The 114431-nt window shown below is 40.7% G+C and overlaps 5 protein-coding genes across 11 annotated transcripts; 3 read left to right on the top strand and 2 right to left on the bottom strand.

Annotated features, from left to right (window-relative positions):
• The first annotated feature begins 21429 nt into the window (after positions 1 to 21429).
• DHX32 (DEAH-box helicase 32 (putative)) lies at positions 21430 to 42555 on the top strand. Its single transcript, XM_079312240.1, has 12 exons — positions 21430 to 21934; positions 24774 to 24964; positions 26667 to 27039; positions 28779 to 29024; positions 29536 to 29592; positions 31025 to 31124; positions 31240 to 31398; positions 38241 to 38432; positions 39309 to 39462; positions 40409 to 40592; positions 41407 to 41588; positions 42302 to 42555. The coding sequence occupies exons 1-12, from the start codon at positions 21665 to 21667 to the stop codon at positions 42492 to 42494; spliced, it is 2301 nt and encodes a 766-aa protein (XP_079168366.1). The 5' UTR covers positions 21430 to 21664; the 3' UTR covers positions 42495 to 42555.
• Positions 42556 to 42715: 160 nt separating this feature from the next.
• On the bottom strand, positions 42716 to 50834 carry BCCIP (BRCA2 and CDKN1A interacting protein). The gene is made up of 7 exons (XM_079312275.1): positions 50590 to 50834; positions 48122 to 48196; positions 47565 to 47645; positions 47040 to 47138; positions 46348 to 46535; positions 45049 to 45226; positions 42716 to 43088 (listed from the first exon to the last, which is right to left on the bottom strand). The coding sequence occupies exons 1-7, from the start codon at positions 50731 to 50733 to the stop codon at positions 42918 to 42920; spliced, it is 936 nt and encodes a 311-aa protein (XP_079168401.1). The 5' UTR covers positions 50734 to 50834; the 3' UTR covers positions 42716 to 42917.
• Positions 50835 to 50863: 29 nt separating this feature from the next.
• On the top strand, positions 50864 to 58585 carry UROS (uroporphyrinogen III synthase). Of its 6 annotated transcripts, none has more exons than XM_079312284.1 (10): positions 50864 to 51065; positions 52373 to 52462; positions 53197 to 53280; positions 53607 to 53703; positions 54852 to 54926; positions 55415 to 55489; positions 56390 to 56473; positions 56772 to 56857; positions 57370 to 57468; positions 58076 to 58585. In XM_079312284.1, the coding sequence occupies exons 2-10, from the start codon at positions 52400 to 52402 to the stop codon at positions 58220 to 58222; spliced, it is 810 nt and encodes a 269-aa protein (XP_079168410.1). In that variant the 5' UTR covers positions 50864 to 51065; positions 52373 to 52399; the 3' UTR covers positions 58223 to 58585. The 6 variants fall into 6 exon arrangements, with proteins under 6 accessions (XP_079168410.1, XP_079168408.1, XP_079168409.1 ...); XM_079312282.1 differs by having other exon boundaries at positions 50864 to 51069; positions 51617 to 52462; XM_079312283.1 differs by lacking the exon at positions 50864 to 51065 and adding an exon at positions 51199 to 51344.
• A 1015-nt stretch (positions 58586 to 59600) lies between these two features.
• Positions 59601 to 81408, bottom strand: EDRF1 (erythroid differentiation regulatory factor 1). Of its 2 annotated transcripts, XM_079312228.1 has the most exons (25): positions 81201 to 81408; positions 79775 to 79983; positions 77840 to 77906; positions 76569 to 76694; positions 75967 to 76091; positions 75461 to 75620; positions 74155 to 74256; positions 73773 to 73894; positions 72986 to 73097; positions 72169 to 72316; positions 71986 to 72094; positions 71575 to 71686; positions 70412 to 70672; positions 70031 to 70102; positions 69764 to 69914; positions 67783 to 67971; positions 66564 to 66764; positions 66004 to 66222; positions 64744 to 64967; positions 64203 to 64361; positions 63638 to 63787; positions 63271 to 63424; positions 62871 to 62986; positions 62132 to 62295; positions 59601 to 60390 (listed from the first exon to the last, which is right to left on the bottom strand). In XM_079312228.1, the coding sequence occupies exons 1-25, from the start codon at positions 81264 to 81266 to the stop codon at positions 60243 to 60245; spliced, it is 3666 nt and encodes a 1221-aa protein (XP_079168354.1). In that variant the 5' UTR covers positions 81267 to 81408; the 3' UTR covers positions 59601 to 60242. The 2 variants fall into 2 exon arrangements, with proteins under 2 accessions (XP_079168354.1, XP_079168355.1); XM_079312229.1 differs by lacking the exon at positions 74155 to 74256 and having other exon boundaries at positions 81201 to 81407.
• Positions 81409 to 82892: 1484 nt separating this feature from the next.
• TEX36 (testis expressed 36) lies at positions 82893 to 87700 on the top strand. Its single transcript, XM_079313049.1, has 4 exons — positions 82893 to 83045; positions 83743 to 83874; positions 85923 to 86003; positions 87336 to 87700. The coding sequence occupies exons 1-4, from the start codon at positions 82995 to 82997 to the stop codon at positions 87606 to 87608; spliced, it is 537 nt and encodes a 178-aa protein (XP_079169175.1). The 5' UTR covers positions 82893 to 82994; the 3' UTR covers positions 87609 to 87700.
• Positions 87701 to 114431: the final 26731 nt, after the last annotated feature.

Raw genomic sequence — 114431 nt, 5'->3', positions numbered from 1 at the left:
AGAAGAGGTCTTGAGGAAGAACAGAAAAAAAAAATCAGCCTTTAGTTTCCAGCAGCTTTGTAATATCCTCAGGGGAATGCCCAAAAGCATTTTTGTTTATTTGAATTGCTTGTTTTACATCCAGCCCTGTGTGCAAGAGAGTTCTGTAGGGATTCAGAGTCTGGAAATCCCAGGGGTGCACTTAAATACAGGAGGAGATGCTGAAGAGGAGGCTGAAATCCAAAATTTAGAGTGCTAAGAACCCAGAAATCTGAATAAGAGGGGAAACAGGCAAGTCACAGCATTTGGGCTTAAATATTCACCTTTTCACTTTTCTTTGAAAAATCAAAGTTATCTGAGGCATCATCTGCAAACTGGGAAACAGCAGTTTTCCTCTTAGTTTTTCCTTCTTGACTTCTAGCAAATTGACCAAGCTCCAAACAAGCAAAAAATCATAACAAATGCAGAAGGAAATACATGTAAAAAATAAACTTAGAGGCAAAAAACTTCTATATAGAGATAATTTCAACCTAGCTGTGAAAAATTCCAGCTTTTTGTAATACTGAAAGGTACTCAGTATTTTTTCACAAGGAAAAAACCCAAACCTGAACCAGCAAAATCTCCCACTGGCTGCTGCAGGTCTGGCTTCCTCCTCCTGCAGCCCCAGGAGCAGAGAGTGGAAAAATCACCTTAAATCCTGTTTGAAAGGTGGAATCTCCATCCCACACCCATCTAATCCAGGGTTTAACAAAGCATCAGGTCCCAAAGTGCTTTAATGCCCCTGCTGCTCTCTCAGCCCACATATGGAAGCACAGCAGAGCCATTACTGGTACAGAGCCCATGAACTTGATTTTTAGCATTAAATCAAGCAGGAAGGAAAGCCCAGTTACCTGGAAACTGCAACAAACAGGTGGTCTGGGAGAATTTTGAGGCAGTCTGCATGAGATATATGTTTTCTATTAAAATATAGGTCAGGGAAAGCTGAGAAAATTAATTAAACTCCTTGTTTATCATAATTTTGGAGTGCATTAGGAATGGATGAAAAAAATATTCATTCAGTGAATGGATTTATTTTGTATATTTTTTTTCCTTTAAAATGTGGTTTGGGCACATTTTGGACCATCCCTTCCTCTCCAGTTACCTTCAAGTTATTACTTGTAATTATTACCCAAATTTAAACAAAATAAGAGCTCTGAAGACAGAAAATGGTGTGGATTTAAGACAGCAAGGAGATTTTATAGAATTCCAACATTCTGTAAGGCATAACAAAGTACAGGGCAATCACTTTATTATTATTTTTATGTTTTAAACTTTCTGCAGCTGGAATTTCCAGTGTCAAGCAGAGCTGTCCTTCTCCACAGCCAGAGGGAAAAGTGGCTGAGCCCAAGGGTCTCTGTCTGCCCCTAAAAAAAACACATTTCCCATTCAGTTCCCTTCCAGAAACTCTCTACAACCTTTTCCCTTCCACATCCAGCAAACTCTCTTCACTTGTTCCCTCTTTATCACTTTTGGGTTGTTTTCCTGCCATTCCTTCCTTTCTTTTTGCCATATCCCCTTTCTCCTGTTGTATCTTTGTGGTTCCTCCAGCCAGTTTTATCAAATCCCAAACTTCAAGGTGTTTACAGAGGAAAATTTTATAAAAACCTCTCCAGGGAATCTTTTTTTTTTTAAATGTATTTATTTTCCCCCCTATTTTGTGTCTGGTTTCTGTGATGAAGCTTTGCAATCTCAGACAAACACTATAAATCTCCAGGAGCACCACCATAAATAACAGGAATGACAGTTCAATGGATTGATTGGGATAGATGAATTACAGTGTCAGATGTTCCCAGTTTGGGGTTTGTTTCTCCTACAGCTTTGACTTTTCTCCACTGTTGAAATAACCAGAGATTTTCTCATTTTGTGGCACCTGAGCACCACCCCAGCACTGGCTGTTTCCATCCTCCCCACTCCTGAGTTTCTCAGGGCTGTAACAAAATTTGGTTTTTCCAACAGGAGATCTGGTTACTGCTGCAATTTTAACTTTATTCACTTGTTTCACCACTTCAGCCAATAATGACAATTGCCCAAATAGTACAATTGCAAAGCCAGTGCTTCTCTCAGCAGCAAATTCTAATCACAGATGATTTACATTATTTTGTGTGGGGGCTCAATTAGAGAGAGGCTCATCCAAGTCAGATTTTCACCACCTGACTCCAGTAGAATGGCTGCAGCTACAAACCCTTCACACCAAAAAACAGGGCCCAGCTTTTCTCCAGAAATCCATGACACAGCCAGAGTGGAAATCAAAGCCACAACAATCTCTACCCTGAGAGACAATATAGTCACTAGAATATCAGAATGCTTTAAATACAGATATAAAATTAATTTGGCAATTTTATTCAACTCATCAGGTCCCAGAGAACTTGGTTGCCTTTCTTACAGAATGTGCCCATCCCTGCAGACACAAAACCAACAAAAACCTCATGGCAGAGAGAATGTCTTGGGGTGGCTGAGAGGGCCCTTGCAGGAATTGGTCAGAGGCATCTCAGGGACAGAAAGGATGTGAAAGAAGGGATGAAGGAAAGGTAAAGGGACAGGCAAGGATTATGTGCTGTGGGACTGCTGAGAGCTGAAGAACAACAGGTACCAACCACCACAGCAACACTGCACCATCAGCAACTCTTCATCATTATGTAAAAACAGAAATAGAAATAGAAGTGTTGGAGAACATCTCAACCAGGGCAAAGTGGGGTTTTTTCCCCCCCTTAATTAAAACAAAATAAAAGCCTTAATAAGACTTGTCTCAGCTTGTCCCTGTGCTTCTCATCCATGGGATAATTTGGAGAGCCAAGGGCTGGGGAGCAAAGCTCATTAACCCTTTAACAGCCCTCTAGGGCCAGTGGAGAATGGAGGCTGGCCATGGAGTCCTGTGGCCTCAGTGAGGTCAGGCCATCACTGAGGGCTCCTGTGCCAGATATTTTGGATTCTTTTCACACCTTGAGGTCATTTAGGTCCCTGGGAAGGGTTATTTGAGGCCACAGGGGTTGCTCCTGATCCAGGTTACTTGAGGTCATAGGGGTTATTTGAGGTCACAGGGGTTACTTGAGGTCATATGAGCATGTTTCAATTTTTCCAGGGGTTATTTTAGGTCATTTGAGACCCTGTTTGGAGTCACTTGAGGTCCTGATCATGATTATTTGAGGTAACAGGAGTCATTTGAGGTCTTGATCAGGGTTCCTTGAGGTCACAGGGGTCATTTGAGGTCATTGGAGTAATTTTTCATTGATCCAGAGGTTACTTTAGATAATTTAGGGTTTACTTGTGGCATTATTTGAACAGGAAACTCCAGTGATTAAGGGGTTAATATGTCATTGACTGATTTATCCCTGCATTTACTTGCCATGCCTGGTGCAGGGACCAGGCCTGGAAAAGTCAGGAGGGTGTGTTTGAGATGTTCCAGGTTGCTCAAAAGGGTTAAGTTATAATAACCAGGGTTTGTAAAGAGAAATTGAGACATAAGAAGAGGAGCCCTTAATTTAATCTCTCTCTTTATTCAAAGGAAGTTGCAGGAGTCCTCTGTCTCCTTCTGGAGTTTGTGGATTTTCCTGACACTCTGGAAAGGGAAAAGGCTCTCAGCAGTGACTGCTGAACAGGATTTTTCCAGGCTTCACCTCTCAGGCCATGTTTCCCTCTGGCAATGCCTCCCAGAGAGCTGCAGGTCCCAATAAATAACTTTTCTGGTTTTTCTCCTCTAAAGTCATCACTCCATCAGCATGGACAGCAGGCTGTACTGTACAGCAATGCACAGGAATTAAGTAATAAAGTAAAAGTTTTAAGTCCCATGCTATTATTGCATATTATCCTGACCATTTTTAAGAAAAACAATAGAAAATTTTCAACTTGTCCATACCCAACTCTCTCTGGCCCCTTTCACTCCCTAAAGGAGCCCCCATCAAGCTAATTTTTTTTTTTTTTTTTTAAATCTCAGCTTGTTTTACAGGTCATCAATTTCCTTTCTCAGTGCTTTAGGTTCTCCCCTCTTCTCAATTAGAATAACATTACATCCATCAATTCTTATCTCTGAATCTTCAGCTTCTCCTCCAGCCACCCAGCAGTTTTGATCAGAACTTGCCAGCACCTTATCAGCTGCAGCCCTGTTGATTTAATTATACCATCCATTTGCTAATATTTACTCAGCCATTACAAAATATATCCAATTTTGTTTGCTAACACACATCCCTGCCTGTTGTGAAGCCAAATCCAGGCAATCATGCCTATCTCCTGTTTCAGGGTAACCTGCAAATAAAACTAAATGTTGTAGTTTAAAATGTGGATGATAAGCAAAGAAGGCTCCTTATTATATCCTGTATCAGCTCCTAATTTTCTGACACCCTGCTGCTTATGAAGGAAAGGCAAAGAGAGGAAGTCTAATTACAAAACCACCACCATGGAAGCTTCACTGCCCTGAAGACTTAGAGGTTATTCCAGTTTTTGCTATGATATCAGCAGGGCTTTATCCACTGCTCTGTTTTTCAGACAGAATTACACAATTCTCCACTTTCCTGAACCCATGCTATTGCCATCATTCTTTTGGGAAAATGAGTTTCCATTAAACAGCAACCCTCCTTTGCCCAAAGGATTCATGAATGTTTCAGGGCAGGATTAACATGAGGATAAAAATTAATCTGCTCTCTTTTGGGGCAATGGGGTCTTCTCTGCAAACTGCAGAGATGAAACTCTTCCATTTCAGCCCAATCAATCACCAGGCAATAACAGGACCTTGTCCTCCACCTGCAGCCCTGAAAAGTTGTGTGAGCTCCCAGATCTCTGCCTTCCCAGGAAGAACTTGGTGAGCTCAGGTACTTAATCATATCCAGGTAGCAGCAAAAGTAGCCAATATCATCATTAAAAGTACAGAATAGAAAGGAAATTAATTTGCTGCAAAATCAGGACATCATTATCACCATTAAAAAAAATAAATTAGTTCAATGCCACATCAAATTCTGAGCAAGAATGTGCCAGTGGTAACCCAGCTCTAACATGGGAGAGATCTGAAAATATTTAACTTCTTGGAGACAAGCAGTAACCCCATAAATATATTTTAAACCCCTTGATGCACTCCTAGGGGCTTTCTGAAACCCCTGCCTCACATCAGAGGAGGGTAAGAGGCAGGCACAGAAACAAACACTGAGAAATCCACATCCAAATTCCAGTTCCTCTACTGCCTTCACTATCCATTAATCCATAGAAAGAATATCATTACACCCCTCTTTTACAACAAATGTTCTTCTTCCTGTTGAATTCCCAATTCCTACTCTGGCACAAGGGTGTGACCTTTATACAGACATCAGCTGGAAATTATTGAAATCTAAAGGACTTGGACTTACATCCCTGCTCCAAAACAATGTGCAGCTCTGAAAATATTTCTTTCCCCTTGGAAGAGTCCTTAAAACAAGTGTGTGTTTTGCATTCTCACCCTTTTATTGAATCCTGTGACTTGGATGCTCCATGCACATGGTAATTAATAAATAAAACAAAATAAAAATTCTGGGAAATAACCCTGTTATATTTCAGCCCTCCACCTAAAGAAATAGTTCATCAGGATAATTCCTTTACTTTTTTCTTAAATGATTAAAAGATCAGCCCACTGTGCTGATTTTCAGCTGACATCCTCTGTCAGCATGACTCTCCTGGCCCTCAGGATGGTACTACAGCATCTGTCATGTCACATTGCATTTTACATATTTATATATAGTTATATTTATCTCAGAACCCCAGAATGGTTTGGGTTTGAAGGGACACTAAAGACCATCCACTTCCAACCAGGGACGCCTTCCACCAGTATCTTAAAATTTATGAATGCAGGACTTAAAAAATCTTCCAGATTCTCAAGTCCAGCCTCCTGCTGTTGCAACCAACCATATTATTTTATGCCTTTCAAAAATTTAGCACAGAGAATGCTCAGTGTAATGAGAATTTTGCCCCTGCTAGGTGAATGGCTACTCCAAAAATCTCCCTGTGTTCTGAAGAAAACCTATTTGTAGTGAAGTAATTCTGTCTTTTTTTTTTTTTTTTTTTTGGTTCTTTGCATTACAGTCAGACCCAAATCTGAGAGGTGATTAATTATCTGTATTTATCTCTCAGAGGTTACAAGTAACAAGACTGTAGGAGTATCTCAATTAATGAGTCTTCAATGCCATGCTTGGCCAAATAACATTCAATCACATCAAAACCAAGTTCCAGCTATGTTTGTTTTTCCACTTCTTAATGAGAAATCATTTATATTTATCACAGTGCTTTTCCAAATCCTGGGATGTATTCAATCCCACCAGCAAGCAGAACAGCCCCCATGGAAATGTGTCAGTGACACTCTGGTTAAACTCACATTAAAACCTCAGTGTCTTGGAAATAGCAAAGTGTAATGTCATTCAAAACACAACATTTTACTGCCTTACCCAGTCACTGAGATCATAATTCAATACCACATCAATACATTTACTAAATGTGTAGTAAAAATGTAAATGAAGCAAATTCAGCTCAGAGCAGCATCTCAAACCCTGGCACCTTGGTTGCAAATATCTATTTTGACAGAGGTGAAAACACAACACAAAATTTGTTATTTTTTTCAAGCAAAGACAGAAAATCCTAACATTCACTTCTTCAAGAAATGCAGAAGAAATCTCACAAATTTTGAGACAGTATAGACATAAAATGTTCACCAGTGACCCCACAGTTCTGGGAATGCATTCAGCAGCCCAAGAACGTGGACAGGCCATGGAAGAAGGGAGGACACACCATTCCCTCCTGCACCTTCACCACATTTCCAGGCAGGACAGAACAGCTGCATGAGGGGCTTCAAACTGCCCAGTAAAACCAGCACTGGGTACCAAAATACTGGGGAAATCAGCAGAAGGCATTTGATGAACACATGGATGCTCCAAGGGGAAGAACTACTGAAATTCTGTGGCAGTAAACAACAAAATTCCAACACCAAAATTCCAAGAGAGAAAGGAGAGATAACTTCTGAGGATGCCCAGAGCCCGAGAAAGACAAAGCCAAGAGAGTGAAGGAGAATCTCCAGTGGGAATTGAGGTGTTCAGCAGGGGCTGCTGGAGGCCAACACCAATTTCCTGGAGCTGCTCTCCAGCCTGAGCTCGGTGATTGTCACCCCAGGGCTGAACAATGCCGAACAATGCAGCAATCAGCACACGGCATTTTCAGGGATTTATTGACTGCTCCCTGCAGAAACAGCTGCTGCATCCCAAGAAAAACCTTTGTGCTGAGGGTCTGAGATTCCTGAGCTGCCCTGGCTGAGCCCCCAGGATGGGGTTTGGTGACAGCCTAGAAATTAAAGACACAATTACCACTAGAGAACCCTGGGACCAAACTGGCGTTATTTGGATGGTCTGCAGAAAATTCCTGAATTTCTGTAAAGGAAAAGCAGTGCCCAGTGCAGATGGATTTAATTCAGAGCCACTCTTCCTTCAGCATTCTGCTTTCAACCAGAGCTGCTGCACACTGAACTCACCTGCCAGAGCTACTTAACTGCAGCTCTTTAATCCTTCAGGAAAAGGGACTTAAAACCTGACCTCCAACAAACAGAGGCTGGAGTTTGGATTTTCAGTGAAAATGGCACAATTCCAGCTCCAAGGGGAGATAATCAGTAGGATGCAGAGCAGAGTGTACAGTGAGGTACAGTGAATCTTTGCTTTTGAATACAGAGAAATAGGTTTTCTTCACAAAATTCACATGAAGGGGAGAGGTCTGACACGGGGGAAGTGCCTGCTGATTGCCTGGCAGTTAAGGGGAACTCTGAAAGAGTTTGGCTCGGGATAGATGGGTTTAAATAAAGCTAATAATTCTGTTTGATTTCTTTCTTTGCAAATCTAACAGTACATGCATGGAAAAAAATATCATTATTGGTTAGATCCGAGTCCCTACAGACCTTCAGAAGGACATGAAGAAAACCCAAAGCAAAAGTGTCTCTTTAGCTCAGTTTCTATGGCCTTTCTATATCATATACAAAATAAATTCTCAGTATACCTGCTTTTCCCACTTCCTTTATTTTCTCCCTTTAGCTCGCTATGGATGCCTGCAGAGTGAGTTTTATCTAAAATTTGCAAGCACAACAGCTAAGCCTGATATAAAAGAAGATACACTGATAATTGAATTTTGGAAGCACAATAGCATCTCATTGATGGTATTTTAACATTGTAATAGCAATTATAATGTAAATGAAATTTACAGAACATTGTGTAACACCATTATTAAAACATTTAAACAACATAATAAAGCTATTTAGCACTTCTAAATCTGTTCTTTCAAACCAGAACATTTTCTTACTCTCCTTGAATTATTAAAAAAAAAAAAAAAAAAAAGCCTCTGCATTGTAATAACCAATGGAATTGTTCTCCATTCATTGCTTCTCCTATGGAAAGCAAAGCACAAAACACATTTTTTTTCCAAAAAATAGTTGGAACATTCATTTTAGTTACACAGCATTAAGCCACTGCTGTCAAAGATTAATCTTCATGTTTAGTAACACAATGCTCTGATATTTAGTTTTATTTTATTACTTCAACAACAGAACCCCAATTCGCAGTTCGGTGTTTCATGTGACAGATTATACAAAATTCTAGAAGAACTTATATCATTATTACAATCAAATATTTCAAATATGGCCTCCATCAGACACTTAGAAATGGCTGAAGAACTATTTCATAAAAACATCTTTTAAAGGAAACAGAGCAGGATCAAATTAAGTGTTTGTATCCTTTCAGCTGTCAATTAATTTTAACATCTTTTCACAAAAAAAAAAAAAAAAAAAAAGCCAGAGCTGTTGTTTAGATTTTACATTTTGCAAATGCAAAACGTTTAGATTTTACAGTTTTATGGTTCTGTTTATCAGCCAGATAAAGGAAATATTAAGCCAATATCAACCCAAAGGAAATATTTTTTAGGTAAGTACCCAACACTGGAGCAGTCCCAGGATCATGTGGAGGAGCCCCAAAGAGCCACACCACGGATGGAGAGGGGAAAAGAGGACAAGGGAGGCTGAAAGGAACAAACTGCAAAACCAAAACATGAAGAACAAACCTAGAGGCAAGGGCAAAACAAAAGATAAGAACAGAACAACTGAGCACAGCTGCTGCAAAAATTACTTGCAAGGAGGATGAAAAGGGGATACAGGAGGGAACAAGACTGGAGAGAAAAGGAAGGGAAGGAGAATTAATGACACAAACTTCTGTCAAGTTGAAGTTTTGTATTTCACTCCAATATTTCCCTGGAAAGTTTGCAACTCCACTGAAAATAATCAGTCAGAGAGAGGGACTAGGGCAAAATCCCAACCTAAAAGTGCATCTCTAAAGGAAAGAAACAGAGAGGTTGTAGAAAATAAATAGAAATAATGAATTCTGGAGGAGAGGAATGAAAGATGATGGAGAAACTCTTCCCCAGGTGCACAGTGGAAGGACAGATTAATTTGAAGGAAATCAAACTGGATGATGGGAAACTCTAACCTGATTTCTTGTAAGAAAATAAATTTATTTTACAATGAAGGGGAAAAAATTGGAACACAGAGAAGCTTCAGACTCAACTGAACAAGACCTGGAGGTGGCTCCAGCCTGAGCCAAAGGCTGGACCCAGGTCTGTGGTTCTGCCCAGAACCCTCTGCCAGGATGGGGAAACCTCCAGAGTCTGGAATAATCTCTAACAAGAAATTAATCTTTCAACTAGAGGGATTAAATTTAGTTTTCCCTTGATTTCACACAAGAGTTCTGACCTTTCACAGGAAATGTGATTATTAAATGAAAACAATGAAGCTGGGAGGGTGAAGGTCACATCTTTGTCTCCTGGAATGAATTCTTCATGTCCAATCTGAGCTGCTCAGTCCCCAGTGTGCAGGCAGCCCTACTGCAGGGTGCTAACACCTTTATTTTCAGCTCTGAAGGCAGTGAATAAATGATGAGTCCATTGGTGAAGACATTCACCAATTAACCAGCAGCAGCTGTTTGTCTTCTTTTCTTAGGGTACAATTGATTAAAATTGCATGCTTCATTGGAACAGAATTCTCTTGTACTTCACCAAAGGGGGAGAGCAAACTTCTCTCCTGATTTATAGAACATTTTTCCAGCTGAATACAAATTAGAAACCTATTCTCCTTTGTTGTTTAGAATGTGCAGACATGATTTGAAAAACCAGAGGTAAAATATTTTGAGTGTTAATCAGACATAAATTGTAACAAAGCCCAGTTGGTGCAAGAAGTTATTTCAGGCTTCCACCATCCTTCTTCTCCTGCTTATTCCATGTGTGGATTTACAGAGATCCACACACCATACATATGGGACATATGGATATATGGGATATCTGCAGCCAAACTATTAAAGGTACTTTTGATCTGTGCTGGTGTGAGATGCAAAAGCTGAAATGCAGTTTAAAAGTGTCCAGAGAGGGGGAAAAGCTGGGGCTGACACCTCAGCCCTTCAGTGTGAAGCTCAGGCAGAAATGCAGTGACTGAGAGCTGAAATAATGGAACACAGCAGAACAAGGTGTGCCTCTGGAACAGGGGTGATTAATCTCTGCAATAATTTATTTTCCTTCTACTGCAGTGGGTTCTCCACAGTTGTTCCACTTCAGCCACAAGAATTTAAAAAGAAAATCCTATTTTAGGTCATAGCAGGGATGAGATGATGCCTGGGATGGTCTGAGCAATGTGTCCAATATTTCTCAATTAAAAGATCATTTTAACCAAGCTCTGATTGCTTGGGAAGCTGAAGGTTTGTAACAAATTCATGAAGAAATAAATCTCAGCTTTGCAAGTTCTGCTTCAAAACAAATGAATCTACTTCAGCCTCTTTATTGCATATGAGTCTCAATTATTCCATACAACACTATCACTTTAAAGCATCTGTATAAACAGATATTCACATTTTAGGAGAGCTCTCCTTCACTGTGGGAAAAAAACCCCTAGAATTCCAACTTGGAGATTAAATGAAAAAGGCTCATGGTAAAAAATTAATTCAAAGTCATTGCAGGTGTTACCTAAAAATGCACAAAACCCCTGAAAAACTTGAGGATGAGTTGGCAGTTTTCAAGCAGATGTTATTCAAGCCTAAGAGTGGGTTTTTGGGGGGTAAAATAGGACATTTATCATTTTCATTGTTCAGGATATTCATATTCTTCTGGTTGCTGTGCCAGAAGTTATCTGGGTGCTAAACTTTTCCTATAATTGCTCTGATCCCACTGGGCACCTGCAGCACCAAAGTTCTTAAAAACAATTTCAAGGCAAAATATTCACTGAGCCACGACTCAGGCATCTGCCAAAAAATGCAAATATAGACTCACTAAAAAATTCTAACATGCAAGTCTAGACTTCCACTGACAGAAACCTGGGATCATAACCATGTTCTTCCTCAAGCCAGGCCTGAGATAATCCACATAAAAGTCCACAGATGCTTCTCCATCTGCTTACCTTGGACAACCAGCAGCTGGCTGAGGAAAAAAGTATTTTAAAAAACATTAAAAAAAAAAAAAAAAAGGAAATAAAGCAAGATTTTATTCATTATTTTTAGAAGTATGTCAGGGAGCACTCTAGAGAATTTTATAACTATAATTTAATCTACAGAGTAATTTTAGTTCATATTAATTAACCTGAGTATTAAAGCAAAATTATATTATTTGCCTCATGCCTGCTCAGAAAACATATTTCTTAAGCGTTTGTAAAATTTATTTAAATTTATATAAGGATGCCTTGCATTAGCAATTTCATTATAATTTAAAATCTGGGATATTTTCTGTAGGGAACACATGGATATCTGGACTGCAGTGAGGGATCCTTTAGGTGATTTTAATCCATGTCTGTAGGACATTCTTGGCTCACAACCTGTAACACATCCCTGAAAATAAAATTTAAATTGTTCCTTCAACCATCCCAGAGATTTCAGCACATAGCAAGTGACCAGAGAGGTCCCTCCAATGTTTCCCAAATATTTGCTTTATCCATTAAAACAAAACTTCTGCATGGCTGCTCCATCTATCAAACCTGGGCACCAAATATTCCAGGCTCCATTGGAACTCCAGCATTGTTTTTAATGGAATAAATGGAGAGCAGAATGCAAATGTCAATTACTGCAGAGTTTTGCCAGTTTTACCCATGTTGCCAAACAGAGAATTCAAATTGGCCCACACAGAAAAAATCTAATTTGCAACATCTTTAACTGGGGCTGGGAATTTGGGGTTCTCAAAGGATAAATGGCATTTAGAGCCAAAAAAAAAAAAAAAAAAAAAAAAAAAATCACAATAAATACCTCATCTGCACATGTGGGTAAGGAAGCATCTGAATATTAGACAGCTTTGGAAAACCAGCATGCTTTTATTTACAAATCATTATAAATTTGAGTGGTAAAATACTTCTAATACTCTATCAAAAATGAGCAGGTTTTATCTCAAAGGGAATATTAATGAAATATTTCAATGATTCTGGAGTCCAGCATGGTGCACCTGCTATTAACAAAAAACACCTCATGAAAAAGAATTGCATTGATTGGAATTTACTGGAGCACTTTGGTGCTTTTGAATGGTGGGTGCAATCAAAGGGGTGTTTAGGGAATAGAAGGAAAAGAAGAATCCTCAGGAATGGTGGCACTATGACAGTCTGATCCTGCCACCTAGTGACAAACCTGCCCTGGAAAATCACTCCATTCCCCCAGAAAATGTGATTTTCTGCAGGAGCCTTTATAGCCCAACTCTGAATTTCCCCATCACTTCATGTTTAATTCAAAGGAAAGGGAAACAGACTCAGGAATTGTTTGGGACAGTAGGTAAAAAGTGAATTATTTAAACACAGAAAATATTGCTTTGGTACAAGTGGTTCTGGAGATGTCAAGAGCTGATTGTGAGAACATATTTTATCTCATTTTACTTCTGAAATAAATATTTACAGCAAATACTCAGCATTGCAATCCCTCCCAGCTTGAAAGTGCTTTACTAATCTGAAGAGAGTTCCACATTCATTTTGCATTTCCATAACATTTGACTCCATTAGGATGCAAGGTGGGACCTCCTGGAATATCACAATTATTTTCCTTATCACCTTCTTTATCTGCTGCCTCTTTGAAGCCCAAATACGGGGGTGCAAAATTTCTGTAACTACAGGATGTGGTTAGTTGGTGGGTCTTTTTCCTAAAAATTAATAACTTTTAAAAATTAAATTTTTATTATATATTTGATATAAATACTTTCACATATGAGAGGATGGATTTTGGACATTCAATAAATGATGTTATTGTTTGATACAGCACTTGTAGAAAAAAACTACACAGAAATACAGAAATTATTTTGCCTCTCTATGTAAGTAACAGAATCAACTTTGCAATTCACAGTTTCATGGAGGAATTATATCCAAAGTTATTTTATTGAAGGGCTTTATGGTTTCCATACTGAGCACTCAGCTTTAGTGCAGCCTCTGTTTTTGCTCTGTAAATCTTTCTGTGCACAGTTTAAAATGATTTATAGGGAAAAGAAATTCAGTAAACTCTGAAATTTCTTTTCATCAAATTTTAGATGCTAAAGGCAGGCTTTGGGCTCCTGTATAGATATAATATAAATATGAACATGAATATAAATATAAATATACATGTAGCTTGAGTCACAAAGCAGGCAAATATAGGAAACAACAAAAAAACAACAACAAAGAAAAAAAATTGAAAGAATACTTCAGACACTCCCTTCTATTCTTCCATTTTCTTTAAAAATATGCTTATCTATAAAATAAATATAATAAATTTTAAATCTGGACAAAATAAACATATTAGGATTAGATTATATATTCTTAATTGCTGCTTAATTAACCAGTAACTGCTCAACCTCAAATACTGAATTTCCAGCCTGTACAAAAGGAAAATTCATGTAATAAATAAAATATAACTCAAGGCTTTACTAACAAACACCAAAAGTGAGGACTGCAAAAATCCATATGGAGGCATTTAATTAGGCAAGATACATTCAGTTAAGTGATTTTAAAACCCAAGCAGCACTTTTGTTTCTGGTTAATCTATTTCAAATAAATCTGGATGTAAGAAAGATATAAAAATATCTGAAAATAAAGTGTGACTCTTGATAAGCATTAATATAATGAGAAAAATATAGAAGTGAGGAAAAAAAAATCTGTGTGAAATGTGAAGAGAGAAAATTTGGCTTTGGAGATCTTCAGGGAAGAAAAGATTTTATAAAACTGAGAGTGAAAGATGCAATTCCAATGATAAGATGGGGAAAACTCCAGATTTTGGATTTTTTTAGGATGTGTGAGGGTTGGCAAGGAAATATTCTCAATAGCAGTGGGTGAAAGAGCCAAACTGGGAAAACATCCCCACTCCCCTCTCAGGAAATGGGATACCAACACTTCACTCTTTAAAATGTCATTTTGACATAAATTTCCTTTCATAAAGAATCAAAAAAATCAAACTCTACAGGCGTCAGTATCACAGATATTACCTGAATTCCATTAAAATAGTTCCAAGTTTCTTATGAAGTTTCTATTTACAAAGGCTGTGAATGGAGCAACCATAAAATAAATGAAATTATTCTTCAGTTATGTTTTAAAACATTGCAAGATGTACTTACTTTGAAACCATTGCAAGAAATCCAGGAGTGTTTGCTGTGAGCTGAACTGCACTGAACCAAACCAGAGCAACCCCAAATTTTTAAATTAAGCCAGTGAGCAACAAAAATCCTCTTGCATTCCACAAAACCCACCCATTATTTATTCTCCCTGATTTACTCTATTCTGCTTTCATTCCCTTTGTACTAAAGGGTAACTCAGCATTTTTCTCATGACAAAAATACCTCTGAAAGATATTTTTTATGTGTTATTAATTATTAGAACCCTTGGCTGTAGGACTTCCATCCCTTCTGGAAGGCTCAGCAACACCTAGAGAGAATTAATTAATTAACCAATTTCATGTTCTCTCTTCAAGGCTTCCAGCAGGTTTTACATCCTCTCTGTGTAAAACATTCCTTTTTCAGGGAACATTTGAGGGAACAGTTTTGTTTCCCTGGTGAAAATTTCGTTGCAAAAACAAAGAGCAGCAGCATTTAGAGCCAACCACATAAAGACACTGAAGAATTCAAACATTTCCTGAAGGATTTTCAAACTCATCTCTGTATGACATAATCTGGATTCCCTAAAAAAGCCTATCTGCACTCAGATTTCTAGGAGTAGGATTTTGTTGCTTTAAATATTGTTTCTTAAAAGCTTTTCCCCATCACCCCTTGACTTGCATCCCATTTATCTCCTTTCACTGGTGTTTCATCAAATATTTTTGCTGTCCATTAAGCAGAAAAGCACAACAGAGTTTTTATTAATTGATATATTTTCCCTACAGAAAAAGAAACAAACAAACCCCCCTCCTTTATGACTTCCTAGAACCAAACTGTGATTTACGGTCCCACTTGCACAAGATTGTTCTTAATGATTTATTCAATAAAGGCCATGGCTGGAAGTAATTGAAAATAAAAGTGAGAAGGTGAATTTGAATATTCAACACCTCATCCAAAGCTCATGAATACCTGTGTAGTCCTTAAAAACAAACAATATAATTTATCCCATCTAATTATAATCCAAAGTGTAAAACAAAATACACCTACAGAAGGTAAAGATATTATCTTCCCTCCACCCCCCATTTCAGTGGCTCCAAAATGTTTTAAATCACTGTATTAATAATTAAAAGGTTTCAGGTTTCATTCCTAACCAGGTTTTGTTCCCATGACCATAAAGCCCTTCCTAACACATTACAAAAGGTTCAGTTTTCTTTAGCACTAAAAAAAAAGCAAAATCAAAGTTATCTTTCAGGAGACTTTCAAAGTGAAGGTGAAATAAAAGGTGAAGTGGCAGAAGAAACAACACAGGTACTAAGAATGAAGAAAAAAATAATAAACCAGCAATTTTTCTTAATCAACATGTAAAATTCCTTTTGCTTTCTTTTAGAGGTGAACAGAAATTTAAGGTCAAGAGATGGCTTATTATCTAACATTTACTTTTTTGCTTGCAGCTGAAAAAGTCTAACAAAGTTTGACCCATGTTAAAATAATCTGCATTTCCACAATTCTTTTAACCATACACATCACAGGCATATTAAAAACTCTTTCTGAAAAAAAAAAAAATCTGGCTTTATTTCTACTGACACAAAAATACCTGTTTAATTTTTCAAAAAATTAAAATTAGAACTAATTAAAAATTAGTTCTGCATCTGTTTTGGAGCAGACACTCATCCTAAAAATTATCTGTACATAGCCCAGCAGGGAGGGCTGGAATTGGCACAGCACAGCCCTGCCAGCTCACATTGGCTCCCCTGATTTTCTGGCTTGAGTCATGGCTGGAGGGTAAAAGCCAAAAAATGGAGACTGACTTCACTTCTGTCTGTGACAAAACTCCCACTGATCTGGCCAGGGTTGGAATATTGTAATAAAATTTTAAAAAAAGGTGTCCAAAGGCTGAGTGTGGGATTTTCTGGGTGTTGAGTTGATGGTGACATTGTGACAATAGCTCTGTGGAGAAACCCAAAGGTGACAGTGCCCAAAGGCACAGAGAGACACCGAGCCAGGGCAGAGTCACATGGAACAATCTCCAGTGGCCAAACAAACCAAAATGTTATTTCAGAGCACATTGAGCTGTGCCAGCTCCCTGTGACAGGGCAGAACAGCCCTGGCATCAACAGCTCAGCTCAAACAGAAAAGGCAAAAAAAGCCCAACCCCAGCAGGAAAAGTCCTCATCCTTCCTAAAGGCAAAATTCTCATCCCTCCTAAATCCAAAGTCCTCATCCTTTCCCCTGTTTTTATTTGCAGCACTGTGCTGTGCAGGATTTGTTTATCAGAAACATCTGTAATGTGCAACATTTTCACATCTCATGCTCCATTAAATAAGTGATTAAGTTACAAGTTCCTTAAAAGTTAGCAAGGATAAAAAAACTAGTGCTCAATGAACCTTGTGGGTCCCTTCCAGCTCAGCATATTTTGTGATTCTGTAAGAAATAAAAACCTTTCGAACGTGAGAGAAATCAATAGAATTTGTACTTACAATAAAGTAGCCAGAAAATTCTTTTTTATATAATAATAAATAAGTTACCTTTATGTATGTTTTTCCATTCTGCAGGATCTAAAGCATCAGGAATCCATACCCACAGAGAAAGGAATAAAGCTCAGAGCAGAGAGAGGCAAACACCTGTGCCATAAAAACACTTGGGGGGGTGTGGGTGTGTAATATATTTTATTGGGCAGATATAAAAAGCAGTCACATCAATCAAACCCTAAAGAGGCATTTGGAAGACCTTAGAATACAGAAAATTAATTCTGGAGTACAGAGGCTTCTCACTCCACCATCCATCAGAGCAGCAGTGAACACTCTCAAAGCTTCAGGCTGCTGCCAACAGCTGGAAAGAAAACTGGAGCTGTGAATTCCCCAAACATGAGCTGGGCCCCTGCTGCTGACTCAGCAGCTCTGCCACCTCTGCTGCTGCAAACATCTTCTCTTTTGGGGTGAGACATTTCAATAACCCAGGAATTGCTTCTCAAAATCTCTGGGTTAAATCAAGCTCCTTTTCACCTCCTTTTTGCCTCCCTCTTGTCAGCTGCCCATAAATTTTGTCACCACCTGTATTTGTCTGTGATAACCCCACCTGCTTCATTTTCACCTCCCTCTTCCCCTGCTCATTTATTTCCTCAAAATCCACAAATTCATATTCCAGGCTGTGAAAATATTTCTGCCTTCACAGAAGAACACCACCAAATCAGCAGAATTTTCACAAATTCAGCTCCTAACTTGTACCAGGACTCTTCCAGAGAATATTCCTCATCAGTTTTTGAAGCAGCCCTCTCAAACAGCCCAATGTTTCTCTATTCCCTTCACTGCTGTAACTCCAGTTTTTGTTGCTGCCCCATCAGACATTTTGGCCCTCACCCAAACTCCTCATCCATTGTTGCTGTCATGTGGAAAAAACTGTACTAATACTGTCTCAGCTGACTCTTCATCTCATTTTAATCCAAATTTAAAATATTTTTTACTCTCTTCCCTATAAATTATCTTTATTTCTCCTTCCTCCTGCAGCTCTGGAAAGTGTTAATTCCATAGCACACATAAATACTGTACTTATGAACTGAAAACACAAAGCTAGTCATGCTTTTCTAAACAACAGAAAGAGAATAGAAAACAGATTAAGATATCCCATTACATAAAAAAACCCCAACATAATAAATTAGAATAAAATTTCATTTAGGCCTCCTATCATCTGTCTTAAGCTGTCTTGGTGTTTAAATTGTCCTTAAAGCCATTCTCTGAAACAGCTCAGGAAAAAAAAATGTACTTGCAAAAGGCAGAAACAACTATGAGTTTGCTTTTTGATATCATCATCCAGATGAAGAATAAAAGCACAGATCTGCTCTGGGGCTGGCAGTTCTGTGGATGGTGTCCCAACCCAGCTTTGCTGCAGATAATGAGATAACCAGTGGTTTTATTAAGCAAATGCTGGTGAGGAATATGGTAATACACAAAGAAAACTTGGCTTGAGCAGTCCTTTATTTCTGATTATGAACTCTGAGGATGTTCAGCTAGTGCTCCACACTAAACCAGTCCATCCCAGTCCTTTCCTGGAGCTGATTTAGGATTGAAGGTCCTGCTATAACACCCCAGTCAAGTATAGTGGATAAACATGCACAATTTCAACTCAATTCTCAGAACATTTCCATCCAATACTGGGCAAGCAGTGAGTTAAAATTAGATTTTTTTTTATATCCTGACTAGTTCTACACCAATCCATTACTGGCTGTCAATACTTTTAAGAGCAGTAATGCAAAATATTTTACCAGACAGCAAGACCTCAAGTAGGAATTAAAACATATTAGAAATGTGACTCATCTGTGCTGGTGTCTCTGTCACTGGTGAAAATTCTCTGCTTTAGTTTTACACTTTGCTCAAAAAAAATGTAATTTAGTTACAGTATAAGCAAGGTTAAATGCTGCTGTCTGTAGGCCAAGAGACAAGTAACAGAGTCTTCAAATAAGAGGGTTTTTTTCACTTTTATTTGCTGTCTCTTGGCCAGGCACCAAGCTTTCATATTCATAGCAGCATAAAAAGCAACCAAAACAACAACAAAAACTCCTGCTGAGACTATTAAAGTGTCATTTTCAGCAGCAGGACTCCATAAATCACAGAGACATTCTCACCTCAGGTTGTGGCCCTGCAGTCACTGCAGCTGCTTTGCTCACACAGGTGGCTGGATCAGCTTTGTTATGTGCCAGGAGACCCCATCCCATTCCCTGCCCTGCTTTTAGCTCAGGAAACATCCTCCATGAGGATTTAATGTGCCAAAATGCAGCTCTCACCCAGCTTTGCTCCTGGCATCCCCTGCCCTGGAATCCAAGAGTTGACAGCATGGAAAAAAAATCCATCCCTAGGGAACACACCCAGGTGTCTGGGCAGGTAAAACACAGCCCTTGGCCTCTTTAGGAAAAACAAAGTTCAAATTGATTCCCAGCTCCTGATCTGAAGTGCAGGATCATGGATCAGCCACACAAACAGAAAGAGGAAATATCAAAAGATCCCAGCACTAATTCTGCTTTTAAAAGGCAGGATGTTTCACCTTCACATCTCACAGGCTTTATTCACTATATTATAAAGTAAATTTAATCTAAACCCCTCTATTTAAATGATATTCTTAGAGTTAAAAAAAAAAAAAAAGTGACACCCTTAAATTCCCATTGCTATTGCAAAATATTTCTGCTGAAATGGGGGAGAAGAAATGGAGAAAAAATATCTTGGTAATGCCATTGATAGCAAAGATCAAATTCATTTAAACAACACATAGAAAGTCCTCCTCCTCTGAAAGATTTAATAGCAAAGATGCAAAGAGTTCTTATGTATTAAGGAGTCTTTATTAAATATCCAGAATATTTATGAGCTATTTATTCCTTTCCTAGAGTGCATTATCATCAGCACTTGCACAACAATATATAATTTAAGTCAATAGCAAAGTTCTCTTTGATATCTTTGAAAGTAGCCAATTTACTAAAAGCACTCATCTGCAGAAAGTGCTTCTGTTATTTATTAGAATTAATTAAATCATCCTGTATTATGTTAAAGCACACATCTTGTAAGTCCTTGAAGGCCTGGCTGAAAAGAAAAATAAAGTTTTATAGGCCCTATTTTAGCAGAGATAAATAATGTCAATCAGTCAACAACCTGTTAAAACATTATCATGAAAGGAATATTAGTTTCAAGATATTTCATTTTCAAATAGTAAAATGTTCTTCTTGATTTGGTAACATTTTAATCTGCTTTCTTGTATTACACATTCCAAAAAGGGAAAACAAAAAAAAATTGCTGTGGTATGACAATTCAAATTTGTTCAGTGAACCAGGAATATTGCTGTCCAATTCTCAGTGTTTAGGAGATGAGCCTGTACTGCAAATGAGGAAATCAGAGTGCTACTGCTGCTAAATATGTGAAAAATAAGGAAATTGCAGAATAATAGCAATCCACATATTTCCCTCATGATGTTTTAAGATTAATTTTACCCCCCAAAAATCCTTCATGTTATTTTAAGATGAATTTTACAAAAAAACCCCAAAACTTTTGTAGGATGGAATTTCTAATCCCCTCCTGACATTTCTGCTTTATTGAGTGATTTGGGGCCCATTTGGGAGAGGCAGAGATCTCAGGGAGTTTGGATCAACAAGCAGAGAGGGATGGACACAAAATCAAACAGGGTGGATTAGAAGGATCCATGAAGGTCAGAGGAAAACTGGAATCCAAATGCAGCTGAACCACCTAAATGTGCATGAAAACTGAACATTATCAGCATCCTGGTGAAAACTTCCCTCTGGAGCTGAAATAAAAACTGTTATTTAATATTTGCCTTGCAGTACAGCTCAGCCAAGGTTAGAAACTATTTTGCTACTTTTGAGTCCTGTGAGTTGGAGTTGCTTTACATCAGTGATGTATTTTTTCCACCACCTTCCAAGGCCACTTCTGGTGCCCTTGAAGGGTTAGAACTGGCACCACTCTGGGATTTTTTATGTGTTAAGTGCATTTTAACTGTGGCAAAAGCTGTTGAAGCCTCCCAGGACCCCCAGGCTCATCCACAGAGTACATAAAAAGAGTTTTTCCCTCTCTGCAGGCTAAAGCCCTGCACAAAGCAGAGCCCTGCCTGTTGCTGCAGCACCCAGGGGTGCAGCCTTTGTGCTGGGATTAACTCCCACATGCCAGCCCTGCAATCACAGCCAGAGCTCCAGAGCCTCCCACTGCAGCCACAAAGGTCAGGCTCAGCTGCTCTTCCCAATTATTCCCCAGCCTGGACAAGAGCAAACACTGGCACTGCCTGCCTGACTCAACACTGAAGTGTAAAATCTGCTCAGCTTCTCTTTTTTGGTTTCATCACTGCCATTTGGAAGATTTGGGGTGATTATTTTTTTTTTTTTAATATTTTTTCTCAAGGCTCACTGAGGTTGTTAATCCACCCAGAGTGGGACAAGCAGACTACAAAGGCAGCTGGACACCGAACCTGAACTTTTAAACCCAAGAGCTGTGAAATGCTAATCCTGGAGCAAGGAAAAATGGATTTGCTCAGGTTTAGGGGGGCCAAATGATCAATCAGCACACAAAGGACTCCTTCCATCACTAATGTGCTTTCGCTGGGAATAATATATGTAAGAAAAATGGAGTTTTTAACCTTTTCTCCAGAGAACCACTTCTTTTCAGAATCCCTCGATGGCAGCGATGGGGATGAAGAGGAAATACTTGTCTGTGGAGAAGATTTAGAGCTTAATCCTTTTGATGGCTTGCCTTACTCCTCCCGTTATTATAGACTGATGAAAGAGAGAGAAGAGCTTCCAATATGGAAAGAAAAAAGTACTTTCATGGAAAGTTTGCTTCATAATCAAATTGTGATTGTGTCAGGAGATGCTAAGACTGGCAAGAGCTCCCAGGTCAGTACAACAGAGTTGGTTGGGGGTTTTTAATGCATTTTTAGGACATTTAATTATGAATTTCAAAGTCACTATAACTATTGTAATCCATATATTAAGGCCAGAAAGGGAAAGTGAAATACAGAAGGTGAATAAAGATTAATGCAGTCAAATACAGATTTAAAATACATTAAACATTTTAGTAACTTTCTTCAAGCACTCAAAAAAATTTGCAGCTACTTTGTGCTTTGGTTCTGATTAGAGCTATATCAGGAAAGAAACACAGGGGATTTGTCATAAGATAAAGTGAAAAAAATTCCCAGGGAATGAAGGATTGAAATCTGCACGGCTGCTTCTCAGAGAGAATTAATGGTCTTTCCCTCCCTGCAGCCAGGAGCAAATGTTTTCTCCAACAGCACAAAATTACTTTATAAAACTCATGTTAAAAGAACTCACTGAAGCCAAGATCTCAGCTGAATTTAAGTACACAAACATCAGTCAGGACTATGAAATTCTGCTGTAACTATATATAACTAGCCAGGTCTGTTGTCACAATGAGTAGAAAAGAATTTTCAAGTAAGTGCTATCAGCCAAAATACTCTTGTTTATGACTGAGATCAAGAGAAAAAAATTCTTGCAGTTAAAGCTGCAGGATAATCACTGTTGCAGGGCATCTCATATATCCTAGACTTTAATTCTGGGCTCTTCTAGAGATCACATATTGAACTAGAGACATCACACCTCTCCCTGAAAATTCCTATGTTCCCATAAAAATGATTCACACCTGAGGAATTTTTGGAGTGCCAAGTTTTTACCCCTTGTTATTGAACTGTAATTTACACACAAAAAACTTGTGTACTGGTAAACAACAGTTCTTGCTAAGAAATGTTAGCTTTTAAATTGTCCTTTAACAAGGCCATTTTTATTGAACCTTTAATAAGATTGTAGCACATAACTATAACCATATGTAACTATAGATAACTATACAGAAATAAATTATATGTGGCTGATGCACCTAGGTTTAGATGTTGATTAAATGAAGGATTTGAAACCTAATACATCCATTACAATAAAATGCAACATTAATTTCTCATATCAACAACACATGGATATTTTCCAGTGTTGGTGTTATGTAAACAGATAAATTAGGGAGCTGCTATGTAAGTTTCTGGAGCAGCTCAGTTTCAGTTATGTATTCACAGAGTAATTAATCTGAAATGACAGATATTGGCCTGGCATTTGTGGGTTTGAAATACTGGGATATGTTTTCCATGGGTGTGATACAGGAGGAGCAGTTTTGCTGCTGAGCCATCCCCAAAAACAACTTCAGTGACCCCCTGGCTGCATCAGCACGTGCTGGTAGTGACCCTGCTCCCATCTGCTCCCCTGAGGCTTCTTCTGCCCATTCTGCAGCAAATTCCAACCAGCCTGAGTCCAGCTGAGCAGCTCCCAGATCAACCTTCAAATCCATGCTGAGAATTTAAGAAATTCCCAGTGTTGACATCAGTAATTCCCATGCATGGAGCAGGTGAGCAGTGAGAGCTCAGCTTGATCTCACTGTTCCACACAGCTGCAAGAGCTGTGGTTGTTTGGAACTGCACTGTGCTCTGAGCAGGCCTGGCTCTCATTCCAGTGTTTTGGTGTTTCACTGTCCAGTCGTTTGGAATTGCAGTGCAGCTGAGCAGGCCCAGCTTTCATTCCCAGTATTCCACAGTTACTTGGAATTTCAGTGTCACTGGGAGTGAGCCCCAGCTCTCAGTCCGTGTTTCACAGGTATTATATAGTGTTACTGGTATTCCAGTGTCACAGGTATTACAGTGTCACAGGTATTACAGTGTCACAGGTATTACAGTGTCACTGGTATTACAGTGTCTCTGGGTGTGAGCCCCAGCTCTCACTGCCATGTGTCACAGGTATTACAATGTCACTGGGGTGATCCCCAACTCTCAGTGCTATTTCACAGGTATTACAGTGTCACAGGTATTACAGTGTCACAGGTATTACAGTGTCCCTGGGTGTGAGCCCCTGCTCTCACTGCCATGTGTCACAGGTATTACAGTGTCACAGTATCACAGTGTCACAGGTATTACAGTGTCACAGGTATCACAGTGCCCCTGTGTGCAAGCCCAGCTCTCAGTCCATGTTTCACAGGTATTACAGTGTCACAGGTATTACAGTGTCACAGGTATTACAGTGTCCCTGGGTGTGAGCCCCTGCTCTCAGTCCATGTTTTACAGGTATTACAGTGTCACAGGTATCACAGTGTCCCTGTGTGCAAGCCCAGCTCTCAGTCCATGTGTCACAGGTATTACAGTGTCACAGGTATTACAGTGTCACAGGTATCACAGTGTCCCTGTGTGCAAGCCCAGCTCTCAGTCCATGTGTCACAGGTATTACAGTGTCACAGGTATTACAGTGTCCCTGGGTGTGAGCCCCAGCTCTCAGTCCATGTGTCACAGGTATTACAGTGTCACAGGTATTACAGTGTCCCTGTGTGCAAGCCCAGCTCTCAGTCCATGTTTCACAGGTATTACAGTGTCACAGGTATTACAGTGTCACAGGTATCACAGTGTCCCTGGGTGCAAGCCCAGCTCTCAGTCCATGTGTCACAGGTATTACAGTGTCACAGGTATTACAGTGTCACTGGTATTACAGTGTCACTGGGAGTGAGCCCCTGCTCTCAGTCCATGTGTCACAGGTATTACAGTGTCACAGGTATTACAGTGTCACAGGTATCACAGTGTCCCTGGGTGCAAGCCCAGCTCTCAGTCCATGTGTCACAGGTATTACAGTGTCACAGGTATCACAGTGCTCCTGTGTGCAAGCCCAGCTCTCAGAGCCCTGTCCCCTGTCCCTGCAGGTGCCACAGTGGTGTGCAGAGCACTGCCTGGCCATGCAGCCCCGTGGGGCCGTGGTGTGCACACAGGTGCTCCCCCAGGCCGCCGTGTCACTGGCTCTGCGTGTGGCCGACCAGATGGACGTCAGCCTGGGCCACGAGGTGGGCTACTGTGTGCCCCTGGACAGCTGCTGCTCGCCCGACACCATCCTCAGGTTGGTGCCTTTGGAGGCCTTTGGGCCCAGCTGTGGCTGGAGAAGCAGCTGACAGCACTGCAGATCATGAGAATAAAAATCAAAGCTGCTTTGTAAAGTTGTGTAACATTTTAAAATCACAGGGTGCACTGAGTTAGAAGGGACCCCACAAGGATTGAGTCCAGCTCTTGTCCCTTCTCAGACTCCCCAACAATCCCACCCTGGGTATCCCTGGGAGCTTTGTCACCCTCTGGGGAAGAACCTTTCCCTGAAATCCAACCTAAACCCTCCCTGACACAGCTCCAGCCATTCTCTCAGTCCTGGCCACCACAGAGCACAGATCAGTGTCTGCCCCCCTCTTCCCCTCACATGGAAGTTTTAGACTGCAATGAACTCTCCCCTCTCTTCTCCAGAGATTTTGTGATTAATCAATAAGGTTTGAAGGAGGCATTCTGGGGTAAATCATAGCAGAGATTTAAGTGGGCAATGTTATCATCCATGCAAATCTTCTTTAAGCACCTCAATAACTTCTTTTGCTTTTCCTCTACATTTTGTTTTTCTATTTTCCAGTACAGGAGTGTTCATTACCATAAGAGAACATGGGATGATCTTTCCAAAAGTAAAGTTAAAATTCAAATGCAATTAAGAACCATGGCTAGAAGAGGGTCTATCCAGCAACAAGAGGAAGATAGTATTCAGGGGTATTTTTTGGAAGATAAGAAATGCACTTCATGCAGTAAGTACAGGCAGGTGACAGCAGCAACACAGGGATTCAGCTTTTGAGCCTCCCAGAAAGTTATGAGTTATTTTCTCTGGTTCCTTAATATGGGAGGCACAAACTATCATATCTAGACCACAATTTTTTTTCTCAGCCATTGGTTTGTAGTGGAGAGGAGGATACTCACCAGTTCAGAAAATCAACTTCCACCACTCCTCCCCTTGCCTGTCCTTTCTCTCTCTGTGGAGAACTCCTTAAACCTCATCCTGGAGCAGAACTTCCTGCAGCTGCTCCTGTTGAGAGGGAGATGAATCCCTGCCTTTCACACATCAAAACCTGCTTCAAAAATTCCAAGTCCTGCTGAGCAACACAACAAAAATAATACCCTATACAGAAACTGTCAGCAACAGGGATGGAAGTGAGGAGGGCCTTATGGCAGAAATTAATTGCTCATCCTGGCTCTGCTTCTGCCTCTGCCTCAAGTGCACCTTCTTTTCCTCACCCAAAAGGATTCATTCCTAGCTCAGGAATTATTTATGGTATGTGATGGAAGATGATTTCAGGGCAGAAATATTTCAGCTTTTGCCTGGAGCATCCTTTCCACCACTGTGTCACTGAGTGTCACTGAATCACATCAGGTTTGTAGGTGGGGTCAGTCTCTCCCACCAGGCAAAAACCGACAGGACCAGAGGACACAATCTCAAGTACATCAGGGAAGGTACAGGTTGGATGTTAGGAATAAATTTTTCACTGAAAGAGTAATAAAGTATTGGAATGCTTTTCCCAGAGAGGTGGTGAAACCATCATCTCTGGATGTGTTTAGGAAAAGGCTGGACATGGCACTCGGTGCTATAGTTTAGACTCTGAGTTGAGGTGTTAGGACATAGGTTGGACTCGATGGTCTTAGAGGTCTCTTCCAACCTCATTATTCTGTGATTCTGTGAACGAATTTCTCACAACAACAATCCCAGAAACTCGGCAGAGTGTTGCGTGTCTGTGTCGCAGGTACTGCACAGACGAGATCCTCCAGAGGGAAATGATGTCCACACCCCTTCTGAACTCTTACTCCATCATCATCCTGGATGATGTGCACGCAAGGACCGTGGCCACCGACGCCGTGCTGGGGCTGCTGAAGGAGGTGCTGGCGGCGCGGGCCGAGCTGCGGCTGGTGCTGCTGACGGCGCCCGCCATGAGCGCGGCCCTGCGGCGCTTCTGCGGCGGCGCGCCCGTGCTGAGGGCCCGGGCCCGGCACCGCGCCCGCGCCGTGTTCGCCTGCGGCAGCCACGGCCGCCCCTTCCCCGCCGCGCTCCGCCTGCTCCTCCAGATCCACCACTCCGGGGAGAAAGGACACGTCGTCATCTTCCTGGCCTGCGAGCGGGTGAGTTAGAGCTGCTGTCTTCGGGAAACGGGGGGTTTGGTCTGACCTGGAAATGAGTTGATGGCGGGAGCTGGGACAGCGGATGTGCCACCTGTTTTTTTTGGGTTTTTTTCCTTCAAAAAGTCACAGCGTGTGTAACAGTGTGGTTTATACACATAAAATACCTATATATACACATAAATATTGTGTAGACAATATATATATTTTTAAAGGAAGGCCAGCATCCTTTTGTGTGATGCAAAAAGTTGTACAAGCAGAGGCCACCAGGACAGGGATTTAACACGCTCCGTCAATGTCCCACTGCACAGGACTGTTTGTGCCTTAAACCTCCCAAAAATACTTTTCCATTTGGTTTCTTCTTCCCAACCATTTGTGAGCACAACAGCAGGAAGGAAATGTCACTCCAGAGGTGTGACAGAAAATCCAGGGATCTGCACGGGCTTGGCCATTCTAAATAGTGACACCTTTAAATCTCTGCAGACAGGAGATTCCCTAAATTCACTGCACCAGCAGGTCCTTTAAAGCTGTCAAAGCAATCTGACAATCAAATAAATATTCCAATATTTATGATTATTATGATTATTTTCCTGATAATGATCCCAAATCTTCCATTGTGTCTCATTAAATCTGCTTTAACTCACCAGGAAATAATGACTTTTTCAAGGAAGGATAATTTAGCATAAAACTACCCAGGTAGTGTTTGCTGTTTTTCACTGTTAGAAGGGGGATGGATATGAAACACTTTGAATAATGTTAATAATCAGTTTTAAGCCTTATAGACACCAATTTTACAGAAGATCAAGTAGTGAATTCTCTGTGTTAGTCCCCATATTTGCAATAGATAATGTCAAAGAGAAAACACAGACTTTCCATTTCAAAAGGTGGGGAAGAAAATTTTATTTCTGCTTAAAAGGGTTTTTTTTTGACAGGTAAACTCCCCACAAAAGTAAAATAGGAATTTCTTTGTTGCCAAGAAGAGATCACTCATTTTTCTTTCTAACAATGAACAGAGCACTTGTTATGAACCAGAACATGCCATGAATTTTGTTTAACTGTGATTTAAAGTTTCATATTGGTAATGGTTCACTGTTCCCAAGCACTCAACTGTCTTTTAAACTAAACAAAAACATGAATTAACCAAGAACATCAGGATTTATGAGCTGCCCTGCTGCCAGCCTTGCTATTAGATGTCACTCTTGTATCTTTATAACAATTTTTATAGAGCACTTTCAACCTATAACTACTGGAAATGTGGTGTCACTCTCAAAGAGAAACTCAGTCTGGCTTTTCAATTTTGCAAAACGTTTGCTAATAAAAATGCTTTTAAAAAAAATTCCCTTTCAGACTGAGCCAGCCCATGAATTATTTTTGTGTGCCTTTCAAAGAATCGTGCAGAACATAAATGGTTTCTTGTGAACCCCCCTGCTCAAGAATAAAACACTAAAACAACAAAAAGCTTTTACAATTCATATCCAGCCTCTGGATTTGTGAACTGTTTTAAAGGTGATGTTCCATCAACACATTTTTTTTGCTTTATCAAATCTTCATAGAGTTTATTAACCATTAGGGGGAAAATTCCAATCTTTATAATACTTATATTTCCTTACATATAATAATTCAGGGAAAGTAGGGAGGTTTCAGCATATTTTGATCATTTAAGGTGTTGTAATTGGACTAAGAATATAATAATAAAATAATATAATAATAATGAGCAAAAAATGTATTTCTCTTGATTACAGGAAATTGAAAAAGCTTATCACATGATCAGACAGGAACAACCCAATTTAAACCCTGACCTTGGAGAACTCATCCCCATCCCTTTATATCCCTCAAAACAAGAGCTGACTCCCAGATTAACTTCAGATAAGCAGAAATGCTGCAAGAAAAACAGGAGGAAAGTGCTGCTCACCACCAGCTCTGGAGAATCCCTGATCTGGACTAAAAATGTCACTTTTGTCATCGATGTGGGTGTGGAGAGAAGAAAGGTCAGTGAAGGGAACCAGAAGCACTTTGTCAAAAATAAACTCTGCAAAAGGGCTTTTTCAGGGCAGGGGAAAGGGAATTGTGCAGCTCAGATTAATGCAAATAGTCCCTACAGGATCACAGGTTTTTCTCTTCTTTCATAGCACAGGTTCTATGATATTTTTAAGGTGCTAATTAATAGAATTTTAATTATTTTCATGGGCATCTCATGTGAAAACCAAGCAAGGAACCACAATTACTTCCCAAATTTATTCAGAAATCTGGTTTTTTTTGAGTTTCTAAAGCCAGATAAATGCTTCCAGTTGAAACTGCCACTGATTTGGGCATCAAACCAATGACAGAATGTTTGTAAATACATCTCACCTGAGTTCTGGCCTATCAGTCATGAATCTCCCCTCAGTATTTTATACCTAAAGCAAACTGCAATCACTTCTTAGGCACCTATTGGCAGATCTGCTGGTTTAGGAGCTAATTCTCATCCCTGATTTAATGATTTATTAATTGCTCACACAGGGAATCTCTGTTTTTTCAAGCTGCTTGTGCTCCTCCTGGGCATGTGCTCCCATCCAAGTACCTCCAAATGCTGCCATTTATTTAATTGATACTTAACCTTTTCCAGGTCATTCTAAGTTTGGCCTCATTTCTTGTTTTCCACCCTGGGAAGGATTAGTGCAGCTGCAAACAAACAAAAAAAAATAATTTGTTTTATTTCTACAAAACTGGTGTCCTAAGAGATGAGTAAGAGCTGCACCACTACAGGTTTTGTAGCTGTCCTGGTTAAAATAAAAATTCCAGTAACAGGCAAAAGAAACAATGTAATACATTTTCCCTCTATAATACAAAGTAGAATAACCAAAATTGCAGTTAAGTGTCCCTAAAATTTTGGAGCAGGGGTCATTAATCCTGATTGGCTTTGCAAGTAGTTCAGGGAAAAGCCTGTGAACCACCAGTACCTTTCATTTTCATTGCAAAATCTGTCATTTAACAAGGTTTTTAACTGGGAATTATAAACTAACTCAGTTTCAAGGCAAGCTAAAAGGAAGTTACAGTTTCATGTGCAAGGAAGAGCCTAAAAGCAGTTTTCAATTAGTCCATGTTTATTTCTTAAACTTATTCCTACAACTGGAGTTTTATTGGATGGCAGAAATGAATTTCCCTCCTATGGTAACCTGAAGCCCAAAGTACAATTCAACAAATGAATTTAAAACACAAAGCAATGGGAATAAAACAGATCCAACAGTCCTGATAGCTACCAAATCTCCTCTATCAGTGATGCAAGTCAGCTGAGCACAGAGGGAACAGGAAAAATTCAGTGCAGAGCAAAATCCCACCTGAGCCTTGCAGCTGGGATGTCCCAGCAATTCACCTGCACCAAAAGAAATCTGTGCCTTGCACTGAAGGATATTTTATCTTTTTTTTTTTTATTTTTTTTTTTTTCAAGCACACAGATCAGATGACAGGAGTAGAGAGCTGCCTTATCCAGGCATTTTTATTTCTTGCTGGACACTACAGGCTTGTGGCCAGAGCAGTGAGTGAATCAGCTCCTCAGCTCAATAAAAATGAAACATAATTAGGAAAAAATATAAAACATGGCACCATATATGTCTAACCCAGCCCTCCTGTAATTTCAGTATTAAGACAAAAATCTGGAGTTAGGGAACAAAATGCTATCAGAAAATGTTGGGATTCTGTCACTGGAAGAAATAAATAATATTTTTTAATGTTTTTCTTGATGATACCATTTTCTGCTTTAGTAAGGTACATTTCTTCTGGAAAAAAAAAAAAATAAGACATTTATCTCAGAGCACACTGATAGTGACTGCAAAACATCTGTCAGTTTGTCAGGATGCTGAGTGCTCTCCTTTCCAAGCTGCTGAAACAAAAAGAAATGAGAACTGTTTAACTACCCTTTCTGTAAAATGAGAGAAATTCAGTACAGACCATTCATATTTTTGCAGCCCTTGTGTACTTATCTGATGCTTGATATCTCTTTCATTTAAAGGTGTACAATCCTAGAATCAGAGCAGACTCTGTTCTAACCCAGCCTATCAGCCAAAGTCAAGCAGAGGTGCATAAACAAATTCTGGGCATGTCTCCATCAGGTAGAAATATTAGCTCAACATTTCAATCCATTAGCTCAAATTATTAATACAATCAATGTGGCAATATGAGGAAGAAGCATTTTAAAAAAGGTAATTTTCCTGAATTCTTTTCCAGGGAAAATCTTCTGCTTATATCCTGAAGAATTTACATACAAGGAAATGAAGCCACAAATTCCAGCTAAAGTTCAGGAATCCAACCTCACCAGCTTGGTCCTGTTCCTGAAGAGGATGGACATAGCAGGATTTGCACACTGTGACTTCATCACCAGCCCAGGTAAGGGGATGCACCCATTTGTCATATTTTAATTATTATTTTAGAAGTTATTTCCATGTTTATTTTGTCCTGTCACTCACAGGATTGTTTTTTAGTTAAGGACTTGCAATAATGTCACCCTTACCTGCTACAGCAGTTCTCAGCTCACTAGCACTTAGAAAAAAAAATTGGAATGTTAAAAAAGAAAATCAATAATCTAAGTATCTTCTCATCTAGGTTACATATTATTTTCCTGAAACTCACAAAGAAAATGTGTGCCCTGTTGTACAAGGCATTGTACAGATATCCAACAGAATATATTCCTTTAATCAAGAGTTTACAACCCAAATAAACCACTGTTGTTAGCTGGGGGATGTGTGTGCAGGAAATGAGCTTCCTCCTTATCCTCCAGCATCTCCCACCTCAAATTTACAATGGGCTGCTCCTAATGGGCAATATTCCTTCTAAAAGAAACCCAAATACCATTTCAATACTAGGCAGGGAAGACACTGAATTTTCAGGTAAGAATGTGAAGGAATTCACCTTCTTTTCCCCCCTGATTTCATAATTTAGGGGCTTTTTTTTCTATAGAAGGATATTTTCCTCTGTTCTGGCTTATCACAAAACCCAAGTGCCTCTGCAGATTCTGCTGTTGCTTTAAACCCCTTGAAGTGAGGGAAATAGCCCTGGTCTCATTGGTTTGGGGATTGCTGGCTTCATTTGTGATAATTTTCCAGTGCAGACAGGAAAAATTCTTTTATTATCCTGCCTTTCCTCGTGCACATACACAGAATTGGAATGATCTCTTCTATGTGTTGTTCACTGTAATTAATCAGTAATAAAGTGTTAATTCTCACTGTTGGATGTTGCAATAGATGGTTCAGTGGAATTTTTTAAGGAAAATTTATTCTACTTTTCCCTGGTGTCCCTGTTTAGCAGAAACATACCTAAAAGAAATAGGAAAAAATATGGCCAGTCTGATGGCAATTAATTCAAAACCAATGAGAATTGGAGTATTTTGGCCTTGTGAATGTCATCTCCTGTGCTCAATCCATGAAATCTGCATGGAAAATGCTTATGGAATACAGTTTGCTCCCACTCAAATTGAAAATATATTTTCCTATTTAAAAATATATGGTAAAACATAATAGTGTTTCTCCTGGATATGAGGGAAGTTGGTCTTGAACTGCAGAAGGAATTAGTAAAATTATATGAGGGAAAGTATTTGGCATTTTTGGATTTAAAGGCACAATGGGGACAGCATTCAGAGAGAATGAAATGCTAGAGGCACATAAGGTTTTACAGATACAGGAATTCCAAGTTTTGGCTGTGTTTTTGGATAAGGGAACTGAAGAAAGCATTGTCCTGATGTGTAAAAAATTGTAAAGGCATTTGGTGAGTGAATGAATTGCTTTGCTTGGATGGACATTAAATATGACAAAGCTTTTGCTGACTAGATCAAGGGTGTCAGGTGCAGGTATTGAATAGTTTTAGGAATTAGTGAACAGTGGGAGGAATGCTGGACAAACTGCTTGAACAAAGGAAAAACCCACAAACACTGCAGGGTACTCTGAAAGGAGAGGAGAAAGTCTGCACAATTTCCTTGTCTGCTTCCTGCTTTACACAATTAAACATCTGAGGCAGAGCTTTAATGATCCAGCTCTTCCTTTATCCAGGACACATCACACATTGACTTGCTTTCCACTTTGGAGCAGGCACAGAACATTTTTTCCTCCCAGCACTTGGATGGATCCCTACCCAATCCTCCAGAGAGGAGTGGAAATCTCCCACAGACAGAGCACAGAGTTTGAAGTGCCTGCTGTGAAATCCTCTGAAAGAAACTGGAACACCAAAGGGAGAAATTTGTCAGGGGAGTCAGTTCTTGTCTTAGAGCAACTCACAGAGCTCAAAACACATCAGGCTTTCAAGCACACAAACCAAGAAAGGTTTGGGCTGGAAGGGACCTTAAAGATCATCCATTCCAAGCCCCTGCCATGGGTTTGAGTGTTCCATGGCTCTTCACTCCTTGGGGCTGAGTTCCCTCTGAGTAAAAGGAATAAAAACATTGCAGCACCTCCTGTGTGCCACAGCCTTTCCTCTGCACTGTTTCTGTGCAATGAACATCCTCACCTTGTCCTTGCAGTTGAAACAGAGGGAGGCTTCAGGGGTTTTACATTAATTTCTCCTGAACAAAATCAAGTTTTCCCTGAGATGACAGAGTAAGACACAGGCATGAACTGGTGAACAAGCAGATCAGGAGGACACTGAAATTCATAGCAAAAGTACTTCTCAATCTGTTTCCTGCACATGGAGAACATGCAGCAGATAAGAAACAAAAATGACATCAGTAAAGCATTTTATTTCTGTTCAGCAACAATGTGCACAAGGGATTTTTTTTTTTTTTTTTTGCTGCTCTTTGAGGAGAAATAAAAGCCTGGATTAAGTCTGACTCATTACTGCATTATGAAAGCAACAAACATGTCAGGCTTACAGCTGCTGCATTTAATTCATGCCATAATCAAGAGGAGCAAATGCAGCAGAGCTTGTTCCCCTTCCTGGAATTCATGAGCCAGAGGAAAATGAATCTGGCACTGCAGCTTCAAAGTGTACTGGGGGATCCCTGTGCCCCTAGAACAGGGATGTGTTTACATTTTGATCAGTTAATCAGACACATCTTTCCTGGGTTTTATAATGGGACAAAAGAATTCCAGTCCCATAGATAGCAGCAACATTGAATACTTTTGTAAATCACTGGAAAATCCTTATTTAAACTAAGCAAATCATTATAAAGATGAAGCCGTGTAAAATTGCTCTGCAGAATCAAGGGCAAAGCATTTACAGATTCTGCATCCATTCAGAATTTCCTAAACAATTTTAGGATTAAAGGATGAGTGGATGGTCATGACCATGACATTTGAGAGCTATGGTTTTACAACTCCCTGGAGAATATATTTCTAGAAAATCCAGAAAAACAAGAGTTGTATAAATTTATATAATTTCAAATTGTTTCAGAGAAGTAGATTGTTGACATATTTTCAGTGGAGACTGTCAAAGACAGAAACTCAATGCACCATGTAAGGTCTGCTCAACAGAGATCACTTCAGGGCAGATTTATTATCTTAAATTTACTTGTTAATTCTTGGATGCTTCAAATTCTGGATTTCATCAATTAAATGATGTGTGCAGACATTATTCAGTATATTCTGCCAGGACAAGGCAGGTCAGGCCCTGTCCTGGCTGTCCCTGCTGGCAGAAAAGCACAGCAGGGACATCACCAGACTGGAGGAGTGATGAGGCAGCATGAGGAGGATGGAAAGACTGCAAAGTATGAGTTTGGGAAAGTAATTTTTAATGATCAACTCTCATTTCAAAATAATAGTTATAGAACTGGTTTTGCTTCAGAGCAAAACAGACACATAAAAATTCTGACTCGCTAGGTACAGGGGGAAAAAGAGAATCAGGAGGAAACCTGCACAGAGACACTTGTGCTTGCAGAATAAAAATTTTTGCATAATTTGAGGAAAGCTTGGCATAGACTCCTCCATCTTTTCAGTTTGCTGTCCAAGGAGCAATGTGAGAAAGCAGGAACAGCAAACACCATTCTCCAGGACTGTTCTCCCTGCAGTAGTTACTTTGGCAGATCAACAGAACCTGCAAAAGCTGTGGTGTGCCAGGCAGAGAATCAGCTCTTCAAAGACAACATCCCTTCACCTGACATTCATGGCAGCTCTACCTTTTTAAATTATTCCTATGCAAGGAAAAGATCTATCAAAAAAAGGTATTTCACATACTCAGCATTTGCAGAGTAGGAGGCCAGAACACAGGATCTTCCCAGAGAAGCACAAGAGAGTTTTAAATGGACTATTAAAATCACAAAATTTAAGTTTCATTCCTATCTCTAATATCCACTCATTACAGAACTTTGACCAAACCCCTAAATCACTTGCTTCCTAATGCAAGAATAATTCTTTTGAATTTATTTACATTGAGCATTTGCATTTCAGCCACATGGGATGTGGTACTGAAGACTACAGGTGTACTTGCCTTTAGAGACAGAATTTACTCTGTTCACACCAAAGTTCCAAAAATATGAAACCAAGAATAGAATTTTAAGTAGCTTAAAACTCTCAGATAAACAATTCCAGTGCTAACAATAACATTAAGTTATATATTTGCTTTACTAAGCCTAAAAAGGATCAAAAGCAGGACCTGTATTTACATAAAACTGGTCAGATTTCCTGAAATGAGTCCAGAGCAACCCAGTCTTGAGCAGCCAAAGAACACAGAGCAGGGAAAGGAAATACAGGATTAGGAAATACCTTCCAAAATTCCAGGGATGTGACAGTTCCTTGTTGAAAGCACAGGACACATCTTGAGAGGTTTTTTGAACTTTGCTCCTGTGAAAGCAGCAGTGGAGTCACAAATCCTCATGATTCACACCTCAAGGCAGCAGTGGCTGGTGCTGGCAAGAAACCCTAAAAAGCACTACTCTGTTTTTTTTTATTTTTGCTTTTTTACTGTTCCTTCACCTGCTCTAATCCACCTTTACTGTCTTTTCCTTTCTGGAGCAATAAAACTCCAGGAATCTTTTTTTTTTTTTTTTTTCCCAGAACACTCATAGCAAGACAAGAAAGTAATTTGTGCTTATAAATCTCAAGACAACTAACTCTAGGGCATAAAAATGCAAATTACTGATGCTATCAGAGGGTTGAAATTGGCTGCCATATAACCATGTGTTTTGTGAGCTCTAGCACAAACTACTTTGTTGACTTCTGGAAAATAGCTTTCTATGATCTCCAAGTAATTACTACACCTCTGAATGACCCTTTTATTCTCCCTGTATTTTCAATCAATGATTTTTATTTCCTGTCACTGACTTATATTCATCATCAGCTGCTACTTCTCATTTCTTTAAAATTCCTAAATATTTCCTTCTCAGATGCTTCAGCTTTTGCAAGGGCTCATCATTTATCCTATTAAAACCCATATTTCTGATAATAAATGCCCCCTCCCTCTAGATAGAATTGTACAGGCAGAGGGAAACACTCTGAGATTGAAATGAAGCAGGTCCAGAGTTTTAAAAGGAATTTACAGGTTCCTGAGAGAATTTGTCTGAAAATGGAGTGTTTTAAACTTAACTGGAGTCACATTAGCAGATTTAGATGCTGGAGAAATCCTGGAAAAGTTCATGTAAGGGGGATTAGCAAATCATTTTTCCCCTTCAGACATAATAGACATAACAGAAGTGTTTGCTTCCCATTTTACTTTTTCCTTGACTATAATAGTTAATTACAGAGAGATGGCAATAAACAGTTCCCTGCCAATGAAGTCAAAACCTGATCTCAAGATTTTCTTGCAGAATGTCTGGGAAATTGTGGCTAAATGTGACCTAGCAGCTAATTACAGCCTTGCTTTGCTTTTAGTCTTGGTGATGCCATACACATCCCCACTCTTAATGGAAGCAAGAAATTATTTCTAGTCATCTACTAATGAAGATCCAAGTGCAAATATACCCCCTGCCCGTGTGGGCAGCTGTGCTTGTGGTCTGGTTATTTATTTAGGGATTTTTTTCTCATTAATATACAGCCTGACAGCAGCCCACAGAAGCTGATAAATGGCAGTGCAGCTTCCCAGGGCTGGGGATGAGGCCAAGTGGAATTTCTGCCACCAGCTTCAAGGGGACTAGAATTTAACTTGTTATCCATAAAACTGAGAAAAATAAAATGAGATCCTTAGGCTGGAGTCAGGAGAAAGTTGCTGCAGTGGTTGGAGAGCAGTTGTGAATATAAATGAACTGGTACCCATGAAAGATATTGATCATTCAATATAACCTGGAATAGAAATCTACCCTGGAAAAGAGCTGGGAGGAAAGAACCTTAAAGAACCTTCACACTCCAGGAGTTCCCAAATTTCCACCTGTGCCTTTCATGCTCTGGCAACAATTTTTTGGAGTGTAGGCCTGACAACTTCAACTTGAGGTTCCCCCTCTGAGCCCCCAGAGCTGGAGCCACATAAAGCTCTTTTCTGCTTGTTTGACCTCCTTTCATCACCACCAGATTTCCACCAGACCTGCTCAAATTCTAATTTTAAGTATTGATTTGCTTAATCCTGTCAGGACATTTTTCTATATTCCCTCATTATTTTTGCTGCCTCACTGTTCTCACTTCTGCCTATGGAGGTTGTAAGGAAGTTGTAACCCAAACTAAGAGAAAACTGAACATTGAATTTTGTAGAGTGAGAAAGTGCAGCCAATTTTACTTTTTTTTATTTGCAGGGAGACATTTTCTTTTACTACATTACCATTTTTCTTCTGGTATGATGAGAAACTATTTTTAAAAAAAGTATAATAATTAAAAAGTTGACCAAGAGAATTCCAAATACTTGCAAGAATAACAGTTATAACTTCTGCAAATATCAGAAAATCTCCTCTGGTTAAAAAAGATCTTTCCTAGACCTATATCTCAGCATCCCTCAAATGTGATGACCCCTCTTAAAAAAGAATGAAAACAAAAAACCCACCTGAAAACTGCCAATAATGGGAGCAGTTTTGACAGAGTTTAGGGGCTAAAACACTGTTGGGGATTGTGTCCTCAAAATCCACTACTGAGGATTTTGTTTGGGACAAAAACTGTTCTGGCATAAAAAGTATCAACAAAGTGATTTTCAGCTCTGTGATTGTTACCTCTTTTTTTCTTCCTCCAGAATTTTCTCAGCCTTTAATTCATCCATTACTTTTTGTTCTTAATCACTGTCACATAACAGAAGTATCATTTCCCCACAGCTGAAATATCATAATGAGAATTCAGACATTCATTCCTGTCTAGCCACTCTCAAGATCTGGAATTCTCTTCCCTTCTCCTTAGCTCCTGAAAGCCTGATGCAGGCTCTGGAAGATCTGGATTATCTGGCAGCACTGGATAACAATGGAAACCTCTCAGAATTTGGGATTATTATGTCAGAATTCCCCCTGGATCCTCAGCTGTCCAAGTCACTGCTGGCTTCGTGTGAATTTGAGTGTGTGGATGAGATGCTCACCATTGCAGCCATGGTCACAGGTACTCCTGCATCAGCTCCCATTGCTACCTGCCCAATCCAGACTCTCTCCAGATCTATCCAAAAAAGCAAATTTTTGTTATTCTCATCCTGTTTATTTCAAGTAAATTAATGTTATTTGGCTCTTCAAGTCTTAAGTGTAAGGGTCAAATGAAAGCTAAGTAAAGAATTCCCACAGAGAATTCCATTTCCAGGCTTCAGCTGCCCATTGGCTTCCTCCCTTTTGTCAGAAACCTCCCTGCAAAATGAAACTACATTTGTTACAGATCAGGTTCTTTACCTACAAAGAATTACTTTGTGATCTTGTCTCTCTACTTCAAGTATTTTATAAAGCTGGCATGACCTTGGAGTCTTGGGCAGCAAGCACAGGAACCACAGGATATCAAACTGCATGAGTTGTTCTCCTTGTAGGACAACTTTTTATGCCCAAACTGGGTTGATTTTTAACTTGGGATAGTCTTTTTTAAGTACATATAACAAATGTGAATGATTGAACATAGGCACAATTCAGAAAAGCTCAACCATCTCAAAAGACACAAAACTAAAATGTACTGGAAAACACAAATTTTAATGGGAAGCAAATTAAGGCATTAAATCAAATGATGTTTTCTATAATAAAGAAACCATTTGGATTCTGGCTAAATTAGGTTGTGACATTAGGAAGCTTTTTTGGCATCAGCTGGGAGAAAGCTGCTCTTTGGTGTTTGCAGCACACATTAACTAAACCAGACTGGAAGCACCTAAAAATAAACCCTTAGAGAATGCAGCAGGTTCAGTTCCTCAGCACCAATCCAATACTGGGGAAGAAAAAAAAACCCCAAAACACCAGTGGGGTTTTGTGCATCACCTCTGTTTTCACCACTAGTTTTTTCCCTCAGCTCCCAGCTGCTTCCTGCAGGCCCCCCCTGGCACAGAGGAGATCGCCCGGAGCCGCTGGCGCCGCTTCTGCCACCCTGCAGGAGATCACTGCACCCTCATCAACATCTTCAACACCTTCAGGGCAGCCTCTGCCACCCCCACACAGCCAGGCAAGTGTGCCCCAGCCAAAGCCAGCCACTCTGGGCTGGTTTGGAAACAGCCAGCACGAAAATCTGGTGATTCCTTCTAGAAACCTATGGGAGTAGCTATTGTTGATGAATATTAATGGAGTAATTAATTAAAAACGTCCTAGGACAGCATCTCTTACCCAACCTCATAACCACTATTGCAACTGTCCTCTGAAGTGACACTGTGCAAAACCAGTGCTCCTGGAGAAGCACAAAATTCAAGTTTAGCATGAATAAAAGCTGGTGAGGAGGGTCTCAATTCCCCCAGCAATTCTGGTGGGTTTTTGATAGCTGTGAATTGAAAGAATTTAAGGGAAAATGGACAGTACACATTTGCAGGAACAGAAATAAAAGCCAGGAGAGTGCAGAGCAGCAGAAGCTCTTCACTGCATTTTCCTGTGCTCAAATATCCTGCTCTGGTTCATTTAGCCCGAGCCCAGCACTCAGACAGCAGAGGGAAAAATTTGCACACACTGAGTAAAAACTCTAGACAGGAAAGCAGGATTTGTTTCCTGTTCAGTCATGTGGAATGCTGAAGGCAGCTCCAGTAGAATCAGTCCTTTAGCAGAATGCAGGATCAGCACCAGCACTACAGGTGTGATTTCAGCTCCTTGTCCTGGCCTAAATCCACAAGGCCTGAAAAATAGAATTGCTACTCATTCTCTGGGAAGCTTTACTTCTAACAGAGCAAAGAAGGGATTTGATTCAGGAAGAAATAACTGCAATTCTGTAAAACTGAGGATATGAAGTATTGCCCACTTACTTTGTGAGCTGAGCCCAAACTGTCTGCATGGCTCATTACCAGAATTTTGGACATCATCTGCAGCAGTGCAAGAGCATTTCATTCCCAGAGCAGCACCTCTGTGCATTGCACACATCAGTGAGATTCTGCTTTAAGCCAAAACATTGTTTTTTGTCCCCACAGACTTCAGCCCTGAGAAATGGTGCCGTGATTATTTCCTGAGCTGTTCTGCCCTGAGCATGGCAGAGATGATCAGAGCTGAGCTGCTGCAGATCATGAAGCACATTGAACTCCCCATTTCAGAACCAGACTTTGGATCAGAAGAAAATCTACTGAACATTAAGAAAGCTCTTTTATCTGGTTACTTCATGCATGTAAGGAAAAACACTGTGGTTTCATCTTGCTGCACTGTTGAATTATGTAGAATGCTTTCAGAAAACTTAAATTCATTAGTGAAATCTCTTGATCACCAGAAAGGATAAAAGTTTTTTTTTTTTTTTTCCAGTGTATCAAACACTCCTGCCCATTTCAGCCTTTTCTCTGGGGTTCATCTCTCACTGCATGGAGCTCACACTCTCCACAGCAATAAGAAAACTGCCAATAGGCCTTTCACTCAAAGAACTCTTTCACCTCAAAAAAGCCTTGAACTTGCAATATTCTCTCAGGAATGATTTCCTTTTTGAAGGTGAAAATTGCCTGGAAATAGAGAAATGACTGGGATATATTTAGGTGTGCATGACAGACAGCTTGCCTCATCTCAGGAAGGCACTCCAGCTGTAATTGTAAATGTAAACTAGATTGATTTACTGGCACACAGGCTTTCCTTCACATCCCTGTGCTCCCTCTCAACACAAAAATGACCTTTCCCAAGTGCATGTTTGATGGCCTGACACATTGTATTTAAGGCCATGAAAAGTGTATATGCTAAAGAATACATGTTTATATTTTCACAGACTCTTCAAAGCCAAACTCAGATACTTTTGTACTTATTTGTTGCAGCTTCCTGTCAAATACACAGATCAATATTTTCTTTTAAGTGTCATTCCAGGGCATCCAGTCCTAAGCTTAATCACACAAACTTGGGAAGAAGTTCCAGTTGAAAGTATCTGAAGGAAAGTTTAATTTCTGGTTTAAAGGCACTGATCAATTAAATAATGGATAACTCTCCACATTGTTTTTTTTTTTTAGATTGCTCGTGATGTGGATGGCTCAGGGAACTACCTGATGTTAACACACAAACAAGTGGCCCAGCTCCATCCCTTCTCATCCTACTACAACACCAGGAGGATCCCAGAGTGGGTTTTATTCCATGAGTTCAGCATCTCAGAGGGCAATTCCATCAGAGTTGTCTCTGAGATCTCCCCCCAGCTGTAAGTGAACTGTGATGCATCTGCTCCTTCACTCCAAAATCCACAAAATCATCACTTTGGGAGGATATAAAAAAAAATAGAAAGAGAAGATCTGTGATCTCAGGCCTTCACTGTTCTCAATAGTTGCCTCTGTAATTGTAATCAATTGGAAAAGCCTTTATGAGCTGCAAGTTTCTTCTAAAGTAAAATATAAAGGAAAAAAATTCAAACAGAGTAAACAGAACAGTGGACTGACACATGAATCCAGCTGGAAAGGTCTTTGATCCCTGAAAACCTATTTTCCAGCAAATCCTTTGCTTAACACATTTTCTGTACCCAGGCAGCTGAATGATGGACTGTTTATGGATTCAGGGAGAGACCAGAATCTTCCTTCTGCAAAAACCTCTTTACACAAAGAATACACATTTCACTCTCCCATCCTTTCTATTTCCCATGTTTATAGGAGAGCTTTTTTCATTGTGTTATTAATCACTTTGTCCTTTTTAATAAAATCTGCAGCACTGGGAACTGGCAAGTGCAGGCTGAGGATTTTCAGTGCAGGCTACTGAAAGCACAAACTCCTACTACATCTTGCAGAGAATCTTGGATTCTTGCAGATTTTTGGGTTGAAATATCAACTTTGTAGCTTCTTTTAGATATGCCTGGAAATAATTCCACAAATATTTCAAAATTCAGTTAAAAATTAATAATGCTTTGTGTCATTTCCTCCCCAGATTTGCAGAGCTGGTACCTCAGTATTATTTCAGCAATCTCCCTCCAAGTGAAAGCAAGGATATTCTGCAGGAAATGATCAATCACCTGGCTCCTGTTTCAGCCACAAAGGAGGAACAGAAAACTGCCAGTGACAGCAAAGAAAATGAGGAATTTCCCCCAACTCCCACTGAGCAGAGATGTGTTATACAGTGAATTTAGACTGAACCATCACATATTGGACAACAATAAATAAAAGCAATATATCCAAAAGACACCCCCATCCTAACCCATGTAATGATTTCAAATTTTTGACATAAATGTATTTAACAGATGAAACTAAGAAAAAGCATTTTTCTCAACAAAAGGAGTTGCATGCATGACTTTGGAACAAAATCACATGAGTTAGCTTTGGTTCAAAATACATTGAACACATATTCAGGTTTTCTTTTGACACTGGGTTTTTATTGACTGCTTCATGATGATATCAAAGTAAAATAAGACACAATATTTAAAAATATTCACTTGGTGGATGTTTTTGGTTGTATAAAACCGTTGGTTCAACAGCAGTTCTGCAAATATTGGGAGGTCACAGTCCTGCATGGCTGCTCTATAAAAACCTGGTGTTTGTAGGGAAGCTCAGAGTGAGAGATAATCTTTGAGTTTTTCCATAATTCCATGAATTCCATCAGCTGGAACTACAATAACTGTCCTCAAAGGCTTCATTGGTACATCATCAAAGGACCATCTGCCACCCAGACAGGTGTCACTTTCCTCTTGCACTGAGTAGTTGAATTTCAGGAGGGCTTTCTAAACAACAGAAATAAAAGCATTCAGATTAAAATGTTGAATTAGCATGAAGATAATACATCATCTAAACAAAGTAAAAATAATGAACCTGTTATGCCAATGCTTATTTTTCCCTTCTTGGTGTCCACCAAAAAGAACAACCAAAAATCCACTATTTCAACTGTTTTAAACTATTTTCTTTTCACAGAATTTATATAATTCGTATTAAATTCTATAATGGTTGCTACCATTATAGTTTGGGATCAGCTTTGTAAAACAGCCCAGAGTCCTAAAAATTAACAAATCTGTAAGAGTATGAGTAGAAATCAAATATTAAGGGGACCAATATGAATGCTGATCTGCAAGATCTATTTATACTTCTCCAAACAGGCAGGTGTCTCAAATGTGCATTATTCCTTTTCAGGAATATAAAACCCCATCTAGAAAGTCCCTTTTCATCACCTTTCCTAGACAAAATTCCTGATGGATAAGAAAAACAACCTAATGAATGTTTCCAGTTCTCACACAAGTCAGATTAAGAACTCTGAGTAGAAAAATTTACCTGATTCCTTCCCTTTGGGGGAAAATTAAGATCCATTCTCCTTTTAGGTTTGCTTTCCACTAACAATATATCAAGGCTTTAAATCTCATTTTGGACCAATTACCACACTAACTGAGTGGCTTTGCTCAAGAGCAATTTGAGCACCTTTAATCAATTCCAAGTCTGGTTCTAATAGATTTTCTGGTTATAATTTTAAGGAACAGAATAAAGCCCAGGGCAGTGCCAAGTGCAGGAAAAGGCTTCTCTCAGTTTGACATGGCTCCAAGTGCCTCACCACATTTAATGCTATTTTATGGCAATCTAATTAACATTATGTGTGATCAGGGAGGACAGACTCTCAGCACTAATTTAACACACACACATTATTAAGTACAGAGAGACATTTCATTTAATACCCTACATAATGTTTAAAATGATTTTTTTTAAACACTGGGAAGACTGTTAAAAACATGCTCAGTTTGAGTCTGCCCTTCTGAAGTGAGAATTACTGGAGTTCAGATGAAAGCTCACAATTACCTTTTAACAAATAACAAAGCTGAGATAAATAAATACAAAATGGACCTTCTAGAACAGAACAGCCATGGACACATGAACATCACAGGCTTCTCCCCAGCAGCTTTTCAACAACATTTTACACAGAGTTCAGCTTCAGCTCTTTCAGCTGCTGTGGCAGAAACACAAAAACAAAATCCCCAACTACTGCAGAGTCTATAACACAATTCCCTACAGCTACCAGTGAACTCCCCCACTTACATTTCTCTCCTTCCCAAGAAATAAAATTACAGCCCTATCACAGCCTCTGTCAGAATGATTACACACAGGAACCTTTGCCATTAACCACCCCCTGCATGTGCAAGTCCTTTGTCCTGCAGGCACTGCCAGAAATGAAAAATAACAGTCTCTTGACAAAGTAATAATATTGTACAATAGTGGTTTAAAAGAAAAAAAAAAAAAAAAAAAAAGAAACCATGAAAAATTCTTTGCATTTCAAAGCACATTTTAAATCTCATTTCCTGCATTTTCCCCTCACCTGGTCTGGCTTGGGACCAGCAGAGTTGTGTGGCCAACTTGCCTTAGGAAATGGGAAGTAATATTTTCATCTCAGTGTTTTACCACTTTTTATTAATATACTTGTCCTGAGTAGAATAGAGACAGAAAAGGGAAGCAAGAGCCATTTCTTAGGACCTCCTAAGTTTTTATTCCAAGCAGTTTTTGCTAGTTACAGGTACCCAGGAGGAAACAGATAAATCATACACAAAAAGAGCTTGATTGCTCCTCTCTCAACACTACTCCAAAACACCCTGGATTTAATTTAAAAATATTTGTGACCAACTTGATGTAAGTTCCCCTTAAATTTGAGGTGAACATCTCTTGATTATATGTAAAGAAAAAGAAGCATTTTAAATAAAAAAGTGTTACCTCATGAAAGAATTCTTCTTCTGCATTTGCAAACATTAATTCCTCCTTTGGCTGATTTCTCCCTTCCTTCCTCTTAGAATTGCTCTTTCTGGCTTCTGTAAATGTCTTGCTGATAAGGAGGTAATAGTGGCACTTTCCACAGGGTTTGTTTGTTCTCTGTGCCTCAGTCAGCTCCTTCCTAAAGAGGAAAAAAATGTTTACACAATTCAAATCCTAAACATATAAGTAAACCTAATAATGTACAGGTATAGAAAGGATATTCAAATTGCAGCCTATTCTTTGATGAGTACCTCAGAAAAAAAATTTTGCAGACGCATTCCTGGTACTTAAACATGCTATTTGTACTTTAAACTACAAAAATATGCATGTTTTTCCACAGCTCACAGGATAACCCTTTTTCCCCAAAATCCTGTTCATGGTAGAGTGTCTGTGAAATGATTCTAAGTGCAACTCTCCTTAAAAATGTATCACATTATCAGTTCCTTGAGGAACTGTAACTGCAGGGACAGAAAATACTCTTGTGTTCAAGATGTTGTCACTCCAAAATCTTTAAGACAAAGAGGCTGAGATCTGAATTTGATCTGTGACAAGTGCTGTACTTGTGGTGAACTCAATCTGACTTCTCACATGAGAGGAAAGAAGACAAAAATGGAAGAAGAAAAGAAGATGATCTCCATTCTATTATTGGTTCCTTATCCAACCAAAAAATTGCCTTGTTCCCAGTTCTAAGCATGGCATTAAATAATGTAATGCTGTGTTTCAGTGGATTAATTTATTTATATTCACCTAGCTTTTCATATAATCCATGAATTGGCAGAGATCAACCAGCACTTCACCTGCTTTTCCATTACTTCAAACTAATCAAAACACTGCATATTTACATGGACCAAAACTAATTCACCTTTTAATCCTTTCCCTCATTCCAAATCTCCCATTCCAGAGACAGACATTAACACAGAAACACCCAAGCTGCTCATTAGCAGCATGCTAAAAAAGTTCTCATTTTTATATTTTCTTAGAGCAGTGTGAAAATAACCTACAATACAAGGATAGAGTGCAACATACACAGCAATTTCTATAGAACAGCTTGTGTTCTCAAATGAGATTCTCTATAGAATATTTTAAAAATATTTTTAAAATTAACTAAAGCACATATGAGGCAAATTTTTTTTTTCATGCTTTACTCATATCTACAGCACCAACTGTCTTAACACAGCTCTATATACATAAGAGTTCTGAAAAAGATGAAGAAAAAACACCATTAAAAAAAAAAAATAATAAATCTATAAACAAACTTACTGGAGCTGCTGGTGCATGGGCAGAGCAATCTGTGGAGGGACATTGATGAACCTTTCACTCAGGATGAGCCCCACAGGCTTTGTGCTGTCACTCAGGAGTTTGCTCAGCTGCTCCACCACACGCTGCTCACAGCTCTGCTCACAGCGACTCAGCAGCAGCTCCTTGATTTGCTCAGCACACTGGGTGCCCTGCAATCAACAGGTGCATTTTCTTTACCTGATACAACAACTATTTACACAAGAAAACCTTGAATGTCAGCTTCAAGGGAACTCCCTGCAGGCCTGCTGGCAATTTCCCTCAGCATCCTCTAAAGCACTGCACACAATTGCTTTGAAATCATTCTCCAGCCCTAAAGCTGGGGGCAAACAAAGGTTGTGAAGTGACAGGAACAAAGAACTGCAACACCAAATTCTAAACTGGAGAAAATCAGAGGGAAGAAATACAAGAGACTGACAGCCCACTCACCCTGGAACTCCTAGACCCAGTTTTAACTCTCTGTTCCAGTCTTTGCTTCATGTTTGACCCTCAGCAAGTTACTTGCATCCAAAAAAGCACTTCAAGTTTTATAACCCCTGTCCTCCACAGTGGAACTCCAAATCCTGGTCCAGCTGTCCAGGCTTGTTACACAGGATGCAGTCTCATTTATTACTGATGCTAATATTTATAACCAGATGTTACTGAGGAATACCAACCTTCCTTTCTGTTAAATTCAAGCAGCTTATAAAACCAAATACTTCATCATCATCATCATCTTCTTCATCATCACTACTGTCTTCCTGCACTTCTGCTTGCTGTTGAATGAAAGAAAAAGAAACATCTCACACTGACATTCTATTTCCACTCTGTAGCAAAAGATGTTTTTGTGATATCAGAAGATGAAAACCATCAAGGAAATCTGTACAAACACACACTGCAAATTCTGTTGCATCACTGTAACAAACATCTCCACTGCATTTTCAGCATTACTATGCTGAAATTCAGGGAGTGAAAAGCTTTCATTGTAAGAAGAAACCTGCAATAACAATATATCAAATTCCTTCTTTGCTTGAAAGTAGGCATGGAAAATTTCAGTTCCCATAGAAAAATTATTCTTAAAGCAGAAAAAGCAAGAAAGCACACAAATAACACAGACAGGATCCCCTTCTGAAATACAGAAATCATGTCATTTCAACAAAGAAAGTATTGTACTTCAATTATAAATACAGTATCTGTCTTACCTTGATAATACTCCCAATGTGGTTCTGTTGTATTAATATATCAGTTAATTCAGCAGTGTTAACAGGAGCTTTTAGAAACAACTGGAAGACAGGAAACAAGTATTAAGTTTCAGGCACTGAGGGTATCTCATGGACCACTTAGCACAAAATAAAGTGAGCTGTTTATCTTCCTCCATTATAATACTGCAAAAACTAACAATCAGCTGATGGAGGTGCTTGCTCCTGCACCTTCCACATGCTGATGTTTCCACACTGGAGTGTGGTATGATCTGAAAACTGTGGCTATTCCATCCCTGGCAGTGTCCAAGGCCAGGCTGGATGGAGCTTGCAGCAATCTGGGACAGTGGAAGGTGTCCCTGCCCATGGCTGGGGCTTTAAGGATGGGCTTTAAGGTCCCTTCCAACCCAAACTATTCTGGGATTATCTAATAAAAGGAAACAAAGTAACACATAAAAACTATAGAACAATACAGAGAATGTGAACTGATGTCTTTGCATAACTCCTTAGATATTATTTATCAATGGACATATAACCAAGATAACAAGTAGCCACAGTACCTGCTGGAGTAACTTCTTTATCCCATTATAGTCATTGTCTGATATGGAATGTGCTTCAAATTCAATATTCACTTCCTGTGGAGTAAAACAGAGAATATCACACAGGCTTGGCAAGAAGTTTCATCAGAACAGAGCTAAACTGTAAAAACTTGGAGACAAGTAGTGGCAAACAGCAGAAACAGAACTTATTTCCACCTTGTCAGCAATTGTTACCATTTCTCTTGTGATCTTTAGAGAACATCTGTGAAGGTAACTTTTCAAATCTGACCCCCCAATTGTGCCATGAAGAAACCTCTAATGCTTTGTTCCTGCCCTCTGGTTCACACAACTGCACCTGTTATAGCCACAGACTCTTCCTGCAGAGAGGTTTGATCCAGGCACTTAAACCCTGGGAACTCCAGGACTGGGGTGAAGGGCTAACAGCAAAAATTGCTGCAGATATTTAAATAATTACATCTAAACCCACATTTCTGCTATTTTCCCAAATCCTCCTGGCATCATTGATCCCACTGTGGAACTCTGCAAATGCTGAGAGCTGGGCACTGCTGCAGCCATGATAGGAACTGCTGCTTCTCCTTCCAGAACAAATGCTGTGTGTCTACCAACATTTTTATTGGTATTCAGTATTAAAAGTCACACCTGCCAAGGTTACTCTGCCTACCTATTCCACTGTTCAAGATCATTCAAAGTTATTTTGCCTTTTAATTGCCAGCTTCAATTACACCTCCTGAGTAACCTCAACAACTCAGCTTTACTTTTGCCAACATTCAGCCCCATAACTCTCTCCAATCCCACACTGAGGTCATGCACAACAGTGTAGACTCAGAGGGGGCTTGTTTGTAATGTAGAAAACAGGCACACTATCCCTTGGGAGGCAGTAAAATTCAGGAGACACTGGCACAGCTTGCCAATGGATCCCTGGAAGTGTCCAAGGGCAGGCTGGACAGGGCTTGGAAAACCCTGGGATGGTGGGAGGTGCAGGGGTGGCATTGGATGGGCTTTAAAATCCTTTCCAAACCAAACTATCCTGGGATTCTATAATAAAAGGAAGCAAGCTAATATAACAATAAAACACAACAGAAGCACTCCAGCCCCACACCTGAGCGGGCACGCCAAAGGCTGGGGCTGCACAGCTGAGGGCTCGGGGACCCCAACACGTGAAAAATGTAAAACTTCCAACAACAAGGCAGCGAACAGGCTTTGGATGGCTGCAGGACCCACAGGGACCGTCCCTTGCGCTATCACAGGACACGCTCCAGAGCCCGCGGGGCCCCGTCCGAACATCCCGAACATCCCGAATATCCCGAATATCCTGAACATCCCATCTGGGATCCGTGCGGGCCCATCCCGAACATCCTGAACATCCCGAATATCCCATCTGGGAGCCGTGCGGGGCCATCCCGAACATCCCGAACATCCCGAATATCCCATCTGGGAGCCGTGCGGGGCCATCCCGAACATCCCGAACATCCCGAACATCCCATCTGGGATCCGTGCGGGGCCATCCCGAACATCCCGAACATCCCGAACATCCCATCTGGGATCCGTGCGGGGCCATCCCGAACATCCCGAACATCCCGAACATCCCATCTGGGATCCGTGCGGGGCCATCCCGAACATCCCGAACATCCCGAACATCCCATCTGGGATCCGTGTGGGGCCCCGTCCGAACATCCCGAACATCCTGAACATCCCGAATATCCCGAACATCCTGAACATCCCGAACATCCCGAACATCCCGAACATCCCGAACATCCCGAACATCCCATCTGAGATCCGTGCGGGGCCATCCCGAACATCCCGAACATCCCGAACATCCCATCTGGGATCCGTGCGGGCCCATCCCGAATATCCCGAATATCCCGAACATCCCGAACATCCCGAACATCCCATCTGAGATCCGTGCGGGGCCATCCCGAACATCCCGAACATCCCGAACATCCCATCTGAGATCCGTGCGGGCCCATCCCGAATATCCCGAACATCCCGAACATCCCGAATATCCCGAATATCCCGAACATCCCGAATATCCCGAACATCCCGAAATATCCCGAATATCCCGAACATCCCGAACATCCCGAACATCCCGAATATCCCGAATATCCCGAATATCCCATCTGGGATCCGTGCGGGCCGGTCCCGAGCATCTACCGACAATCCCCTCACAGAAGCGTGCCAGTTGTTCCGAACATCCCCCGACAATCCCCTCCGGGAGCCGTGTGGGCCCGTCTCCCTCACCCTGAACATCCCCGACAATTCCCTGTGGGAGCAGTGCAGGCCCATCCCGAACATCCCCGACAATTCCGTGCGGCCCATCCCGAACATCCCCGACAATTCCGTGCGGTCCATCCCGAACAGCCCCGACAATTCCGTGCGGTCCATCCCGAACAGCCCCGACAATTCCGTGCGGTCCATCCCGAACAGCCCCGACCCTCCCCTGCGGGCGCCCCGCGGGCTGTCCCGCTCACCCCATCGACGGGCGGCTCCGAGTCGGAGTCGGAGCAGGCCGAGTCCCCGGAGCCGCTGCGGGAGCCCTCGGAGCTGCCGCCGCCGCTGTGGGAGCCCTGCTCGCCGGCGGGGCCCCGCGCCCGGCGCTTGGCCGGCGTGGCCATGGCCAGGCGATGTCGCCGAATGTCGCGACAGAGAGCGGCGGGAGCGCCCGGCAGCGCGGGGCCTGAGCGGGAGGCGCGTCCCGGCCCCGCTAAGCCGGATTTCCTCTTGGCGCTGTGGTGTCACTTCCTCGCACTGGGAATTGCTGCCGGGAGCGGCTGTCGGGGGTTCGATCGAGCTGCCCGGGGAGTTTGGAGCCCCATCCCTGCGGGAACCGGCGCTCAGGGCTCGGGCTGGGCACACCGTGCAGATCCTGCCACCCTCAGCCATCCTGGCATTCTCTGCTTTAAAATAACCTCTGTGCTGAGCGTCTCCGGCATTAGCAAAACTTACTGTGAGTAAAAAACAATTCAAACAGGAATCAGGCGCCCGCTGCTTGCTGTCAAAATCGTGTCCCGGCTTTCCCTGAAGCGAATTCCTGGATAATTCCAGAGAAATCGGCAGGAAAGGGTTGGTAGGGAGAACACAACGTGATTCTGGTTTTTGTGAAAAATGCCAGTCGGGAAAACGCGTTGAAATATATTAAGCAGTGAAGAAATGCTCATTAATGATCCAACTTCAGCTATACGGAACGTGTCCCATTTAACACTCTGTGTCTAATTAATGAAGAAAGGTGGGTGTTAATGAGGGCATGGAAAGAAGAGCGTTGGGCACTCTTTGTTTCCATATTTATAAATACCCTTCAAGAAGGTCGCAATTTTCATATCCCCTTTAAAGCATCAAGCACATCTGTATTTTTTGTTTGTTTTTTGTTTGTTTTTGGGTTTTTCTGGTTTTTTTTGATTGTTTGTTTGGGTTTTTTTTTTTTTTTTTCGGTGATGGTGGTGGTGGTGTTTTGTTTTGTTTTGTTTTTTTGGGTTTTTTTTTTGGTTTTTTTTTTTAAAGCTCTAGGAGTAATTAGGTCATAGCCCAAATTTGAATACTGACATCCAGGGGAAGAATTTCGAGGAAGATGAATTTTCCTGTGTGTGTGATCTATCAGGAAAATGCCACACTGGTAATTGGTGTAAATGTGCACTAAGAGAATGAATTTCTGTTTGTGCTATTCGTGTATTTGCTGATGTTTTGTAACTTTGAATTTAGCACCAAAGCTTGTAAGGAACTGAGAAGTATCATCTTCCATTTTTATGGCAGAATAGATGTTTTCAGCCCTGCCTTGTTTCCTAGAGTATCAGAGAAGGCATATGAATATTATCTATGTTATTTTAGATGTAGAAATGTGTGCATATAGACACACATAAATTAAGTCAATATCTTTGCATGCTCACTTTAATGAGCAGAGGGTGAAAACTAGCATGGAAATTAACAGCATAAATAATCTTTTTGTAGATTTGAGCTGATTGAATTGCAGAATGTGGTGGCATTGTAGGGCCTGTTACTGCTTTTACAAAATATTCTTTAAAATGTGTTCCCCTTGATGAGTTTCATCAGAGCCTCTTCCTTAAGCAGTGTTATCTAAAGGCAGCATACTTATTATTTTCTGTCCTTATCAGGGTGGGTGTTGCTGCCTGGAGAATGCACAGCAGCTGCTTACTCATTGTGTGAGGAGCAGTACAACTGGTAGCAACCCAGTTCTTGGAGCTGGTCAAGTCAAAAAGTCCTTTAGATCTAATTTAGATAAATTCCATTCTTGTATTTCAGGGTTCTGCTGCACTTCCTTGGTGAACAATGAAGGTTCTGCTGCTGAAGGATCCCAAAGATAAAGAATCAGGACCAGATCCATATGTCAAAGTGAGTCAATGTTAAGAAAATTTTAAAAATGTGTCACTTCTTTATTAAATATGAATGCAGCTGTTTCAAGTGGGAAAGGGACTCAATCAATATTAGGAGTGCATATCTGAAATTATGCTGAGAGAAAAAGTATCTTAGAAAATTTACCCTTCCTGCAAGGAATTTTATTAATTATGGGACATTTGTACTGAATTCATTGTAAAGCTCTCAGCAAAGTACTGATATTAAACCAGCTTCATTTAAATTAATTAATATTATGTTCATGTGGACAGAATAAAGATTACAGAATTTTTTTGTATTTTTACTGGGAATGTGGTGTGAAATAGAAATTACCTGTTGCTGGGGTCCCTTCTGCTACTGCCCTTGGTCAGATAAATCTCACTTAAAAGAGTAAGAATTCCTGATCAAGGAGGATTATTTCTTTAGAAGAAACCTATTGGCAGAATTACAGAAATATACAGGGATATTTGCAGGACTGAGTGGGCACTTGGGGACTTCAGGGTTATGTGCTGGTGTCTCCTGGACCTTAGAAGGTCCCAGTCCCACAGCTGTTTGTTTAATAAAATGTTATAATACTAAATAATAAACAAATCCAAACTAGATTTACCAGCAAAAGGAAATAAAATGCCTTTTTATTTTGCTTTAGCAAAGAGAAATGCTTGTGTTTTGCTTTGAAAAAGCAAAAAAATGCTGTTTGGAATTTATTTCAAGAGCTGCAAACCTTTTCTTGATAGGAATTAGGATCATACAGCTTGGAAGCAACACTGATCCCAGTTCTGTCATTTGAATTCACCTCTCTTGACAGCTTGTTTGAGAAGGTAAGTTTGAAATTCTTTCAGTTGTCTTTATTTCCAACAAGATTTACTTGCCAAGATCCCATTTAATCATTCTTTGTGTGGCACCTCTTTTTGTGTTGCCAATAACCAGCTTTGTACAGGAAAATTTCATGTACAACATCAAGGACCTTGTTCCTGCTTGTTAAATAATTAAATTGGTCAGACAGAGATTGTGTGACCATAAATTGTCACAAGTATTGGGGCATTTCAGGCAGTTATTGAAGCTGTTAATTGATCAACTGATTTTTAAAATTAATTTACCAATTAAATTTTTTTTTAAACTTCTTAAATTTACTGTTTCTAAATAGCTTTCTCATCCAGAGTGCTATGGAGGCCTAGTTTTTACCAGCCCAAGAGCATTAGAAGCCATCAAAATATGTTTAAAAGAGAAGAGTAAAAAAGAAGGTAAGTACATATTAATATTCCTTGGTCTTTTTCTTTCAGCATCTTGTGAAGTTTGGATTTTATTGAATTTTATTTCACCCACCAGTAGATGATTTTTTAAAAAAACCTGAATTTCATAGTTCTTTTAGCATCAGAAAGGGCTCATGCTACATTGAGCTTTTAAGGGTAGTGTTTTCCACATTTAAAGATGAAAGAAAGAAGATTTTGATGCAAATTACTAATTAGTGAGAGCTTTTCCAGCTCATTTTCTCATACAGAAGGAATATTTTTCTGCAGTACCTGCTTTGCTTGCTGCTTTCCTCCTTTAAAGAAATCATCTCATAAGAACTGGCCATTACTTCTGTGCCTGTATAATTCCTATGAAATGCTGGAGAAAAAAAGGACTTCTCTGTCTTGAATAAGACATTTCTCAAATGAATTAATTATTAGATTAAAAATGGTGAAATGCTGATGCAGAAAAACCAACAGATCAGGAGTGAGAAGGAATCCTGTTGAACAGAAATACACATTACCATGAAATGTCAAATCCTTGCAAACTCTTCCAAATTCTGGTGTTGGGTGATTCTGGCATGGAGTTTCTACTTTATCTGCTGCATTTTGGGCTGGGGACAAATCAATGTCCTGTGAGTAAGTTACACCCTTGAGTAAGCAGTAAATTCACTGAGACCCTCAGTTTACTGCAGCATTTGCATCAGCAGAGGAAAATATATGAAGATTTTAAGTCAAAAGTAATCACTTCTCTAAATTTCATCCCTTGTGTTGATTAGGACTTTTAGAAAATAAATATTTTAATAATAAAAACTACTCTGTAGTTTCTGTTTAGGTTCCTCTCAAAGGCAATAAATCCTTGGGGTTTTTTCTTTCTGATTTTTATTTTTATTTTTGTAGTTTGTGTTTCTTTTTTCACCCCCCAGGACTCCCAGAGAAAACTCAGTGTCCTGTGCTTCTTAAAAGAAGACAGTAAAAAACTTGGTGTATCTAATTTTTGTACATCCAGATTTGCTGAATGTGTAGTGGATTTTTAGTTATTTATTATCATTTTGCTGTATTTGTGGATTAAACAGAAGCCCAAATATTCATTTAGCATTCACATTCTGTTGCCATGTGCTTAAATTTCATTTAATTTAGTATAATTTAATGTTTTTCAGCCTGGTCAAAATCTCTTAAACAAATGTGGAATATCAAACCAACATATGTGGTAGGAAAAGCTACAGCTTCTCTAGGTAAGATGGGGTTTAAAAAATTAAAAATTGGCTAAATCTGGCTTGTAAGTACAATTTTTGGAGGAGGAGCTGCTTTTCAAGGGTGCTGAGAAAAAAAAATTAATTTTTTGAACTGGATAATTTGAAAGAGAGATAATTATATAAAAATTAGAATTAATCATGCTCCAGCCAAGGATATCCATGGATATAATCCAACCTCTGGATTTCTCCTCCTTTTGTTGCAATGAGATGGTCACTGCTTGGAAAATTGGGTCAAAACAGGAAAAAAAAAACAAAAAAACCCTTTGTTTTTAATTTGAAATGTAGTTTTGTCATTGTCTTTGGAAATGAAATTGGATGAAAGGGATTCCAACCTGCTTGAGACTTTACACAAATTATTTGTGTTTGGATCAAGCTGTGCCTCCCTTTCCATCCCAGGTTCTGTGATAGGAAATGTGAATTGTTCTCATTGTTTCCCATGGTTTTTTCTTTGCTGCTTTTGGTTCTAGTGGAAGAAATTGGTCTTATTCCACAAGGAGAAAAGGCTGGAAATGCTGAGAAATTAGCTGAATATATTTGTTCAAGTAAGTGGCTAAAATGTTGGTGCTAAATTAAAGTAATGTCCTTTCTATCATTTCAGAATTTCCTTGAGGTAAAATCACAGTGAGGCAAAAATACTTCAAAGATATTAATTTACATGTAATCTTAGAACCTCTAGTTAATTAATAAATACTCTATGAGCCAGCAGGAAAAAGTTTATTTTTATGGGAAGATCAGAGCTGTAATGGTTGGATATTGCTGCTAAATCAGAAGATTTAAATGCTGATGACTTTCCCCAAAATTCCCCTGTGGTTTCAGAGGAATCTGGTTCTCAGCACCAAAGCTGTCTCAATCTGTGTAGAATTTCATCTTGAAATTTTCCCTGTGTTTCTTATTTATAGAAAAGGCAAAAACTGTGCAAAGCAAATTTGTTGTTAAATTCTTAATTTGACAAAAGCAAGTGAGGATATCCACTCCCACCCCAGCAGTGCAACCAGAATCCTTTTTTCTTGGGGAGTTAAGAAAATGAAATTGCAGATAGACCAAAACTTTTCAGCACAGTATTGTCCTTTTCTTTGTCTGCCTGAATATTCTTTTATAGAGAACTCTGTCATTTATTGAGTGGGACAGATTTTAAATATGTAATTGAGGCAGGTTGTGTTGAGGAGGAGATAAAGTGCATTTCTATTCCCCTTGCCCTTCTCCAAAGGAAATTATCTTTTTAGCCAATATTCATATTCCAGTTCTGGAATATTCTTAATGTTCCTGCTAAGTAGCTTCTGTCCTGTGAATTGGGGCTGCAGATGTTTTCATTTGCCTTAGAGCTGTGTCTGTGGTGAGGCATTTTGATAAATCAGCATTTGATACCTTTAAAATGTATTAAATCACATTTACTCTTTATTAAAGGCTTGAGTTAATTAAAGTTCTTGTTTGTGTGTTTACAGGAGAGAAACCCAATTCCTCAGCTCTCCTATTTCCTTGTGGAGCCCTGAAAAGAGAAGTACTTCCTACAGTGCTTAGAGGAAAAGGTTGAACTTCCCCTGGAGACCCATTTTAATTAGTCAGTGATGAGAAAAATTGCATCTAAAGCTTGTGAACCAAATTGGAAGAAGTAAAAGTAGAACTTGCTGAGGAGAGGATGGGAGTAAACACTGGGAGCTTGGATGGCTGCCCAGAGCTCTGGATGTGCAAATCCTTCACAGAACTTTTATGTGGCTTTTTAGGCTAAAATTGTTACACTTATTAAAATCAGTTAGGATTTTGTGAGTGCTGAATTGAAATAATAGAAATGAATGAATTAATTATGATTGTATATCCTGATTGCAGGCATACCCCTGGAAAGCCTCACTGTTTATCAAACAACTCAGCACCCTGATCTGCAGGAAGCTCTGAGCAGTTATTTCTCCCAGCAGGTACTGGACATTGATGTAGTTTGGGATTTTCTGAGGCAGGTGACAATCCTTCCCAGAATATTTTTTTTTTGAAGTAGTGTAACTGAAATATCACTGGCCATCTTCTGATCACAAATCAGAGCCCAAGAGTAATCTGCCCTGTGTAGCTTGTGTAAAAGTAATCATTGCTTTTCATTTTTCAAGATTGGCTGATTTAGAAGCCTCCATCATAGAATTACAGAATCGTGGAATGCTTTGGGTGGGAAGGGAATTTAAAGCTCATCCAGTCCCATCCCTGCCATGGCAGGGACACCTTCCACTGTCCCAGGTGCTCCAAACCTCACCCAGCCTGGCCTTGGGCACTGCCAGGGATCCAGGGATCCCTGTGCCAGAGCCTGCCCACCCTCACAGCCAGGAATTCCTGCCCAAAATGCCATCCATCCCTGCCCTGTGGCAGTGGGCAGCCATTCCCTGTGTCCTGTCACCTTGTGCCAGGGAGGAGTGAGCTGTACCCCTCTGCTTGTTTCACCCAGGGGGTCCCTGCCAGCGTCGTGTTCTTCAGCCCCTCCGGTGTCAGATTCTGCCTCCAGCACATCCAGAAGCTTTCAGGGGATCTGATCAACCAAGTCAAGGTATCTTCTCTTAAAAATGGTGGAATACAAGAGGCAGGAAATTTGGGGTGGGCAAATGAAATAGAAAGAAAACCCCAATTGATAGCAAATAAACAATAACAAAAATAATAACACATGTTATTATATAGCATTATAGAGTCCCAGAGTGGTTTGGATTGGGAGGGACCTTATAACTCATCTTGTTCCATCCCCTTGCATGGGCAGGGACACCTTCCACTACACCAGGTAGCTCCAACCCCATCCAACCTGGCCTTGGTTGGATTTTAAAAAATAAATTGTTTTCACCCGGAATGTTTTCCCCAACCACTTTCCCCCATCTCCACTGGGTCACACTTCATTTTCTCTTAGTGATGTGTTGGTGTGAGGAGCTGTTGCTTGCACCAAGCTGCAGCTGATTAAAATTCCTCTCACTTTTCCCTGTTCCTTGGGACTCAGAGCTTTCACCGTTTGCAATGGCAAGATAAACACTCATCTTCCCCGAGTCATTGCTGAGTAGCTGCATTGATGGGTGGCTTTTAATGCTGCAGCACTCCAGCCTGAGCTGGTCAGTGCTGCTGAGGGCACAGCAGTGCTGGTGCTGTGTCCAGTGGCAGTGTTGTCCCTGCAGTTCGCTGCCATCGGCCCCAGCACAGCAGAGGCTCTGCGGAGCGCGGGGGTGGCCGTGAGCTGCACTGCAGGGAGCCCCACGGCCCAGGAGCTGGCTGCTGCCATCCACACAGCCCTGCACACACACAGCTGCTCTGTGCCCCCCTGAGAGCACAGCCTGCACAGCAAGGCACAGGGGCTGCTCCAGAGAAACTGGCCTTTTTGGGATTGTGAGGCACCGTCCGGGTCGGGACATGGCTGAGAAGGTTGCACTGAAATGTCTTAACAAATCTGGAATCTGTCCAGCATCCTAAAATCATCCAGCTATTCCCTTTCCTCCTGTGTGCACTGTGAATATTTTGTCCTTGGAAAGCAGCTGTGAACACTGAGGCTGAAGTCAGCCCCACACCTCACCTCAGGAACCCCCAGCACATAACTCAGGTTGGAGCTGCTCTGTATGATCAGTTTTACTTGCACATCTTATTTTGTAGGAAAACTCCACATATTCCAATGAAGTATTTTCTTTTGTAAACTTGTTTGTTGTTCTGTTTCTCAAATATTTGTATAAAAATTATAATTGTAGATTCTTAGTGGAACAGGAGAATTCTTGCAGTGAAGTTGCTCTGTGTGGGGCTAATTCAGGGCAGCTGTTGCCTCATGTTACCCTGACAGGGCCTTCAAAATGAGGTTGGGTTTGGTTTCTGTTCCTGTAAAGAAAGAGCATTTATTAACAGGGAAATAAACTGGCTTATCAGAGTTAATAATGGTGTTAGAGTTGTCTGTTTTGGATGAGGTTTATGCTTTAATTGTTTATCTCTGAAAGGGGAAAAATAATCCTGTTTAGCACTAACGCTCCCTCCAGCTAATGCCAGGGGCTTCACAGGAGATTTGAAACATAATACACTCATTTATAATCCTCCTCAAAGTCATTTTTGTTGTTAGCATGTGCTGAGGTTCCTGGAATAACAGAGAAATCCTTATTTGCTGCACAGTTCAGGTCAAGTCTGAGGGTAGGACCTGAATTTCCATCCACATGAGAGGCTCCACACCCTGGAACAAGGGGGAACCTGAGCCCAGGTCTGTTCCTATAAACTGAGTAATTCCAGAGTGTGGCTTCATCAGTCACACTGGGACAGCAGGACAGGAGTGTGGCTTATGAAACACTTCCCTTTGTCAGGATGGGGTGGAATTCAGGAGGGCACAAACTACTGGAAGAGCACAGAATCCCAGGATGGTTGGAAGGGCTTAAAGCTCATCTGGTTCCATGAATACATGTAAAAGCAATTTCTACCTTTACATAAAGTGGTTTATACAGTTACTATGCAACAATGAACATTTATTTGTGGAAGAACATCAAGACATCAGATGTTATATTCTGGTAAATTTTATCTTCAAATAATAGATATTAGCAAAAAAACCCAAGAGTCCTCACATGCTGAGGTAAGATCTCACTCTGTTACATTGGAGTTTACTGAGTTTATGTCTTTCAAATAGTTTTAATTCTGTTGAGCAGTTTGCTGCTCTAAGGAGGGTCATAAGCAAGAAAAACAAAACAGACTGCTGTGCTTATATTTAATAAATAAATCTTTATTTAAAAATATCCTCTCTTTTATTCACAGTTTCAAGTCTGAAAAAGATAATACTATTCTTGATCAATTCCAACACAGCTGAAACCATTCACTTTCCAAAACAAAATCCCAGAGATGACTGATAAATTGCAAGAGTCACATCAAAGCTAGAAAGGCACAGGTTTTTGTGCAGGATCTTCCCTGGGATTAAGAAGTGCATCCACATATTCCACAGAAATCTCCTGGTATAGCTTGAGCTGCCTTTAGCAGTGAAGTGTTCTAGTGCAGCCCTGCTTACAAAACACATTTTGTTAAATACCAAACCAGAGCAGCTGTGAGGTTACATCTTTATGCAAAACATAGATTTCACTGCAAGAGAAAAATCAGGATTTTCCCCACGGTGCAAAAGTTACATTTTATCTCCACAACTCCAAGCTGGCATTTCAAACAAAGAAACGCTGGGAGCTGAACAAGGAGAGCTTTGTGGGGATATAAAAGGAATCCCTGTGCTTCCTCAGGTTCCAATGGAACAACAGTGGTGAGAAGTCCCCCTGAATGAGCAGAACCATCCCATGGGATGTGCAGTGCTCCCAGCAAGGCACTGGTGCTGCAGCTCTGGCCTCAGTGGCTGCCAGCCAGCTGCTCCAGCAGGGACAGCAGCAGCTCCGTGCGCTCCAGCAGCGACAGCCCCTTGTTGGCAGTGGCACGGAGCAGCAGGGAATAAACCTGCTTGTTTGTTTTCAGAACTGCTTCTTCCTCATTGCTGCCCCTGCAAAGAGAGCAGAGAATCCCAGCTCTTAACCTGACCACCACTCTGCATTCTTATCAAGATTATCTTTGTTATTATCAAGAGCGTTATTAAGTCATGTTGATGAGGATCCCTGGGGATACCCTCAGCCTCCCACCATTCCCTGCACTGCAGTCAGAGCATTCTGTTTACACTGCAAGCAGGAACATAAAATATGTTAAAACATGTAATATAATATAAAATGTACAAGCAACAGTCAGGTTAATTGCAAGTGCTTCAGGAATGACTGAGAAACGTTGAAGCAAATTAAATTCATCACGCACTAGGCAGGAATCAGGTTCATTTATTAAACTGAACAGGTACTCAATAAAAAGCCACTGAAATGCAAAGTATTTCTGGAATAAGTTAAAAGTATTCCCAGAACTAAGTATTACTTTCAATTACTTTTCCCCTCCAATTTGCACAGCCAAATTCTGTTCTGCTCATGATTCCACTTTGGGAGGGTCAAACTGATTTCATCCATTCTGATTGCCAGGCTGCAAGTCTGGCTATCAAACACTAATTTTCCTACATGTTCTGTTTTTTGCCAAAGTGAGACCTGAGACCCTGAAGCAGCATTTTGAGCTCAAATTCCCTCCCTTTTCACCCCATTATTAAAACAGAAGGCAGAACTTCCCCTCTGCAGAGCAGAAGGGAGGAAATGCACACAGGATGTACAGAAGGCACAAGAAAGGTTAAATCAAAGGTAGTTTCAAGCTTGGCCTCAAAGCTTCAAGGAGCTGACCAGATTTTAAGAGTCCCATTTCACAGCATTCAAACTGTAACATGTTCCCTGTGTGGAATCTTCAATGCAAAACCTCAAAATGATGCAAAGGTAAATGTGGGGGTAAAAACCCTCCAAAACAAAAAAAAGAGGAGCTGCTTATGTTATGAGACAACAAAACTAAACTCATTTACTCAGTTAGCTGTGACATGTGCTTGGTAACATATAAATTATCCTGTAAAAATCCACTATGTTCCACATATTAAGATTGCCACCTTGTGGAAGCTTTTTTAGGAGGGGGAAGCTCCTGACATTGCCTGAAAAAAAAAAAAAAAAGCTAAAAACGCACCCAGGCTGTGTTGCGTTCTCATGTTTTTTATTTACCTGTCTCCCACTGTCAGCAACTTCCTCACCACAATAACCTCCTTTCTTGAACAGTTTACTTTTAGCAAAACAGCTCTTCCACCAGCAGTGCTTCAATCCAACTTCCAAGCCTAAAAGAATCCTCTAAAACTAATGCCACATTTTCAGAACTTCACTTTATGTACCATCAGGAACAGCTCCTGTAATCACACACCTGCTGCTGGGGGAGTGAAAGGTATTTTTTGGCTCCCAAAAGGAGGAACACACACAGATCAAAGCAACAGAAGGACTGGGGAAGGAATTTGCTGCCACACCACATCTCAACATCTCTTCAAAGTCAGCACAAAAAGAAGTCAAGTTTGTCCTGGATCCCAGCAGCAGGACAGAAGATTCCATTAGGAATCAGTAAATTCTGTGACACCAGTGCACATCTCCCCCACATCCATCCCTCTCTTGGCAGCATTATTGATATGCCTGAATTTCTCAAGTGTTCTGCTTGCCAAACTCCAGTGACATTTTATCAGCAAGGTGCATCAAGAGATCAGCAGCACCCAGCAGCTTCTCCCCCAGGAATTCTACCCTGTCACACACCAATCCAATGTCAGTCAGGGCACAGCACACCAAGCCTCAACTTACCCAATCTTTTTTTTGCTTGAAGTTAACAATTTAATGGATTGGAGGAGAAGGAAAGACATCCTGGACTCAAAAATCCCAAGCAGTTTCAAGACTTCCTCTTTGTTAAGAACTGCAGAGGAATCATTCACTGACACACTCTCAGCAGGACTTTTATCCTTGCTGATCTACAGGAGAGAAACAACCCAAAACAATTGGACTGAATTCCACCTTTTAAATACAGGGAGTGATTTTAAAAACCCCTCCTGCAGGTGAGCTGACTTCTACATGTGTTACCCAAACTGCCAGCAAGGGACACACACGTCAGCACATCCTGCAGTAATTCTTGGCTGAGGCATCAGGAACAGAATTCACACTGGCTACAGACAGCTCTGCACATTTTAATATTTAAATATTAAATATACCAGAGAGAGAGAATGTTTTAATTATACACAGATTCTGAAGTTCTCAGAGAAAACTTTTAAGGGATAGCAGAGTTGCACAAGAAGTCTATTCACACAGGCTGTCCACATCTGTAGAAAAATGTGCTTTAATCCATCTCTGGGTCATGTTCTAGAGGAATTTTTTTTTTATCCACTCCCAGGTTAAGGAAGAACTGCAATACATCTAACTGTCCACACTCTTTAAGCCACTGGCTCTATGGAAAAGTAACCAAGGAATATTTTAACTACCAAATAACCATTTTTTGGTGAAGGCACAAGCCAGAAGGGAGCAGGTATCACACCACTCGAAATTCCTTTACCTGTTCAGTTTCTGCCACAAGCTCCTTCCTGATGAGCTGAAATGCACCCTTGGTTTTGGTCATTATATCAAGGGCTCCAGAGAGAGTCTTTAATTTCCCAGCACTGCTGTTCTGACCTAAAAAAACCCCAAAAACAAAAACATAAAAATGAAGGACAAAAGGCTTGTGTTACAGACTGTATTTTTCTTCCACCCAAAGACTTGAAGAGTTAGAAAGAAAGCACATACTGCCCTAGTCAGCTGAAAACCAGAAAGATAAAAGTGCCTTGCCTCCTCTCTTGAGGAAAATTCTATTCTGAGCAGCAGATTGCTCCTGCTCTCATATAAATTTAGTATCTAAAAACAAAACTAAGCAGGTAGTGGTGGTTTGGAAAGCTGGTTAAAGCCAGAGGTGCACTTACTGGCCATCTGGAACTCTGCAAAGGCCACTCTCTCCAGCTGCACACGCAGGAACTCACAGGGAGCATCCCTCAGGAGCTGGAAGAGTCGCACTGCTTTGCTGTAGTGCAGATCAGCAAGGACACGGTGCTGCTTCCTCAGGTGCTCATCCCCAACCTGCACTCACAGGAGGGCACACAGTCAATCTCCCATTCTGGATGTTTGTGAGGAACCACTGGAAAGAGAGGGCTGGGAAACAGCACTCCTTTCTTTGGTTAAGTAATTGAAATAGATATATCCCAGCTACAGGTGGAAGGAGAAATATCTTCTCCACATGTATTGAGCATGTTAAGGATGGAATTTAGAAAATGCAGGAGCCTGGAGCAATACCTGGTTCCTGAGGCAGCTGTGGTACATTGAAGCCAGCCTGTGGTGGATGGTGGCAGCTCGGTACTGGCACAGGGGCTGTCGTTCAGACACTGTATCAACATCACAGTACTTCAAGGACTTCATCATGGCTTCACTGACTTCCTTCTCTATCTACAACAGAAGGAAATAAATACAAATTAAAAAAAAAATCCCTGAGGAGGGGCTTTTCACAAGGGCACATAGTATAGGACAAAGGTATAACAGCCTTAAGCTGAAGGAAGATTTAGAGTAGGGAGGGAACTGTTCCCTGTGAGGGTGAGGCTCTGGCACAGGGTGCCCACAGATGCTGTGGGTGCCCCTGGATCCCTGGAAATGTCCAAGCCAGGTTGGACACTGGGGCTTGGAGCAGCCTGGGACAGTGGGAGGTGTCCCTGGCCATGGCAGGGGGGCCACTGGGTGGGATTTAAGGTTTTTACCAACTCAAACCACTGTATGATTTTACAATTCCAATACCAATTTTGCTCCCTGTTGAGTTTTCCAGGATGCCAACAATGCACTTTTTCAGACACAATGAATGCCCTGTTACCTGTTCCTGAGCCTTTCTGGATAAGGGAGCATAGTCCTGCTGCAGAGTTGCCATGGTGAAATATGTTGTAGACAGCTCCCAGTTCACAGAATCCCAAACAGCTGGATGCACATCCCTCTTCCCCAGGGACCTCAATGCCTTCAGGTAGTAGTCAATAGCCTACAAATGACAAAATCATGCACATACTTATTGCCTGCATTTCTAACAACTAGAAATCAACTTCCCTTTACTCAAAATATCTCCCTGAGCTTTCTTTAATATTTCCCATTTGACAGTCACTTTCATTCTGAGCTTGCAATTCTTCCCCCTTGTGTGTGTCACTGCATTATTATGTTCAGCATCAGCATCTGAATGTCACAGCAATCAAACCTCAACACTGCCACCAAAGCCCACACAGCAAGGATTAGGATAGTATGAAAGCAGGACAGCTATCCCAGATTATTCCACCTAAATTTAAACATATTTACCAAAGCAGTTACAAATACCTCACAGTAAAAGGCATTTTGGGGTCTGGGCCCTGCTTAAACCAGGCAGGTGTTACCTTGTTGTAATAAAGGGCCTCTTCTGGGGAAAACTCCCTTTTGAAGTCCCCTTCAGCTGCACAGTGGGCCTGGGCACAGATCCTCATCAGCCTCCCCGTGTTGCACAGCAGAAGGGCAGCATTGGTGGCATCATCAATGGACTCAAAATTCTGAATTCCTTCTTCAAAGCAGGAGAAACTCTTCTTCCAGAGCTGCTGCTCTGTCATCGAGACGTTTTTATTCACTAGGGTGAAGCACAAGGCTTAGAGACTCCAATTCCTGAACAAACCCTTCCATTCTGTCATGAATTATCTCTTAGATTTTAAGGGTGGTAAATGATTCTGAAGACTCAAATCACAGAAAAGATTAATATTTCCATATGGTTGAGGGTTTAATTCCTGAAGTGCACTATTACACCTACTATACTTCCAAAGGAATTCCAATGATAAGACACACAGAACACCAGGAAATTAACAGGGCACCAGATTTTGTTTCTACAGTTATAATTTAGGAGATTGGAATTACTTCTATAAATTCTCAGCATGAAGCGAATAAAATGTAAAATTCAGTACTTTAAACTTTAATTTCAACTAAGTAACCTCTGCAGAAACCCAGAGATGATGGCAAATCAGAGAATTCAAAGTCCAAGCCAAAATTCATCAACTAACACCTGGACAAAGGTCACAGGGAACAGCTGGCATTTGGGAAATGGGAGCTGTTTACACTGAATTACCAGCACCTCACTTGTTCTACTTAAGAGAATTCTTACTCCTAGACAATATTGGTTTTGCTTTCAAAAACAAAACCCCACTGAACACCTCACCCTAAGAAGCTTTTCCTCAAAAAAAGCCCATCAAAAATAAACCAGAAGGAAAGCTTCCAAGGAGTTACTGACCAAAAAATTTCACAGGCTGAATTTACTGAATCTATTCTTATCTTTAAATTAGGCTGCTTCTTGTTCATGCTGGGCTAAACCCAACACATCAAGAATGCAACATTCCCTCCCTTTCACAACACAGTTTGAAGCTTCCCTGATGGCTTTTTAAGAGCATTCTACACATTTTTAAGGAATTTCTCCAAATGATATATTTAATTATTCAGTTTAGGCTCAATTAACTACAGTGTACAAGCCACAGTGATCTACTGTAAACAAATAATCACAATGGACATTAAAAAACTACAAAGTCATTTCAATTTCCTCTTTATAATCAGACAGATTTTTCATTCAATTAGTGAACTTGATCACTGCTGTAGCTCCAGGAATGAAAAAGGATACTTGCCCACTCTCTCAGTCTGCACTGCAGCTGCCTGGTTCATGTAGAACACTCCAATCTCATTTCTGATATTGCCCATCCTCTTGAGCACCTGGATGTGCTGCTCTGGGTTTTGGCTTTTTAAGTTACTGAAGAGTAGGATTTCATAAGCTGCTTCATAGCATTTACAGCTGACAGAAAGCTGGTATTCCAAGTCTGTGGATAAATCTGTAGCCCAGGCAAACACTGGAAAACAAAATGCAAAGCCTTTGTGTCAAAAGTATTTCTCTAAGTCTAGGGGAAAATGTCCAGAGCAAGCACAAGAGTCATGTCAGGTAGATTTTATTTATTACTGAAACAGTTACTGCCTTTAGTTGTTTCACAGCTTCAGGCCATGTCATACAACACCCTGACAACCTCCTTCTGTATGACAGACAGGATGAGCCTTCTCTGAAGAAAACAGAAGTGAAGTGCAATAACCCTTCTGTCACAAGATCTCCCAGTGCATAGTTTTGAGGAAACCCATTGGAATTGTTTATATCTGTCATGTATCCAAAGTCTGGCTCTTCTCTGTGTCAGGATCATACCTTGGCATCTGGATTCTCTGTGAAGGCTGTGTAATATCTCCTGGTCTTCTTTAGTCTGGTAATTATATTCTTCAAGGTAAGCTGCTCTGTTGTTTGCATTCTGAGCCAGCATTAACTGGATATCTCCACAAAGGGTTAAGCACTGGCACAGGAACACCAGCACCTCAGGCAGCATGCTGCCACACAGACAGCAGTAGGTATCTGGTGGGAAAAAACACCATGGATGAGGGAGGGGGAAAGAGGGAATTACACATCAAAAGGCTTGACACAAGCTGACAAGATAATTGGGTTTTATGTTACCTGTCTGCATACAGAGAATAAGTGTGACAACATGTTATCCTCAGAAGAAATAACCTATTTTAAAGTCACAGCTGCTCTACACAGCTGATGGTTCAAGAAGAGCCCTGTGTTGTCCAAGATGAACAGTCACTTTCATAATAATTACAAAAGCTAACCTCAGATTTGACCAAGAGAAAACTGACTTTCTGCAGATTAACTCAAGGGAGATACAGCCTGCAAAGTTAAGTGCCAAAAGGTAGAGTTTGAAGTTGCTTCTCAAGTCTATAAAAGACTGAAAGATGCAGAGTGCTAAGTAATTGAGAAGTCTATTGATTCTTTGTGCTAAGATCAACTGGGTTTGCTTTATAAATCTTCTCCTGCCTTAAGACAGAAGCCTTCTCTTATGCAGCAATACTTTGGCACTAAGCTACTGGCATTTCCCAGTTAATTACTCTCATTATGGCAGTATTAATCCAAACAGCCTGATTTTACTATTTTCCTTTTCCTCAGTAACACTTCAAGGTGTATTCTATTTTAGAGGAGCATCCAATTCAGCTGCTGAAGAGGTTTAGTATTTCTCAGAGTCAAGGACATTTTTAAATTACTTGGGAACCACCAGGGAAAAAACACCAGCTTGCAGCAGTCTCACCTGGAGCACAGAATACTATCTTAGCCTTGGCATCAGGGCAGACTCTCCCAAATTCAACTGCTCTGGAGCTCCAAACATGCCCTCAAGCTCCCAACCTGTCAAAATGGGATCATCTTTCTTTCCTCACTACAGACTTCTCCCCTGAATACTGGAGACTGAGTTTAATTACAGACAAGCTTGTCAGGCTTGTCACTGCACACCACGGGGAAAAACCATGCCCAGCAGTATCTGAAGTGGTGACAGGTATCTCCAGGCAGTGGCACAGGTGACAAATCCACTGAAGGCACTCACCATGGCACTGCAAGGCCAGCTTGATGTACCGCAGCGCTCGCCCGTACTTCTGCAGGACCATGGCAGCATCAGACAGCACATAATAAGCTCTGGATGACTTCAGGATGAGCTGGAGTTTCATTTTATATTGCCATGATCCAGGAATCATTCCTGACTGACTGGAATGCTTCCCCTTCTGGAAGGAGCCCACTGTAAGAGGAACAGAACCTTGTCAGTGACTCTGCCCTCTAACATATGCCAGAGGTTGGACACAACTCCATCTGCACAGGGAGGATGGGAATTGCCTGATTACAGCCCTGCACAGCAGAGCTCTGCCAGCTCATCTGCCACTCCATATCTGCAAAAACAGACCCAACACGTGGCACTTTTCCACCTGCACCTGATAGCAGGATGCTGGAATCCAGTGGGACAGTGATACTGCAGGTGACCTCTCTGACCTCAGTTTATGAAACACAGGAGCAGAAGCCAACACTACTCCCTCAGGGAGCAACAGGGAAAAAAAAAAGGAAGCCACAGGCAGAATTTGCCAAGTTCTCCACCAAATCCTTAAGTAAAATGCTCAGTTTCTGTATGAGTAGTCTCTGTGAGAAAACTTCCATGTGTGGGTTTAGCCTCCAGCACACAAGAACCTGGACAACCTGGTCCTTCCCAGAGGAAAAGCAAGCACTTTCTCACACTCATTTCAAGATATCCTCTGCATAAGGTTATGAAGCTTTTCTCTGGTGCTGCAGTGGTTATGGAGCCAGCAGGAACGGGTCACTGTTCCTGATTTAAGGTCTGTCCTTACCAAAGGACAGTTCTGCCCTGACAGTATTAGCACACAGAAATGAGTCTCTTGTTTAGGGTGGTTTTATGAGGCCTGACTTGTAAACCCACTCTCTTACAACAATATATGAATATATAATAAATTCTTAAGCATTACATATTCTATTAGGACAAAGACAAATCTAAAAACAGTAGCACCCCATCCAGCAAAAGACACACACACTGCACATACCCTGTATCCATTCATTGTTCACAGGTAGCTCTCCTGAAGTTAGAAATTCCAGGATTTACAGCACTTATCCCCTCCATATTTACGTAAATATGTACACATGGCAGAGAAAAATACAGAATTCACATCACAAAACAAAATAGAAATGATCAAGTAGCACTGCTGCTACTTCAGGAATGGACTCAAACACAGATCCAGGAATCTGTGTGAGTGTGAATAACTAAAAACTGAACTGACTTCTTATTCAGAGATTTTTAAAAGGGAGAAGGGAGGAGAAAGGAAAGAAGAAAGAACTGCCAAAGTAGGCAAGACAAAGTTTTTTTGGGCTATGCTTACAGGGTTCCTTGCCCTGCAAAGAACTCTACTACTTCCAAACAAAAATCTATCCTGGAACTTTTTATGTCACTCCAGAACAAAATAAAGTAATGAGACTGTAGTCTGAAACTTCTGGAGTTTGAGCATTTAAGCAAACAAAGCATCTTTTATTTGCTGCTTCCTTTCACAACTGCAGAGGTACAAGAAAGCAAGCAAAATCCTAGTTAATGTTTATATGCAATTCAAGCACCAAGCCTAATGTAGGAACAACACCTGCCAGAAGGAAGAAGCTCTTTCAGAAAACATCCAGGTCACACACACACAAAGAAATTAAAAACTATTTTTAAAACAACCCACAAATTTTACAGTGCTCCACATACCAAACCTCAAAATACCAAGCCCTTATGGAAGTCATCTGAAAGCCACATCTAAACAGGGTCCAGTAAAATCATGTGTTGACTAATAAAAGATTCTTTGCTATGCAAAAGAACTCAAATGAGTTTCTCTTTTCATATTTAAAAAGGAACAGACTGTTCTCCAATTTTCAGTGCACTTTTCCTTAGGCAATGGTGTAATTAGTGATTTAAACACACTGTTTTGACAATCAAAATAAAGCAGCAGCAATTTGTGTTGGCACTGGAAAGGACTTATTTGCACAACAATACCACTTACTTTTGTCTAGAAATAAAGCCATTTGTTTTTCCAGAGACCCAGGACCACCACTGGTGGATTCATCCTCATATTTCAACGGGATTGGAGTGCTGGGGTCAGCTGCAGGAAGGTCACCTTCTTTTTTAACACTGCTATCAACAGACTTCAAGCCCTGCAAAAAGAGAGAAATCATTTCATTCACCTTGAGAGCAATATTTAGCAAACACAGGGTGGATGAAGAATTGGGTGGGAGGTGAAGCATCCTCAGGAAGCTGGCAGTGAACTCACCTCCAGGACGTGGTTGAGCACCAGCCTGCAGCGCTCCTCGGTGCCGTGGCAGACAGGGAATGCACAGCTGGGCTTCAGTGGGGCACCAGGGAGGGAAGAGAAGAAATGTCAACACAGCAAATATAAAAACAACTGGCCAGAAAATGCAAATGAGAGGTAACATCAAGACAAAGTGGAATATAGTAATGAAAATATCTACATGAAGCCTGCTCTACCATAAAATTCAAATACCTCAGATTTTATGAGCAGCTCATGAAGTGTTTCCTTGCCCATTTCAGTTAACCTGAAGGTAAAATCAGGGACTTGAATTTCACTCCCCACTTTTGTCCCATGAACTGATTCATCCAGGAAAACCCTTAAATACCCCCCAGTGTCACTCACACGTATTCGATGCACAGACTTGTACTTTTCTGGCACTGACAACTCCCCAACAGATTTGATTATTGCCACTGCTTTATTGTCATCTGGGGGATCAGAACTGTTGCTGTAAGAACCATTTTCATCACTGTCTGGCATCTCTTCCTCTTCCTCACTGTAACTTTCATCAGAATTTCCATTTATAGGGAAGTCTGCACTGTCTTCTTTTTTAGGTTCATCCAGCTGAAAAAGCTCTGACAACATGTAGTTTGCTGAAGCAATAATCTTTGCAAAGAAGAGAAAAAAAATGATTTATTCTCAAGTTAAATTTTTCTTTTGAGAGGTAAAAATATAAATTATCTGAGAAGAAGGAGTACAGAGGACATTAAAGAGGTGTTTGATAACTTGCAAATGCAACCTGAGCAAAATCCCTGCAAGGGAAAAGGATCCAAGTTGATCAAGCTTAGAAGAGAATAAAAACCAACTGGTAGAGAACATGCATTGCCTGTTCTAACAGCCCACAGACCACAGGAGACAACACAAGAATCTTATGCAAGAAAAAAAAAAATGAAGAGATTCCACTGGGATTTTGGAAACCTTTCACAACTCTAGAAGGAATCCACATTCTTATTAGTTTAATGTGTGTCATGTCTCCTCTTGTAATCCATTCTAATATGATTCAGAATTTTCACATCACATTTTTGGGATTCATTTTCAGTTGAAAACAGTTTAAATCACTTAGAGACTCTCCAGCCCAGCCCACTGATCAAGGCAGGCTGCTTAGAACTGTGTCCAGCTGGGCTTTGGGTATCTGAAAGGATGGAGACTACACTTCTCTGGTTGGTCTATCCCAGTTTTGGGGTAAAGATGTTCATATATTCACATTTTACACTTTTTATCCAGGACCTGCTCCCAAAGGGCTCTCTGGCAGCAAGAACAACAGAGTGAATGTAATGAGAAGTTCCTTTTTAGGGCAGGACAGAAGACTTGTACTGCAATGAGGGTAGCAAGAAATACTAATTAAAAATATAGGATGGGGATTCTTTAAAAATAAATTTAAATTGTGCTTATAAATTTAAATTCTCTCCTTTGGGAGGAAGAAGTAGCACACTATTTATTATCAAGTTTATTATGACTACAGTATTGTTATATTTACACAAAAGTGTAAGAAAACATTGGATTCTTACTTGAGGATGTCTGCCATTGTCCAACAACTTCAGACAATTCAGGAGCAATGTTCTGATTGTGCCATAGTGTTTCTTGTTCTGGTTTTTCTTCAGCATCATATTGCAAGCAACTCTAAGAAAAAGTTGAACAAAACAATGAAATCCCTGGATAAGTTGTGTGTGCTAGAAAAAAAAAGAAGCTTTAAACATATTCTTCAAATGTAGATCTTCCAAACTTTATGAGGGGGTCTACATGACTTTATCAGCAAAGAAGTTTACATGGAGAAATGGTGAAAAAGTCTGTTTTGATCAAGTGGGACTAAGATTTAGCAAGTCTGTGTATGATTGTCATTTGATCACAATTTTTGGTCTGTGTTCTGAACAGAACTGCACCAATAATGAAGTATTGCAACAAAAATGGTAAAAACTCACTTGTACAGCAGAATTGCCACTGGCATTGTAAAAGGGTTTTGGTATTTGTCTTCAGTCTCTTCACAAAGCGTGGTGAGGTCATACAGCTTTACTATGTCACTCCCACTTGCTGAAAAGAAAAATTTTTCATTAATCAACATCACATCACCATCAACCTTTTCAAACTGATCTAAGCCTTCTTACCTTTAAACAGCCAATAGGTGTGCCCTTCTTTGGTGCAATTTGATTTCAGAAAAGACAAGATATTTTGAGCAATATCTTTTATCACTTTGGTAGAAAAATTAGAGTTTTCCAAATTGGGAATATCTTCAGTCTTGATCATTTCATATTTCTGCAAAGAATAGAAATTAAAACTCAAGCTTAGGAGTTTAGAATTCATATATCAGTGTCTCTATCAACAGCTAAAAAAACCAAAGGCTGCTATTATGATAAATTGAGTTAATTTCCATTATTTCCTTTAAGCAGGCACATCTTGACTATGATACTCAATCTAAGCTTTAAGAAGGATCCATTTCTATCACAAACATGGTGAATGGAGAACAAAAGGTGAGGAAAAATAACAGGGAGCAGGTACAACAGCTGTTATTTCAATGAAACCTAGTCAGCCTAGGAAACAGCTCCAGCCTACCAAGTAGAACAGAAACACAGCTGGTCTACAGTAAGACAGCAGAAACAAACATTCAAAAGCTTGTATCTGTCTTGGCAAGGAAACTCTCCACATTTCAAGATGTTAGAAACTGATTTCTGCATTTTTTTATTTTTGCCTCCACTCAAACATCAGGGGAAGAAGGAATCTTGCATGCATGAAAGGGAGGGGAAGAAAGAACACACTATTTTTAGATGACTGCTGCAAGCTGTCTTAGATGCTTCTCATTCTGCAGCACAGGATTTTTGTCATCTCTGCTCAGAACAGTGTGAAGGATCTGTTATAACTGAGGCAATTTTAAAAGATGAAGAATGAATTATTATTTTAAGGCATAATGCAAAGAGCCAGACTTACCTGAACAATTCCATTGACATGAAAGCACATCACAAGCTCTGGTACGTTGCATATTAAGTTGTCCAACCAGTAGTCAATCCCTGTTAGCACATTTATTGGCTTGTTGTTATCCCTAAAACAAAATATTTCTAGTGTTGTTTAAATCTTTGTTTACCCTTCAGGAACTATTAGAGATTTTCACTAATGGGATTTGGGTTTAAGTCACCTGAGAGTGGATGAATACTAAAACAATTATTTGTGAATTGCTGTATTAATAAATTTATATAAAAGCAGATATTCTGATCTCTCCAATGGAATATGCTCACATTCCATCAGCAGTTTGGAGTTTTTGCCCACATTTTACAGGCTTCAGATGTCACACTATTACCAAGATAGTAAGTACTTCAGAAGCTCTAAAGGAACAGCACTTTCAACTACAACTAATTATAGCACAAACCTTCTATCAGATCTTCCAGAATTCCTTGAAGAGCAAGGTACTGTTAATTCCTAGAATTCCATCTTAAAAAGATGACAAATACATCAAATGTGCTTCAAGTTTTTGCTCATTCTTTGCCTATGTAGAGGCAGGAACAGGAAGAGTGATAATGAAGGGACTGACATTAAATTGGGACTGGAACAGTTCTGTCTCACTGCTTAATAACATTTTAAGTGCTTATGAGCTACTGAAATTTCAGACTCTCAGGAGGAGAAATATGATTGCTGTCTTCTATAAAAATAGCAAAAGATGCTAACTAGGAAGCAGAGTAACAAATCAGTCAAGGCTGGCAGAAATCATATCTAAGCTCACCTGAGGCGCAGGCTCACAGCAGGGTACCTCCCTCCTCCAAATATTGGCATATTTGATCCCACCAACATGTGGATATCTTCAAAGGTCCACAGGATATTACGAACAAAGTCATTTTTAAGTCCCTTCATTAAGAGCAAACAGAATTGGCTGTAAGTCAGTGGTATAGCACTTGTTCTCCATGACACTGGGGAATTATGAGACAGCAAGAAGCCAAAGCAGCAAATAAAAGCAGCATGTGATGAACCCGGCGCAGTCACAACTCAAAATTGCAGATGCCACAAAAGCTACTTCTACAGGGACTGGGGTTTGCCTTGGATCCAGCTCAGGCCCAGTTTGGAGGTGCTGGTTTAACCTGGGGGTGCAGCTCTCACATCAAGCATACCTGACTGTTCTCCCCATCATTGAACAAAGGAGTCAGGTTTTGTTCTCTGGGGGCTGAGGCCACGTGCCCCACTAGATATGAGGGTTCAAGAGGCACATTTCCCTGTGGAGAGCACAAGGATAAGGAGTGATTCTGCTGCTGAGGTCAAGTCAGCCATTAAAAAAAGATATGAACAACAAAAGCATGTAAGGGAAAAAAAACTTTACCTCCAACAACTTTAAATAAACCTGCATTAAACTGCAAAAAGTGACTAGAATGCTTCTTTTCTATAGTTAGTGCCAAAATGTTGTATTGTGTAATATTCTCAGAGGTTTTGGGAAGAAAACAGAAAGTATTTATAGGAGATCCTTATTAACCTAGAGTCAAGACCAGATTCAGTGTCCAGAAGCAAAACCTCTATCCTGCTGGTTTATTTATAAACTGAAGAAAATGGCACTGTGCAAATACACAACAGCTTCTTCATGATTAACAGTTTGTTGAATTGGGCAATGGTTCCTCAAGAGGGTGAAAAAGCCATTTTTCTAAAAGCTTTCAAGCACTGAAGTGTTTCTCCACACAACACATGCAGTTACAATTTTATAGATAATGTAGGTTAGAAATTCCCTAAATTTGGCAGATCAGTCTTAATACTGTGCAAGCACAACTGTAGCATCATTATTATATTAATGCAGACTGAAGACAACACATCTTTCAACCAGTTCAAAATTTAATCAATTCCTGTTTTATATTATCCACAAAAGCCACAGGAATTAACAGTTTTCATAAATAAGTTTAGCCAGAATAGAAACTATGAATTAGGGCCTGATACTAATCATAGCTTGTTGCATAACTGCTGTAAACATCTCCCCTTCACTTGTGTAATCTCATGGCAAGTATTTTTAAACACTGCTAAACTGTTTTCCCTTTACAGAAATTTTGATTTTCCTCTTCATCTAATAAATTCAGGGCCACCAGAAGATGTATACTAATGGCAGATTTAAAAGGAAAGGCCAGAAATTCAAGCTTCCAAACACATCTTCTGATTATCAGGATTTCCCTACTTTTAGGTCAAGGCACCAATGACTATTTTTAGCCAAAGGCTTTGTTTCTCAAAGATTCTGGGATAAATAGCAATTTAACATTACAGTGACAGAACAAATAGCTGAAATTTGGAGCTATGAAGCACTTAAATCTGGAACTGCACCTCCTGCCATGCCTTAGCTCAGCTCTTTCAGCAAAGGGAGCTGCAGCAGCACTTCTGAGAACCTTTCCCTGTCTGTGGCTCTACAAACACTGTGGTGCCATGTAAAACATTCTCCACACCAACCTGGTTAGAGGCACCTGGATCTTCAGATAGCGAGGAAGGCATTTCAAAAGGAGCTGGCCAGGAGGCCCTTCCTGCTTCATCACTCTCACCTGCAACAGGACCCTCCTGGTGCTGCTTGGAAGTGGAAGGAACAGGCTGAGCAGCTCCATCTCCATTAATGCTAACAAGGAAACATTTACAGGTTCAGCTGACAAGATGCAAACAGATCCATTTTTAGAGTTGTTATGTTTGATGCACCCTTGCCAATAAATGACTTGGCTGATATGCAGTTAATTAAGTCATGCTGTTTATTTCATGCTTTGGTATTTCAATTTTACAGTAAAACACTTCCATTTCTGTGAAAACATTTCATGTTATTTCCTGACCTCATTCCTCAATTCCCACTGTGTAAGAAAAAAAAAACCAGTAAATAAGTCAGACCATACTGGATTTTTAACATTTCCTCCAAGACTAAAAACCAAGCAGAAGCAGTGCAGAATTCAAGCTTCATGCAGAAAAAAGGTTACCTGTAATACAAAAACTTAGAAAGTATTGCCTTCTGGTACCAATGTTCTTTACTCTTCTTTTTTCTTTGCCATTTCTGATCAATCAGCCTTTGATAAAACTCTTTCAGCCATGTCCAATCCCCTGTCTAGGCAACAGAGGAAATATGAAAATAACATCAAGAACCATCTGCAAAGTAATCCAAGTGCTTTATAAACTTAAAAATACTCATTCACAAGAGGAAACCCAGAAAACAACTTCAGAACTGAAGTCCTGAATTGGTCATTTATTGAAAATACACAGCTTCCAGGAAAGTTTTGCTCTTACTGAAAACATGACTTAATTAGAAAATCACATATATGAGGCTACATAATAAGAAACACATATTGCTTATAAAGTCAAACTGTATAGCAATACTACACAGAAGTGAGACATAGACTATTAACCCTACAATATAATAAACACAGGACATCAGATGCAATTTGTAGGTAAACTGCAGCAGAACAGATCACCTTTGGTACCCACATATGATTTTTAGGGATTTCCAGATATTTTCTTGCTATTCTAGTCCTGAAATAATACATTCTGACAATGTGCCACAGTTATCAAGAATCAAGTGGGTCACCTGAGATGATCTCATGAAGAGTTCCTGGATATCCAGCTCATCCAACAGGAGTGTCCTCCCAATTCTATGCACTGCCATGCTCACATGGGACTTGCTGTAAGGGATCTTCAGGAGTTTTTTGATGTTCTTGCAGAAAGAAAGAAAAAAGAGAGAATATTCAATATAATTATACTTCATGCAAAGACAATTGTCAGAAAACTAATACCCCATCATGTGCAATAATGGGGAGACTCCAAGTCTAAAGTCCATCACTCCAAACATCCCCCCTTCCTTCTTCTTCCCCCCAGCCCCCTTTGGTCAGTCAGGGTCACCTGTCCTGGCTGTCTCTCTTCCTGCCTTTCCATGCACTCCCACCCCCTGCCAGCACAGCTGGATGAGAAGCAGGAAAGGCCTTGGCTCTGTGTAAGTCCTGCTCAGCAACTGTAAAAATATCTTTGTATTATCAGCCCGTGCTCAGGATAATCCCAAAACAGTCCCTTACCAGCTACTGGGAAGAAAATCAGTTCTACCTTAGCACACATGGTCAAATAAAACCTGACAGTGCCAGGGATTTTAAAACCATTCCACAAGAAAATGCATTTGCTGAGAACACAAATGACAGTGATAAAGAGACCAAGTCATCAGCAGAAACAAGACACATGACTTAAACACATTCTCTGATTGGATCACCAGCACCAGACAAAAATGATAAAAATATGCAAGTGGATGACTTGGATTGTAAACCTTGATTTCCACAGCAGGAATACCAATTCTTTGTCAGGTGTCCAAAGCAATCCAGAGAATTAAGTCTGAATACAAATCTGACAAATATTAACATCAGTGTGTTTTCTGAGTATCCTCATCTGAATTCTACAGATATTACCAGCACAAAAGAGCAGAAAAGCTGACAAAAATCAAAGGAAAGAAGAAGTTGGAGGGGAGCTCTCTGTTCTAGGTAAGAACATAAACCAACAACTTGAGAGTAACAGTTTGCATCCAAATAACTGATTTCAAACACACAAGACAACTCCCTTGCAAGACTGAGGTGCTGCATTCACTAAACTGCATACTTTAGTTGCAGATTATTTATGGAACTCCAGAGGAAATACAATTTTCACTCTACATTTCTTATTCAGTTATCTCAACTCCCTTACTTGGTGATCTGTGATTCATTAAGAGATCTTTCCTTTTCCCCAAAGGACACAAAGATGCCAGAAGCCATTGCAGTATTTTTATATAAAAGTTCACACAATGTAAGAATTTGAAGGAGAGAATTTAAGATGCATCCATACCTCTGAATCAGATACGACATCCACATCATTTCCAACTGAGTCAATGAAGTCATAGGCCATCCCAAAGCTATTTAAAAGAATATTACAAGTTAAGGCAGTTCCAATGTGACACTTCAGACCTGGCTTTTATATCTATTTATTAGTGGCTATCCTGTTTTGTCCTCTGCCTTCACTCAGAGACATTTTCAGACTTGGTTGTTTATTAATTCTTATCTATAGCACACTGAGTGCTACAGCACTTCCAGCTAATAAGCTAAAAATGACAACATGGAGCCATATCTTGCTTGTTACAAGCTCAATTAAAAGCTAACATCTGTATTATTTATACTTTTGACCCAATGACCAAACACCTGTGACCTGCACTGTGGGATTTTCTATCTAACCAAAAACTATTACTTAAAATCAAGAAGAAAGTACAAGAAGGAAGAAAAAGACAATGCCCCAGAACGTTCATCTTGGCCCACACCTGTTGCTGTATTCTAAATCCCCAAATTCCAAACCCTTCACCATGTGACATTACACACCTCTGTTCAAACCACACACCAGTGATCCCAACTCCAACACCCAAATTTGGAAGCCTTCTCTAAGTCAAAAGCACTGTTCTTTTGAGGGTGCCACAAAGCACAGAAAGTTTAAAACTCCCAGGCTTCAGGGTTCCAACACCTATTAAGTCTTTGAAAGGTTTCATTAAAAAAATAACCCAGCTGAACATCACCAAGTGTAATGAGATCTAAAATTAACAAGTGATTTCATCTTCATATTCTGCAAGTTTTTCAAATATATCTTGGAAAGTGCTTAGATCTAATTTCAGGACATTCTAAAACATGCAAAGTTTTGTTGAAATCAAGAAAAATCAGAGAAAAGGAAGGATTCTTTTTAACAGTGTAAAAAAGAAGAGTTATTTGAGGAGTTTCTCTTTAAGACATTAAGCACATTATTAACTTTAGTAGCTGTAATTGAATTTTACCTCCTATTCACATTTTCCAGAACTGCCCTACATGTTGTAACAGACACATTGTCTCTTCCTCCACCCTCATTAAAGAAATTACAAGGTACTTAAATTGGAATATTTCAATGTACAAATCATTCTTTAAAACAAATCCAAATACTGCCAAAATCCAAAACACACATGATGCACAAGTTATACTTTCATTATCAGCTTTTAATACTGACACTAGAGAAAGAGACCGAACTGCCAGCCTCTATTTGACAAACACAGTATCTAAAATAAACATGAAAAATTCATAAAGCCCTGAAAAACATGTTTCTCTGCTCTGAAAAGTACAGCTTCTAAAAGAGAAGATGAGGATGTAAACACAGACCTTGAACAAACTGTTAAATTTCACTGACTGGCTGACTTGGTGTGAATTTGCTTGTTCAGCACAGGATTTGAGCCTCGTGTTTATGAACACTCTGAACTCAACTCATTCAACAATTTAGCAAATATCCACACTGAAAGCTAACACTGCTTCTTGGCTGTGCCCCTCATTTCACCTACAGTGTGATAGATGAAATTTCATTTGCCATTAGTCAGGTCCAGTTTCTAAAGATCCACAAGAGCAAAAGTGGTTTCCAAGGGGAACCACATGTTCCATTTTCACCTGTTATCAAAGGCAGAAGGGCTGGCTGAACAGTCCAGTTTGATCTAGGCCAGCCAGGGAAGAACAAAAAGTCAGTGGGACTGAGGCAAGGTGTCAACATGCATGTGAAAAAAATAATAACCAACATCATCAATCATTTACAGAAGAGACAAGATCAGAGCATAGAGGCAACAACTCAAGATGAAAAAGTAGAGGGAGAATGGTTAAGACAAAGCAATATGTAGTTGCTATGGTAAAACCTGTACCTTCTACTTTAAATGACATAGAATCCAAGTGCACAATCAGAATTATTCTTAAAGGTCTGGAAAAAAAAATAGGGGTTGCTGTTATTTACCTTGAGAAGGGTTTACTTTTTTTGCTGTTGCCCAGAATGGTTGTTCCTGCTGGTCCCAGCTTGGCACTTTCCCGTAACCAGTTGGCAGGAGGCAGCTTCAGGTCTGTCTTCTCCTGCAGACGGGCAAAGGCTGCTTGAGGAGGGGCTGAGGAGTATTTCACCACAGCACTGCTCTTCACCTCATTGCCTCCAAGGAACAGCACAGAGCCCTGGTTTCCAGAGAGAAATTAACCTTCTGTTTAAGGCAATTAAAACTATCAGGCTTGCTCTGTAATAAGTTATTGTTAATGCTAAGTGAGCAAAATTCAGTCCTATATTCGCTTACCTTTCCCAAGTTATCCCAATTGCAACTCATGTCAAGCATAAGCTTCACTTTAAGAATTATCACAGCATGATTTAGTTTGGAAAATACCTCCAAGATTATCAAGTTCAATCTGTGATGGATCACCACACTGTCACCCAGATCAGAGCACTGAGCAACACATTCAATCTTTTCTTGAACACCTCCAGGGATGGGAACTCCACCACTGCCTTGGAAGCCTATTCCAATGTTTGACAACCTTTTCCATGAAGGAATTTTCCCAAATCTTTACCCTGAGGCTGTTCCCTCTTCTCCTGTCCCTGTTCCCAGATCCCAAATCTTCCCCATCCCCTCCTGTCAGGGAGTTGTGCAGAGCCACAAAGTCCCTGAGCCTCCTTTTCTCCAGGCTGAGCACCTTCCCAGCTCCCTCAGGAATTCTCCAGCCCCTTCCCAAGACATGCCCCAGACCCTCAATGTCTTTCCTGATGTAACAGCACCAAAACCAGTCCCAGAATTTGAGGCTGGAGCTCAGCAGTGCCCAGCACAGGGGGACATCACTGGACAGTGGCCTTCTGACCCACCTGGGCACACCGAAATAGGAGAATGAAGTGCCAGCAAGGTCAGCTGCCCACACAACACAAAATCAATCAGAAAGGCTAAAAAGAACACAAAACTCCCACTGAAGTTTGTGAAAGCATGTGCTTATTAATGCCAAGTGTTCACTAACACCATCATTACCACCAACATTAAAGCTCAACACAAAAAATAATAAATTAAATAAGCCTCGCGTCTGCCTATTTCTTTTGAAACACAGTAGAACATGCAGCTGTCACCCGAGTGCGAGGAGCTTTGAACTAACACATGTCGAGGGAAAAACAGCTCCACAGGACACCACTTACGTAAATGCGATGCACTTAGAAATAACAACAGCAATACTGCTCGCAATTAACGCTTAATCATAATTAGCGTTTCCCTACCGCACTCCGGCCCTGACAAACCGGAAAGAAGATCAAAAACACCGCTTCAATTAAAGCACCACTGCGGGTTGTGTCTGTAGCTGAGGGCTCGACCCCCCCCTCAGCCCCGCTACCTCACCTACCACAGCCCCCCCTCAGCGCCGCTCACCTGCTTGGGCTCCTCGGCGTCTCCCCTCAGCGGGGCAGCGGCGCCCGCGCCGCAGGGCTCCTCCATGGTGGGGAACGGTCCGGGAATGGAGCCGGGAATGGAGCCGGGAATGGAGCCGGGAAGCGCCGGCAGCAGCGGAGCCGCTCCCCGGGGGCGGCCGGCCGGGAAGCGCCGCCTCTCGCGAGACTTTTCGAGAAGGCGCGGGAAGGGCGGGCTCTGAGGGCGGCGCCGTGAGGGGCGGGAGGCGGCTCCGTGAGGAGAGGGTGTGGCGGCTCCGTGAGGAGAGGGTGTGGCGGCGCCGTGAGGGGCGGGAGGCGGCGGCACCGTGAGGAGAGGGTGTGGCGAGGCCACCGGGAGTGGGGCGGTTTGAGGTTGGCAATGTTTATGGGCAACCTGCGAGCGATCCCTAACTTGGCAATTACACCAAAGCACGGAGTGTCCCGTGCAGTCGTTCCTTAATCACCTCCAGGGGTGAGATTCCACTGCCACCCTGGGCAGCCCCTTCCAATTCTTGGCCACCCTTTCCATGAATAAATTTACCCTGTTCTCCAATGTAGGCCTGCCCTGGCACAGTTTGAGGCCCTTCACAGCTGAGCCAGAAGGTTCCCCTCAGGCTCCTTTCCTCCAGGCTTGTTTGGCTTTCCTGGAAAACTGGAACCTTAATGAAACAAGCGAAAGTTGGTGCTGGAGTACCTCAGCGTGGGAGAGGATTGAAAACTACCCTCTGCTTGTACACTGAGTTCGACAAAAGCTAAGCTGCAATGGCTTCAGAAAGCAAGTAATTCCTAAATAGTAACCATGGGATTTTTAGTATCTGTTATTTCCCTTGTAGATAGTATTCCTCATTCTCTAAACCACAAGAGGCAGTACACTTCATGGCTGGTCAGGGAGTACAAATGCTGACTGCCTCTTAAATTACATCCCTATCTATCTATAGCCACATGCATCTTTTAATATATATATACACACATACATATATATAGATCATGGAATCATGGAACGGTTTGAACTGGTTTAAGGGACTTAAAGGTGACCTAATTCCATCCCTCTTCCACTATCCCAGGCTGCTCCAAGCCCCAGTGTGCAACTTGGCCTTGGCACTTCCAGGGATCCAGGAGCAGCCACAGCTGGGTCTCCCCACCCTCCCAGGGAACAATTTCTTCCTAATAACCAATTTAAACCTAGTTCCTATTAGTTTGAAGCCAAAGAGAACACAAGTGTCATCTTTACAGTCTGTCACAGCCCAGGAGGCAAAGTCTTGGTTTGTGCTGCACTGGCCAAGTGTGCTGCAGTTAAATAGTTGGGATGTTTCCAAGCCATTGCTCAAAAGGAAAAAAAAAACACATTAAGACGCAGCCAGGTTTTCTGTAAATATTGGGCGTGTGTTAATTAAGACGTGTGTATGTGGAAAGCCGTTTTCAAAAGAGCAGGAAGTTACATCTTAAAAATTCAGTCTCTAGCGTCCTTTGGGTTTTCCTCAGAAGCAGCTCTCCTTTCCCCACGCATTCCTATCCAGGCTGTAAAGTGTCACCGAGGTGACTGTGCAGAAGTGATTTGTTTTCGACATTCAATCCTTTGACGAGCCGTCCTTCCCCTCTTCCCTGCAGCACGGGCAAGAGCAAGAGCAGCGTTGCCCAGCGCTGCTTTTGGTTGTGCGGATGTCGCTGAAACAGCGGGGAAGGGCTCTGAGGTCACAGGGCAGGAGGGTTCCACACCGTGCCCGTTCTGGGCGCACATCTCCAGGGAGCCGAGCGGCCCCGGCAGAGCCTACGGAGGCGGCGGTGACATCGGGCCATGGCTGAGGACGGCTCCGGGCAGCCCAGCGACCGGCGCCCTGGCGACTGGGTGAGGGCCGAGCAGGACCCGTGTCCTCACAGGTCTTCTTTACCCTTAAACTCTCAAAAAAGCACCATGCTAAGGCTGACTCTGTCCTTTAGCCAGAAACGAGTTTTCCCATTCCTGAGGTTTATGAGGAAAGAGTACCCTGAAAGTTCAAAAGAAGTGTGCAAAAGTTCTGACTTGCTAACTAACCCTGGCTGGATTTTTTTTGTTTGCACTTTTCCAGCAATGCTGGAAATGATGGAGGTCTCTTGTTTGATAGTTAGCCTTGGTTGATTTTCCTTCTTTTCTGGAGAACTCCAGCCAAGGTTTGCTTCAGATCTCACCTCCAGGAGAACACTGTGATCCCATCAGAAACAGTGGTTGAGCTGTGCTTTCAAACTTGTACAACAGTAGAATGGGGTGGGGGTAGTGAAAGTCGTTGTTTTCCTTGGTGGTTATTGCTGTAAAAACAGTTTTCAGAAAGTTCCTGGATATTCTTGTCCTGAAGATCCCTGAAATTCTTGCGTGGTTATTTTATGTAGGTTCTTTATGGTAGGGTTTGTGCTGTGTGTGTGGGAAGCTCCTCATTTTTCCAGACGCCACTAGGTGCTGCTGCAATCCAAGCAATAAAAAAAAAAAACCAAATGGGAAAATACCATTTTGCCCACATTTCTGATCCGATTTTTTTTAAAACCGATTTTTATTTTATTTTATTTTCTAGTTTGCCCATCTTGGAGTGGAGCAGGGCGAGCTGGAATCAACAACAACCGCATCACAAAGACATGTCCTGAACTCGGCAGCCGCTCTGGGTAAGGATCATAGAACGCCGCTGAAATACAAAGCTCGCGTGCAGGTGAGTTCCTGTGGCAGCACAGCCCATTTTCGGAGCTCTTTTGCAAGTTGTCACTCGCTTAGTTGTGAATAAGAACAGCACTCAGGGTCGTCAGCGGAGCAGTCACAGCGGGCTGGCAGACTTTGTGCCTCAGGGGATGGAGTGATTGCTGCCTGTGTTGCGGGAGAAACATATTTCCCTGCTACTCACTCATAATTTTAGTTGCTCAAAGTCCTGCTGTATTACTGCTGATTTTCTTTTTTTTTATTGTTGAGGCACCGAATACATTATGATCAATCTCAGCCCACAGCCTGTGTGTAAAGCCCTGTAAGAAGGTTTAATGGAAATTTGATCAGCTGTTTGGCAATGAAAGTCAGAAATTCAGTGTATTCAGACAAAGGAGTGTTCTTTTTGATCATTAAAAAGTTAAAAGCTGCTCATTTGGAACATTTTGAAGGCTTGCTTAAAAATGATATTTGTGAAAAATTTTAGGGTGAAAGGAAATTCAGTGGTTTTTAAAATCACAAGTGTTTAAAATGTTGCAGTGTTGTAAGCAAATTTTCATGTTCTTATTTTATCGTCACACTGAGCTTTGCTTTACCCACCCATTTTGTGCACAGAACATTTTCTATTTTCATTTTCTATAGGCACAGCAATTACAGTGGATTCATTTCACAGGCTTTGCTGAAGTAAAGGGCAGAAATGAAGGGCTTGGAAGGAATATTTAAAAGGGAAGCTTGGGACTACTGAAAAGGAGATTAAACTGTAACATATACACTGTGTTAATATTACATCTACCTTTCTGTAAAGAATCTGGCCTTAGCTGCTGCCTGAAAAGGAGAACCAGGGTAAAAGGACCTTTTATCAAAACCAGTTTGACTTTACCTGAAGTTGCATGTCTTGTCTTTATCAGCCCTGCACTTTTATACAGAAAAAGGGAAATTCTTACCTGTCATAAATTGAGAATTAATCTGAGATCAGTGGTGAGAGCACAAAGATGCACTAAAGGCTAAAATGGGACAATCTAAGGAAGTTTGTTTAGGCACTGGTAATAAACACTATTCCTGAAATGCTGAAATGGACATTTAATTGCAGTAGGATATTTTAGTAAGAAATTTACAGTCCCAGGAGGTGCTTATTTTTAAACACAGGTATGAGAATGTATTTGTTGAATTTACTTATCCACTACTATGGTCTGGGTGAATCAATATGAGACAAGTGAACTTGTGAATATACAAAAAAAAAAAAAAAAAAGAAAGAGAATCTGCCTAGTAAACCAAATATCCTGAGATGTGACCATGCAGCTGAACCTGGGCAAGGCACATTTTGTGTCTGGTGAATGTTCTTGCTGGATCAGGCCTCCAGTTACATTGATCTTTAAAACACATTCAGGCTCCCCTACTTTTGAAACACCTTTTTTAGACTGTGTAACATTAAAACTTGCTCTTTTGTTTGGAGGGGAACATGACAATTGGGATATTGCACTGATAAATAACAAACCTTTAAAAAGCCAGATATGCTCATTGTGTCTAAAATGGCTGTTTTTGCAGTTGTCCTTTTTTTCTTACGAAACTTTTGGTTTAATTTGGAGACTGAATGAACATCATGTTAAAGAATGAGGTCATAAATTAGTTAAGCAGTTAATACCTCTTCCACTTGCCCTGCAACAAGCAGTGACCATGACATTCAGTTCATAAATCACAGACTAATTCGGTTTTGAGGTCCCTTTTGTAGTTTATTTTAATTAGCTTTAGGCCTACTACTAAATCAAGCAAGGCAATCCTGACATGTATCTAGCATTTAGCTGCTTTGCAGACAGAATGTATCATTTCTTATTTGAAAATTCACACTTTTATATTAATCATGTATATATTCAGCAAATCCTCCTGATAATTTTATTTTAAAAAATTAATAAGTCCACATTACCCCTATAAAATCATGTGCAGGTAACACAGGAACATGACTTCTGTGCTTGAACAAAAGTGGCTGTAATCTCACAATATAGGAATGAAGACTAAGAGACTCCAGAGTTTTTGAAAAATCATATTTTTTGCTCTAATTTCTTTCAGGAGGCAGGAAACAACAATTTCCCATTCTCTTCTCATGACAACAGACATGACATATGCAATGCAGCTGAGTATTTTGACCTGGTAAGTACCCAGCACTGAGACAAATCAAGCAACTTCAGATCTATTGGTCAGCCAGAGATTGAACAGAGCATCTTTTCTGTCCCCTGCAGAAAAAGAAAGATAGATGGTAAAACTTGTGAGAAGAGAAAAATGTAAATAGCAAAGAAAAGTGCAGTTTTTATCAGTATAGGGCTGGGACATCTCTGGGACTGTCACAGATGTGCAGCAGCACACACAGAGAATTGAGAATTGCATGATTCAAAGAGAAGAAAAAAGCCATTATTTGGGTCTCTGACAGGCATTCTCTAATATTCCTCTTTAGGTTTTGTACCCAGTTAAATGTTCTATTAGTCTTCTCTAAGTGATTTGCTTTGCAGTGAATTTTTGTAGAGATCTCAGACACTTCTAATTTGCAGTCCTAACATTTTGTTCAGATTCATCTTTATCCTAAATATAACCAAAATCCATAGGGTACCCACAGTTTATCTCAAGAATGCATTTTTTTCCAACCCACTTCTCTTTACAATACACCTGTTTAAATGTATGCTGCAGAAGCCACAACTTTGACTAGAATTTGAATTGTTTTGGGCTTTTCTGTGTGGGCAGCACTTTTATGTTCTTCCATTCCCCTTAGATTGTTGATATTATTCCAGGCAGCAAAAGAAATAGTGCAGTTCACAGGATAATGAGTAAAAGAGGAAGCAGTGAATTGTGATATAGGGAGTTTGTCTGACTTTGAGCTCTGTCAGGCCTAGACTTTTTGGAATTCATTATTCACTGTGTAACCTCAATTTCTGTGCACTTTGGGCAGTGTCTCATAGTTTTAGAGATACTGATCAACCATAATTCCAGCTAAATTTCCTGTGAGCTGTGGAGTGTGAAAATCAGGCTGTGTGTCTCTGTGTTTGGACACACAAGGGATAGCATTGAAGATTCAGATTTCATGGTCTGTCTCAGTTTCTTTATTGCAGTCCAAACCTAGAGTTATTAACCTATTTCTTTGGGTGCCTCTGAAGATTAATTTAGCCTCGTGTAGCTAAATAGCTTTGAGTAGATGGTGTGCTACAGAAATGCAAAGTAAAAGTGGTTTATTAGCACTGAGAGGTGGAAGGTCAGCAGATTTTCCATTATATATGCAACCAAAAATGTTCATACAGGCAAGTCTGACAATATTATTTTTAACTTGCTACAGATCAACCGTGAGTTCTTGCAATCACTGTGGTAACAGTTTCATTCACTTTACAGTGGGGTAGTGACTGTTACAAGATTCATCTGTGAAGCTGTGACTGGAAGTCATATGTTTGCATGAATTTTTCTTTCCTTTTTTTTTTTTTTTTGTGTATTTTTTCCTAGGGCATGGGCCTGAGGAAGCAGGATCCAGAGAAACAGAAGCAGAACTCCCATAACTTCTTTGAGTGGGCTCGTGCACCAGGCAGGAGCAGCAGCGAAGGTTTTGTCACCATTTACCAGACCTCATTTGTGGCAGATCAGGCCTCTGGCAAGCAGGGCTGCTGCTGCAGGCGCTACCCCAAACACCACATGCACAGACCCTGCAGCCTCCAGAAACACTGCCACCACCCTGCTCCTGAGGAGGACAGTGTCCTGCAGCCAGATGAGACATGCTAAGCAGCAAAACGCCTCTGCAGCACTGACCAAGCAAATCTGAATATTCACTACTCAAACCAATGGTGAAGGAATAAACGTATGTGTAAAGTGCACGTGGTAGTACAGCTGAGATTCATTGGCATTACTCTGAAACGTACACTAGTAAGAGGAGCATTATGAGGAAAAAAAAGATTATGCATATTTTTAGACATACTAGGAGAACAGAGATAGGGATTGTGCTTGAGTTACCTGATATTGGTTGACCCTCATCTCATTACAAAAGCTCCTTCAGCTTCTGAGCCAGTGGCAGGGCTGTGCCTCAGGCAGCTGACAGCATCTGTATTGACACAGGAGCATAATGGAACTAGATCCTCGAGGGATTGCCACAGCAGGGAGCCAAATCCCTGTGTGCTCAGGTAAGAGAGAAACATTGCTGCAAGGTTTCATGGCTGAGAAGGCAGATGACCAGCCATTAGGAAAAGTAGATAAAAAAGGATTTGTACATTAGATTGCTATGCAAAATAAGTTTGGTTATAGCCCAGCAGTTGTAGAAGTGAAAAAGAGTGTTGTGAGCAACACTCGTGCACTCAAAAAATTTGATTCGTGTCTGTAAGGGGGAAAAAACTTGAGCTGAGGTGGAAGGCTGCATGGAGGTTTGAGTTTGAGAAGGACTGGATCTTAAATGAACTCATGATTTTTTAGTTACATGTCCCCCAGGAAGATAATTCAAACCCAATCCTCCAAGATTCTGCTCCCAGAATATTCACTGATGTTAGAATGTGGCAGGCACTAGAGTCAGACCTCCAGATGATGTGTTTTCCTCTTCTGGACCATTTCCATTAATACCAATAAAATAATAAGCTAAACTGTGTGTCTTAAAATATCCTGCAAATAAGCTTGTTGCTATGCAAAATAATGTTGACTAAAAATAAATCAATTGTAAGTTTATGAGATAATTTCCTTTATTTACTAGATAAATGGAAAAATAAACCCTTGACCCTTAGAATTCCCTGCATTGTAAGAGCTGCCTTGACCATGAGCTCAGTTAAGAAATGAGATTTCTGCCTTTTGGTGAACAGATGCATTTTTTTGGTATCAGCGTGCAGTGGCTGATGGCCTTTTTGTGTGCCATCAAAATAGATGGGCTTAGATTCCCCAAACATGTAGCAGATTTATTAGCACATGTTGAAATAAAAACCTCATGTTTTAAATGGAGTTCCCCCTGTTAGAGTTCTTGGGGTGCTGCACAATACATCAAAATCCAAAACATCAATGAACAATGTAAAACCAAATAAAAAGCCAAGTAACATAGTGCTATTAAAAAGAATTGCTTTTTCTCAAAGTAAAGACAGCCTGCCTGACAGCTCCAGAGTCAGAATTTCCAGAGCTTTAGCCAACAACTTCATCCCCAAACTGATTCAGGACTGAAGTGTGTGCCAATCACATGGTGAATGAAGTGCCCCATGCTGTTTGGCAAACTCCAAAGGGCAATCTTGGACCTCCATCAGAAGGAAGGAACACATTCTTGCTCCATTAGTAATGTTTATCTGTGGTTGAGCATTACAACTGGATGTGGTGAAATAAATTGCTGTAGTTTGTTATGCCTTAAGACACCAAGAGAAACACTCCAGATTTCTTTTTCCCCCCTCTTTTTCTTTTTTTTTTTCTTCCCATTTTTGATTTAAATGTGGATTTAAAAAAAAACAACTGTGGATTAATACATATTTTCAACTATATTGTAATAAAGATTGCAGAGGAGAAACTGAAGAGACCATGAAACATTTATAAACTGAAATACACTGTGCTGGGTTGAATAAAACAGGTGACTCCCACATATCTCATGCTCTGTCAGTGTTCCTTGGGTAAATAACTGGAGACACACTATACTGAATTTGGAAATGAAAAATGAATTCCTCAGATAAATTTCAATAGAAACCATTCGTTTGTTTACTTTTGTGATAATAATGACTCAGTGAGGAAAATTCTATTGAGTTAAAATATTTTTGAACATGCCTTTTTTGTTTGTTTGTTTCTTTGGGAGTGGAAGAGATTGAAATAAGGCTGGTAACTCCCCTAAAATCTTCTGGTGAGTGCAGGAATCCTGGCTGGGAGTTCATTGGGATCAGATGGCTCAGCAGAATCAGCATACTGTGGGTTAAATCAGCCAAATAATGTTCTAAGTGCTGCTGGTAAGGATGGACTTACTTTGTGTGTTGCCTTATTTTAAAAAAATCAAACCCAAACACCCTCTTTACAAAAACATCAGCCTTCATCCTCTAATCCTTTCCAAGGAGTATTGTTGCCCTCTGGTTTTTTCTCCTGAGCCTGCATTAATGTAGGGATTGTCTATGCATCACTTTTAGGAAATCTTCTTTGTGTTAATTTCAAAGTGTTTTCCGTGTGTTCCTTAAATTGACAGAACTGAAACAAAATCAGTTTTAAAAGGTTAAACCAGAGAGCTGCCCAGAGTCCCCAGGGAATGGCACAGCCCCAAGGCTGCCTCAGCCCCAGGGGGTTTGGACAACACTCTCAGGCACAAGGTGGGATTCTTGGGGTGTCTGTGCAGGGCCAGGAATTGGACTGATGAGCCCTGTGGGACTCTTCCAGCTCAGGATATTCTTGATTTCGTGATTAACAGAGCTGAGCTGAAGAGTAACAACTTTGCCACTGAAGTTTCCGTGCCCTGGCTGAAGCAGGCTTGGCTCCCCAGTGGAGCTGTGCTGGGTGACAGTCTTGTGTCTGCAGTGTTATGTTCACTTCTTTAAATTGTGTTTGGTTGGTTTTTTTCCTTCTTTCTGTCCTGCCTGCTGATAACAAGATGTGAGGACATGGTCTCCCTCAAAGCTGCAGTTCCTCAGCCTGTGATGCCCTGGTAAGCTGGTTGTCACCTCTTATAGCTGTGTCATGTGTGAGGTGTTGTGACCAATGAAATGCTGTTTACAGTGTTTAGAGAGCCTGGTGTTCTATGAGAGCAGATTGGGTTTGGTACAACAGGAGGCAAAATGGAAATTTTGTCTTTTGTTTACTTGGTGTCTAAAGCCTTAAAGTCCTTAAAGCTGGGACTATGGGGAGCACTGGAAGAGACAGTTCTGCTGCTGGAGCTGGTAATTCAGTGGGGATGCAGCAGTTTGACTTCCAAGTCATCTGCTGTTAATCTAATCACTGTGTTCATAATCTAATCACTCCATGTAGCTGAAATGTTGTTCCTTAGTTTGTACTCTCAAGGTTAGATGAAGTAACTTGATGAGGATGTGGCACTGGAGATGAGTGCATTTCCTTCCCTGTGCTGCACAGTTACACAGTGACAATTCTGTCCCAGCTCTGTCTAAACCCAAAGTTGATGCTCATTTATTTACAGTGATATAGTTCATGTGTGGATGATATTAAGCTTCTTTAAATACTATTTCGCTGGTTTAGCATTTCCCCAACTGAAGAAAATCTTGGTGTAACTGTGGTGGTGCTGGTGTTGAACCAGGAGCACAGCCTGTGTCTCATGGAAGTGTTTGTGTTGGTACACTGGCCATGCTTGTTGGCAAGAAATGAAATTTCTGAAATTAAGTAGAAAATTCTTAGACATCTCTTTCTGCAAGCCACAGTACACAAACTTTATCACCATTATTGTTATTATTATTGCTATTAATTAAGCCTCCCCTGCTGCTGATACATTATCTAATGAGCAGTAGATGGCAAGGAAAGAGACCCATTCCACTCTGGAGTGGGAAAGAACTATACAGAGCTGCCTCATCCCAAATTTCTTAGTTTATTCCTGCCTCCCCAATCAAGTAATAAAATACCAAGCTGTTAAAACGTTGTCTGTGGAATATCTAATTAAAGGGAAGTCCTTTCTATGGGGAAGCAATCCTAACTGACCTTAAATTGGATGTTTAGCCATAGTGGGTGTGAGTGAACCAGTAAAACACCCAATTTATGAATTGGACAGGCAGCTGCTTTTATGAAAAGAGTGTTAACTCTTGTCTGGTCAAGCTTGTTATTCCTCAGTATGTTCACCTGAAAATGAAGTATTTTCAAAATTGTCATTTTTGAAATGTGGTGTACAGAAAAAAATGTAGCTTGAAACAGGTAAGTTTAATTCAAACAGAAGGAAAGAAGTGCTTGAAGGAGAGCTCTGGGTCTGCAAGGACTGGAACTCAGGAATTGGGGAATGCCTGCTCACAGGTGAGTGCCCAGCCCCCTAAGCCAGGGAAATCCCTGTGCTTTCTCACAAGGCCAGGGTTTAACTGTGGCAAACAAAATGCAGCAGCTCTGGCAGAGCAGGTAGAGGGTGGTGGTTTTCCACGTTGCCTGAACTAGTTAAGAAAATCAGAAGAAGCTTAGGAATACATTTTCTTTTAATTCCTTGCTGTGGGATATGTGGAAATAATGCTCCCAGAGCAGTATTCTGATAGAAAGTAGTATGTATTTTTGTGAACCTTTTCGGTATTCTATGGAATGAGAGACAAATTTTGTAACTCAAACAATGCTTGAAAATAGATTTAAAATTAAGATCTCCTGTCCCTCTCTCACCCCACCACCCCCAATAAGGAAGGTTGTGTTTAGGCTGCCCAATACATTCCAACCCCTACAAATGGCAATGTTAATATGCAAACAGAGCAGCACAAGTGTCAAGTCCTGTGCCCAGATGTAAACTGTTGTGGGTTCAGAGCCTATGGTATTAACCAGACACTCGTGCCTCAAATGGCATTGTAGGCATGCACTAATGACCCTAAGTGACAGATCTCCTCATCCTATTGCCTAATTAATCAATGGCCCAAGTGGCACATTGGCAGGGCTCTTTTTCAAGCCCTGTATCCCCTCACAGGGTAACCAGATACTTTGTGTTCTGTCTACTTGTGGGAAAGGCAAACCAAATAAATAAAGTTTAATTTCCTGATTCCTCTGGGATATAGTGATTCTTTTTAACAATGCTTCTTCAGTTGAGTTGAAATTAAAACCCATCATGATCAATATATTGCAGAATATTTCATGGAATGAGTTAAATACCAGGTTTAAAGACTTAAAAAGGAAAGAGAACTAGAGGGGAAGACTGTTGATGCAGAAGTACAATATTTTCCATCAAAAGTGCCTAATCCTATCTTTGTTCCTGGTGCTAAACCCCAAACTTCATCATTGCTATGAAGATTTTCAGTGCATGTGGAATGTTAATTTCCATTCTGAATTAAATGTGCTATCATTTAGGTGAGAATAAACATTTGGTCTTCAGACTGTTTTGTGACATGCAATGCAGTTTGGTTCCATAGGAGGGCAGATGTGTTGAAGGGCTTGATTTTGATATGTGTTATATTAGTGTAAGTGCTACAGCTGGGAGGTGATTTTGATATCAGTGAGCTCTCAGATTGTGTCAGAGAAATGCAACAACTTTATTCCTGCACAAATAGAAATATCTCGTGGGGTTTGATGCTTACAAAGTTCAAAGGTTTTTCAATATTCATTTGTTTTATTTTGTCTCAAAGACCCTATAATCTGATTACAGTTATTTATTTAATCACTGACAGTATGCAGCAAATTCACAAAATTAGTTTTTTGGTTTACTACTTGGATTTAAACCAGCTTTTTAATTTCTCTAGCATCAAGTTTTCAATATGTGCTAATTTATGCTAGAGTTTTCTTTATGCTTCAAGCTAAATTCAGTCTTAAATGTAAAACAGCTTTAGCCTTTGGGTTAAATAATTCCTTACAAAATTTGAAATTTCAAACCATATTTGCCTTTTCAAGTGAGTTGAAAACTGAAAGTTGTTTTTTTTTGGAGGCAGAAATGCGTGTGTGCCCTCATGGCTTAGCTGATCCCTTAGCACCTGCAGGGTCCCTGTGCCAGCAGTTCCTGTCCCTGAGCTCCCTGCTGAGGGAGGGTTGTTCAGGGGGTTATTAAGGGTTGTTCAGGGGTTATTAAGGGTTGTTCAAGGGGTTATTAAGGGTTGTTCAGGGATCTCCCCAGCCTGCCCTGACCCTGCTGTTCCTGACCTCAGCACCTCCAGAGAAGGATCCCTGTGGAGTGTGAGGCAGAGGCTGCCCTGCAGTGCTGTGTTCTGGGAAAGCAAAGCCTTTCTGTGGGTAACACCAATTCTTCTGAAACTGGAGAAAAGTTCCTGACAGCTGGAGCTGGAAGGGCAAAGTGAACATTTCATTTATTTCATGTAACAAAGTCCCTGAAGTGGAAGAGGAGTTATTAAGCAGTGAAGACATTAAGAGCCCAAATTTCCAAGAGAAATCCAGTCCTTCAGCTGCAGGAAAGGTGATGAGGCAGCCTAACCTTGTGCTGTGCAGCTGACCCCTCCTCTTCCCTCTGAGCTTCAGTGTCTCCAAATACTCAGGAGCACCTGGAGAAGGGGTTCAACCAGATTTCCTGCAGCATGGAGCAGCTCTGAACTGCTGGGGAGGCAAATACACAGAGTCAGTGGAGGGTGATGGGAAGGATGGTGTTCTCCTGGTGTTCTCCTGGTGTTCTCTTGGTGTTCTCCTGGTGTTCTCCTGGTGTTCTGTTGTTCCCAGCCCCACAGCCCACAGAAGGCAAAGAAACACTGTCCTTTAAAAAGAAGCTGTCACAGGGTCTGTTAGCAGATGGGTCAGCCTTGCTTGCAGATGTGGATGCTTTTGTTCAATATCCTTTTTCTACAACACAGCTTTGGACTATTACGTTGTCAGAAAAGAGTGTTTGGAATTTATAACTTAAGGAGGAAGATTTTCTTTGCCTCCACTCCCTCACTTATTCTCAGGTTGCTCTTATGTTCAGACTCTGACCTTGCTGCCATAGTGAATATCTGAGGCCAATATGGCAGCTGTCATACAGGCGAAGATCCTGCTGAGATTTGTGAGATAATTCGTGTGTCAGAACACAGGCCAACTGATAATTTTATTTAGCTTGATGTGCAGATGTCTGGTTGGATAAATTCAGAACCATTTCAGTCCGCTGCCCAGTGGATGGTCTAAATGCTGGTAACCAAGGCAGGAATAGAATCTGTCACAGCTCTTGATGTCCTTAGGACATGACACTTTGGGAGTCTGTCCTCACATTTTCCTTGCACTCTTTATAATGAGTATCTTCAGCTGCTTTGTCTGATGGAAACATCTCTCTCCCTTCCAGACTGGAGGCAAACATGCCAACATTGCTTTTCCAGAAATGCAAAAACTTTTCTAGCCAGTTCCAGATTGTTTTTTCTTCCTCACTTCTCCCTAGTCCCCTTGAACTCCCCCAGCAGGATTTTTGCAATCCATTTCTAGAAATATTGCATTCACTCTGACACAAAACAATATCTTTGGCTGTGATAATAAATTAGGTGCAGTGGGAATTGAAGCTTGTTCTTTTGTCCAAGGTGATATAATGGGAGTCATTCATAATGAAGAAAAAAAAAGTAATTGTTATGCAGCATTTCTGTATTAAACATGCCTCCCCAAATTATCCAGAGTATAAAAGAGAATGTTTGGAGAGCTTTGTTACAACCATGCTTGAGCCAAACGCATGTGAATGTGCTCTTATTTGCATAAATAGGATTTCTTAAAATACAAACCATTTGTATTGCACTGAGCTCCCTCAAGCCCTGCTACCTTACAAGACGGATCATAGTTTTATCATTAATCAAAACAAAGCCAAAATCAATAAACATGCATAATCAGGGCTCTCTGATTCCAGTATGCAAATACACTACATATTGATGAAATGTTTCTGAATCTAAAATAGTTTTACTCTCTTTTTTCCCCTCAGAAGTCCCTAAGCCTTTTAATTTTAATATTTTATGCACTGCAATGCAAACAGTATAAGAATGAGTATGTGTATCAGAGATAACAAGTTAAAAGATAAATGTTGGATGAATCTCCTAATAGTTTTTGCTTGCTCTGCTGACTTTAAAGGCAGTTTATGCTTCTGAAAGGCTGGTAATTACTTGACCTTTCCAGTCCCAAACCTGCCCAAGCAGTTGCTGTGCTGTGCTCCTTCCAGCCAGTACCCGAGCCGGGGCCTGGCCCTGTGCCAAGGCTGTCTGTTAATTACTGAAAATCATTTGTTCCTTGTGCTTGGGGTGATGGAAGGGTTACCTTGCAGGGGGATGGAAATGGTTTCAGGCAGGACAGGTTTGTGTCCTTGGTGTGTGTGTGGCTGAGGTGGTGATCAGCACCTGCAGCTCCACGGATCCTCACCCCATCAGAGCTCAGCTCCCCTCACACACTGCAGATCGTGCAGATGATTCCTGATGCTTATTTAGTGTAGTTATAAGTTCCTTATCACACAAACATACACTATGGTACAAGGCACAGTATCATCTGATGCATCCAGAGTAAACATTGCACCAAGAATGTCAGTGATTTCTTACATTGCTGAAGCATTTGCACTGCCACAGTTAAGAACCTCTAACAGTGCGTGGCTGAAATTAATGCTGGAAATTCCTTTACTCTGAATCACAAATTTCTAACAAGTGAGCTGTGATGGGGTGAATCTTATCAGCAACTACACTTACTCAGAAGCTGTGCATATCCACAGCAGGTACAAAACAGATCCAAGAAATGGGCACATCAACAACCAAAGGATTGAAATAAAGCAAAATTCTATGAAGGACATAGTTAAAGGAAAAGAAGGATGAAAAAGATCAGCATTAGAATAGCTAGGCTGTAATTTAGTTGAAAAAGTTCCTTGTTTGCTGGTCAAATAATAAGCCATGTCAGAGCTCTAGAATTGGCTATTCCAGCATAATTGCATCTCTTGTGTATCTGTGGGACTCTGCTAACCACAGGCACGATCCTCTCGTGAGAGTCATCCCCTCCTTGCTGATTTATCAGCCCTGGGATGATGTTTATTTTATATCATCATAAACTAAATGTGGCAGCCATCATAGATTAGGAAGCCCAGTTTCAAACTGTGAGAGTCTTTTAGGCTGATTAATTTTCTGTGGGGGGGTTTCACTGTGAGTCTGTCTGTTTGCCAAGTCATGCTTATTTACATTTGCTCAGTGCTTGCTTCCATATCCATGGAGTGTCTAAGTAAATACATACATTTCTATAAGAAGTGGAAATAGGTGCTCACCTGCAGAGAAATGGTAGATCTTATATGTAACTTCACTACTTAGAAGCAGCCCAAGCAAAGTCAAGAGTGTCATGGGTTTGTAGCATAGATATAGATAAATCTGTAGGGTGAGAGGTGCAGTGAGCTCCTCAAAGTCAGTTACTGCTTGATTTTCATTTACTATGCAGGTGGTTTCCAGGAAACTTTATGCTTTTGCTTTTTTTATTGATTCTTCAGTGATCTGAACTGAAACTTTGCTTTTAACAACAGGATGGGGGTTTAATTTTCAAGTAGTAAGGTACTTGCCAAAGGGAAGAGTAAAGGTTGCTGCAGAAATGGTTGATGATAGGAGGAACTGATATTCCTCAACATCTCCTCACAGTTCAATTTTCCAAACCAGCAAAAAGAGTGAGAACTATTTCTCTTTGTTTCACCCTGTGCTTACACAGCCTGAAACAGAATTTAGCCTCTGCCCTTTTCTTTGCAAATTTTGGTAGTTGCAGTGCATTGCTGCTGGGACTGTCACAGCATTACAGTGGCTGTGGCTGCATCTGTGAGATGTAATGTCAAGTCTTTTACCTGTGCTGCTTGTTGATTTTAGCTGTAACTTGTCCTTTTGGCAGGTCTAAGGCTAGTGGGTAATTGGTATGACCTGGTGTATCAAAACAAGTTTGACATTAAATCTTTTTGTACTCGGTTATTTTCAAAAAGGAGAAAAAAAATCCATCAGTCGAAACAGAAGAAACTGAAATCTCTCTGATTTTGGCAAGGATGGTAAAGGAAAATACAACTGAGGCCATTTCCTTATTGCTTGTGGAAGGTGTTCAAATAAATCAGAAACTGGGCAGAACAGGAGTAGTGATGTGAGGGATTAGTATTTTTAAAGCTCTTGGGTTTCTTTGGCTCAACTTTTCTGCAGAAGGGTGGAGTGTTTACAGTAACCACCAGCATCCATCTCCAGGGGTGCCAGCCTGGCACCTCATCTTGGTTTTGCATTAAAAAGGAGAGGGGAAAACTGAGCTGGTGATCCTGCAGGAACATGAAGAGGGTAACAAGGTGGTGTGAAGGACAGCATGATCTCCTGCAGGTCTGTGGGCTGTGAGTTTTAATGTCAGTGTGTACTGATCCTCCTGGGGTTATTAATCTCCGGCTCCATGGGCTGCCATTTGCATTTAGAGCCTTGCAACGTTTTGTGTTTTCAAAATATTTTTCACATGAGACTTGTGAAGTGCATTGAAGAAAACAAATGGACCTCTCTCCACCCTCGGGTGTAATTGACTGCTTGGCACAGATAGGACTGGAACGAAAGAAACCCCCTTGCCTTGATCTCCTTACCCTGCTCTAAACATTTTCATGACCTTTTTTGGAGAAGTCTGGCAAAAGTAATATCAAACAGGGGACTTTTTTCCCATGTCCTCCTCTGTTTTGTTGCACAGTGTGGTCTGTTTTAAATAAGCTCCACAGTGCAGTCATTTAAGGGAATGAAGATATTTCATAGCACGCTTAGCATTTGCATTTGAATATAGGCCACCCTGCTGTTTGATTAAAGTGGAGTTTAAGAAAACTATAAGAATTGAGGTTCATGTGCAGTGCAGTACTTCACACTCAGATTGCAAAGGTTGTTGAAGGAAAAAAAAATGATAATATCCTTGGAAGTACATGACTAATGAGAATATATATAGCACTTCTGAGACAGCTCAAATATATAATTATTGTGAGGATTTCACAGACACATAAATATAATGATCTTCAGCTAAGTAAATTGCTACCTACCAATGAAATAAATATGGTCCCTTCAGAATTTGAAATAATTCAGTGCTGTAGGTGGTGGGAAATGATTCACCTTAGCTGTTATCTCTGGAACAGTAATATAGAAATATATCTGCCAGTACTGTTACATTTACATTGTTCTTCATATCCTGTGGAGTTTGTCAGAAGATCTGCAGTCCCTGCTGGTTTTCACCCCCTTATTTTGATAAGGCTCCTCACAGCATGGCTCAGCCATGGGTTGGAGCAGCTAATATTGTTTACCACAGTAGGCATCCCAGCCATAATATTTTTCCAAGAAACACTGATGTGTTTAAAGGTCAGGTTGATACTGATTTGACTGCTAAACATGATTTCATTTTTCTGGGAGTAAAGGGGTGTACATGCCTTGGGATAAAGGTTAAACTGTTGTTTATGCACTCAATAGGTGGAAAACACAAGGCTTTAATACACAAATCATAATAGCCTGGTCGGTCAGTCAGGGAGATGTGGTGCTTTACATGGAAATGGAAACTGCAATCCACAGGCTTTTCTGACTATTGCTGTAGAAAAAACCTCACTGATAACTTCGAGGCTTGCCTAGAATTTGTAACGAGTTTAAACTCTTTTCTGGGCACAGCAGGCCAGAATTCATCCAGGTCTTTTGGCAGCACTGATAAAATTGGATTTTGCTACCCCTGATGAGGTGTCAGGGACTGGATCCTCCTGCTACAGCAAAAGGAGTGAAAGGAAGGTAGGTGTGAGAGATGGACAGTCCTACACATTTGGATTTGTTGGTTTTGCCATCTTTGGTGGAGTGGGAGTGAAGTGCTTCTGCCAAAGGCAGCTCTTCTTCTCCTCTTTAGCTGCCCTCTGTCCTTCAGGTGCCTCTTCCCATGGCAGTGAAATTCATGGTTAGGAGAGCTGGCTTAGCCTCAGACATGTCCAGCAGGCAGCTGAAGGAAACATCTGGGTTTCAAAGAAGGTGTGATGGGTTCTGGGAGCTTTGCCTGGGCTGGCTGAGCTCCCCAGGGAGGCAAATCTCAGCCAGGATGTGCTCAGCTCCTATTTCCTAGAGGTGACCTCAGATGAAGCTGAGCACACAGAGATGAGCCTCACATCACAAACCTCACACTCAGTTTTGTGAGAAGTGGTTTTGCTTCCACTAAAATGTGTTCTTTGCAAACACCCTCCTTACTTTCTTGCACTGTGTCCATTTCAGTCACCCCCTCTTTTCCCATTCTTCCTCTTTTCCCTTTTTCCAGCCTCTCAGAGCCTGAGTCACCTCACTTACCCCATTCTGTAAATACCTTTCCTTTGAGTTTTCTCCTTTCTTTCTGTGTTGAGGAAATCTGTATTGTCAGGTTACAAGGAGGTGGCTGCAGCCATTTGGGATGATATATTTCCTTAATTACCCCTTTTGTTATTTTGGGGAAGGGATTTTGGAGCCCTCAATGCCCATCCAGAGTTGTTCTTGTTGAATTTCTTATAAATGTTTTCTAGATTACTACAGATCTTGCCTCTCCTAAGACTCCAGTCCTGGAATGGCAGCTCAGGTCACTCCTTTGATGTGGTTTTCAGTGGGATGTTCTGACACCTTGACCATCTTGGCATTTGCTTTGAGAACAGATGGAGGAAACAGTCCATAATACTCCTGTTGGCCTAAAAGCAGAGACTCCACTAGTGCCATGAGCAGCTGGCTGACATCAATAGCACAGGATGTGTGTTTGATTAACTTTGCTCTCACAAGAAAGACCCACTGTATTGTTTTGAAGAATGTGTCCAGTTGTTTTAGCAAACTTAAAATCCCCCATTGCTTCAGAAATAGAACATTCAAGTGAAATGACTCCCATGGCAGGGATAAAAAGCCTTGCAGAATGTTTTGTCTACAGATCACCCTTAATCCTGAAGCTGTATCAGTTCAGAAAAACTTCTGGATTTCTTTTTCTGCCCCCCATCTCCTAAAGACAGATAAATCTAGAAACCCTGCAGGAGGATTTCTGTCTTAGCAAACAGTGCTTGGCTGCATTTTGGGTTGGTATTTTAGCTCAGCATTACAAATACTTGTGTCAAAGATCTTGGCTAGAATCCTGGAATTATTTCAGATGTGATGGTGTGATAATAAGAAAAAAATCCATGCTAGGCTTTCATGCCTGCCTCTTATTTCTGCCAGGTTGCCATTGCTCCCTTACTGAAGAGGAGAAACTGTAAAAATTACATTGTATTGCTGAGGTTTCTTACAGGACAATGATTTCTGTGGATGTTGTGTAAGGAAACTGCTTTGCTGGTTTTTTAAAGGAAAATGTGGTGCAGAATAAAAAAGGTCCACTTGAGGAAAATCCTGCACTGGACTGGAAAGGAGAATCCTCATTTCCTCTCTGTTTTTCTTCTTCCACCCCCATTCCTCACACTCAGGACTCCCATGCCTTGTTTTCCAACCTATTATTAATCATTCCTCTGCACTGATAACTTCTAATTGCTTTTGTGGAGAGTTACCTCTTTGACTTCCTGATATATGGTGCTTTATCCCTTAAATGTTGAGCAGGAGCAGCTTGTTAGATTGATTCCATGTAGGTACTTTTATAGGAGTAAGTCCATATTCCTTCAATATTTTAGTAAATATTTTAAAATACTATAAAAATAGATATTGTGTTTATTATCTATACTTGTTTGGCCAAGGAATTTAAGTGAATGTTTATATGTGGCTGATATTTCAGAAATATAATCCTACAGATTTTTCTAGAAATCAGAAAATTGAATTAAAACTCCCAGTGTTTTTGCAAGAATAACACAAACCAAACCTTTAACTACGAGATGTTGCCTGAGCAACTTTAAGGTGTATTAAAATGTAAAAGGAAAACAAACATTTCAAAATTTAAAAAAATTAAAAAAAAAAAGAAAAAGAAAAAAAAGGGGAGATTCTCGTTAATAGTAAAAGGCAGGGGTTGTAGACACCTTCAGATTAGAAAAGGCAATTAATATTTATTTCATATCAAAGTAGATTGCTAATTAGGGCTGTGCTCTTCCCATCCCCCAGGGAAATAATCAGGCGAGCGAATCTCATCTGGAAAGTTCATGTATGGCAATGAGGAGCTCATCAAAACCCAGCACAGACCTGGCTGACCTGATGAAATGCTCAGGCTGCCTCACAGACTTTGCTCTCTAATGGGGTCTAAAAGACCTGGTATTAGTGAATTTATTTTCCTGGTGTTCTAAAAGGCCATGATTATATATAGCTCAGTCACTTGTCAGTGTCCTTTCATTAACATGCCTAAAGAATCTTAATTGCTCAATCAGCATCACAGATTTTTGGTCTGCTGGTACAGTTTAAGGGGTTAGCCAAGCCAAACAGAGAAAATGGAAATCCTGCCCAAATGGATCCAACAGAAAGAACAAACCATTACAGGGAAAAGTCAGGCAAGACTAAGAAGGGAATTTGAAGAGCAAACAACTGAAGATGGAAAGATAAACTAGAAATCATTTCAAATATACTCAAATCAAGAGTGGCAGGGAACAAGGAACAAAGGCAAGGCTGGGTATTGGTGTGTCAAAAAATGGCAGAACAGAAAGAAACCAAAAATTGGAGAAACAACAGATAAGCTAAACTAGATGGAATTCTTTTAAATGTTAAATAACACTTCCTTTTTGACAAAATCTGTCTGTATCCAGTAGAAAATTTCAGCTCTTGTCAGCCTTCCCAGCAGCATCATCAAGGTCCTCTCTGTTGAAAATTGAATGGTTGAGGTTTGGATGAACAGTTCATATTTCTGTGTTAATAATAAAAAATAAATAAAATTAAAGAGGATTGTAGGGGAAATTCCTGCTTCCCACCAGATATAATCTTTACTATGCTGTAAGATTTTTATATATTTTTAATTACAGCCAATATGAAAATAATGTCTTTCTGTTCTAGTAGATTTTTTTTGTTATGGTTCACTAGTTCAGATAATAAATTTGGATTTTCAAATGTCTGTTGTAAGCTGGTAGAACAAGTAAACTCTCAGGAGAGTGCTAATTTTCCTTCAGTTTTGTAATTACTTTTTGACCTGAAAAAAACCCTCAAAACATCAGAACAGTCAACTTCTAATGTGACAGAAATGTATCCCAAGAGTTCTTACTGCATTTCAATTTTTTAACAGTGAGGATACAGCATGAACAAAAAGAGGTTAAAATGTACAGAGGAAACTAATGCTGAAGAGGGGGGGATGAAATGAAGAAACCAGTATACACTGGTGTTTGGACATCATGAAAGAAATGGAATTAGGTGTTAAAGTTGCATCAAAGCATATTTGAGAGAATCATTATATCTCCCCACATGGATACAACACAGATAGTTTCTAAATTCTTTCCAGACCCTCATGCAAAAAAAAAATCCAGAAGTTCCTGTAAGAAGATAAAGGATAACCTTTCAGATGGGTAACTTTCAGGAGTTAAATATAAGACTATTTTCAGAAATGCATAAAAGGAAACTGTTTTACTGCCTTGTGTTGATTCAGTGCAGAGCAGCACCTGAATTGCTTTCCTTGAGTCTGATCAAGCTGTATTAGAAAGGGTTTAGTGGAAATGGAAGAGCTAACACAGATGATTACAGCAATTGGGAAAAACTTCCCCAAAGAATTCAAACAATGAATAATAAACTCAACCAAAAAGCCTCCAAGATAGTTCAAATAAAACCTGGTAAATTTAGCAAAAGATCTGTGCAATTTTCTTTATGTTTTCCTGTCTGGATGTGCATTTAAACTTCTTCAAATTGATTCTTTGATGTTTTGTAGATTGTGATGTGCTTTGAGGTATTTGTGTGAGGAAAGGTGCACAGCCAGAATTTTTCTGTCCCTTCTTTAAATGCCCTGTTTGCTATTTCAGATTTAACTGAAAGGTAGAGGTTGTCTCCTTGAAGCTTAATGTTATTAAATCAGCAGCAAGATGTCTGACATGGTTTGCCATTATTCCTAAAAAAATAATTAGCCAGTGTAGTGGAGTCAACCCCAGAGGAGTACAGGTATATCTGCTTTATAGCCTTCAAGACATGAGCCTTAATTACACCCTGGCAGAGTCACTTTAACACTTGAGTCCATTTTGCTGGATGTTGACATTACTAAATTATCTCATGTTCAAAATGCAAAGTAGCTGGTTTTTTCCTAAATGCATTTCTTGGCAACCAAGAAATAAATTGGTCTGGTTCCATTTTTAAGAAGGCCTTTGTCCTTTAATGGTCCTTAAATTAATCCTGGTAATTCCACCTGAGAGGATGGCACTTCTAGAAAGCACACAACAAAATTGTGCATTGTATTTCCTGCATGCATTTACAAATATTCTGTAGTCTGTTCACACTGAAAAGAGATTTCTACAGTTATTTAAGAAGTGAGATATAAATAGATGAATGTCATTAAAGATCAGCCTTCCTGCCTTTGCATTTAATGGCAGAGCTTTAGATGAAGTGAAGGACAGTTTGTCCTAGAAGATTGCAAGTTCATTTTCAACAGAACTAAAGCTCTTAAATTAGGAGATGGGCACATGCTTATAGGTATACAGCACAATAATTTTTAATATATCTCCTACATTCCTTAGTTCATCTAAATCATTTGACTGATCTTTTGGAATAAGAGGCTGTTAATAATTGTTTTATTTAGTGAAGCTATAAGGATCAGTGTTTGGGAATCTACATCCCATTGCCTTTGCTCCTTCACAACAAGACATTATTTCAGGCACAGAATTTCAATGTTTGTTCTGAGATTTTTTTTAAAGGGTGTTTTAGTGGGGCAGAGCAGAACCCAAGCCTGTCACACATTTCCAAAGTCTCTCTAGGGTTTAGTTTTAAATCTGTGATCTCGTAGTGCTTTACAAGTCCTACTTTGGAAAAAAGTGAATCCTGTGTTTACCAAAAGGAAAAGCACAGCACAGGAACCTGAGGAACCAAATCTGCCAGGTGGGAAAAAAAGTGAATCCTGTGTTTACCAAAAGGAAAAGCACAGCAGAGGAACCTGAGGAACCAAATCTGCCAGGTGGGAAAAAAGTGAATCCTGTGTTTACCAAAAGGAAAAGCACAGCAGAGGAACCTGAGGAGCCGGAGCTGCGAGGTGCCAGCGCCGAGAGCTGGCTGGTGCTCCCACATCCTCCACTCCTTTCCTGCCTGAACAGACCCAGAACCCTCAGCCGCTCCTCCATCCTCATTGCCCTCCTCTGGACACTCTCTATAGTTAATATCTTTTTCTGTTGTGGTACCTGAGCCGCCCCAGGGCCGGAGATGCTGCGGGATCTCTGTCCCCGTGTCTGAGCATCCTGCGCTCGCTGCCGCCGGGATCCCTCGCCGTGCCGGAGATCCCGGTAGATGGTGCTGCTGGAAACCTTTGAGGAGCCGCTCACACCTCATCCCTCATCCCCGGGGCACGCAGCGAGAGCAGCCTGTGCCTCTCTACACGCAGCTCTGGGCATGGATGTTCGTCACAAATGTCCCAATGAGGCTTTTCCAGCTGAAAAAAAAAAAAAAACAAACCCCAAACTGCTTTTACTTAGCATAGCATAATGTTTTAAACACCCTAATTATAGCTCCATATGCCAATTCATAAATAAAACAAGGGAAAAAGTTATTCAGCCATGTACCAGCTCCATTATTTAAGACATCAGTCTTGGTACCTTCAAAGAAAGAGTTTTTTTACTGCCTAAAAAAACCCAAGAAAACAAATTCAATATAAACTATTAATAAATCTGTAACAGTGTATCAGAAAAAAGGTAAGAGTCTGCTGCTCCCTTTGGCTTGGTTCTGGTGTTGGAAAATCAGTATTTTTTTCCAAAAATATAAGTAGAGGACTTGAAGGGGTCTGTACTTCCAATCCTTTCCTGTAAAAGTAATTACTTACAATTCTGGATTCTAGGCTAAGACAAACAGGTAAGGTTAACAACTTCTTCCAAATGCTTTTTCTATGAAAATTCAAATAGCAAATTTCCATCTTGGCCAGACAAGTAAAGAGGAAAGAGTGAGCTTTTAGAAGAGTTGAACTTCCGATTCAGTATCTGAACCTTCCTCTGAAAATCTCGGCCAGGCACTGGAGGTGTTAACACTGTCTTTAATCAGAACGATCCTGTTCCTTCAAGAGGCCTCCAAGAATGTGCATTTGAAACAGCGGAGTATTTATCAGTTCAGAGATTAGTAGCAGATTAAAGTGTCACTTGTATCAGACTTTTGCAGTTACTGCAGATAAAGTTAGCATGGTGTGCTACTTTTAAATGGACACAGCCAAAGTCCCACCATCCCTTGCTTTTAGCAAACCTCCTGTCAGGAATGGAGCTGGACTTTCACTCTCTCCTGCCATGCCCATTGCAATGAGGGCAATTCAGTGAAAAGCAAAAGCCAAAACATCATTTTCACCTTTGTCTTCCTGATTTAAAGTTCTGCATTGGTTCCTTTGGGAATGAGAGATTTTGTATGGAATGACATCAGGACCTGGGAGCAGAGACCTGCCTGCCTGGAATAACACACAGAGATAGGCAGAGTGAGTGCTCCAGAGAGAGACTTTTGTATTTGTGTCTTCCTACCTACCTTTGACGGGATCAAGAAAATATCATAAAATAGTTAAAAATGTATTTTGCAACTGAATTAAATTTAAGTCTGAGATGCTGCCAAAAAGGAAGTCCAGCCTTTCTCCTGGTTCTCAGACTCATGGTCTTGGGGTGTCCCCACACTGGCAGTGGTGCTTGAGGAATTTTGGAGTCACTCAGATCAGCAAGGTGATGCTGCTGAAAGCACATTCATTGGAGAAGGAAAAGTTCAATTTAGTTTAGATTCTTGCATGGACCACTGAAGCTGAATCTGAAGAACAGGAGAAGCACTCAGGGTGGAGAGGTCAGGATTTCCCCTTCAAGAGTTTACATGGTCTTAAGTACACTTCAGCTGGCTGCCACACTGTACTATGAATATTAAGTAAAATTTGCTGCCTAACCCAAAAATGGAGTTCCCAAAAAATTTAACTTCCTGTCTGTGTAGACCTGAAGATGTCCAAGTTCCTTATCTGTGTTTGCCAACTGCCTGAGAATCCTCCTTGAGGTGAGTATCAGCTTTGACAAGACCATGTGAAGAGCTCCAGGCAGAACTCAGAGCTGATCCCCAGAACAGTCAGAGCTGTAGCTGGGGAGGGATGGATGGAAGGACAGCAGAAGGAGAGAAGTGAGCTGAACACTGAAATGCCTTTTGAATAGCTGTGATCAGACAGCTATTGCACTTACACTAGGAAATGGAATGTGTTGCATAAACAGATGTATGTTCCATCTCCTCCTTGGAGTAATGAAATTCAAATCTCATCTCTCAGGTGAATTGAGTTCTAGATGGATGGGACAGGAGCCTTATTAGTTTTTCCCATTGGTCCAGTGAACAGCAGGAGGAGCAGAAGTTGACAACCAATCCATGGAATACTCAGTTGGAAAGGGAAAGGGCTGTGTGGGATCTCTCTTGGGTCCAGTGTCTGTTTGCTTTGGCATTCAGGGCAGGGATGCTCTAAAGCAAGTCTGAAACCTGTTATATATTGACTTGCTGCAACTCTGGGAAGTTACCAAATCCTATTAATCCTAAATTCAGGCCTTAATGTAATTTATTGAGGGAGAAACTTGTGCATTTATCTGCTTGTCAAACTATGTGCAATATAGAGCTCAGTCTTTTTATGACCCTCGGTGGTGGTATCATCTGACTAAGAATGTGTTGAGCCCCTGGACAAAATGACTGAAAATCTCTGCTGCTCTGTGGGAGTGTTTATGCTGCAGATGAGTTCCCCACCTTCCAGCACCTCTGGAAATCTCAAGTTTCAGGAAATCCATGTGAGAAGAGAGTGCAAATGGTTTTGATTGATTCTGCTGAAAGATTATTTGATTCAGACTGAACCGTGCCTTTTTTAAAACCAAATGTGCTTTGGAAGCATTGCCTCAGAGACTGAGGTTAGAGGGTGGTTGGGTTTATTTATGTGGGGTAAAGACAGAGGAGATTTTGGAAGGAATGACAGTATGTGCATTAATGACATTGATTTGAGTATAAACAGACTGCATCTACTTCTGGAAGATAACAAAAAATGGGACTTTTCTTCCATAATCATGATTAAATAACTACCCTGTGGCTGCTTTTCTGGTGTCAAAATTAACTAAATGTATTTTGCATTGCTTTTATTGCAACTGGCAAGTGAGCAAGTCACTAATAGTAGCAGAGCCGTTGTGTAATCAAGGCTAATCCTTACTCATGGTAAGAATCAGAGCCAAAAGTCTATAATCCTACTCTAGGCCACATTCCTCTGCAGTTTTCCTCTTAATATCTCTTGCTTTTTGCTCCTTGAAAACTGTTTTCTGTATTTTTGTGTTAGATTCTTGACCTAAATTTTGTATTACTTCTTTTGAGTTCTTTCTTTTCATGGGGAAATGTGCTCATTTTTCCTTGGTGCCCTCTTCACTGCACTGCATCCTGCCTTGATGTCTCCAAAGACAGTCACAGCATTGCTGCATTGCTCACATTCCAGATTTTTAGATTTCTGCTTTATTTATGAGACTCTCAGATTTTATGTAATAAAAAAGAGGTAATAAAGTTCTTTGTGGCTGTGGAGAAAGGTCTACCATAAAGGCCTGTAACAGAGAAAAACAAAAAATCTTCAAATTCAGTCTTCTGTTTTTGAAGACCTGTCTCAGAAGTTCTGAATAATTCCAGGTGAATGTTTTCATGTCTGTTTTAGCCTGGACTGTGGGTTAGAGGGACATGGTGCACATGCTCATGTAGGTGTTTGCAAAAGCTTCTTTGCCACTGTTGAACAAGCTCACTGGAGACCTGTGCTCTAAACTGGTTCTGATAGCAGTTGCTGTAATTATAACTCTAGTACCTGTGCATGCCAATTTCCTGATGTAGTGGGTTTATTAATAACTAACAGCTGTTCTGTGGCTTCTTGCACATAGTTATTTTGTTGGAATAACTTGGATCAGTTGTTGCCTCCAACTCTCATCTTTGGTGTCTGTACTGGCATGGTCTGTGCATCCATCCAGTTTGCTAACAGCTAATATCCCAATCTGCAGGAAACTCCCAGGGTATTCCCCAGCTTTGTGCCTGGTTCTGTGGGAAAATCCTGCTCTGAGACCTGTGGGTGATCATCTTACAACCTGGAGCATGGGAGTGAATGCTGCCTTTTATCTGGGTTTGAATGGGCCTGAGCTCTATCAAAGGTGGGGGAGCCCCCACCCTCCCCTGCCTGTGTGCCTGGCCTGTGGCAGGAGGGCTCTCCTCAAAGGCAGCCTGCCTCTTTGGGAAACAGGATCCCAGGAAACTGGAGAGCAGCCAGCCCAGGCCAGTCCCTTTGCACTCTGCTGGGAGTGGATCTCTGCCATGGCAGGGATGGGGGAGCTAAAGGGGAGAATCACCAGGAAAAGCACTGTCTAAACTGAAGCTGAACATTTTCCACATCATTTTTTTTTTTCTTCTTCCTTTCTCTGTCTGTGCACCCCAGACTGATGCAGGTAACAGGAGAAACCCCATCCTGGAGTGGCAGCACATTAACAGCAGCAGGGACACAGAGCAGCTGAGGCAGGAGTGAGTTTGAGCCGTGGTGCATCTGATCCCATTCAGCCATCAGATCCCTTCTCCTGTTCCCAGAGCAGCCCCCAGAGGTTCTGCTCCAAAGCTGCTGCTGAGCCTCTTCCAGCTGGGGGGACATCCCTGGGGAGGAGCCTTTGTGCAGGGGTCACAGTTCCTGCCTCTGGAGGCGTTTGCTGTTGCCATTGTTCCATTTGGGCTTGGTGCACCCTGTTCTGTGGGAATAGCCTGAGTGACACTCAGGTTACCCCATCGCCCTGGAAGTTCCCAGGTGAGCTTTGAGCAAGAACTCATGGATCATGAATCATGGTTTATGGCTCTAGGCAATGCTTCAGCCCTTCTAAAATCACCAAAAATCAATTTATTGTTTTCCTCTCCTGCCTTTCCCTCTTCTCTGTTTTCCCCATAAACTACTTAGAATTGTTTTTTTTTTTCCTCTCTGAAATTTCATATAATTCTTGCAAATATAATCCTTGGGATTGAAGGACAGTAAAAGGAATCCCAAATTCCTTTCTAGCCAAAGAAGAGCCAGCACAGGAAACAAAGTTGTGTTAAGATCTTTTTTCTGCCTGAGATAAAAATATGGTTTAAACTGAGGGGAGATTGCATTGTTATCAGTTATGAATTGAATGAGGAATTTTGTAGCTGGACATGTATTGGTCATTAATTCAATTAGAAAGCAAGATTTATGACCAGTCTGCAATGTACTCATCCTGTTTTAAACCGTATTGAAATGATGTAATTTTGTATTATATTTATATAATGTTGGTGGAACCAAGATTAATATCTGTTTCAACTTTGTTGTTTTCCCTCCAGTTGTTTTAGGTGGAAGTGAAGAGTAGAAAATCATTTATTTATGAAGTTTTGTGCCTGTTAGAGCTTCAGGCACCAAACTCCCCATTGAATACAGTGCTATACTCATTCCTTCACCTGCAACAATCAACACTTCATTATCACTTTATAATCTGGAAACTTAATTGCTACCATTAATTACTACCACTGTGCAACAATTTCCCACCAATACATGTACTAAACTGCATGCTCAATGTAGGTAGACATTTTCCATGGAGTCTCAGACAGTTATTTGGGATTTGTCTGGTCATTAGTAGTGTCCTGGGATGCTGTGTAGTGTTATCTGTCACCTCTTCTGTTTCCAAATAAACTGTGGTACTGAAGTGTGAAACCAAAACCACTTGATCCTCTGCATCTTGAAGTCACAGGGAATTAAAATGAAAAGCTTTATTGTCTAGCAAAGAATTCTTACTGCTTGTCATCAGCAGCGATGGATTTCTTCCTTGCTCTTGGAGTTTGGAAGTCTCTGCCAGTGCTCAGCCATGAATGAAGAGTTTTTACACAGACCAGTTCTTTTTTTCCTTTTTTTTTTTTTTAATTTTTTATTGGTATAAGTCTTACCTGTTTTTAAATACAAGACTTGAAGCTTTGTTTAAATCTAGAGAGGTTTTACAGGACAAGATGTAGGCAAGGTACTGAAATAACTCTCATAGACAGGTTGTGGTGTCTCCATCTGAGGAAGTGGGTTGGCCTCAGAAGTCTTTGGGTACCATGATCCTGTTTGTGTCATGGGATGAACCAGATGATCTCAAAAAGTCCCTCAAAATTCTGTTATTTTGTGATTAAGCATGAACTTTACAAAGTTTGCTCTTTCATTTATCTTGTATAAACCCAGGCTCACACCACTCTGATGAGATTTATTCCAGGAAGTTTCAGAAGCAGATTAGGAAGCCCTGGAAGAATCCAATGTCACTTGTCTCTTCTGGCACCACATTTGTTTTTTGACTCTACAGTCCTAAGAGGTAATGAAAAAAAAAAATAGAAGACACAGAACTATAAATACAAAGACATCAGAGGAAAGACTCAGTGGATGAGTGTAATGAATGGCAAAAATAGTTCACAGGGAGGAAATGTCAGCATATATTACACAGAGGGGACAAATAGCTTCCTGAAATCAACAGTTTATTTTGCTGAATTTTCTTTATGGCAAACATGCAAGCTGAGGGATCAAAAGGAGTTAGGATGCACTTCATTTCTGGTGGCATCTGCTAATAAAGATTGAATTGGTGAATATTAGGGTGAGTTTCCACCAGCTCATTGTCTATCCTTTCCCACATGTCCATTTTCTAAAGTTTAACAATTCACTCTTGTGATCCTGAGCAATCCTTTTCTCCTGAATTTTTAAATACTGACCAGGGTTACACAGAATCCATCTTTTGTGCAAGGGGAGGTGCTTTGGAGGGCAATAAACATCCTCTTCCTGCTACCAGGGCCCTGTGATCTGTCTGTGCCTTGCAGCTGCTGTGCTCTTGTGGGGCTGGAGATGGGAATTGATAGTTGCCAACTCCCAGGGAAACACTGGGACCTAAGAGAAAACAAGAATTCCACAGAGGCTCTGCAGCATTTTGCACATTTTGATGGTGCAGGAGGGTGTTTTATTCTTTTCCTGCTTTCAAGAAGTGCCTGAGAAGTAATTTTGTGTTTAAACTGAGTAGATATTTTAAACTGGCTAAACCACTTTATCTGTCAACATTTGCTCCTCCTGTCCAACCTTGCCCTGCAATGGACTTGCAATTTCCTGTAACACATTTGCAGCAGGTAGAGGGTCCATCTGCTCCATCCACCAAATCTTTTCCTAGATTTAAGCCAGAAAGGGTCATTCAATCTAGTTTACTCCTGCAGGTAACATCTACTCCAAGATTTCACTTGACTATCTTATTTTTGAGTTCAACTTTTTTCATTGAGCAGGAAGAACCTGAGTTTCATTTATTAAAAGAGTCTTTGTTCTCATGTAGGAGGAGAATGTAGTCAGAGATAATCTTTATCTCCCAGTCTCCTGATAATACAGAAAAGCTGCTATCTTGAGAGCTGGCTTTCAAATAGAATGGAAAAACCAGGTTTTTTTTCCCCATGAAGTTTCATTTTTAATTTTAAGTAATTGAAAAACAGTAACAAAAAATAATTGGCAGAGTCCCTGTATTTGAGATTACTGCAAATAAACTTTAAATAAATTACAGATGGCTGTTTTATTTACAAAATGCTCAAAATGCCTCAATTGACAAATATATTTAGCTGGAGTGTATGATGAAGTGATAAGCAAGTCAACAAAGCAAACCAAAAATAAGAAATTACTCTCTTTTTTGAGGATGCCCACAAATGGCAAGTGTTGATAGAGAAGCACAGTCATCAGAACCAGGGGATTAATCTGCACATAATGAGGACTGGGCTCAAGCAGGAGGAGAAGTTTCAATAACAACAATGGGAGCATTGTTGGGAAAAAAACTGCAGCAAACCCATCTGCTGGAGCCATGTGACTGAGTCCCACACAGAAAGGCAGAGGAGAGCTGAGCATCCCAGGGAAAATCTGGTGCTCAGCTGAGAGATCTGAGCTGGAGACTGCCTGGACCTGCCTTCAGAACACCTTTCTAATGGGGACAGAAAATTACAGCATACTGCAAAGAAATTTCAAATATAAAGTTCCCACTCGCCCAGTTGATGGAGTGACCTTTCCAGAAACTCTTACAAATCTCCAGCCTCTGAGTCCTGGGTTTGAAATATGAATTTAAAAGGGAGGGGGGTCAGCAGGAGGGGGAAGAGGTAGAAGGGTAGTGTGTCATTTCTTTTGGTATTTTGTTTCCAGCTCTATCCTTTGATCTCTGCAGCAGTGTAGTTCAGACAATCTGTAGAAATATTGCTAAACCAAGTTACTTTGTTATATTTTACTTCAGCCATTTGTCAGCATATGCCATAAAAATTTTAGTTTTCTCTCTTGATCTTTATCAGAGATTGCTGTTTCTCTTTGATGTCCCCCTCCTTATTTGACATTTGGATCTGGTTTCCCATTTAATTATCTAACTCTCTATTGCTATTTTAGTTTAAAAGTTCACTGCAATATTTTACTCCTCCTGTTTCTCAGTCCATTCCTCTGTGCTCCAGCTGAGACACAAGAAAATGATGAAGGAATTCACTGTCTTAGGTAAATTTGTGCCCAAGTCCTCCTGTGAACAGAGGGGAGATCAAGCTGTGGTCAGTGAATGTGGGCAGCAAACATGATGCTGGGACATGCTGAATCTCCTAAATGAAAATATCCAGAAGCCATTCTTTGATTAAATGGTAAATATAGTCTGTTTCTTGTAGATTTGAAAGTCTGAGATGTAAACAGCCATGTAGTCAAAATAGCTGTAAAATGTTGTTTCATACAGTCCCAGTTCCTACAAACCACCTTATGAAAACACCATCCTCACTGCTTAGCTGTGTCAGAAAACAGAAGGAATTCCTCATGTTTTGTAACCCAGAGAAGGAGATTTGCTGTCAAGAGAGAGAACTGAAGCACAGAGGACATTTTGCCTCATTAGTCCAGAAAGTTTCTCATGGTAGCTGGAAGCTCCTGGGGACAGCTGGTTCTTTGGGTGTTTCAGAAGCCACAGTCCCCTGCAGGAGGGGATGGGCAGGGAATGAGCAGGAATTGTCTGGGTGGTTTATTGCTGCAGAGCCTGGCCCTGTCTGTCCTGCAGAGAGGACTCTGTCCTGTGGCATGCTGGAGGGGTGGGAACCAGTGAGGTAACTGTGCCACATCACTGATGGGATGAAATGGGTGAATTTCTACAGGAACAGAACAATTTCAGCTTCATCCAAAACGCAGCCAGCAGGAGGAGAAGTCTGGGCACTATTTCTTGCTCTGGCGTTCAGGGCAGGTTAGAATAACCTCCCTATGGGTGCTGTGAGACAAAGGATCAAAATATTTCCACTGGTTGTTGTAAAGAGCAGAACTGGAGCTGTGCACAGCCACGGGTGAGTCCTGGCATATGGCTGAGGGGCTTTGGTGGAGGGTGTGCAGCTCCATCTGGCAGGCCCAAGGGAGCAGATCCACTGGAAGACACAGCAGACTGAACATATTGTGCTTCTGGCTGGGTGACCTCCTCCCCCAGCCCAAATTTGGCAGCCAGACTAAAACTGGGGAGGAAAATACAACGTTTGATCAAACCATTCTTTTTTCTTCCTTTGTTTCTTTGCTTTACTTCCACTTTTCGAATGAAATCTTTGAAAGCAAAGAGGAAGCCAGGGAAGTGGTGATCCCAAACTTCCTACACTCAAGAGTCAGATGCTTGTCTAGCATGAAAGCATGAAGCAGACCTAGGTTCAACCCCCTCTACTGCCTGGGAAGGCTGGAATTTGCATTCCCCACCACTAAGAAAAGTACCCCAACTGCTGAGATACTGAGAGATGCATTTGGCTATATGGAGACATTTCAGTGTATTTGCCATGCCTGTTTTCTGTGAAGCCAGTTCCTCTTTTGTAGGCAGTACTCAAATATTGATTGAGCAGAAAAAAAGAACTGTGAGAGGGACTACCTGGTATAACATTTCCAGCCAAAAATATGGAGGTAATTTGCTTCATTTTCTGCTCTTTGCACTGCAATAACTATTTTTGCCTGCCAGATAAGGCACTTCCCAAAGGATGCTGCTTGGAAATACACTCCTTTGAAGACAGGCAGAAAATATTCTTTCACCTCTGGATTCCCTGGATATGG

Source organism: Erithacus rubecula (assembly GCF_903797595.1).
Source record: "Erithacus rubecula genome assembly, chromosome: 9".
NCBI classification, from domain to species: Eukaryota; Metazoa; Chordata; class Aves; order Passeriformes; family Muscicapidae; genus Erithacus; species Erithacus rubecula.
This window is presented reverse-complemented; position numbering and strand designations above follow the sequence as displayed.

Bases quoted from the DNA above. Each gene is read 5' to 3' on its own strand.
- EDRF1 (XM_079312228.1), bottom strand. From the start codon at position 81,266: ATGGAGGAGCCCTGCGGCGCGGGCGCCGCTGCCCCGCTGAGGGGAGAC. The intron at 74,257-75,460 runs GTTGGTGTGGAG...TGCTCTCCACAG, and splicing joins ATCCAGGTGCCTCTAACCAG to GGAAATGTGCCTCTTGAACC. The intron at 63,788-64,202 runs GTAACAGGGCAT...CTTCTGTTGTAG, and splicing joins CCAGAAAGGCTCAGGAACAG to ATAGAGAAGGAAGTCAGTGA.
- DHX32 (XM_079312240.1), top strand. From the start codon at position 21,665: ATGGAGTTTTTAACCTTTTCTCCAGAGAACCACTTCTTTTCAGAATCC. The intron at 27,040-28,778 runs GTGAGTTAGAGC...TCTTGATTACAG, and splicing joins TCTTCCTGGCCTGCGAGCGG to GAAATTGAAAAAGCTTATCA. The intron at 29,593-31,024 runs GTACCTCCAAAT...TTTCATTTAAAG, and splicing joins GGGCATGTGCTCCCATCCAA to GTGTACAATCCTAGAATCAG.
- TEX36 (XM_079313049.1), top strand. From the start codon at position 82,995: ATGGCTGAGGACGGCTCCGGGCAGCCCAGCGACCGGCGCCCTGGCGAC. The intron at 83,046-83,742 runs GTGAGGGCCGAG...TTTATTTTCTAG, and splicing joins ACCGGCGCCCTGGCGACTGG to TTTGCCCATCTTGGAGTGGA. The intron at 86,004-87,335 runs GTAAGTACCCAG...ATTTTTTCCTAG, and splicing joins CAGCTGAGTATTTTGACCTG to GGCATGGGCCTGAGGAAGCA.
- UROS (XM_079312284.1), top strand. From the start codon at position 52,400: ATGAAGGTTCTGCTGCTGAAGGATCCCAAAGATAAAGAATCAGGACCA. The intron at 53,281-53,606 runs GTAAGTTTGAAA...GTTTCTAAATAG, and splicing joins TTGACAGCTTGTTTGAGAAG to CTTTCTCATCCAGAGTGCTA. The intron at 56,858-57,369 runs GTACTGGACATT...TGTTTCACCCAG, and splicing joins GCAGTTATTTCTCCCAGCAG to GGGGTCCCTGCCAGCGTCGT.
- BCCIP (XM_079312275.1), bottom strand. From the start codon at position 50,733: ATGGCCACGCCGGCCAAGCGCCGGGCGCGGGGCCCCGCCGGCGAGCAG. The intron at 47,139-47,564 runs GTAAGACAGATA...TTCATTCAACAG, and splicing joins ACATTGGGAGTATTATCAAG to CAAGCAGAAGTGCAGGAAGA. The intron at 46,536-47,039 runs GTTGGTATTCCT...TGTTGATTGCAG, and splicing joins TGAATTTAACAGAAAGGAAG to GGCACCCAGTGTGCTGAGCA.